At 38.8% G+C, this 144179-nt stretch overlaps 4 protein-coding genes and 1 long non-coding RNA gene across 6 annotated transcripts; 3 read left to right on the top strand and 2 right to left on the bottom strand.

Annotated features, from left to right (window-relative positions):
* Positions 1–26917: 26917 nt before the first annotated feature.
* On the top strand, positions 26918–65620 carry NSMAF (neutral sphingomyelinase activation associated factor). Of its 2 annotated transcripts, none has more exons than XM_038127131.1 (31): positions 26918–27392; positions 37117–37206; positions 37297–37375; positions 37465–37532; positions 37618–37654; positions 40393–40443; positions 42903–42974; positions 43338–43385; positions 43511–43563; positions 44074–44203; positions 45977–46048; positions 46879–46987; positions 48588–48764; positions 49738–49817; positions 51170–51260; positions 51350–51413; positions 51534–51585; positions 52535–52655; positions 52904–53035; positions 54780–54822; positions 55263–55426; positions 56723–56831; positions 58175–58233; positions 58693–58760; positions 60355–60422; positions 60657–60780; positions 61520–61603; positions 62615–62765; positions 63147–63249; positions 64211–64320; positions 65252–65620. In XM_038127131.1, the coding sequence occupies exons 1-31, from the start codon at positions 27340–27342 to the stop codon at positions 65344–65346; spliced, it is 2757 nt and encodes a 918-aa protein (XP_037983059.1). In that variant the 5' UTR covers positions 26918–27339; the 3' UTR covers positions 65347–65620. The 2 variants fall into 2 exon arrangements, with proteins under 2 accessions (XP_037983059.1, XP_037983061.1); XM_038127133.1 differs by lacking the exon at positions 26918–27392 and adding an exon at positions 29435–32811.
* A 3870-nt stretch (positions 65621–69490) lies between these two features.
* Positions 69491–85144, bottom strand: LOC119697054 (syndecan binding protein). Its single transcript, XM_038127134.1, has 9 exons — positions 84841–85144; positions 80350–80431; positions 77359–77437; positions 74720–74829; positions 74241–74399; positions 73092–73267; positions 71733–71904; positions 71085–71176; positions 69491–70216 (listed from the first exon to the last, which is right to left on the bottom strand). The coding sequence occupies exons 2-9, from the start codon at positions 80398–80400 to the stop codon at positions 70162–70164; spliced, it is 894 nt and encodes a 297-aa protein (XP_037983062.1). The 5' UTR covers positions 80401–80431; positions 84841–85144; the 3' UTR covers positions 69491–70161.
* Positions 85145–98563: 13419 nt separating this feature from the next.
* LOC119698206 (cytochrome P450 7A1) lies at positions 98564–105556 on the top strand. The gene is made up of 7 exons (XM_038129863.1): positions 98564–98714; positions 99059–99203; positions 100467–100707; positions 101055–101668; positions 102986–103116; positions 104045–104220; positions 104820–105556. Exons 2-7 carry the CDS (start codon positions 99124–99126, stop codon positions 105114–105116), a joined length of 1539 nt encoding a protein of 512 aa, XP_037985791.1. The 5' UTR covers positions 98564–98714; positions 99059–99123; the 3' UTR covers positions 105117–105556.
* Positions 105557–110507: 4951 nt separating this feature from the next.
* LOC119697913 lies at positions 110508–130545 on the top strand. Its single transcript, XR_005255998.1, has 4 exons — positions 110508–110548; positions 110737–110927; positions 116159–116347; positions 129957–130545. It is a non-coding gene; the product is annotated as an uncharacterized LOC119697913 (long non-coding RNA).
* On the bottom strand, positions 121075–136523 carry UBXN2B (UBX domain protein 2B). Its single transcript, XM_038129285.1, has 9 exons — positions 136381–136523; positions 133827–133927; positions 132241–132312; positions 130552–130711; positions 128995–129072; positions 127567–127676; positions 126959–127096; positions 126669–126830; positions 121075–124539 (listed from the first exon to the last, which is right to left on the bottom strand). Exons 1-9 carry the CDS (start codon positions 136504–136506, stop codon positions 124377–124379), a joined length of 1110 nt encoding a protein of 369 aa, XP_037985213.1. The 5' UTR covers positions 136507–136523; the 3' UTR covers positions 121075–124376.
* Between the last annotated feature and the right edge of the window lie 7656 nt (positions 136524–144179).

The following is a 144179-nucleotide window of genomic DNA, read 5'->3' as shown; positions in this document are numbered from 1 at the left end:
GACTGAAAGATTTCCTTCAGTGGAGATGATGACTCTGAAGGAAAGGTCTAAGAAATATTTGTGGTAAGGTGTGCAGGTACCTTTGGGATTAGACAACATTTTCACAATAACTGACAGCTGCATTTTACTTGGAAATTTACTTGGAAATTAGGCTGGACTGTGAATCTAACGTAATTTTCTACCTACCTCTAATCTTCCTTCCCAAACTGTGCAAAATTCAGTGTAATCTTTCTTTTTGATTTTCAGTCTGAATGCTTTTTACAGTTTTGGCCAAAGAACAGAACTTTTCAAGAGATGCCTTTCCAACCTTCTGAGATTAAAGCCTTTACTAAAGCAATGAGGTGTGTTTGCCATCCTTTGTGGCTGTATCTGAGTGATTTAGAGAAGCAACATGATGTTATTTTCTAGTGTCTTTTGAACAGCTGGGCTTTACAACAGTACAGACAAATAGTTGAGGATAATTTAGGCTTTTGTAATACTATGAACTCAATAGTCAGAGAACAGAAATTTTTTTTAAATCTCCTTTTATTCCAACAGCTAAGTGTTTCTCTGAAATTTGTATTTGATGGGACTAGATAACTAGCAGCAATTCTTAATCTAAATGCCCAAAACACTATTATGCATGTGCTGTACAAAGATCATATGTGGTGATAACTGGACCCAGACACTGAGAGAGGAAAACTTGAATAAAACACTTTCTGGAACTAGTAAATGAAAAAAAAAAACAAAAACCAATGGAAGTATAATGATGAAAGTGAAGAAGATTTAAAAGCAGGTTTGTTTGGTTTTTTTTCCCATTAATGGTTGGTCCACTGACTCTAAATCATCTCCCAAGATATGATTAGGCTAGGGAAAAGTTATCAGGAAAAATGTCACCAAGTCACCAAGATCTAGCAAGGGCACCTAAGACCCACTGGTGCACTCAGATAAATACGAAGCGTTTTGTTGTGTGTACGGTTGTTTTGCTGTTAGACTGTCGAAATAAAGCTGCCTCTGGTGCTACTGACCTAATGGACCTTAACTTGCCTTCCACAGTCCTGCTAAAGGGTTATACTAAAGAAAGCCACACAGTCTCATTTAACTGGACTGAAAGATTATGTAGGGAGAAGATACCACTATGGTCACTTCACCTGCTTTCCTGCCTGTGTGGTACCAGCCTGTTTGATCTATGCTCCAACGCAGGCACAGTCCCGAGTGCCGAGCCATCAGCAGATGGCACAGGAGATGACTCCACTACTAATTGCTTATCCCATGCAAATATAACAGCTCCTGGCTCTGAGAGGCTCTCTGTGTGCAGGAGAAGGTACTGAAATGGCCGGTGTTCCTGTCCTGCCAAGCAGTGAACTAAATAGGCTTGATTGGAAGAGTCTTGGGGTAGGATTTGACTCTGAGATCAGCATTCAGATATTGACCATTGTGCTTCAAACAGCTGGTTCCTGCCTGTAATGAAAAACACTTTAAAGAGCATGTGATCTCAACTTAGATATATATTTCCAAATGACTTCACCATGGATTTTGGTAAACAATTAAAGTCTTCAACTACCATGGGGTGTTTGCATCTCCAGCTTCTCAAAGCTGGATATTTTCATGCATCTACACCCAAACCAAAGAATCCTCTATTCTAACCTATTTTCCTCCTGCAGTCAGCTGTAGACTGTGACCAAAAGAATCCTCCTAACTGCTCCTTGTTGAGCTAAAGAGACAGAGCTCTTGCATTCCCTCTCTCTCTCTCTAAGGTATGTTTACTTGTCCTTCTGCATCTGTCATGACTCTTCCCGGAATGCTCTCCAAATTGCAAACATTTTCCTCAGGCTGCAGAGAAAACATTAACACAGGATTGCAGTAACAGTCAGATTCATGCCAAATGAAGAGGGAATATATTTTTCCAGCTCTTAAGATCACTCTGTTTACAGTCCAAGAATCACATCAGCACTGCAGCCTACTGCCATACAATAAGCACTTCTATTGAGCTGACCTATTTCTTCACCACTTGGTGATTTCATTTGCACAAAGAGGGCTAACTTGAGAGACATTACATGTGACTGCCTGAAAAATAAAGTTTGTTTACAATGAGCAGCTCACCCCTTTCTCTTCATCACTCACCTTTTCCCAGAGAGTCCCTTACTTCTGCAAACCCAATCAGCAATGAGAGACACAGGAAAGGTTCCAGATCTGCTCCCAGTAGGAAAAAATAACTCTGCCAAACATGTTTCCCACATTTGCAATGACTAGTTAGGAAATTTTCTATTCAGTTATATGTGCCATGTTACTTTCTATCATTCCAGCTTTCACCCATAAGGTTGCTCTGACCTCTGTCAAAAACATCTAAAAGTCAAGCACTTGTCACCCAGCTTCCCTGAAAAAAACCTATCAGGCTGGTCAGACCAGATCTGTTTTCCACGTGTGCCTGTGAATTGATGTTAACTTCATTAGTACCATAATAATACTTTAAAGGAACTATAGCACAGAACTGTATTAGCACTCAGGTTTACTTATTCTGTGCTTATTATTTGAACAGGAAAGGGCTGATAGGTCCATAATTGCCAAGATTGTTACCTCTTGCTTATTAAAATACAATGGGAAATGTTAAAAATGTCTAATGGAATTGTTTTAGTGCTTCAGTGCTGACTAAATTTCAGCATTCGTGTTCATTGACTACCTTTGCCAGCTCTTTTAAACTCATTGTTCGTGATGACCAAACTGTTGATTTGAAGCCACCTTCTTCCCCCTTCTTCCACAGCTGTTCTCGGACATATTCTTCAGTTACAGTTGGAGAGTACATATTAGACATTGATAAATTCTGCACTATATACTGTACATACATATAAATAGAAATGTTTGTTTTGTTTACAGTGCTGTAGTACTGTCATAACTTGACATTTTTACATTAATAAGTTTCAGAAGGAGCCACATTGTTCTTTCATTTGTGATCATTTCAGAAATCAACATTTATGATTAATATTTATTACTAGCAATATCTCCTTTTCCACAAAATATAGAGGGACAATTTTAATCTTTTCCTTAAGTAAGTTGAACTGATTTAGGCTTTTTTTTTCCAGTTGAGAAATATGGTTTCTAGACTACTGAATACAATATTCATAATAATTTGCAATTAATAATTCACATCAATTACTTACTACCAGCTTTTTTACAAATTTTTGGAAATTACTTAGTTTTGTATGTCTGGCTCCCTCAAACTGTACATTTACACAGCTGCACAATAAAGAGGAAATGTGCAATATAATGAAATATTTGTATCAGTTTCTTATTGATGGCCTAAAAATCAAGAGAATTTGGAGAGTCATGAAGGCAAATACAAGTATCTTATGTTCAACATAATAAACAAAAGTGGAGCCAGTGCAGCTATATGAGAGGTGAGTATATTTGGAAGAATATAAATCTGAAAGCAGTTTTTGCATTGTGACTAGATATTTCTTAATTGGAATTAGCTTCAGTGACACAACTTCTGAATAAAGCTGAATGTTTCTTCAGAACTGAAAATGATCTTCAGGAAAACTCTTCAAAGTAACTTACAAATCGGTACCAAGATTTCCTCTGGGAAGAGGTCACAGACAATACATGATCACACCATTAATGTCAAAGATTTGCTCACTGTAGAGAAGGTGTTAAGATTATCAACATTGGCAGTGATCAACCCACAGAATAAAGAAATGAAAAAGGAAGCATGAGACAATATTGACATTGTACCAACAACATGTTTAATAGCACTTCTCATGTTATTTATAAGATTTTGTTTAGTCCTATTTTAGTCACATAACCTGCATTTTTAGCTTACATACCTCTTCTGCAATCTGCTTGACATCAGGAGAAGAAAGGTTACTTTTTTTCTTTGTGCTATTCAAAGCACAGCAATGAAATTTATTTCGAAGTTCATCTGGCTCAACATTTGCATCTTGGGCAGATGTTTGTGGCGTTTTCTGTACTTTTGTGTACAGGGCAACAATTTTAATTTTTTTCTGATGAAAGGGGGAAAGCAGTAAAATTGGTTTTGACCATATTTTTCACATGAACACAAAGCAAATGCCTTTTATATTCATATGTGTATGTATATATATATATTAATATGGATTTGTGTATACACACATAAACACATGGTTATATAACGTGTTTATTATCACATTCCTTATTTCTCTGTTACAACTTTACATAAAAGCAAAGAAAAAAAAAGCAAATTCTTCTTCAGCAGAAGCTTCAAGATCTACAACTGACACCATGGATTCCACAACCATTTACAAACATTTTATCATATTAAAAACAACAATACAGCATGATAAATGAAATCTGTGCTAACATACTTTGTCTGTTGCATTCATGTTTAGATTTTGCATCCAGATGCCTCATAGACTATCAACTTCTGAATGGGATCTCTCTTTCTAGAAGACAGGAGAGCAGAGCAGAGAGAAGACATTTAAAACCCATCTGGGCATCATCTTAGGCAGCCTGTTCTAGTCAACACTACTTGAACATGGGAGTTTAGCCTTGACAGTCTTCAGAAGTGCCTTATGAAAACCCTGCCTCACTGAAGGATGAGATGATAAATCTGCTGGCTGACATGAGCAAATGCAGGAAAGAGGAGGTGAGGTACTGTAGTTATTACGAGTGGAGATCAGGGATGGCATTCACAGACTGCAAAAACAGTGATCTCAGGACAGCATGTAGACTTCCCTGCTCTGCTTGGTGCAGGCCCCTGTACTGCTAATTAAAGAGACCCTGTAGTAGGTTTTACAGTAAGGGTGAGATTTCCAAAGAAAAAAAATGTCATGACTTTAATGACCTGTGGGGATGAACCAGATTTGTGTGGTGACAGCAGTGGTGTCATGGAGCCATGGGGGGAAGGAAGGGCAACACTGTTATCTGCAATGGTCCAAGAAGAGGACTGTCCAGAACTGAGACATTAAAATGAAGGAGTGAGTAAAAATTTCCTATCAACCAACATGTGATTATGATGGTCTGGGGTCTTGGGTGTGTGAGACCTGACAGTTTCAGACTATACAGCACCTCTCCATAGTGCCTTTCGCAGAATACGCTTGTGATACAGTCCTAAAGTCTGGACTCATCTCTTCAGTATTCACCTACACACTTTGACTTTGAACTGACTGCAGACCTGACATATTTTTGAACAGGAATGCTTGTATGATGATTTAAGGTAGCGGTTGTAACAGAGCTCATAAAGCTGGTTATTTTCTGTTATTGTCATCATCTCATTCACTAGGATTTTATGTATTCTTTTATGGTTTTAACTTATAAAACAAGCACTGAAATGTAGTGTTGTTAATATAAAACTATGATAAGAACCCAGTCTTTCTGTATTCCAAAATATGAGAAGATGTTATATGCTGTAATTAATGGCAGTTAAATGAAGAACGAAATAAGGGAAATATTATTTCATGCAAAGAATGGGATTTACAGCCCCAAGAGACTTTTCGAGTGAAATAGTGAGTTGAGTGATTGGATTTTAAAAAGATCTAGATAATTATGTGACCATTAGCATTTATAATTATGCTAAGATAATTAAGTGTAATGCAACATCATGTTTCTTGATATAAACACATTACTTATATAAGTCAGGAAGGAATATGTTTTAGGAAATCGGCATTTCACAACTGACCAGGTGTATTTTGGTTTTGTTGTGCAGACCTTTTTTTTGTCCCCTTTTAGAATCAGACAATGAACACATGTGTAGGCAGGATGATAGATTGAATGGGGTAGCCATCTATTTTACTCTAGAATACTCTGTCTCCAGTTGAAGATAATGAAGTTTCACTGTCTATTTGTGAAACTCTTTATAAATGTTCAAAATTGACTATTCAGAATTGCCTCAGAGGAAATCCTGTTTGGAGATATGTCAGTAACCTTACCTGCTACATCACCTCCTTGTTGCTTTTCCACAGCCAGGATATTTCATTGATGGACATTGTAGTCTCAGAAGTCAGATGCTTTTCAAAGGAAATGTCATTGATCTAATAGAGGGCAGGCTTTTGGCAGAAGACAAAAAATTACTGCATGTATAGTTTTAACATCGACAAGATTTAAAAGGGTTCTTTTCTTTATAAAAAAGTGCAAATCAAAGGTATGTCACTGCTGGTTTTGAGGTTGAAAATCTGTGTTATTTTATTGCCCAGTCTAGTTCTTTTTTATTCATTCCTTTTAAATATGACAGTTGCTACATTTTGCTGGTGAATATCTTTGCTTTCTAGTTGCATGCCTGATTTATATAACCCTGCACATTGCATAGATATTCAGAGTACACAAGGTAAATGTGGTTTGACTGAAATACCATTCTAGTTTGGCTGTGTTTGGCGTTCGCTTTCACATTATATCATCACAAAGAGCAAATCTGATACACAACCTAGCTATTTCTTGCCCATTTTGTTCATTAGGTGATGAGCAGTACTGTTTTGTACAGGCTGAAGTACAAATCTATAGTGGCTTGTTGCTCTGAAAGAAGCTGTACTTAAACTACTGAAGAGAAGTTTAAAAATTAGCTGGTAGTCAACGGATATGGCATATACACTTGGTTCAAACAAAGACTTTCTGTGACGGCAAGTTATACAATACTTCAGTATGTTGCTTTGCCTGGCTGTAATGTGATAACAGCACTTATTTCAACCACTCTGAAGCTGCAAAGATTTACAAAGCTCCTTGAGGTCCACCCATCAAATGTTCAAAGGATAATGGTTATACACTGAGAACTGTGGATGCTTCTCAAATTTATTTTACAAAAACAAAAAACCAAAACAACAAAAAAACCAAACCAAACAAACAAAAAAAATCAAACAAATCCCCTTCCACAGCACACCTAGTGCACTTCAGTCACTGACTGGCATTCAGCCTATATGACTAGAATAGAATAAGCCCAAAGTAGCACCTTCTGAAATGTATATAATTAAAATGTCTACAGAGCTGCTCCTGGATTCATCTGCATATTTGCTAAGGTAGGCTTAGCCAAAGAGCTTTTCAAGTTAAATGACAATCTGGTTTTTCAAAAGCTAAATGAATGGAAGTCTTTTTGCACAAACAAGGTACACAAAAATAAACTGGGTAGTTGGAATTTCTGCTTAGACTTTTTTGCCAAGCAGAGGCTGACACAGAACACTGCCATGTACGGTGTATATGCATATATGTGTATATAGATATGGTCCTGTGCAGGGCCAGGAGTTGGACTTGATGGTCCTTGTGGGTACCTTTCAACTCAGCTTATTCCTGGATTCTGTGATTCTGTGATTTTGTGATTCTGTGTATGAGCATAATCAACTGTTCCAAGGGCTGAATGGAAAAGTTACACACCCATGCCAATGGGCCACCATAGCAGTTTATTCTTGTAACCAGACCTGAGGTACCAGTAACTGGACAAAATTCCCTCCTCATCTGCAATAGCTATAGAAATATCTGAATTCTGATTTCACCTCCATTGTGTCCTTCAGAAATTGCTCTTATCTAGTGAACAACCTGCAGCTCTGATAGTCAAGCCTCATCCAAGCAATCCCTTACCCAGACTGCAGCCTGAGGAGAGGTTCACCTACATCTAATTGATGTCATACACATGCTGATGGCATCAGCTTTTGAGAACATTTCCATGTTTATCTGCCTGCCTATCGATCTATCAATCCTATACAGTGCATAGCACTGTAATGTCTGTAACTTGTAATACATGAGCAAACATTCAACTCCAATTTCTATGTACTCATGAAGAAAGAGGAATCTGCAGACATTTTAATAGGTCCAATGATTATTCCTGTCAAAGCAGCTGATGAGGCAGAATTGATTGAGATGGACATTCCTTGTTTGTAAGGAAGAAAATCTTTTACTCTGCAGCTATGAAATAACATTTTCTAGTCCTCATAAAGCTCCTTGGAAGTTTCAGAAAAAGTAACATACTCCTGAAGTATCAACACACAGGATCTTTAAAGACTCATTTCTTGTTAAGCTGTCTCAGCTTCAGCCTGCCAACAGAGTCAGCCCAGCTTGGGTTATATTTCACTCACTTTTCCAAAATCCACTGCTGCTGAGTCCTGGATTATCCCTGTCTAAAAATTCAGTCCCCCTGTGTCTGAAGGTGAAATTTGGTTTAACAGCAGGAAGGTGTTAACACAACCGCACTGCAGAGATTAACATTGCAGCAAATCCTCAAAAGAACCAGAAATATCCAAGACACTTGAGATATCTATTTTTGATGAAAGCTTCAAGAAAGTAATAAAAGTATAGCATTTTATAGTAGGTCAGTTATTAATTTTCTTGGAACACCAACAAGAGCTTGGCAAGAAGCAACATGTCTGAGATACAATTTTTTGCTTTTTATGTAATAAGTAGTTCTGTGCACCATTTAACTTTCTCTGTTCAAACTACATATTAATTGTTTCACCTGCTTTGAACTAGCAACTTTGATCTCATTAATGAAAGGTTAGAAACAGTGTTCAGTTTCATTGCAGTTGCTTTAGTATATACTGCTGCCCCTGGTGAGATGTGTGTGTGAAGCTCCACTTTGCTAATGGTAGTTCTGGAAATTTTTGAGAAGAGACCTGAACATCTTTTAAAGAGCCATTCTATCACCATTCCAGTCATTTAAAGTAATTCCAGTAATTTAAAACAAAATCATCTGAAGTATATACTAGATGTAGTAGATATAATGCTGAGAAAAGCACGAAAACTTTTAACTCATGAAAAGATGTGTTTTCTTAGGGATTGCCATCTATGATGTCTGCTACACATATGATCCATATGTTTGAATGAGATCAAAGTGGATTTGCTCACCCAAGGTTTCATACACAAGGTTTCACAGGTATCTAAACTTCATCAGACTATGAATACATAGTCATTCGGTTTAAGAATTTTCCCATCTGAGCTTAAATGTTTCTAATACTTCTGTTATTGTAAGAAATAAAAACAGCAAAGGAAAAAAAACTCTTCCCTAAAGTCTCTCACAGAAGGCAGTTTTTTAATGATAGCAGAACTATCATTACTGCTTTAGACACAGCAACAAAATAAACTAAGATGTGTTTGGAACCACTGTCTTAAAATCTGCAGTATGTGCACTTGAGTATGGGCGCTAGTCATGCATGCGCATAATCATGTTAAAACTGCAACCCCATGAGCCTAAGCTCAGGCTCAAATCACAGCTCTCTGAAATGGCTTGGACAAAACAGGGAAGAGTTTTTCCTGAGTAGCTTCTAGCTCTTCGACAGCATATCCTCATATACCGTGTTGGGTAACGAAGAGAAATATGATTAAGGTATTTCAAGCCTGACATGAATATTTTTCCAGTGGAGAGGGTTTTGATAATGTAGCCTTGTGGACTGAATTTGGAATTTGCTTTGCTTCTGTAATTGGACTTCTAATGCCAGCAGAATCAAGGCCTGAGAAGCAAACTAAAAATATATTTTGAGGGAATGACACATCTGTGGTACAGTAAAACCATTAGGCTACTGAATGCCCGTTTTGAATTACATCAAATCACCTGAAGACCATATGGCAAATGGAAATTATTTAAGTTAACATTTACTGCCTTATACAGGATTAAGAAAGATTTTTTTGTTGTTGTTATTTTAGCTAAACCTCTATAGGTAAACTTATTTGCTTTCATGCTTTTGAAATCGATAACTGAAGGCCAAATGCAATCTGCTAGGAATGCGCAATCTGCTATGAATACTTAATTTGCAAAACAGTGAGCCATCTTGCAGTGGAGAAGCATGCCTGCATTTTTAAAACTCCAGTAAATAAAGGACCAGTCACCTAATCCTTAGACAGTATCACTGATTCTTCTCAAATTCACTGGGAGAACCAGGACTAGGAATCTTAAAATTAGATGACTCAGGTGCCTAACTTTAGGAGCTAATATTTTTTAAAAATTGACCTATTTATCTATCCCTGAGAGAAGAAAGTATATCAGGAAGTTTAATTTCCCTATGCACTTTTCTGTGTAAATTCCATGTTGTTTGCAGGTTGCAGATGTAGACAGCAGACAGCAGTCCTAAGAAAGTTTTTGTGCAATGTGGCAGAAGATCTTAAATAAAATGTCAAACAGAATTTCATCATTTTTGAAGCACATTTACACGTATACATGTAGCAAGTAGCCAAACTATTGCCCAAACCAGTCATCCAATAGATTTAGTGAGCCTTTGCTTTGGTCCTTACACTGACAAAATGAGACTTTCACTCTGTATTGATGTCAACACCACTTCATCTAAATTGTCTCATGAGGATCAGGCCCATAGTTAGATTGATTCCAAATTCCCAAGAAAATCAGACCCTTTTTGTGAAAGTCCATCACAATGGAAAATTTAGAGGCCATTCTGAGTATAGATTTCTCATTGCTGGGATTTTTTCTGTCTCTGCAGGCCCAGGATTTGTAATGTTTTTCCAGCTATGCTTGAAGTGGATTTTCTACAGTGGGCCTTGGGCTTTCTGTCTCAAGAACATTTACTCTCAATAACTGAACATGAATATTTAGAAGTTGTAGTGCACGGATCAGCACTAAATACACATTTAAAGCAATAAGAATTGTGTGAGCATAGCTGAATAATGACTACCTGGACTTAAATGTGCTCCTACCTAATGTTTTCAAAAATAGCCATGTCTCAGTTAGAAGATGCTTTTCCTGGTTTGTTTTTTTTCCTACCTAACTTATATAAGAAAGAAAGAGCACTGGTCTCTTTCAGATACCACTTAGTTTATTATTCACATACTTACTTCATCCGAGTGAGAAAAAAAGGAACCTCTCTAGATGGAAAAGTTTGCATTATGCATTCTGTCCAATAAAACATTGGGTTTTATTACTGTTGGGTTCTGGTTTGCTAAGCATAATACAGCATATCAATGAGATGTGCTTGTTAAATATTTAGGATTTTATTTTTAAAGGGATATTTTTTTAAAGAATTGCTGTAATGAAAAGCACCAGATTTATACTTTGATATCATGGCTTATTTTTATGTCTTTACATTATGTGGTTGCCTAAACCATGTGTAGGATAAAGGCCTTTCCTATGTTTGCACCTGCTGTGCTCTGTCAGATGGCATTTCAGTTCACAGAAATGTTATTTGGCAACACCAACATCCATTATTTGTCCCCGATACTGCAGTAGTTGTGACTATGGCTGAACTGCCAAACAACACCTGTTCAGAGACCATTCTCTAGCTCTGCAGTGAGGTGGCTTAGCCTGATCCTGTCTACACCAGGTACCTCCTGTCCTTCAGGTCTCCTTCAGGCCAGTGTGGTACCTCTGAGGCTCTAACACATGATTATCAGTGTATTTGTGAGTGCTCACACTGCTCACTGTAATACAGAAGACACTGCAACTTACCAAAAGAGTGCTTTTGCTGCATGAAAATAAAATTAGGGTTACACAATTTGGATTTGATATGCTGATATGTTTGAAGTTTAAAAGCTACTAGCTGCTAGCATAGTTTGGGAGAACTGTGGAGGGAGGAGAGTGAGGGTGGAGGGAGCCAAGTTGTGTGACTCTTGTTGACACTGCCCTTTTGGGAATGGTCTCTAATGACTCCAAACCCCAAATCAGACTCTGATCTTATGGTAGAGCATGCCAGTTGGCACAGGAAAAAATCATGCCAGCAGGCTACTGAGTAATCATACAGATTACTGGCTGAGCAGAGCGTGAGTTTCTCCTTGACTCCTGCTACATAGCTGGGTAGGTGTGTGTTACACACTTCCTGGCTTCCATTGGTTCAAGAGTGCAGCATTCGGATGTGTGCATTTATGTGGGTGGGAACATCCTCTGGTCAGTTTTCCAAATGAGGCCATTAATTTTGATTTTTGATTTTGATCTAATTATTCCTGATTTACACTGGTGACTGAAAGTCAAAACTTCCATTTTGTCAAATTCAACCCATGATAACAATTGGAAAGCCATGCCTATTTTCAGCTCTGAATTCTGGGGCTCTACTTAGTCTCATAAACATGGCCAATCTGTGATTAATGATCTGGGGAGTCAGTTCTTTTGTCTGCACAACATTTGCTAGGATATACTTGAGTTTCCATGCCTGGAGTTATTTAAAAGACTTGTGGTAGATAGGACACTCAAGGCAGGACTCTCAAGGACATGGTTTAGTGGTGGTGGGCTTGGCAGTAGTAAGTTACATGATTGCACTCAACAATCTGAAGAGTCCATTCCAATGTACATGATTCTATGATTCCATAATCTTTAGAGAGGCTTTGTGCCTGTCTGCCCTCTGCCATGGTCTCCTCTGGGACCCCACAGCCTCCCAGGCAGCTTGTACGAGGGGCTGCAGGGCATGGGGGTTTTCAACTCGACAGGCACAGAAGCTGCAAAGGCTTCCTTTGGAGAGAGGGTGGTCATCATCGAGGTACTGTACCAGCAATGCACTCAACCAGTTCTTTGTTAAAGACTAAGTCTTTCCAAAATTTCACACATTATTCAGGACTGGAATTGAGAGACTAAGAGGAGCATGAGCAATTACCAATGAGGGGAAAGAAAATCTTTGCTCCTTTTACCACACTTAAGTGCTAAGGGAAGCCAGATAAATTAAGTCTGATTTCTTGAGAAGATCTTCATGCACACAGCTATTAATTTGAGTTGAAAGAATGTGATTCATTTGAACTCCACAGGCTTCTTTATTTTAATGACTTTTTTTAAAATTCTATTAATTTTTCTTTTCAATTCACAACATGTTTCTGTTTCTTTCAGTGAACAATATTAGCACTTTCCAGTGCTCAAAAATAGTATGTCTTAATCACAGTGGATTTTAACCAAGGACTGCACAGACCTGTGGGTAAAAAGTCTGCTTTATATTTCAAAGTACAAAGGTCAAATTTAGTAGGTACTTGTAGATTTATTTTTATATTTTGATGGGCCAGATAGTGTAAATCAGTTAGTGTAAATCAGAAGAACTCCACTGATTTTAAGGGAATTATGTCAAGTTGCATTCGCTTAGTATCTGGCTTCCCAAAATTTTTTTCTCTTTGTATTCAACTCAGCCTTCAGTACTCATGAACTAATAATTTGTCTGTAGTCTGTAAGTTGATGCTTTTAAAAACAATTATTATAATTAGAAATATAACTTGTAAATTTTTGAAAATTAGTAGTCTCTGTGAAAGGAAGGTTCATCTTTTCATTTGCACATTGTCCAAACAGGATGGCCTATATCTAAAGAGTTAGGCTATAGATCTGTCAGATGCATGCAACTTAGTGTATCTGTGTGCACATAATTATAAGATAGAAGACAGAACTGAATGCAGCAGAGCAAGGCAGCAGTGCCTATGCCATTCAGTGCACTCACCCCTCCACCAAGCAGAGCTACTAAGTTTCCCTGTGTCTGTCCTCCTGAAAGTCCCTCTAGCAGTCCCTCCCTTCCCACTTCCATTGAATGCTAGATTTTTGATTAAAATTTTTACAGACTGATTAAGTTTGCAATGTTTTTAAACCCTTTAGAAATTTATAGAAGTAGAACCAACTGTATGCTGTGTGAACAAAAGATGATTTGAAAACAACATAAGGAGAGGGCAGTTTCTGAGCTGCATACTTACAACTATAATCAAACCTTCACATGCAATTAAAATTATCATGATTTTTTACCAGGCCTATTAAAAATTTGGATTTCTGCTATGTGATTCCAGCACATATAAAAGAAGCACAAGAGACTAAGAAATGCAACAATGAAAAACTTATATGACAGTGTGTGATATTGAAAGGACAGTTTCTTGAGCTTTTCCTCATTTCTCTTCTTTGCTTCTCTGGCGGCAAGCTTGAAAATTCAAATTTGAGATCTTATGATTTTATTTATCATGTACTAATAGACATGCATCTAAAAACTACACTTTCATCTGCTATTTTTGAGAATATTTTAATATATATTTCTATACTTTTATATGAAGTTCAAATACTATTTGACTGGTACTGCATAGAACAGGATGACTTTTCACACGGCTTATATTAGCTTAGCTCACATTTATCCAACTTTGTGAACAGATTCATTTGTTGTAGCTGGATTAAATTTAGTGCAGATAGCCATGAAAACAAGGTATTTTTTAAACCAAGATAGCCAAATTTGTCCTCATCTACCTCCTGTGGAAAGCCATTAACTTTCATGAGTAGAAAGGAGAGCTGAAATTGGTTTTGCATACTGTGGAAATTTCTTCAATGATGTGCAACTCCTTTCCTTAACTTATCATGGTTAAGACCATATGAGATGACAAATGCAACCAAAATTTTGACAATGGATTTGTTGGCTAGAAAATTGAAAATTCTTCCATTTTATTGAACTCTTTGTAAGGTCAAAAAACTCCCAGAAAATACCACATTTATTTAGTTCAGTTGGTTAGAGCAGGGTGTTAAAAACACAAAGGTTGTTGGTTCAGCCCCTTTACAGTTGGACTTGATCCCTGTGGGTCCCCATTCAACTCAGAATATTCTGTGATTTGTGATCTATTTCTCAGTAGTTGTGGAATAATTGAAGATAGGAGCTTATGAGTGAAGTCCATCATGGCCTTATCTCTTCAGCAGTTAAACCACAACACAGTGGGGAAAAAAAAAAACCAAAATCAAAAACCTGCACATAAATGCTTCACTGTTCCAGAAATGGTGAAATCGTGGATATTTTCTCTTTCAGGATGAGTGCCATCCAAGTTTCCCATACTGCACACAGATGAAAATGCAATAGGTAGTAAGAATGGAAACACATAGCACAGGTTTTGGTTCTTTAGAGCTTAATGATGGTGCTGATGGGGTTGAGTGTTTGTGGATAAGAACCAGAGGGAAGGCAAACAAGGCAGATATCCTCGTGGGACTCTGTTACAGACAAGCTAATCAGGAGATAGAGGCAGAAGAAATATTCTATAAGCAGCTGGGGGAAGTCTCACAATCGCTAGGCCTTGTTCTCATAGGGAAATTCAGCTTACCAGATGTCTGCTGGAAATACAACACAGTAGAGATGAAACAGTCCGGAATGTCCTGGAGTGTGTGGAAGAAAAGTTCCTGGCAGAGCTGGTGAGGGAGCCAACTAGGGAACGCACTCACTGGACCTCTGGTTTGTGAACACGGAAGGACTGTTGGATGACGTGATGGTTGGACACCATCTGGGGCACAGGTATCACAAAATGATTAAGTTTTCAGTTCTCAAAATAAGGAAAGTGGCCAGCAGAACTGCCACCTTGGACTTCCAGACGGCAGATTTTGGCCTGCATAAGAGACTGCTTGAAGGGCAGTCCTGAAGAAGAAGCTCAGGAAGGCTGGACATTCTTCAAGAAGGAAATCTTAAAGGCTCAGTAGCAGGCTGTCCCCATGGGCAAAAAGACAAGATGGTGGGGAAGAAGACCAGCCTGCCTGGAAAGAGAGCTTTGGCTGGAACTGAGGAAAAAAATTAGACTTTTTGATCTTTGAAAGAAGGGGAGGCAACTCAGGAGGACTACAAGGATGTTATGAGGTTCTGCAGAGAGAAAGTTAGAAGGGCCAAAGTCCAGGTAGGACTGAAGTTGGATTTTGAAATGCAAGTAACTTCATGTTGAAAAAGAAGCTAATAACATCCAGAGAAAAAGCATTATCAGGAGAAAATATGTTCCTTGAGCCAAAAAAAGCATTTCTGATTACTGATCTGTGAAGATTGTTAAGAATCGTGGTTTTGTTTCCTTTGTAGAAGAGGAAAATATGTTGAAAGAGCAAAACTTCCAACAATTAAATAAAAATGCTCCCTTGCTACTCTATTAGATGCTGAAAAGTCCTCCCAAAAGTATCCAGTTAACTGAGGATTTCTCAGATTTCATTACAAATAAATACAATGCAGACAGTTCACTGGACAATCTGTGAGGACATGCCTTTGTTAGGATATACAGTGGTCCTGCAATCCCTTCTTCATACATGTATCACAGCAGAGGCTTCCTATTACATGACTGAGACCATGCAAGTGAAGTTCTCTCTGTTTCACTCCCAATTCACACAATAAACCCAACATTTAGCCTTGAAATATTTGCAATTTTCCCAAAGACACTGAGATATGAAAAAGTCCAGGGTATCCACACACTCTGTTTCATGTGGGTGGCCACCTGATGGCCACAGACTTTGGTGTAAATGTCGCTGTCCAAAGTTTGCAGATACTTCTCTCAGATTTTATATTGGAAGGCTTGGTTTGGTCTTTGGTGTATTACATTGAAAAACTGATTTTTTTTTTTCCCCTTGGAAATGCTACATGTTCCATTCCATCGTGGTATTTGTAGTATGTCATGAACTTTAACAAGACAGACGGAACACAGTCAGCCAGATTTCACTACTCCTTCTTGGGTTTATGTTTGTTTATTTTAATCCTCATTGTGTCTGAATCTGCCCTCAACCAAACAAAGCACTTTGATCAGCCCAAGTCTTAAAAAAAGAAAACAAAACACTGGCACAGAAATATTCTTATGCTATTGGTGATTAATATGTATACAGTGTTAGTTTAGTGCCATCAAGTGACCAAAAATATGAAACACCACTCCTATTTTCTCCAGGTTTTTTGTTTTTTTTCATTTTATTTTTAATCTAAAGAAAGCTAGTATGTTATCCTTTTGATATAAACACAGGCAAATGGCTTCACAAGCAGTTTATCATCTACATTTAGGGCATTTCAAGAATGAAATTTTCAAATAAAAATTCTAAAGTTAGTTTAAAAATTTCCTCCACACATTGATACTTCAAGGTCTCCTCTGTTTTCACAGTTTATGAGGTTTGAAGCATTGCACTCACCTCTGGCTGAAATCTTTGCTGTCTAGAACTCAATAGGAGATCTCTCCAAGGTGAAGACTCATAACAGTTTTTTATTGAGTGGTGGTATCCAAAGGCTTGGATAGAGGGTTTTTTAATGAAGGACATCATAAACTGTGTGTATCAATCTTTATTTTGTTTTCTGAAATGCCGTAGCTATCTCTGTCAGAAACAAGAATCTTAAATGGATAGAAATGGATGGACCAAGAAAAATGTTTAGGTTTTAATATGTCCACTTATTGTATGATCAAACTTTGCACAAACAAGCACAGCGAATGTAAACTTCTAAGAAAATATTTCTGGAAATTATTTTTCCAGATTTTGTCTGTCTAAAATAAAATGTAAATAAATTTCAAACACTCATTAATGTAGAAGATGAATACATAGTAAGCTTCTGATTTATCAGGATGGAAACAATCTCAGAAGCATCAATTTAAGGTGGAGTGAGTTTGTTTTCTCCTGGCTCTAGAACACTGATTTCTCACCAGAAGACAGAGATGTGTATCAGCCACCATGTAAACTTAAGGCCTAGAACTGGAAGAAAAGCAATGCAAACACTTTACTAAACACACTAGAGACTGAAGGGAGAAGTTGGCAGAGTTTCCACAGACAGGACAGTAAATAGAAGTGTTTTAAAAGTCCCAGCTGATGCCTTGGTGTGTAATAAAGAAGCTTCAAGGTTACTGGCCTGTCAGGGCTTGCTGTGGTTGAGAGCAGAGCAAAATATCACTACAAATCATGTTTGTTACCTGGTAGTCCCAATAGCAGAAACAACACCACAGGTGATTTTGTAAAAGTATTGTCTTGATAGTTTGTTGCGTCTCCTCTTTTACAAATTAATTCCTGTATCATCTGTAGACAGTTAGCACTTGTGGTTACAGCTTCTGGTGAAATATAAGCAAGAACAAACCTTTGTGGTGTTGCTATTTCACAAGAGCTTGTGGTTTACAGTTAGAAAAACTCTGCAAAAATTGAAAGCTCTGCACATATCTCTTAGTTTTTAGAGTACTTTCATGTGTTGAGTGGCAGTGTGTAAAGTTCAGGAGAGCTGTGTAATCAGTATTCATATATTTAGACATTGCAGCATATTTAAATGTGTGATAACTTCCTGTCTATTCATTGTACTTCCTCATGATTTGTTTCTGACTTTCGTATGAAATGATAAAAAAATTATAAGTTAAAAACTAAGTTATAACTAAACTAATTTATAAGTTAAAAATTTTTAAATACCTCGACAAAAAGGTGGGGGAGAATAAAATTTTTCAATATCTGGAGACACATGACAGTGACAAGAGCACAAATAACAGCACAGACCAGAGAAATACCTTTTGTAAAGATGTATGCATTTTCTGGCAAAAACTTGAAATACATTTTTTAAAAATACAAATCCTTTAAACATCACTTCTAAATGGTAAGCTTTCAAATTGTGGAAAGGTTTTGGTACTGTGATTGATTGAGAAACACTGGTCAGAATAGAGGAAAACTTGAATGTCAATCAAATTCTGTCAGTAATTGACTAGTAGAATCTTACCATATTCATCACAACATTTCTTTTTAGTAATGGCATTTGCTTATGCTCTCATCACTTAATTTAGACTCCTAGAGTCTTGCTGGTTTCCTTGACTTTCTTATCATCCAGGTGCCATCACCAGTGACTAATGTAGCTCTACTGCTGTAATTGATTTAATGTCATGGGCCACAATATCCTGTCACATATTATACAAATACAACCAAGAGATGCTCCTTCTCCCAAAGAAATAACTTTTTTTTCTTACAGAAAGCGTTAACAAATCCTTACAGTCAGATGAAGGAAAATAACCAGAGTCAAAACCATCCAACACACAGGTACAACTGGCTAAAAGAATGCAGCCATGTGTAGGACATAGATATGGTGATCCAAATAGTGATGAAAAATCATACTCCTGTCTCTTTTTTCTGTTCCTGTCTTCCCGAACCACCAAGCTCATTGCTTAAGTTGTCAACCAGAGTGCTGTATCCTTTAATGCCTGACCATTATAGCTGCTGAGCATACATGCTTCATTTGAAGCATGGATTTCAGGTTCAAAATCTCAGAGGAAGAGTAGGCGCCTTTTGCTTCAGATTTCTAAAAATTCTTGGGTACTTGAAGTATGTCTTTGCAGCAGGTGGACTCTTTAATGTTTGCCATCCAAGAGCAACAAGCCAAATACTCCTTCATTGTCTAAACCATCTTTCCAATATCCTTTTAAAAGAAGAGATTAGGTAACTTGAATTTCTTCCATTAATGGTCTTTTGCTTTAGGAGTTTCAAAAAATATAAGTATCAGAAGGCATACAGCATGAGGAGCTGTTCAATTTCTTTTCTTCATATTGCTGAGTGATGCAGTCCTAAGTAGTTTCTCACACTCTATTCTGTTCCAATTCTTTGAACAGAAGGCTATTGAAGTCAAGCTATTATAATGAGGCAGCAATATCAAATACTGAATTTTTCTCTTTCATATCATACCAAGCAGGAATTCTAAATGTGATCCTGTAAAAACTACCATATGCTTATGAGTAGTACTGAACAGAAGCTCTAGCTCGGTTTTGGAAATTTTTCAGAACACACAAAACCCCAGAATTTCACCTCTGCTCCTCTTAAAATGCAAAAGACTGCTTTTCCTCTCTCCTTCGAACCAGTCAGCTAATAGCAGATGTTTCCACCACAATTAAAAGCACAACTTACAAAACAGCGATATGAGCAGTGTGCTTCATGTCCAGGGAAATTTCCCTCCACAATGCTGCCTGGTGTCCAGCCTGTACAGGCATGCCTGATTACTGTGAGATCAACATGGTCACAGAGATTTTGAAAGCTGAAAATGTGCAAAAGTTACTCCTGCATATGTGTGAATATGGCAATGGGTAAGTTTAATCTTCAGGGCAAATTTGGGGTTGCTGTTAACAAATAATGCAGACATGGCTCATTTCACTCAGCTGTAGTACCTTAAAATTGAATGTCTAATCTAAGACAGTCATCTGGACTCTCTCCAGAGTGAGCAGAGATCCTATAGGAAGAAATCCATTCCCCTTAGGTGTGATGTCCAAGGTAAGAACAGTGAATCATCCATCTCTGTCCATGACACACAGTAGAAGCATGGAAGACTACCTTAGACTAAAGGCTTAACTTGCATATTGGCTAAATTTAGATGAGAAAAATTCATCCTTAGGGCTTCAAGCACAATTATTTCCTGAAAAAGTTCTGTTCTAAATAACTGCTCTGAATAGAAGTGTTGTTTGTATTCATTTGTCAGTTCTCCAGCTGCTATAAAAATATATACATAACTCTATTGACTGGTGACAGAGCAGAAAGCATTTTCCACCTTAGAAAAAAAATCTAGTCTTATATTCAGAAATATAGTCCTAGGACTTCTCTACTATACATCATACAAAGCATGCCAAGTTTTCTAGATGGGAAAGAAGAAGGAAAGGCCTTCATATATTTGTTGTATGTTCTTCAATATATGAAAATCAGTCTAATTTGTTTATGCAGGCTTTAGCTGTGCTGATCTTCTATATCCCCAGCTGATCACAAGTCTTAGCATTTAGATAGGACATACAATAACACAGGTTTAGTCTTTACCTTTTCTGGTTTAGGGAAAGTGGGATAAAGTCAACCAACACACAAGAATATATGTCAAAGAAATAATTCATTCATATGCATGTCTGAAAATTAACCTAAATTATGCATTTGTCTTACTGATTTAAAATGAAAGCATGAATATTATTCTTCAGTTCTTTGCAGCAAGAATGCTGTTGGACACAGAGTTGAAGTAGCTCCTATATAAATGTTCTAACACATCTGGGACTATTACCTATGCAAGAAGTGTAGGCATTTAAAATATTCTTAGCTGAAACATTTTAAGAGTTTTAAAGGCCAACTACATAAGCAAATTAAATAGTTTAGCTCTGCATCTCAATTCTTCTGCTTTATTTTCCCTCCCCTACATCCAAGAAAAACACCGTCTGCAAGAACACTGAACCTGTAGAGCAAAAAAAGTGAGACTTGTGGTTTTACCATTTATTGAGTGGGATTTAAACATCCCTTTGGGTTTTATGCACATATACTCTTCGACATCTAGTCACATGCACTTGCTCATGAGCAAAGGAATAAAACAATGTATTCATCAGCTAACTAATGTCCTGCCAACAACTTAACCATGCCCATTCAAAATGAGGGAAAACCCAATGACATTACAAGTTACTTTTAAAATTTACATTTTACTGACATGTTGTAGTGGTGGATAAAATGGAACCTGCTGTTTAGTCTGTAAGGTTTATTGAGTACTGCTTTTGCATAGAATATCTATCCTTAATAGATGCTCCCTCCTTCCCTGAGACTTTTCAGGTTTTCTCTCACCACCACTATCCATGTTTATTTTCATTACTATTATATAAATTACAGCTCCATTGTCCTGTGGACTATATGTAACAAGTTTACTAAAAGGCCTTTCCTTAAAACACCAGCTATACTGAAATATGACTCAAGGGCTCATCCATTTTTCAAATGAACATTTGTGGCACCACATTTAGCAGCTCTACAGCAGAGCAGAGTGACTCATGCATCTAATGACATGAAGTATGTATGGGTATTGGAGGGAAGCCAAGTCATCAGCTCCATAAAGTAGCTGGAACACTGAAGGGGTGTGGGAGTATCTTACTCAATGAACACATTCTGCTGTTTTTTCCATATAGTTCCACATGTGTTCCAAATCTGTTTTAATAAAGTAAATATATTCTTTTCTGTTACAAATTTGTCTCTGATCTTTAAAATTTACATGCCTTTAAAGAGACTAAGTTAGTATTTTTTTTTTCTCAGCAGTGCAGATATATAAAAGTGCCCCAGATTATTTCTGGATTACCATGTATTCTGCTTTATTTTATGAGTTCTCTTCAGGATGCTCGCTGCTTCAGGATGCCTCCAAAATGATGTGCAGGGATCTGTATATGCAGTGGGTACCAAACCAGTGGCTGAAAATCCAGCCCTCAAATTCTAGAGAAAATAACCTATGAAAATGAGCCTTATTAATGTTAGCAAAGGAATACAGAGACCTAAAGGAGATGTAATCCTTCAAGGAGTACTAAAACCAAACCAGTTTATAATCAAGCACTGTATTTCAGAATGGCTGTGGTTTAGAAGGATTTCACTAGAAACACTTATTTTACATAAAATCTTCAATTTAAATTGACATGTAAAATAATTGTACAAGTTTCTGTCATCCTTGCCTTTACAATTTGACTTATAGAACATCTTTAAATGCTGACACTTTAAATCTGCCTCTAGGATTATTTCCTTCTCCATGGAAAATGGTGAATTACACATTTGTTTATTGATAAAAATTGGTTTAATTAAAATTGATTTTAAATCAAACACACACTGTGTACACATATAAACTGACTTACAACTAGCTCAAAAAATCTTAGCAGAATTTAGTACAAGAAAGATGATTACAAACTAGTTTAAATGTGTTCAGAATGGAGCTGGCAATTCTATCATGAGGGTAAACTTTACACGATTGTTTTTAACCTAGTGCAGTTTCTGCATGTACCTCCAGGTTGTCACCCTGATCAGGGTAACAACTAAGCCATGACACATCTAAATGTTGTTGGTTTTATTATCATTACTGTGGTAGAAGCAAGATGTACCAGTTAAGGATTTATTTATTATTCTAGGCTCTGAATACACAGACAGCAAAAAGACTCTGTGTGTCACAAAAAAACTAGGGCCAGTGTTTCTCTTGCAGAAGTTAGCTTGTCTTAAACTTCTCCTGAAAGTAAAACTATTCATTCATATATTTCAAAAAATGTTTTCTTTACAAAAGTGCAAACTTATATGAAATAGTTTAAATGTTATTGTAATGAGAGGTAACAACGTTGGTTTTTTCCCCATGAAAAAAAAGTGTTTCTGTTTTCTGACTAGTTCTACTAACAATAAGGTAAAGTACTCTTTACTAGTTTTGCCTTTGGTTAATGTGTCATAGGTTGGCTATTGACATATCTTTCAGAATAAATATATATTGGATGAATCCTTGAACTACACTCAGGAGTCTTTTATACTCCCAACAGGAACTTCACCACTGACTTCAACAGCTGGAGGTTAAGCCTACTCTGAACTTGTTTAAAAATGCCCAATAGAATAGAATGGATTGACAAGAAACACTTGAGCATTGTATTTAATGAAGCTTTTTAGATACCTGAAAGACAAAGCTTTAGTGGTTAAATACCATGGGGAATAACTGCCAAAAACCAAAAATGAAAAAAAAATTAAAAACAACTTGGAAAATTTGAAGTCAAATGCCAGGGATCCAGGGAGACTATGGAAAAAATGCAGGTTTAGTAGTACCCCAGAGATATGGTAGCATATCATGAGTGATAGCTGTATATAAGAATGCTAGGGAAAATAGGCACAGTAAATCAGGGGATGATGATTCAATGTGTATTGAATTCAGGAAGAGACAAAAGATACCATTCCTGATGAAAATTAAAAGGAGGAAGCAAAATTATATTACGATTCAGGTCTATTTTTCATAATAGACTACCGCTGTAGTCAAAAGGAGGAAGTTGTTTTTTTCTGATGCATTCTGAGCAACTAATGAAGGTATTCAAGAAGCTTGCCCATGAGATAACAATGGATTTCGAAGTTATCCAGTTTGAAGAACAATATGGCAGGACACAAAATGTCATCAAGTTCTCGTAGTGTTTTAGGGATGAACTTTTGCTTCACAGTACAGAGGAAGCTACAAGAGGCATTACCAACTAGAACTGCATGACAAGTAGAGAGGAGCTCACTTTGATTTTGAAGGCAGAAAGTAAACTGAGTGAAAGTGATCATGACACATTTGACCAAAATAGACTTCCCTGCTCTGCGAAAAAGAGGAAGAAAAAGCATGTCAGCACTGCCAACTATGGATTGCATTGTTATGTAGAAATAGTTAAGCCAGCTTTAATCAAGCTAGCCTAGGTACTAAAAGCAGGCTCATCACAACAGCATGCCATTCTATATGAGTTAATTAACCTCCTTTCTCTACAGTCTAGGCCTGAGCTCAGTCATTTAAAGCTAACCTAGATTTTCTACAGAGAACAATAGACTCATTTTTAATTAAACATACAATAGCAAGCTATCTTGATGGGAACAAAAGGAAGGAAAGGAAGCTTAAGTAGACTGTATTAACATCACATTAAAAGCTCTTCAAAGATTTGAAGAAAGAAATCACAATAAGAGGACATAACTGAAGGGTAACATAAAAGAATATGAATAAAAGAATAAAATTACAAAGCCTACCATACAAAATGAGTGACTGTGGATGCCATGGGACAGAGAGAGAGAAACGGCAAGTGTTTCTCACAGCGGCTTGTGAGAATTTTTAGGGAGTTGTAAGAGCATGATAACTTGTTAAGTATGAATATATTGCAGGTGGTATTTTTCTACTTCTTATTTTTCTCCTTCTCAAGGACAGTGTATGAGGAAGATGTTTTTGTTAGTTAGCCAATCAAATAGGATCTATCATAACACTCTATAAAACCGCGTGGTTCTCTCGAATAAAGCCTTCGTGTTCTTTTGTACAAGATTGCCTCCTGTCTGTTCCTGTGTTACTCTCGAAGCAAGAGCGACAAGTGACAGGTAAAAAGGAGTATAAAATGCAACAAGAAAATATTCTGGAAATATATTAGAAGTGCCCAAATACTTAGTTAAATTTATCTTACCATAGAGCTTAAAGATGGAATGGCCTAAAAACTATATAAATTTTATGTAATGAAGTTAATAGAGCCTAAAGAAATTTACTTAATAATATACCAAAAACAATCTCTGAATTGCTAAAAGACTATATAGGTTTAAAGAGGCAAGAAAAGGATAAAATTCATCTATATAAGGAAAGCTGGTCTAAAGCAATCCAGATTTATTTTGATGTCAAGGAATAATCTAGAATAAATGTCATGATTAAGAATTTACCATAAGGTTGCAGATGCTCTCACACTACTCTAATGCCCGTTTTTACAATCAATTTCACTGATTCCATAGAAAAAGAGAAACAGTAAGTATCATAGGTCTTGAGTTTAGTATCATTTAGACACTGTCCCATGACAGTTTCATTAAACCAAAAAGCAAAAGAAACATAATTTTCATGAAAGCACCAAGCAATTGGCATGCTGGTTACAAAAATCAAACTTCGAGAGAACCTGCAATGAGAACCCATAAGGATCTGTTGTCATTTCAGTTCTATTTGGTATTTTCATTAGTGATTTGCAAGATGCAACAGAATATAGATATATTAAAAAACCTCATTCTCACCACTGTGAGAGCTAGAAGACAGTATCAAATTTCAAAACTATTTTCTTAACTAGGATAAATGTCTAAAGTCAGCAGGAATAAATCCTCACGGCAAAATATTATACCTAAGAACTTACATATATAGGAGAAAAAGTAGAGAACTAGATGGCATTATGTTAGAATCAGTTCTGAGCAGAAATTTCTGTCACAATAAGACAAGCAAGTTCTTATTGGGATGTATTTATGAATGTTCCTCTCACATGTAACACATGGGGCATAATTACTGCACTCTGGTTGGTGTTGATGCCTTATTTCCTAAGATAAAGGCAAAAGTCATACTGGAATGTGACTTTTTGGCAGAATAAAGCTGGAAAATAAATCATTTATGAGTGTAGTCTATAAGAAAAGCGAAAAAAAATGTTTAGTCTATGAGAGGGTGATATACATATCCTCACATATAAACAATTATATGAATAAGTATACATTTCTACACAAATATTTATTAAAACATAAATACCTTTCACCTTCAAGTACTGCATTCAGCTCTGGGGTCCTCAACACTGGAAGGATATCAACCTGCTGGAGCTAGTCCAGAGGAGGCCACCAAGATTATTGTAGGAATGGAGCACTTCTGCTCTGAGGAAAGGCTGAGAGAACTGGGATTCTTCAGCCTGGAAAAGAGAAGGCTTCAGTGTGACCTAATTGTGTCCTTCCAGTACCTGAATGAAGCCTACAAGAAAAACAGAGTCTATTAACAAGAGCATGTAGTGACAAGGACAAGGGGTAATGGCATCAAACTAAAAGAGAAAAAGTTTAGATTAGATGTGAGGAAGAAATTCTTTACTGTGAGGGTAGTGAGGCACTGGAACAGGTTTCCCAGAGAAGTGGTGGATACGCCCTCCCTGGAAGTGTTCGAAGCCAGACTGGATGGGGCCCTGAGCCATCTGGTTTAGTGAAGGTGTCCATGCCCACGGCAGAGGGGGTGGAACTAGATGATTTTTAAGGTCCCTTTCAACCCAAGCCCCTCCATAATTCTGTGATTCCATGATTTCCACTGGAAATATGACAAGGAATGCAGCAAAGAAAAATCAGGTTGGGTATTGGGCAAATGTATACCCACAGATGCTGTTAGAAGTTTGTACTAGCTATATGCAAATGTTGCAGATTTTCTTCAAACAGGTGCTTTTGCAAATTAATTAGAGAAATAGAAGTGGTTTTCAAACTGTGATCTGTTGCCTCCCTAGATTCTGTGAAGTACTCCTGAAGAGAACCCTGAAAGACAATTAGCCAAAGTAAATCTGCCTTCTGTAAATACAACAGTTCTTATATCTACGTCCAGAAATTGAAAATATTTGAATAACACTGATCAACATATACCTGAATCCATCTGAGTGTGGAGAGTACATCAGACAATCTCTTGAGGTCTAGAAGCCTGAAGTAATTATTGTAGTTTCTATGTGAACAATTTTATCCTCCCCATGAATCCATTTTTTCTAACTTATGAATACGCAAAAAGCAGGATTTTTCTACTGCACAAGAGATCGAGTCTGTAAACGCATAGTAAATTGTTCAGATACAGCGGCAGTTTTATCAATTGAAAGGGTTTCACACGAACCAAGAGATTTTACTTAACTCCTCTTCCCACAGAGGTTTTTCTAGGTAATGATAGGACTCGAACAAACGGCATGAAGCCGAGTCAGAGGAGGTTTAGGTTGAGTATGAGGAAAATGTTTTTCAACCAGGGGGTGGCTGGGCACTGGAACAGGCTCCCCAAGGAAGTGGCCACAGCCCCAAGCCTGACAGAGCTCCAGAAGCGCTCGGACAATGCTCTCAGCGCGTGGTGTGACTCTTGGGCATGCCCTGCGCAGGGCAGGGAGTTGGATCCCTTCCAGCTCCGCACATTCTGCGATTCCAAGGCTTTGAACACACCTCCTGCTCGGACAGCTTCTGTCACACGCATTACGGGCACAATGATCTCACCGCAGTGGCACTACATTTAAAACTTTTCTTTTAGTCCACGTAACGAGTTGTTTCACAATGTAATAAAGCGTGAGCTTCCCTCCGTATGCGCCGCGGAGGCCCCGAAGGGAAGGGCCGCAGAGACACCGCATCCCGGGCGAGGGCGCAGAACCCTCGGTGCCGACGGACTCCGTTTCCCCGGCCTTTTCCCCGTGCCGCCTTCCCCGCCTCTCCGGCGGTACAAACGGGGCGGGCCGGGCTCGCCAGCCCGGCTGCGGCCGCGGCCGGCCCTCTCTCCCCGCCTCCCTGAGGCGCGGCCTGGCCCGGCCCGGCCTGCTGTGGCGGCGGCACCGGCGGCTCGGCCGGGCGGCTCCATGGCTTTCATCCGCAGGCGGCGGCTGGAGCGGGAGCTGTACTCCAAGGAGAGGTGAGCGGCAGTGCCCCACGGGCCCCGGCCGCCCCCGCTCGGCCCCGGCCCCTCGGAGGGCCCGGCGGAGCTGCGGGCGGCGGGGCCTCCGGAGAGGCCGCGGCGCAGCGCCGGGAGGAGAGCCCGGGCGCTGTGCTGCCCTCGTTGTTGTCACTGTTGAGATCAGGTGGCTGACGGTTCCCCTGAGTTACGGGTGAAAAGGGTGTAGAAAGGACCTGGAAAAACAGGAAAGCTGCTTGCCTTGCATAAATTGCATGAAAAATAGCGTCTTGTAAATTTTTGTTTAGTAGTTTGTTCTCAGTTGTGCTTGTGGCATGGAGCTGTGCTTCACTGCAGTTTGTTATGATATTTTTTTCCTTTTTTTCCCCCTGAACACTATAGTCAGTGTACTGTCAGCCCTTGAATTACAGACTCTATATTGTCTCTTTAAAGCGTTAAATTCAATTTGCGCGCTCTTATTTGCTGTCTGTAATCTTTGTTTGTTTCTGAACGTACAACAAAGGCTTATCACACATGCTTGAGTGTATCCTGAATTTGCTCTTATTTTTAGGTACTGTCCCACTTCTTTTTGCCTGGCTTAGCTGTATCTGTCTTGTCAAAAAGTTTCAAAATCTTTTGCAAGCCTGACATTTCCACATAGGACATCTGTGTGAGAGCAGTAGCTCGGCATGGGTCACACAGCAGAAGGACACCACCTTCTCTGGGGGGATCAGGGATCCCCAGGTGTCTCCTGCTGCGAGAACCAGGGAAACAGCAGGCTGGTCCCGTGTGAACCCTGTGCAAATTCCTGGTGCAGGTCTCTGCTGGTTACACAGCGCTGTGTATTGTTGATGGGAAAACCACATGATGAAGAACTGGACTCACTCTGTCCATATAAATTCTGATTCATAGCTTTCATAGCTGTACAGCCTGTGAAGCTGCCACATCCTCTGAAGTGGTTTCTTTTTCTTTTTCTGTTTTTTTTTTTTTTTTTTTTTTGGGTTTTGTTGTTGGTGGTGGTGTTTTTTTTGTTTGGTTTTTTTTTTTTTTTTTTAAGTACAGATGTGTTCTGGATCATGTTTTTTCTTCTTGTATATCTTGTTGCTTTGGGGGGGGCTGCTATGCTTTCAGTTGTGTGTAAAAGGGGCTCCAGGCAGAAAGGACAAACTTCCGGTATAGAAGGACAAGAGAAATATTTTTAATTGTGAAGAAAGCATCTTAATTGTAGGAAAAGCAAGTAAAATAACTGTGTTAGCTGTGTTATGGATTTAATGTAAATAGCACTTTTTTTTTTTTTGAAAACTGAGAAAGAAGGCCAAAAATTAGACTTGTCCCAAAGAACCTAAATAGGATCCAAATCTCTTCTAAAAAGCCCTGAGAACAAAGTGAGCATATCAATGTCAGTATTACTGATCTACAGTTGTTGATGAGAACTTTTTTCTTTGCTCCCACTTGAAAGCATATCAGGATCTTATTATTTGAGCTTGTAATTTGAGCAGTTCATGAAAGATCAGTCTTAGTCTCATTTGCACTGGCAGCTTTTTCTGTATCTGCAAACCCATTTCTCTATTTCTTCCCCTTACCTAACAATTGATATTAGTAAAAAATCTAAGTAAATTTATATATTTTGTACCCTATGTCAGGTCCCTCCCTATCCCTCTTTTCCTGTGCTTTTCTCAGTTAGGAAATCTTAAAAGCATTTAGGTGATTTAAAATATTTTGAGCTTAGAATTATCAGATCAGAAACACTGTATTTTTGTTGCATGTTGTCCTTATAGTTCTATCTTAAAACAGCAAAAAACCAGCTTGCTATGACTTAATTGAAGGGACAGGTTCTGAGAGTTTTTTTACCTAGGTGCTGGGTAGCTGCTAGAGACACCAACTTCTGCTTGAAAACTTTGCTTGATCTTTGTATCCTTGGGGTAGATATTTCCTAGTGAAATGAACAGGACTTCTTAAAATTTTGTGGCAACTGCATTTGATGTGTGTTTTGGTTTGGAGTTTGTTGGGTTTTTTTTTATTTTTTTTGTTACTTGTATGTTGCTTTCTACAAAACTTTAAGCTATAAAAGTTCCAGTGAAGGGTAGTGTGAAACTTGGTAAGTATGAAGTTAATCTACTTATGCAGTTGCTTTGGAGGGAAGATTAGATTAGTTTTGAGTGATCTGAAAAAAATATTTCTTCTTAACTAATTAGTCCACTTTAATATCTAGTTACATAAACCTTCTTTTCTGACTATATGCCATTTTCTAGAAGAAAGCAAGAAAATGCTGAAATGTCCTGTGTCCAGGACAGTTTATTTAATCCCTAAAATATTCATCCTTCATGAACAGCAGTCCTTTTTTACAAACAATTTTAGTTACAAACCATCAAATTAGATGATGTGGTGTTTGGCTCAGGTCGTTGCTTTCTTTATAAATTGATTTCTCACTTCTGCTGGCAGTATGCCCAAATGCAGACAAGTGTAAACACTTGGTACAGGGTCTCTCTGTCCAGTGCTGCTGGTTTGTCTTGCACCCTGCGTGGCTTCCTGCGGGAGGGGTTCATCTCTTCTGCTGGGAACATCATTTGCATGAAGCCACCTCCTGGCAGCATGTAGGTGCTGCAGATGGATCTTTGGTGTGATGGTTTCTTGGGCATTGGACTTTTTTTTTTTTTTTTTTTTTTAATCAGCAGCCTTATCTTACTCTCTTGAGACAAAATATGCATAATGAAGGCTTTTATCCAAAGATCAGCAAATGAGTCCTACAGCTGGCCTATACATGATTTGTTCTTGTTGGGAGGAGGTTTAATTTTAGAGTTGGTTTTGCATAGCTGTGTGCTGCTGCTAGATTGGGCTGCACTTCTTTTTCATCTCTGACAATTTCCTTCTGTTATCAGGACTGTACTTCCAGTTTCGGGTCAAGTGATTGTGCAAGGTGTGTTGGATCAGCCACTTGAAACCCTTGTGTCCAAGTAGATTTCTAGCATGTGCTTTTCTGATGAAAGGACAAAGATAGTAAGGCTTCAATCACAGATTGTGAATTTAAACCAGGATCAATGGGTACCTTTCCTGGGTGGTATAAACAGGATTTTGCCAAGGCACTCGTCAGTCCTGTGTCCAGTTTGAATAAGTCCAGTGTTTCAGTTGGTAGGTGGAATTGGTATATAAAATAAAATGTGGACTTGTTTTGTTTTTCAGACTGAAGTATAGAGGGACATGCACATCAAGCTGAGGAGCAGTAAAATTCTCAAGTAGACTAAGCCTGATGCAGCACACTTTTGTTTGGAGGATATATTGTAGCATCTTGTCAGGAGTTACAAACTCCAGGTTGTAGTTTGTAAAAGGTGATTGGCTTCTTGGCTGCATACTCATAACAATGCTAGGAATGTTTGGGTGCCTTTGGGTTCCCAAATCTTGTGTGTTGGGAATGACATCATACCAGCTGAAGTTTTGCAAGTGTTTTCTTGCTACTTAGTGCCGAGTTTTCTTATGCGTCTTGGGTGTGTTCTTGACTCATATTCCTCAGACCTTTTCTGAGTGGCAATTATATGGCAACTCTTTGAAAAAGGAAGTGAGTTCTGTTTTTCTTGGCAAGATGGTTACCTTTTTCTTTTTTCTACCTGGAGCTGCTTCTCAAAGGAATACTGAATCCCTTCACAAGAAAATACCTTCCAATTGACTGGAATATGAATTTTTCAGTTATTCTTAATATAATCTTTCTGGGACTAGACAAAGACAGGAATATGAAATAGGTCTTCAAGCTAAATTATGTTGGCATGCTTAAATTTACCTCTCCCCTTAAGTGTAGGTGCTTACATTTTAAGCTCAACAGCTCCTTATAGACTGGTAAAAGATTAACTCTTTACCCTACCACATTCTGTATAATTTTAACACCGTGTGGTGATTGAATGTGTTCCAGTACAAAAGCTCTTAAAGCCTCCATTGTAGTTATCTGGGGGATGTAGAGACGCATGTGTCTACACTGTACCGGTCATCCCTTGCTGTAGCTCCCACCCCCCAACATATACCCTCGGACAGACAGGCACAACTGTGGCTGAAAATCTTTTTTCCATTTTGCATCTGGGAGACTCCTTGTGTTATTTAAGTTGGTGGTGTTGGTTTTTCCAACTGTGTGAGTTGTTATAATAAAAGATATTCCCTTATCTAGCATGTTTGTCTTTCTTCCCTCTCCAAGATGCTGCTGCTGTTAATTTTTGGATGCAGAGCTTGCATTAAACCTGAGGTGTAAAAGTGTAAGTGCCTTTCTACCCACTCTAAAGCTCAAGGCTTTGCCATACTGACAGTGGTGGCTACCTATTTATTTTACCCTGGGAAGTGAAACTGCCTCTTTCCTAGCATCTCTTGATAGCAGAGCAGCTGTGTGGGTTTGCTGCATTCCAAAACTTAAGTCTTCTTCCTGACCCCCTTGTTCTTGTGCCTGGACCCATTCTCATGGTAATGTTTCTGGCATTCCATGTACCCTTCCATGTACGAAACTATCCTGGGAAAACTCCACAGCTCTGAATAGAAGCTTGCATTATGGCCTATTTGCTAATGTGATAACTTTTTAACTCAAAATTGGCTGGTCTCCACAACTGGAAGTAGTTTTTAAAGCATTACAAGTGTGTGGGACCAGCAAAGTTACTGAAGCTGCTTCTTTTTCTTTTTTCCATCGATTTCCATTTTTCAAATACTACACAGAGTCAGAAAATACAGTAATCTTGGAGGTTCTCTGAAGGTTTGTTTGCTGTTGGTGAGACATTGAGGATAAAGGCTGGACTGTAAGAGGCTATAGTGTAAGGCATTGAGCATCTTGCAGACTCTCTGCCCTTTCAGCTGCTTCCATGGGGTTTGAACTTTTTTGAAAATCTTGTCTAATTTGTCTCTGTGTCATTTCAGAACGATATGTTGGGTTTGTTTTTGTTTTGTTTTGTTTTTTTGATAGCCTAGTATGTCGAGTTTATTGTGAAAAAAAAAAAAAAGGTCAATGATCCCTGAAGACATGCCTGTGGCTTACTAACTTAATCAGTGTGTTGCAAACCATTTGATTATACCATAGTGACCACAACATTTGAGGGCATAAACCTGTCTTTATTAGGGCGTAAGCATAAAAACATCCTGTAATAAGCTTTAAGGTGTGAGTTTTATTGCTGGATTTCAAAGGATTTTGTGTCTATAGATATTCGAGTTGCTTTCCAAGCTATAGCATTACCTTTCTTCAAGTAGATTTTTAATAAAAACTCATTCATGATTTATACTTGGGCAGTTTTGATTAACAATTAGGCTATTAATTTTGAAAATTGATCAAAATTACCACTTGCTGGTAATAAGAAAAATGTCTCAAACTTTTTCCTTTTCTGTTTGTGATATTTGTTTATTACTGTATTACAGGAATACAAAGTTACAGAGCACCAGGCAAAGGTGTTTAATAGAAACTGAAGGGATCTCCTACAAATATGTAAGAACCAGAACTGGGCTTTGTTTACTGGCTTATTTGTTTGGGTTTTTTTAGATGCTGGTTCTTGCAGATAATTTAAAAGTGGGAAAAAAAAATCAAAATCCTTTTTCATTTTAGATACAAAAGCATTTTTATACCTTATCCAGTTAAAACTTTTGATTTGCCTGACTAACTGCTTAGATTGAGGGGGTTTTACGTCTTGGGATCAGACTTGAAGGCAAGGAAGGGTAGACTGGGGACAGACTTACTTATTGTTACTTGTGTTGGCATTGATTTTTTTGGTCCAGGTTGCTATTCCAGGTCAATGTGATAAAGTCATAGGCTTACAGTGTGTGCTGTTAATTACACAGTACTGGGAACAGTACAGCTGCTCAGTGGCTGAAAACCAAAATATAATTTTCAGCTCTTACAGGTTTAACCAGTTTCTTGTACAGGGTATCTCATGCATTCTCTGCCTACTGTTACTTGTTGATTTTATTTTTTTAAGTCTTCCTATCATGTGCAGAATTAAGTTATTATTTAAATGTATGCTAAATTTTAATTTTAAAGGTATGCATACAAATTCTTGTTGTAGGACCACATAGCAGTTGATAGTATATAGATTTGGTGTACCAGTCATCTTGATATCACAAGTGTCTTTGGAATACTTCCTTTAGCTCTTTGGAAGGCAGTCTGCCCAAAGCCCAACTGCTTAGTTGCACGTTGAAGATCCCCATTGCTGTAATTTTATAGCTATTATGATTGATGTCCTATTTTTTTCAGGCCTTCACAACACAGTTTGCCTACTTAGGCAACATGCCAGAGGCTGATCTGTACCCTTGATGTCTGTAGATACTTGTTAAACCTCCTGGCAAGCCTGAAGTGTCATTATGTGCAGTGATGGTTCTCAAGAGGGACCCTGTTGATACAGTAACCATCAGTGGCTCTGTTTATTTATGTGAAAGATACTACTTCTGTGAAGATAAAAAGCTCTGACTGTACTCTAGTAACGTGTGATGAAACTTGACTTTTCTTTGACAACTCTATGGATTGTTAACACAGGCAAATTAAATTTAAATACTTGAGCAGTAAAGACTAAGATGAGTTGAGAAATTCCAGAAGGTTATTCCAGAGATCACGCATCATAATCTTCAGGGTTCATTATTAGCAGTAACTTGAGGTGGTCTAGATTTGTTAGCCAGTAGTGAGATGCAAGTCTGAAAATTTTGCTTTCACTTATGGTATCGTGTTAATTTTAAAAGGGGCAGTTTTTGTGACATAATCTTGGGACAGGCAGTAAGTTTGTTCTAGTTGCAATGGGTGCTCGAGAGAAGTAGAGACATGTGATTGCATTTGTGGATATTTGATATCTGGGCTCTGTCTGCCTGTAGAAGTGACTTGTTGCAGCCTGAAAATATAGGAAAATGCAGTTAGAGTAAGTGGACTTGCAAGTAGAGTGGCAGCAAGCGTAGAAATGCTAGGAAGAGGCTTCAGAACTACATGGAAGGCTCTGCAGAGAGTGGGAGGGGAAGATAAATATGCAAAATGCACTTATCCTATATGATGGATAGTGTTTGAGGGAAAAATGCTTTAACAGCTTCCAGCTCAGCATTACAACCCAGACAGCAAAGCTGAGGTCAGTGAGCAGGAGATCATTGCACAGGAGGTCGCTGGTCTCTAGCAAGAAGCTGTACAGCAATGCTGTCTCTGTAAGCCTGGAAAATGAGTACTCATGTGGAAGAAACACAGAGAGAATAGCAAAAGGATAAACTGGATGCTGCTAGCAAACATAGTATTTAAAAAGGAGTAAACCTATAATTTCCCCACAGTACCTGTTTAGCCTATATAAAGAGTTTATCTTGAGTTTTTGTGCATATCTTTACTTTTTTTTTTTCTTCATGGCACTGTCTGGTTCAGCAGCCATAAGTGTTATGCTGGGGAAAGAATATGTCAAATTCTTGCCTACAGCTTCTGGTTTTGGGAAGGTGAATTGATTTATAAAGTGACAAAGTGTACAAAGATACAGTAGTTTCATAGAGGTAGTTATAATGAAAAATTTCAAAGATAACTCTTGTTTTATGTATTTTGGCTTATGTTGAGTTTATTATAGTTACTGTGAATAACAGCCAATGTTTTGATATAAAAACATGGCTTGTCTTGAATACATGAGGTATGCCTGCGTTTACCAAAAGCTTAAAATTCTAGTAAATACCAGTGCTGTCAACAGGTGAATTTAGAAAGAATATAAAAATACGAGGAGTTTGTTAAAAGAATAGGTGGAGATAAAAGAAAGACCCCAAGCCTGAAGAATTTCAGACATGAATTCTATTGAACAGGCATTCTAGTTTTCTTGGGAAAAAAAATTTGTGGGACCATAAAAGCCATTTTTCTGAAGCTCATGTTCTCTATGTCAATAGTGGCTGTTTCCTGATGAAAGAGAATAGATTTTTTCCTAACAAACCTGGGTGCTACCTTTGTTCCTGACTTTTATATTTTTAATACTTAAATAATAATTATTTGTATAGTATACGTAGTACACTGATGCATACTAGAAGAAGAGCATTTTACTGGTGAATTGCTCTTTATACATCCTAACATAACTTTATTAAAAAGCTTTAAAAATGTGATAGAACTTGCAAGATCTGAGTTTGCAAAATCAGAAATTCAAAGTTTGTCCTGGATGATTTCAACTGGATGATATGTTGAAAAATGGGATATAACAGTAACTGTGTGGAAGCTACTATTTTTCATATCCTGAGTATAATTCCATATTGCACAGAATAACCCTTGGTCAGTTGGGGTCAGCTGTCCTGGCTGTGTCCCCTCCCAACTCCTTGTGTACCTCCAGCCTCCTTACTGGCAGAATGGGGTGAAGCAGAAAAGGCCTTGACTCAGTTTAAGCACACTCAGTGCTTAAATCTTGGAATTATCAACCGTTTTCAGCACAAATTCAAAACAAAACCCCATAGTAGATACTGCAAATAAAACCAAGCCAAAACCAGCACAATGGGATTATGAAAAAACTGTTTTCAAGAGAGGAAAGTAAAGATAAGGCCATTTTAAAAAAGCTGCAGAGCAGTAAGGCATAGTATCTTGAAACACAGTTTTGAGTATATAGAGCCACTGTTACTTGTAGTTGCAGTAAAATCTGTATTGTTATGTTCTGTTTAAGATAACAACCACAACACAACCTTTAAGTGCACAAGATATATTTTCAATAATGTTATTTTCGCCATTGTGAAATATGCTTTTTTAATGAACAGGCTGTTCAATTCACTCAGTTCATTTTGTGAACTCCTGACATATTTACTGCTGTTTGAATACTGCTCTGGGGACACTTGGTGTTTGTTAGTGTTTTCATAGGCATTTCTAGTGAAGCACATCATGAGCGAAGTACAGAAAACTCAAAATGTGGGTGTAAAGAAATACTAAGTACTTGTGCAGATCAGATCAGCACTGCATATAAACAAGTTGTACTTCCAGCTGATGTTGTTTTTGCTTCTGCTGTGCCAGTATCCACTGGCATTCTCTACACTCAATGACCATCCTGTTCATCCTGACAATGGCATTCAATGTTCATCCTGTTAGAAAGTCATTGAGTTTTGATCACTTGCAGCAGTTTTGCTTAAGTTGGTAGGGAAAGCATTTTCAAGTTTCCCCGAATCTGGCCTACTTGCATTTACTTGGCATTACTATGATCCTGCAATTAAATACTTTTGAAGACTTCAGTTTCCTGTTCTTGTTTTGTTGTTGTTGAGGTTTGTTATTAATCACATTAGTCCATGAAGAGGCTTCCTGGGGGCTGAAGAGAGGTGAGGAGGAAGTACAAAATGTGGTTGGTGAGGAAGGTAATGCTTCCTCAGAGGGCATCCATTGAGTGACTCACTCAGGTTGTAAAATCTGTGCCGCTGTTTTCACTTAACATTTTAGACCAGTTTAATTTGGCTTCTCTTCAAAACAATCTAATTCCATCCATTTTAAGTAATTAGTTCCTGCCCTTCCTTTTTGTGTCATTGCATATTTTGCCTGGCATACATTGATCAGTGCTAAAGCAGAAAGCCTGGTTATATTAGAATAGTTTCCATCTAAGACATCAGAATCAAATATCTAACCTTATATGTGTTGGAAGAGCATCAGTTGGTCTTCTTCACATGTACACAAATTTTCCATATAGGTTGTTATTTTAAAAAGTTAAATTAATTCATTATTGGGGAGTGGGGTGTGCAGCAAAGATTAGTAAAAACTGCACCCAAAATGTTTTATTAAGTGTACTAACTGTTATGGTATTTTCTCTTAAAATAAAATATTTTAATTTTTAATTTGTAGGTTTTCACTGCTTCTTCTGAATCTGGAAGAATATTACTTTGAACAACACACAGCTAATCATATTATAAATAAAGATAACAAAGATGAAAGGTACAAAGTTCTTACATACATTTACTGGAGTCATTCTCGGCTCATGTATCTTGAACTATTGCACAACTTTGTTGTTGTTGTTCCTTTTAGAAAATTCAGAGGCTCCCTAAAAATCTGTTCCAAGTCAATTATTTTTGAACCAGATGACAATATCCAGCCTATTATCAAGGTAAGCACTGCAAGCTTAAATTTCTTGGTAACTAAAGATTCTCTTTAAAAAGCTTTTAAGAAAGACTGTATTTTTATAACTTGCTGCAGATACCATTGCGGGATTGCGTTAGTATAAAAGCCCCAGAAGATAATGAAGCAAATAACCCTTTCACAAGGTAGGTAAATTTGGGATACTGTATGTATTTAACTTCCTTAAAAGCCCAAATTCCCATAGTTTCAAATATCTTATTTACATTTTAGGAGTACATCTGGAGGGATTTCTGTTGTATGTAGCCAGGTAAGACATGCATATAGTAGATTCTTGATGTTTAAATTGGTGAGGTTACATAAATGAGCAAGCTTTTGTTCCTTAATGGTATTTTTTCTCAAAGCTGTGATCCAAGAGTGGGAAGTTACCTGAAAACAAAATTAATTAGTGTCAAAAATTTAGCATGAATGTGAAACTGTTGACGCTGGAAATTGCAAACTGTTAATGACTTCATTAAGTCATTAATTCAATAAACTGAACATTTTAACCCTGTGGATTTTATAATAGAGCTTAGGAAAACCTTAGAATTGAATGAAAAAGGAGAATAGACTGTAATAAAAGTTGTTCTTAATCATCTTTAGTTTACTTTTGTTGCACTGCTTTCATCTGCTTTGTGCAGCATGTTGGGGTAATGGCAAAGCCATCTCAGTCCCTGCGGTTCAGCTTTGCGAAAACTTTGGACTGTGCTGTATGTCCACCAAGTAGTTTTCAGAAGGTGTCCTGAAATATTGTCCTAAAGATTCAGTCAAGAGTTGTGGTTGTGGATGTATTCATTCTTAGAGTTAACCAAGGGGAAGCACTTTAAATTTTGATAAATTGCAGTCCATAGGTGTTCCAAAGCTGTAAAAGTTTAAAAAGAAAAACAAGTTCATGTGTTCCTTTCAGGATAGAACAGAGTTGAGGCAGGAAATACAATTTTAAATATTCTTGTCTATTTCTAAAATCTGTCTTTGCCAATGCCCAAAATTGATAGCCTTGGTAAGTTATGTGCTGCTGCAGTCAAAAACAAACTCAAGCATTTAATACTGTCTATGCCAGAGAAGTTGTGGTTTGTGTTGTAGTAACCAGTATATTTAATTTAATTTTGAAACTGCTTCTGTGAAAAACACTGTGTAATCTGTTTCTTGAGTTGGCAGGTTTTCTATGTACTGAGTGATTTTTAAAAACTTATTTCTAACTCCTCCAGGCAATGCTTCCACCGTACATCATTACTCTATGTTCTGAAGAACAAGTGATTATAGGAAACATCTTGTAGGAAAGAGGAGTTAAGTTTTAAGATGGCAAATGTGGTTAGCACCCCCCACTCCTCCCATTTGTAGCTTGCCAGTCATCTTCCTGTCTCTGAGGAAATGTTCTGAAATACTTGGGTGGCATCATAAATGCTGGTATTTTGTATAAAAGGCATATGGACTTCCAAGTGTCAAGTAGTCACTAGTTGTAATTATGACTGATCACGATGTAATGAAAAATATCGGGTTTTTAAGTAGAATTTCGGCCTTGTAGGAAACCACACATAGGGAATACTTGGAACATCTTAAACACCTTTGCCTTTTAGAATCAGAAAAAATTGTTAGTACACAGCTGGATATACAGCTTTTCCTTATGTAACAGACAACTTAGATGGCTTTAAAATACAGCAAATGGGAATAATAATTTGATATTATTTCAGTTGTTTTTCTTGACATAAAACTGGGGAACATCCTCCAAAGGTAGGAAATTAATACAGTATGTGTAGGTTTTTGCTCAGCTTACAAGTAAAGAAAACCAAACCATCATATCTACTTCTTATGTAATGTAGAGTACTCAGTATAGTTATCCTGCAGAAGAGCAATGAATGTGAAGCAGTTTTTTCATTCTGATTCTCCCATGGCCTGATTCAGGTCTGTACATGATGATGTCAGATGAAAGGCACTAATTACCATTGTTTTTTAATGTAGCACTTAGAGAGGCATGATGAGCTTATGGGCTTTCAAGTCTGCCACTTGCTTTGGTCTAACTGGACATTTCTTGGAGCGGTCATGGGGTGAAGGTTGGCTCTGTTGTCAGCTGGTGGGAATGGGGAAGACTGTATGTAGCAGCCAGAAGGATTCTGAATTAATCTGGGAGTGTAGAACCACAGGTGTGCTACCTATAGGAAGGAAACTGAGGCACTGGGAAAGGACTTGTGATCATCCAAGTTTCTTGGGCCAGGAGTAGAACACAGTAAGTTATGCAATTGTCACCCCAGGACAGCAGTCCAGTGTATTTTGTTTAGTTCAGAACCAGTCCTGATCTTAGGCTTGAGATTTAGCAAATTTGAGCCTTCTCTACAGACAGCAAAACCATAACTTATTTCTGGCACGTTGCCTTTTAGATGGTGGATAGTAAGGCACTGTGTACAAATTAGTGTTTTGCCAGTCAGGTCTTTTTATAGGAGTTGTGAGAATGTTCTGCAGAAGAATAGTAGTTTCATGTGGCTTTTGGAGAGGAGAGATTCTCAGAGATGAGGCTAGCACCAGAGAAATACAACTGTTCAAAAGCATGGTATTGGATGAGGGAGGAAATCTGGCATTCATTGTGGTTGCAGCTGGAAGCTAAATGTTTAGCAGCAGAAGAAAGGCATTCGTTTGAGAAAGTTTGCACAGGGTATGTTGTGTGTTGCCAGTCTAGGGTAATTCCTGTTTGGGCAGAACCTTGAGCCACTAAAAGAGGGGAAGGATCTGCCCCACTGAATGTAGCTCTTTGAAGATCATATGATTAGGATAAAAGCCCACTAATCAACTGTGTAAGTAAGCCTCTGAACAAAATTGGACTCTTGCCCTCCTTGCAGTTAGCTGATGTAAAAGCTCATTGTTTTTCTGCAGTTTATCTGGGGTAGTTAAAGCAGGATATCACAACTCAGTGTTTTGCTTACTTAAACAGTGTTCTTGGCTTTGTATTTACCAGTTCTTCTGATTAATTATATTATTTTTTAAGGTATGAATCTCTAATATCTGTTATTCTTTTAGGTTTTTCTCATTAAAGAAAGAAATGTTATTGCACCCTATAAAACAGTAAGAGTAAGTATATATTTTTTCACTGCTTTTAGCAAACTGGAGTTTTGTAAGGATTTATGTTCTCATTTCTGAAAGAGTAAGATAATTACCATTTGAGAAATATGACAGTGAAGCTTTTAAAAAAAGTATTTTTTAAAAAATACTGAAAAAGCATGTCTGAATTCTTCTGTGATGGCTTTCTGATACTTCTTGGAGGACATGCTGCAGACTTGACACTTGCTATTTATCTTGATGTGCAGCTCTATGTGCTCAGAGCTATCAGCTGACTGCTCGTGTACAGTGGACACTGCATCCTGACTAAGTGGCTTCTCCTCAGTTCTGCTGAGACTGAGATTGCTGAGATTCTGCTCAGATGAGAGATTGCTAATTGATATTTCCCAGCTGAGTGTTTCTCAGTTCAAAGAAATGGTGGATAAGGCTGCTCAGAGCAGAAATTGGAGCTTGCTCCTCGTTGCTTTCTGCTGATGGGGTCAGTCTGCTCTGATTCTGAGCCTGGAGGCTTCAAGGCATACAAGTAAGGGTTCTTTGCTTAAATTGTGAGATTAGTTAAAACACAAACGCAAAACTTTTATTTTTCAGAGATAATTCACATTTTGCCCAAGAGTTAAAAAAGGCAGAATTATATTTCTCAATGTTCTTGTTTAAATAAAAAACTTCAAGAGTGATGGAGTCTATAAATCTGTATTACTGTAGTGAACAGCAAAGAGACAAGAGAGGATCTCCATTCTCTCAACAAGTGCTTTGGGTTGGTTTTGTGATTAGATCTGCCTCTGAACTAGGACTTAAAAGAATTTTTTCTTTGTTTTTTATTTTTTAATTCTGATAGATCTTTATATGTTGAACCTATTTTGTCTTCTAGTCCTTCTATGATCTGTTTTGCAGCCACGTGCAAAATTTATTAAGTATCAGACAAATACCTTATCTTGTTGCCAGCACAGTGGAAAAGGGAAGAATCAGAAGGGTTGTATGGAAAGCTTTTGACTTCATTTTCTCCTAGGTTATGATTCATCCACAGCTAAAACATTTCTGACAGTTAACCATCACAATTTACTTCACTGAAGTGCAGCTTTTTCTCTGCATTTTAAAACAAGAAATCTAGTTCACCTTCAAACTTTTCTGATTTTTTTTTTCTGTTGTAGCTAAATATCTTCTGTTTGAATTGTTGCCAGTTCCATATATGTCACTGAGTGCTGGAATTGAGTAATAAATTTTATCTTCCATGTCATTCTTTGATTGTTTCAGATCAATTACAAAATACTGAGCTCTTGTCTTTGAATATGGCTGGAGAGCTACAGAGACAGCTGCTCACAAAAACTGTCACATTATTGGCTGTAAGCAATACTTGTGGACCATTCACTAGGATTCCTGAGAGCTATGGGGTTTTTTCCCGTTGAAGGAAAATGATGCTCTGGTTGAAATGTTGCAAGGCTTTTATCTAAATTGCTACTGAATTTAATGTCTCCCTATAATGCAGTTCTGTTTGCTTTTTGAAGCATGCTTTCCTCTTGCATTGCTGTCAGTTCAGCTCAGATCACATACATTACACTGAAGATCATCTGGATTTTCATGTCTTCCTTCCTTCAGTTTAAAATTATTGCAGTTGTCTCTACTGACCAACGACTTGCTTTAGTCTTACTCATCACTTAGTTACTTTTTTTTAAAGTCTAGCCTGAGAAATCACAAAATGCTGCAAAAACATATTGATATAGTTTTATACTGCATTCAGGGGTCATGAAAGTATTCAACAACCTTTGCTATATATGAGTTTGTAAGTAAAGCTAGTGCCAGTTGATGCATACACATACTTTTAATATACTTAAGTAAAAGCAGGAATGTCTACTATAAAATGACACTTCAGAAAGCTGGGAAAACTTTTTAGGAGAAAATTGAGTGTGCCACATAAGCTGGTTAATGTCTTAGTGAGGCTTTTGTGAATGGCTAGTCCAAATTGACTGTGATTGGATTTGGGATCTTTTCAGCTCAAAACTACTTATGTAGATGAGAGTGACTAACTTTTTTAGCCTAGTCTTTAAAGATTTGATGGGCTGGTGTCTTTCATCTATAAGAAATACAGTAGCTGTTTAAAATGTAACATGTCATTTGCTAGTTCTATATTTGCATGTGTTTAAAATAGATATTAAAATAGGCAGAACAGGTACTACTTTTCATGTATTGATGGTTGCATTACATTAACTTATTCACTTCAGAGCTATTGTGCTGTATTGTATTAAAAAACACAGCACAGAGAGCTTTCCCCAGGGAAGATATATTTGCAAAGAAAAATGATCAACATCTGCTTTTGGAATCTGTGACGTATAACACAATCTTTAATAGCATAGTTTTACTGGGTTTTAGAGTTTTATTATTTGGGGGGGGTCTTTAGTTTTGTTTACTTTATTTTAATTTTTTTCCACTGAGTTCTCTTTGAAATTAATTTGTAGTAAATATATTTTTAATTTTAGGGTAGAACAGAACACTTATTCCAATTGGATGTTGCTTGGAAAGTAGGAGATGTTGTGCAAACTCTACATCAGGTATGTGGCTATTTGATATCCCTGATAGTTCATCACATCATCTTTTGATTTTTAGTGTAGAGCTTTATTTGTACTCAAGGTGAAAACCTTGGTGTATCTATTTTTAAAATGTGGACTTGAACACAGCATCTAGTTCTGACAGCTGTTGTAAGTGACTCATATTAGCTTTTAATATGCAGAGTGGTACTAAGCAAAGTAGTAACATGGCAGTAGAAGTGAATAAATATGTCCTACTTTAAAAAGAAATCGTAATAGATCTTTTAGTATGCCGTCACCAAGAATGTTAAAGCCCCTCCTGTTTCTGTTGACTTCTGAGCTGTGTGGGACATCTCTGTGCTATTTCACTTAAAGCTCATTGTTTAGCTTTACAGGGCTTCTTGTCTAGATAAGATGGGAGATCAAGCTGCCATGGTGAGTATCTGATTATTTCTAATATCCTTGCTTAATTATGAAATTGTGATATCACCGTTTAATGATTAAGTTCTCCTTGCATTTGAATCAGATGCCATATTAATTTTTCTTTCCTTCCACATTAGATAACTGCTATATTACAATCACGCTTGGCTAGAACTTCATTTGATAAATACAGGTACTTTTCTAATCACTTTCTACTGGGAAATCATTTTCATCTTGTTGGTTCATTAGTCTACTGCACTGATAGTTAAATGGCTGGCTGAGTTAGTGTAAGTTCTCTAATTCAGAAAGTTAGCTTCTTAGTATTCTGAAGCATCTGGAATGCAGAGTGGGAAATTCTGTGTTAAGAAGATGAATGCATTACTTTGTCTCCAAAATGTTTTATTTCTCTGTGAATTTGTTGCAATTTGGCATCAGTATACGCCAAATAATACTACAGTTCTAGAGAAGTCAACTGACTTACTGCCCTGTGACTGGAGCAGAATGTAGCAGTGTTCTTTTCTGGAGTGCCTGTTAAAGTGGTGGTCCCAAAAAAGAACTTTATTCCTGTGTAAAATAGGCTTAGTGAAGTCCTCATTCTGGTGTCCCAAGGCTATAAGCTAACTAAAACCTTTCAAAGTAATTTAAGGGTGCCTCTACCAAAGCAAGAACTGGAGGTAAACTTACTCCTTTTCTTCACTTGTAGATTTCAAAGCATTTCTGAAACGCTGCATATGGAATGTAAAGCAGAAATGGTGACGCCACTGGTGACTAATCCAGGGCATGTGTGCGTTAGTGATGCTAACTTGTACTTCCAGCCTCTTAATGGATATCCTGTAAGTGCCTCATAGATGGTCTTGCTTACGATGTGAGCACGCTGCCCTGCTAGTGGACAGTTTTAATTCTCTGTACTTTTTCTCTGAAATGAACATAGAGCACATCTCCAAGGCGACTATTTTCAGTTATATTTAGAAGGTCATTAGTTTTCCTTTGATCTCTGCTGCGTGTATCTCTCTTTCTGAGGCTTCATTCTGTGCTAACTTGCTTGAAGTTTACCTCTTACTGACAAAGCACAAAATGTCCTTTGCTCGTTCTCTATTAATATTTGAAGATCACTATTTGTTACATTTCATTTAAGATAAATTTCTCCATCTTAGTCTGATACTGTTCTAGCTTAGTGAGAGCTTTATATACATGTAGTTTACTTTGGGAGCTCTTAGCTAGGTTTTCTATTAACTGACCATTTCTTTCTCTGGAGGAAAACTTGAGTGCATGTTGCAGATGGATTATTGCTTTGGAACTTTGTCATAGAAACAGAAGTGATCATCTCAGCAGACCGCTGACTTAGCTGTGATGCTGTGAAATACCTTTAGGGTGGACATGGCAATAGCACGATCACCAGAAAACTTTAGTTCTCAGATTAATTTTTTTTTTCCAATTTGCTTGTCAGCATGTGAGATTACATCAGCAGCCCTGGTGCTGCTCCAGCTGGGTATGACTGATCCTGCTGGCTGGTGGAGCACAGTCTGGCCAGGGATGAAGTACAAAGCTAGACCCATCGTCTAATCCCAATGCTGAACTGCCAGTTCCCTCCCCAGGGCTGAGGACTGGAGCATTCCTCTAGTGCTCTCATCCGCTGGTACCCTGTGGGGAAAGAAAGGAATCTGCCTGATTTGAGTGCCCTAAGGACAAGGAAAAGACAAGCAGAAGTCTCAGTGGAGTGTGGGGACTCAGACACAGGGAAAAATAAAGGGAAAGTTCTGAGTGCTCTGAAAGGAACATTGAATTAGAGATCATGTCTGTGACAAGAGGAAGGAGTGTTTGGAGCTAGTACAGAAAATGGAAAAGGGAATTTTGACAAGAAGGAGGAATTTGGGGGACAGACTTTATAGCAGGGCCTTTTGCTATAGGTCAAGGTTAATAGTTTTAAACTAGAACAGTCTAGATTTAAACTAGGTAGAAGAAAAAAAAAGGTTTTTACAATGGGGTGGTAAAACACTGGCACAGGTTGTCCAGGGAGACAGTGTATCCCATTGCTGGAAATATTCAAGGTCAGATGGGACCACACTCAGAATAACCTGGTCTAGTTAAAGATGCTCACTGCAGTGGGGTTGGACTAGGCAGCCTTTCAAGGTCCCTTCCTACCTGAATTATTCTATGATTCGGATGTGCTGGAATTAAGTCCAAGCGCGGGAAAGGAGTTTCAGGGGATAACGGTGCCATTCTGGTTCCAGCCGCCAGGTGGCACCCGTGGCACAGTTTGCCCAGCAGCCCAAAGGCTTCCTTTTAACAGAGTTCGTCGTGTTCTGCTGCTCTGGTGCATGAGCCCTGCTCCTGGTGACAGAGCCGGGGATAATACACTGCTGCTCACTTATTCCTAAACTGCTGTGCTGCTCAGGCAAAAACCAACAGCAAAGACAAGCTTCCTCTTTCTAACATAACTGCTTAGCATCACTATTCCACTGCTAAAATGACATGGATGGATATTATTTTCATATTGCTAGTATCTGTAGTCAAGACAAACTTCAGATTTTTTGAGGGTAAGGTAGAAGAACATAAACCTACTAGAATCTCTCCATCTTTTCTTCCCCCTCCCTCATCCCCCACAGAAACCAGTAGTACAAATAACACTGCAAAATGTGCGTCGCATCTATAAAAGAAGACATGGGCTGATGCCACTGGTAAGCTCAAGTGTTTATTTTATTTTATTGTCTTGCTGTATATATGGTTTCTTGCTGTATATATGGTTTCTTAAAGAGACCAGCTGAAAGAATCTACATCATTGGGTAAAAGCCATGGTGTTCTTAAAAACTCTGTATTAAATAGTGGACAGTACTAAATGATCCTTTCTCATTCTTTAAGTGTTTTGTTTTCCTATGCTGTCAAAAAGATGAAAACAGAGTAAATTCTGACAAGGATAAAAAACTTCTTTCATAAGCAGTCAGCATAGGAGAAGGGAGTACCATTAGGGAGCAATTAATTCCATTTATCAAGCACCTATCATGGGACAGAATGAATTTCTCTCTCTTGGTGTATTTTCTCTGGATTGATTCATGGAGGAAGTTTTGTCACTGCTTCATATTGAGACTAATGTGGAGTGATGATTCCTGCGAATGTCAAGAGCTCTGCAGTGAAACCTCGGTTGTTGCTTTCAGTGGTAGCGCTGAAATTTCAATCTTGTAGAATTTTTTTGTCTCAAAACACATTGAAACCAAATATACTTTTTTTTTGCCTAAGTGAATGGACTAATGCAAATAATTAAATGTCTATTACCTAGGCTTAATCAATCCAGACAGAGACAACCTATTGGCTCAGTGTAAACTGAATGCTCTTGTGACTGGAAATAGAAAATTTAGTATGTTCGATTTTTGTGGGCAAAGCTGCTACCCAGTATAGAGTCATAAGACTTATTAGCAACTGGAACATTCTGTTAAAAACCACAAGTACTACAGCTTGCTAATAATTGCTCTCATTTTTTTCCCGCCCCCCCCTCCCCCCCTTAACATTTCAGGGACTTGAAGTGTTTTGCACAGAAAATGATCTATGTTCTGACATCTACTTGAAATTCTACAACTGTCAGGATCGAGATGAAGTCTATCGCCTCATTGCAAAATACATAGGTTTGGAGTATTTACTTATTAATGCAGTTTGTAGTACCTTGGGAAGGGAAATTTGCCTGGACTTTGCTCTCTTGGTGTGTGGGAGAATGAGAAAAATAAACAGATATATAGGCTGTAATAATTATTAATAGAAATGAGCAAAGATCAGAATGAATGTTGTGAAATGGCACCAGTTTGGTTGCGTTTGAAGAGCTGAGTGTGAAAGCTGAGGAGGCATTATTGAGGCAAAACTAGTATTTCTAATTTGCAACTTGATATATACTGTCATTTAACAGCCCCCTTTCCCCCTCTTAAAAAAATCAAACAAATGAAACAAACAAAACACTATCTTCAAAGTAAGGGATAAATGAGATCCCCTCAGCTAAATTGTGTTTTGCTGAAAAAATATAGACTAGCTTGTGTTTGGATCCCCCAAGTCCTCAGTTAAGACCCTACTGAGAAACTTCCTGTAATAGGTGGATTTCCAGTGCACGCATAAGTACCTGAACTTTCCTCAGTCTTAGGAATGGTTGATGAAAATTACAGTTCTGAAATAGTTGAATTCTCATTTCTATTAAATCTTGTATGAATTAATTCCTAGAAAGTGATGGTTATTTTTTTTTCAGATTGTAAACAGTAACTTCCTAAAATGTGTGTGTCCTGGAGAAAAAAAGGGAGAAAAAGTCTGAGTTTTTCTGTAATTTGAAACATTGAAACACATATTTACTGCCGATATTGAAAATGTTTATGTAAATTTTGTGCTATTTTATTATTGTACCAGGACTCTGGTTCTGTTTCAATGTATTTACCTAAATATAAGTAGACGTTTCCCTCCTGCTTCACAAATGTCTTTCCATTCTATGCTGAAATAGAGGCTAAAATAGGGGCTTGCCATAATCCAATCCAAGTTTCTTTCTTTCCATCATGCCATGGTTGCAGTCCTTCAATTCTACTATTTCAGGCACTTGCCCAAGTGCTGTATACAGAATCAATGGAAGAAAGTTTAAAAATAAATAAATAACCCAGTTTCCTAGCAGCATACCTTGACATTACAGCTAATAAGCAGGGTGCAGTTTGAATGTACTGAGCTCCTGGCCTATACTTCAAAGAGAACTCCAGGTGCATAATTCCTACTTTTTTCAGTGTGAGCCAATTTTCTTTTCCTCTACTCTGTTTCAGAAGATCTGAAATTAAGTCCTGTTCACGTACATACATGACTTCTTTCCACAAGTTACTGATAGTGGGTGTCCTTGGTTGCAGTAGAAAAATAATTTTTTTTCTTGAATCAAGCAGAACTGTTTCTAGAAATTTGAAATCCTAAAGGTTACCAGATTGCTGAGAAATGTTCATGGTCTGCAGATATTTTTGTGTTTGGTTTCAGCACTCCTTTATGATTTTTTTTGGCCAAATGCAATTGACACCCATGTGCAGAGATATTAAAAAATGTGTGAAGTATGGTGGCTATGACAATGTGAAGTTGCCAGTTAATTCTGACTTGATCTATAAGAAACTGTGCCCTTAATTATTTTACAGTATCTTGCATAATGTTAATCACAGTGTAATTTGGGGGGCCAAACTCCAAACCTCCCAACTCTTAATGTTTTATTTTATTTTATTTCAGAAAATCATATTGCAGAGCACACAGCTGAAAGTTATGTGTTGCAGTGGCAGCGAGGACATATATCAAATTACCAGTATCTTCTCCATCTCAACAATCTGGCTGATAGAAGCTGCAACGATCTCTCCCAGTACCCTGTATTTCCTTGGATCATAGCAGACTACTCTAGTTCAGTGTTAGGTATGTATATATGAAAAAGCATGTTAGTGCATTATGACCAACCTGAAATGTGGTGGGGGGGAGGAGGCTTTTATACTGCATAAACTTCATGTTACATCAAAATGAACCTGGCATTGGTGGTCTTGGGTGTTTTCTTGTGGCCGTACCCTTCCTCTTTAGCTCAGGGGACAAAATACCTCACCTTTTTCTGTTAAGTGTTGCACCCCTGAGATACAGAGTATGTACCAAACATCTGCTTGGTTGCTTTGCAGATCAGCAGTACTGAGCATTCAAAGATTTTGTGATACTTATAAATGCAAAAGAAGCAGTAAAATGACTTTTTTTTTAATAAGTTAAATGCACTGAAATGTGTCGAATCCAGGTGTTCTTTTATAATTCTTAGCATTGCAGATTGAATGCAAGAGGCTGGCAAGGCTTGTGCCTAAATAGGCTCCTTGATTAAGGGTCTTAGTGCAATTTGTGTTGGGATTTTGTTCTTTTGAGGATTGTGTCCCTCTGCAAGAATCAGAGTAGGGGAATCTCATGGTATTCATCAGCACCTGCTCAAACACTTCAATCTGATTGTATGGTGGGACTTAACTGTAGCCTAACAGAATGGTTAATGAGTAGGACGAAGATGATACCAGCTGCTTTTGTGCCTTTAGCAGCAGTACCTTGAATAGATGATACTACTTGTAATAACTGCCCCATAGATTAACTATTAGTTCTTAAGCAAGAGATTTGAGATTATACATACTTGTAAGGAAGATGAGTAGCTATTTACAGTAAGACTTGATGGGATTGCAGTTAGTAGGGAGGGAGAAAATTACTGGAGGGGTTCTGTGTTGGCTTTTTTTTTGCTTTGTTGCTGCTTAGATAGGTTGGGGTTTTTTTTTTTTGGTTTGTTTTTAAATATTGATTAGAGTACTTTAAAGTCTAGTAGAATGCTTGGAGTCTATAGCCAGGCATTTGGTTTGTTTTGTTTTTTTTTAAGATCTGACAAAGCCTGAAACATTTCGTGACCTTAGTAAACCAGTTGGTGCCCTGAATAAGGAAAGGCTGGATAGACTTGTGGTATGTATATCTTGGTATTTATATGCTGAACATTTTGTGCCTTGTACGTATTGGCAATAAAAGGACCTTTGTCCAGCAAGCTTTGGGAATTATGTCTTAGGAATTATTCAATCAAAAGTTAGCTATAAACTTTATCAGAAGCAAACATACCTATAACCATTCCACATTTATTTTCCAGCTTAATTTCATCAGAACTGGTTTTGTCAGTACTGATTTTAAATTATTTGAATCCATTTTTCCCTCTCTTACTAACTTCTGAAAGTTTTGCTTACTTTTAAAATAATATCCCAAAATCCAGTTAGTGTATATATGGTGGCACTGAGATGCTATAAACATACATGAATTTATGAAACTTCAAAACCCATGGATTTAAGTGTGTAATGTAAAACACATGTTTGAAATAAATAGGAAAAAGGAGTAGAAATCTTAAGTATTTCCATTTAAGAAAAATACTGATTTTATGGGAGAGTACTTTAAAGGGAGGAAATTTGGATCCATGGAGGTCAGAGCACTAACTTGAAAATTCTGTATCCTTATAATAGTGCATCAAGCTTTTCTATTTCTCAAGGTAGGCAGGCTTTCCTTTCATAAGCTGTCAAACACATACTTAAAGACTTAGAAGGTCCTCAGTTACTTGGCTTTTAATTATTTGTGTAAAATTATTGTCTTCTATGGAAAGTTAATTATTGCAAAATAATTTATAGAACAATAGAAAAAAATACTGCCAGAATAACTCCATTATATTGATTAAAAAGATAAAAATATTTCAAAATCATACAGCTTCCTAAGATTATGGAAGGCAAGAATATGAACAATCTTGTGCTTACAGTAATAGTAAATAAAGTTTTCCTTCTAAAATCTGGCTTTCCTCAAACTGTTATTGGCTTCATGCTTACTGCAGTAAAAGTCATTCCGTTTATATTATGATACATTTTAGAGTAATGCATAGGAGCTTCAGACAGGAAGGAATCTCCCAGGTTGATGGAATTCACTATGTTCTTCCATACTCTTATGAATCTTCATGTGAAAGACAAAAGGAAGCATTTGCTTGCACTTCTTTGAATTTGAGTCACTGCAGTTAGTGCTAAAGTGAGAGAAGAAAAAAACACTAAAAACCTGATTGTTCTGGATGATCAGTTATGACAACTATTTCGCCATATTGATTTACTGCTCTGATTAAAGCTGCATGGATATTAGAACTTAAGAGTTTATTTTATCATTAGAAGAAAAAATTGAGGGTGGGTGGTCCTAATCTGTGCTTTTAAAAAGAAACAGTGTGTATGTGTTCAGAATTGAGAAAAGCAGCAGTGCTGATTTGAAACAGACGTTTCTTTCTTCTTCCTATGCTGCAGACACGTTACCAGGAAATGCCTGAGCCCAAGTTCATGTATGGAAGCCATTATTCTTCTCCGGGTTATGTTTTGTTTTATCTTGTTAGAGTTGGTAAGACACCTTTTATATGATCTCTGAGCAGTTACCTCCAAAGCAGAGAAGGTTTGGAGCAAGCTGATGCTGTTTTTCCTTCTCCTTAGCTCCAGAATACATGCTCTGTCTGCAGAATGGAAAGTTTGATCATGCTGACAGAATGTTCAACAGGTTTGTTTACATTTTGTCTATAACTAGGCTGGTTTTGTTTTCAAATATGCATCACTGGGGAGTGCAAAGCCTTAATTTATTTTTCTTTTAACAAATGTGTGATTGATCTGTCTTATCTAGCATTGCAGAAACCTGGAAAAACTGTTTGGATGGTGCAACAGATTTCAAAGAGGTAAATAAATGGCTGGAAAATTATTCAAGTCTTCTCATCTGTGCTTAGCTTTCTCATCTACTGTTGATTTGAGAGTGTTTGGTTGGAGTGTGTTAGGTTGTTTTTTGTTGTTGTTTCTGCTTTTCAGTTGTGTGGGTTTGGTTTTTGAGTTTTTTGGTTTTTTTGTAAGGCTGGTGTCTGCATTTTATAAATCCTTTATAAACTTTATATTAATCCCATATCAACTCCATGTTTGCTCATCTGTGCCTGCTTTCTGGCTTTTAGTTTAACAGAAGTATCAGTGGGAATGTTAAAGGAAATACATGGGAATTACCACAGTGTGGATTAAGGCTGAAAAGACATTTTTTTGTATTGTCTGCTGGAATCCTGTAAGGACTGGCTGTATTGCAACGCTTCATCCAGAGAGTTAAACTGTAGAAGTAGTATCTTGGGTTTTTGAGCCCTGAGAAACCCTAACTTGTAGAATGTGTTGAGAAGAATAAACTGTCACATAGAAAATACTGTTAAACTCCTTTATCAAAGAAACATTATTTAACACAGTGATGCTTTTAAAAAAATAGTCTAGAGTTAATGGTTAGATATAGTGGTATTTAAATAATTTATTTAATCTCTGAAATTTATCATAATTTAGTTTTATTCTAGATTTTATTCCTGACTCTTACTTGATGTCTTAAAATTAGAAGGTAGCTATACAATGAGAGTTCTGAAGATATTCATAGATGTTATTGATTCGTATGTCACACATTACTCGTTAAAAATGTGTGCCACTCTGAACTTAGCAGTTTAGCGCAGATAATTGTCTTGTAGGGAAAACCTGGAAAGCCTGCTAAACTTTAGGGCTTGACATATGAACTTTAATAACTTTCTGTGCACTGAATGTTTAAGTGATGAAAGTTAAGCTAATATCAAAACTTGGTTGTTTTGTTTGTTTGTTTGTTTTAAATTCCAGTTGATTCCAGAATTTTATGAAAATGATTCTAGTTTTCTAGTAAATAGTTTGAAGTTGGACTTGGGAAAAAGGCAAGGTGGAAAGATGGTTGAAGACGTAGAGCTTCCACCTTGGGCATCAGGTAATAATAGTCAAACTTGTAATATTAACTAATTCAAATTGCTGGAATCATTGTTCTTCCTCTGGTTTCTTCTAAATGAACTCTTTCTTTAAACCATTGACATAATTAGTCGGTGCTTTTTATTTTTATAAGAAAATTGACATTTAGTGTGGGGTGTTTTGTTGGCTTTTTAAGAATGAGGAGGAAGATAGTTGGATGCCAATACTGAATGGGATATTTTCTCCTTTACTTAACCTTTATCCCTTCAGGTCCTGATGACTTTCTTCAGAAGAGCCAAGAGGCTTTAGAAAGTCCATATGTATCAGAACATCTTCATGAATGGATTGACATAATATTTGGCTACAAGCAGAAAGGAAGTGAAGCAGTTGCAGCTCACAATGGTAAATACACATTTATAGAACTAGCAAAAATAGGGGATGGAATGAGGCAGGAATGCTAAATCACAGCATATCTGTAATGCTTATTTTGTTTTGAGTGTTCATAACTGTGCTTTGAATGCTTGATCCTTATTGGAAATAGTGATTTATCTGGCAGTATTGCCTTCATGGTGATTTGCATCTTTGAAGATGTGCTTAGAGGGTGGACAAGATGATTCTGTAGCATTGCCAGGAATTGCTTGCGCATCATGGTGTGGCAATATAGTATGGAATTAGTGTTTCCCAATTAAAAATGGAAGCCTGCAAGGTCTCCAAATAAATATGTATTTAGCCTTCCTCCACTGTTATTTCAGTGAGAGAATTTCAATACAATTCCCCCCTCCTCCTGAGAGAATTGGCAAGGGAAAGAATGGGCTAATGGGCTCCAGGTCTTTGGAGGAAGAATGAAGGAAAAAGCGTGTGTTGGTTCGTCCTTGTATACATACACATATCTGCATGTGAGACATTTCACTGTTTGCAACCTTACTGTGAACATGTATGGGCCCTTACAAAGGGGGATGTTGTTATGTTACTGCTGTGTAGATGTGTTTATTTATACCTAATAGTATTACCAATGATTAATTCATTAGTCTGAAATTTTAGCTGTGTATGCTACTACCCAGTAAGGAAGTCCCCTCTTTAAAAAAAGAGTAGCAGATCAGATTTTTAGGGTGTTTATTCCAGAAGCCCTGATCCTTTTGAAGCACTACAAGTAACAGAAAATGTTGAGATAGTATGCACTTAACAAGATGGAATAAGTTTAGAAAGAAAACCTTTCTACAACAGTGGTGAGGGTAGAAATAAGTTACTCCTCATTTTGGTACTCAGAACTTTCTAATTCCAGGGTAAGATAGTTGAGATAGCAAGAATTGTTTTGCTGGGGTTTTTTTGATTTTGGGGGTTTTTTGCTGTTTGGTTGGGGGCAGGTTGTGTTGTTTTCCTGCTGTTCATTTCTTTCCAGTGTACTTATCTCTGTGTTCTTAACATATGATTTGGCTATATTTTAGAACTGTAGGGTTTGGCATCCAGTCATACTGTGAGCATAAGTGTCAATTACAATGTACCACAGACTTTAAATACAGTAAATCAGCATATAAATTATGGCACCTATATTTTTACCTCTCAAAAGAGACCACTAATGAGAGCACTTTTTATGCATAATGTGCTGCTTCTGATGCAGTATGGATTTTTATTAGCATAATGGATTGCAGACATTTAAGTAGATAAGAGAGTCAGAAGGGATCTGTGTATGAATGAACTTCGGTCAAAGTAAATATTCTTAAGCAGAGGCTTCAAAGTTATTTGCGTCATGGCAATTCACCTGGAAAGGTGAATACACAGATCCTTCTGATCATTCTTTATTACTTTCTGTTCCCTGTCTGAAAATTAACCAAAGATCCAGTTATGCAACTGTGCTTGCTTTCTTATTTATCTGTTTATATATTTATTTATTGGGGGTAGGTATTTAATGAAGCTTAAATAAGCAATCCTTCCTCTATGAAAGTACTGATTCCTTGTGAAACTTTCTGAAAATCTCTTGAAAGTCCTAAGTTTTTTCAGGTAAAAAACAGGATTAAAATGTAAGACCTCAAACTCTAATGCCTGCTGAAATAGCTTATTTGTGAGTAAAAATGCAGCTCTGTTTGTAGGAAGACAAACAAAATGAGCCTTGTATATCTACATTGTACAAATAAACTTTTTTTTCCAGTGTTTCACCCATTAACTTATGAAGGAGGAGTGGATTTAAACAGGTAATTAACAAGAATCTGAATATTTTTGTTAAAGCAGTTAGCTAAGTTTCTCAGTATCTCTCCAGGTTCTCTGCCAGCTGTAAAAGGGCTGTGTACATGAATGGTGTTGCTCTTCCATTTTATACTCCCAAATATGCAGAGAACCAGCATCATATTCTCAGTTTTAGCTTGCATTGAAAGACTTTTTCTTAAGCATTTCTTCAGTCTGGCTTTTTTGCAAGTGCTTCGTTTTTTCAGTCATTGAGAATATTGTTATTTTACATAAACAAAGTTATGAAGCTGTTATATGATTGCAAATCTGCAGTAAATCAGTTCTATAAGAATATGTGATGGCCTGTAGTGATGTAGTAACTGCACACACACAGTTCCATGCTTTTGGGGAAGGGGAGGGAAAAAAGTACTTGCCTCCATGGCCTAATTATATATCTTGCTTTGTAAAGTATTATGGACCCCAATGAAAAAGTAGCTCTGCTGACACAAATCCTGGAGTTTGGACAGACGCCAAAACAGTTGTTTACAACCCCTCATCCCCAAAGGAACATTCAGAAATTGAAAAGCTTGTCTCGAACATCTAGTCACAGCACTTCCATAGCTGAGTCTCCAGGTAAATGTTTAATAGATAAACTAATAATGTGAAGAATTTGTAATTTTGAGTAGTTTCTTTCTCCCACAGGATCTCATTATACAACTCTCTTGGCTACTTTTCCTGTAAGCCAACTCAAGATAAAATCCATGAACTAAATTTTAAAGAAAAACAAAACCAGACCAGTTTCAAATTTCAATATACAGGTGTTGCCCTGTATTTTCCCCTCTGTTCCAGTGGTCTCCTCTGGGACTGTTCAACCTCTGCTTCTGAAGCTGTCGGAGGGTGATCATCCCTGCCCTTTCCAGACACTTTAAATTCAAGCTGAAGTGATGGCAGTTTCAATGACCATATCTGCAGGCATTCTAAATGATGCAAAGATTTGTTTGGGTTTTTAACAGGAATGTCTTAGGGGGGTAATCAATTAATTAGCTTGATCAAAGTAAACCCTAAGAACTTAAATTAAGCATCTGAATATTTTCTCCTTTTCCATTACTTGAATGAAATTTCCCCCTATGCTACGACATACTGTAGGGACAGAGTTGATTGAATAACTTTCTTCTAGAAAAGGATTGTAATGCCCTCACAGGCTTCTGTTCAGGGCAGAACTTTAACCACTTCTCCAAAACTAAGATGCTATTGTCTTCATAATGCATATAGTGATTTAACTATAAATTGGGCTGAAGATTCACTTTCTTTCACTTGGAAAGATTTTTCTCATTTGATTGTCTTCAATTCACTTACCATTTGATGGCCTTCACTTTTAAGCAGAGGTGTGACAATGAGTGCTACTTAGCATAGCAACCTGTAGCATCCACTGGCAAGAGGGGCTTTGAGAGTTGTATGTGGTGATAGTGATGGTTGTATATTAAATAGATTTGCTGCCTAAGTCATTAATTCACTCATCAACAGTTTCTCTAGGGTTTGACCTTTTTGTAATAGACATCTAATTATCTCAATTTTGGTGGATTTTTAGTCCATTAACTTTTGCAACAGTGAAATGAAGACGTTTTTAAGTTTTCTTTTTTTGTTTGTTTGTTTTCCATTTTGGAGTTACATTCCACAAAGTCTGCTCTTTAAAAGCACTAACTTGTTGAGAAAAATCGTGGTTTTGACTGTGGAAGCCTATGCAAATTCAGCAAGAGATCTGGGAAGAAATGTTAGTGATCTTGTCACTCTTTGCCTTAGTCTAAGGATCTTATTCCTGAAGCTCTGCATGATTTCTATAATTTCATATTTATGTCAGCTACCTAGGTATTTGAAATATGTCTTTATTTTCTGTTTGTGATGGAACTTTATTGTGGCATTTTATTGCAGTTTCTCCAAATGAAGAATCATTTGAAGATTTGACAGAAGAAAGTATAACACTTGCCTGGAACAATATTGCCAAACTAAAATTAGATATGCAGTGTAAAATTCACAAAGAGTAGGTACTATTCTTTTCAGTCAAAATTCTTCCACTGAATTGCGTGGGGTGGGGGGGATCTGTGTGTTAATCTGAATGATGAGTTAGGGTTTAAGGTAAATACTTTTCTTTGGGAGATGACTTAGTGATTTGATTATGCAAGATGAACTTGAGTATATGATGGGTTATGAATCCAGAGAAGGTATTTGTCAGCTTGATTTTTGCTGTTGTTTTTCCTTAGTTCTAGATATGTATAAGTTCATTATCATTTTAGTATCTGAAGCAGATATTGATTACTCTTCTCTAAAACTGATAACAGCAGCCAGATAAAACTTCCTTTTTTTTTTTTTTTAATAATGCCAGGAGGACACAACTTCATCCCATCAGATTTGAAAGGTTAAACATTTAAGTTGTTCCACTGTACACCTCAAGCTGCTGCTGCATGAGCAGTTTTCCAAGTCGCCAGCTATAGGTTTTTAGTTAATCCAGGTACCAAACTACTGTTCTGGTTGATTCCTAGGGATCCAAGAGTCAGTAGGGGCATTTTTCAGGTGAACTTTGAAAATACCTAATAATGGACAACGTCAGCTATATTTTAAAGAACAGGTTTTCCTTTGCCCCCATCTCTTGTCCTAGTGACAGGGCTGGTTAGGAGGATTTCCTACTACCTTGAGACCAGCCACTTTCTTGGTGACTGTGATCAAATCTCGGAAAACATTATCATGTCCCTAAAACAAGGTAATATTTGTAGTGAGAAATCTATTACGAGATTGTTAGCATTAATAAAATCTTGATCCTGAAAAGGGACTCAAATTTCAGCTTCAGATTATTTTTATTACTTTTTTTTCCTGAAGACTGCTGAGAAATAATGAGACACAGAGCTGTGTAACAGAACTTTGGCTGTGCAGGATGCTCTGTGCTTCCTAATTCCCTGACATAAGCTTTGTCTAAATTTCTTCCTATAGTGACTTTGCCAGTGTCAAATTAAAAGAGAAAAAATGTGCAAGTTCCAATTCCCAGCACTTGAGGTTTTCAGTATCTGCTTGTAGGCAGCTTCCTGATTATTTGTAGCTAATCCAGAACTGGAAAAACTAAATGAGAAACCATTTTTCTTCTCACACGGGCAAGTCCATTCTGATGGAGTTCTTACAGAACACTATAGGGATCCTGGTGTTTCACATATTAGGTCAAGGTATATTTTTGTCTCTAGGCAGATAACACATCACTGTAGTGTTTTTAATCTCCTTGAATGCCTTTGCTCTTACAGAGCTCAAATAACAGATTTCAGCTGTAGTCTATTTACAGGATGGTGTTTCAGTTTCAAAATCTATGAAGTCACCCACAAGCTTATTTGTATTAAACAGGGCAATTACTGGCATAGCAGTCACTTGCAACGGGTCTTCTGTTTTCACTACATCCCAGGGTAAGTATTGCACAGGTATTTACCACAACCTGCACAGTAAATGCAGGTTAATGTTCTTTTTTTAACAAAATGGCATGAAACTGAAATATATATCCGATGTAATTAAATAGCTTAACTATATGAATTTGCTCAGTTTTAGATGATTTTGACTCAAACATTTCAATATTATCTAGGTTTGGAAGATAATTTCAGTAATGATAATAATGGAAGTTTGTCTATTTAGATACCAGAGTTCTCTTGGAGTTTGATGAGCATGGGGTAGTCCATCTGTAACTGGTACAAAACAGGGTAGTTCCAGGCCCAAGTCACAAGCCTTATAAAGAGTCTCAGAGACTATGAGAAACCTGTGTCTGCATTTCATAGTAAGAAACTCAAGCAGGAGCAAAATTATTAGCTTCTAGAATATAAAATATTCTAAACTAAAGTCCTTTTATCTTCTATTTTGTCCCTTATCCCTAGATTCAACTTTGAAGATGTTTTCCAAAGACTCAAAAACCATCCAGAGAAGTGTGTCCTTTTCAAACATGGTAGGCTGCTGTCAAAATAAGAATGAGATGATTGGGAATCTTCTGAAAGCTGCTCAGTGAGATGGCTCTTAGCATTCATCAATGCCTCTTTTCTTTCCCCTGCCTACACAGTTGTATTGTGTGTGAATAATTTAGCAGAGTGAATTGAGACTCTCTCAGGCCACCAGAGAGACAGAGCACATTCTGCAAATATGGGGAAGAAGCATTAAATGGTTACACTGGCTCTGTTCTGAGCTGCCCTGCTATCCAGGGAAGAGCTTGTGGTAGACAGTCTGGCATGAGCATGCTCAGTCCTCCTGAGTAACTGCCATTGGGACCAGAATTTTAAAGCTTAAATTCCACCACATGCTCACATCCAGCATTGCCTTACTGCACCCCAGTGTTTGAAGCCTGTGAGTCAGCCAGCAGAGGAAAACCAAGCACAGGGAGTGGAATCTGTGCTGGGCTAAAATGAGCCATCCTTCTGTGAGCAATGATCTCAGTAACTTGTGAACAACACTTTCCCCCTGCTCCTAAAAGAGCTGGGAAAGGGATTCTGAATTTGATTTTCTGTGCTTGAGCACTACGGCCAGACCTGGGTTGTAAAGATACACTCCCAGTTGCCATATTCAGTGTTTTATTGGTGCAAGACACCAAGATACATCAGTTTTCTCTCTACCGCCATCTCTAGAGGGAACGAGAATGGCAAATGTGTTGCCCAGACAGAAGCCATAGCATGCTCTGACTGGTCCCCAAGTAATTTGCAGGATCAAGACCCTATGGCCTGCCATGGGACACTATAGCAGGTGAATCTAGACATCAATTCCTAATCTTCAGCAAAGGGAAACTTGGGAACATCACTTCTTGACACTGTGGAAAGGGAACTCTTTGACTGCTAAGCCAAAAGTCTGTTTTTTATGAGAAGGCTTTGTATACTCTTATTCTTCTCCCCTGTAGTTTTAGTGCTGATCTAAGCACTTCAAGAATGCTAAAAGGAGTAGTGTTTACACTCCAGCGGATTACTGTTTTTCAAACAGACCTAAAACATGACCAGTAATGATAGCAGGTAGAAGCAGTGGGCTGATGGTTGGTTTTTTCCTTGCCTTTTCTAGAGACAGAAATGTAACTGAGCAGGTATCTGTAAATAATGTTTCTTGTTGAGAGTAGTAGGAATTAGACAGTTGTATTTGTTCTTTGAAATACCTGAGCTAATGAGTACCTCTGATGGAGAGCAAACATCAAAAGAATCTGCATTTTTAGTTTCTGTTAGCTATTTGTGTCTAGAATTTAGAGCAGCTTACAAGATGAAGAGCTGACCCACTTACTTCTGAGTGAGGAATTATGTACCACGTGCTTGAAATGCCAGTTTCTTTGGAAAGATTTATCAGTTCTGCATGTATTTCTGAATGTTTCCGCTACCTTTATTTAATAGAGATTAAGTATTCTTGATGTTCAGTGTCCAGCCTCTAAGGTTTTTCTTGATCAGTGTTCATATAACATCTGCGTGTTATTTTTATAGAAGATTAAAATGCTTCTTGTTCTCCAAAAGCATGTTAATGTACTTGAATTGGATTTGGGGTAAGAAATTGAGTATTTTTTTTTTCGTTTCTTGCAGGCTTTGTCATCTTGCTTAATCTTGCCAGGAGATACCACTGTCATAAGTTCTTCATGGGACAATCATATGTGTGTATTAACTTCCTGTTGACTTTATTGAATTGCGTGGAGTGCCTTGGTTGCTATGTTTATAGTTTTAGATAATGATACAGAAAATCATCACATTTTTAAAACGCAATGTCGGTATTCCTATTTTTTCCCACTAGATTTCTGTTAGAATCTACAGAAACAAAGTTACTTTATTTAAAAGAAAAACCCTTAAGTTTTACAAAATGTAATGCTTTTATAACCTTTCTCTGTCAGATATTTTTATTCAATTGCATTTGGAAGACAGCAAGATGTCCTATTGGGCCATGATGATGCAGTCAGCAAGATCTGTTGGCGTGATGGGCGCTTATTTTCTGCATCTTGGGATTCCACTGTGAAGGTTTGTAGTTGGGTTTGTTACAATTGCATGACTATTTATAGCCAGCACTTTGTAATATTCAGCCAGCCAATGCTTTGGGGTGATTATACGTGTTGTACTAGAGTAATAACCTGGCTAGTATCACAGTAAGTTTATTTCCAGAGTTTATTCTTCCATTTAGCTTTAGCTCAACTGTTTCAAAGCTGAAGTGTTTTTTTCAGGAAATTTCATTCATTATAACTTACTGTAAAAAAATGAGTATTCTGAAGACAAATTATATTTGTTGGAGAAACTGGAATGTTTTGTGACTCTGACAATTATGTTTCTTGGGTGGAATAGATTTCTAAAATATTTAATAATTTTGAAGTTTACATTCTTCAGCTAAGAGGGGCAGAAATTTGCTAATCTAAAGAGCATGCCTACAGTTAGGTGGAAAGATAATTTGGAAGCTAGAGACAGGAAAAACTTTCCCAAAGCCTGCTGTGTATGATTTTTTTTTGGTAAGTACACATTTAGTGCAGTGATATACTCATTCTTAGGCAGGCTCTGTAGGCTATCTGGAGTCAGCAGAGTTGTTTTCACCATGTGGCTCTGCTTAGGGTAAAGGAGTTCAGGTGCCATTGCTGTCCTCTGCCACGTAGGCAAGGCCCACAGTGAACACAAGCAGCCCCCCCTTGTAATGTGAGAGTTGAGCCCTGAAGGAGCTCATCTGGGGTTATATTACTGCTTCCTTGAACAAACATAACTATCTGTGTTGTAGGTGTGGCACTGTGTTCCCGGAGAGACCTTGAGCAATAAAAAACACCGATTTGAACTGCTTGCACAGTTAGAACATGATGTTAGTGTAAGTATGTTGATGCAGTAGCTGAGAACAAGAAAATTAATTGATGAGTTAAATCATGATCTAGTGATAAAGCACAAAGATTGGATTAGGGGCTGAGGGGTGTATGTTAGGAAATGTGTGTAGGGGCTTTTTGTTTTGTTTTGGGATTTTCACTGTCTGATGGTTCTGCACCAGTGTTCTGGGCTTCCTGGGTTGAAAGGTCCATTTCTTGGGACTGAAGCACCAGTGTAAACAGGTTTCTTAATTTGTCTTGCTCAGCTTGTATGCACAGAATTCCTGTGGGGGGCAGGAAGGATTGGGTGGTTTTGTTTGCTTCTTTGGTTTTGAAAACAGATTCTCTTTTTTCAAGTGTTTTGATTGTTACAGCTTTCTCTTAATGTAAGGCAAGCAAATGAAAAAGAAATCCTGAGTTGTTTACCATGCTATCATGGTAAATATCTTAGTGAATTTCACTGTAAATATACAAACACATTGTGTGCAATGCATCATAAATATGTAACTGCATACTTTTGTTTATAGCCTCTAACATCAGTCTGTGAAGATATTTAAAATGATTGTGTTCTAAACCTTCCTAAGAGTTAGTTTTTTAATAGGTCACAATGTTGGCAAATACTGAAGCGATTCTGATAACATTTAAGTACCCAAGAGAACTGGAAACAGCTGATGGGTAGGAAGTTTTTTAAAAGTTAAAAATTTTACTCTTAAGGGTAGAGTCTAGCAGTTAGATGGAGAGTATTGGTACTAAAAGTAATCTGAAATGTCACTTAGCATTTCTGATTCTGCAAAGCAAAAGCTTTTTAAAAGGTCTTCAAAGTGACCTATTTTTCTTCTTATAGTTTGGATTTTTCATACTTGTACCTAATTAAGGATGTTGAGAATTAAATTCAAAGCTTTTCATAAATAAAATATCCTCTTAGGGATAATGAGCTAGTTTTGTGTATGTTTAAAACCTGTCTCAAGATGGCTCATATGAAAGAAGAGGAGAAGTCATGGGATGTTTTAACTTCCTAGGTAAATACAATGGACCTTAATGCTGCAAATACCATCCTGGCATCTGGAACCAAAGAGGGTACCCTTAGTATTTGGGATGTTACAACAGCAACAGTGTTGCACCAGTTGCCACATCATTCTGGGACTGTATTTCATGCTGCTTTTAGTCCTGGTACGTTGGATTTCAGTTTTTAATATGCACTGTTGGGAGTTTCAAAGGGAATCTTAATACCATGTAATATATCTTTCTTATTGGAATTACTGTTTTAAGGGAGATGGTGAGATGTTTTGGATTGTCACACATCTCCTCTGTAAGGAATTTAATTGTACACAAGGCCATGCTAGGCTGTAGACCAGTGATTTAGACTCTAAACCAATCTTGTTTATCTTTGCTTGCTTAGAGACTTCATTCCCACTAAATTATTTATAGATAAGTCAGTCAGGTAATGTCATATCCAACATGCTGATCACAGAGTACTTTGGCAACTAGAACTGAATATCTGAACATGCTTTTTCTTCTTGTTTCTTTTGTTTGCTTCCTTCTTTTGTACAGACAGCAGACATCTACTGAGCACAGGGGAGGACTGTTGTTTTAAAGTAATAGATGTACAAACTGGAATGCTCGTATCTTCTGTGACCACTGAAGAGCCACAGAGGTAATGCTGAGAACATGCAGGTTATGGAGCTGGGTGGAGATGGCTGGTGACAGCAGAGTGGGAAGGGCCGTAATACTGGCAACTTTGTTTTATTGAATCACTTTTTAGAGTGAAAAGACTGACATTCTAGCGTGTTGTGTGCATTATGATCAAGCTTTCCAAACTGGGGCAAAATCAAACAGCTCTCTCTGTAAACAACTTTTCAACAACTGTCATGTCCCTTAAAGATGATGACAGCTGTAGCTAACCAGCTCTTCCAGCAGCTGAGCTACTGAAATGTCTAACAAGTTGAATTTTCTTATTTGAATAATCTCTCACTAATATTTATTTTTTGGGTTTATTGTGGAGGTTTTGTTGTAATGCTTTCTTTTTATTTTGATAGTCTTAAAAAAAGATTGGCTTTTAAAATCAAAGACCGATTACCTTTTTCCACCAACTGAAAAGTATACAGTTATTTATGGTTTATCAGATAAACAGATGGAATGCTTATTCAGTTACTGGAGTAAAAATATAGCCACTATACATGGAATACACTTCATTTTTTTTGTGGGTATACATAATTACATATGCGTGTTCACATATATATTTTCACTAGTTATTTGCCTGAAACTCATCTTTGCTTTTTAAGTGATGATTTCAGGAATATGAAGTGGCAGAAGTGAAAGTGGTGGCTCATGAGAGCACTGGAATATCACACACATGCAAAGTTGACTGGGCGCTCTTCTGTTACGGGATTATGTTTCATATTCTGCCTGGATGGGTCTAGGGCAGTCACAGAACCAAGTTTGGGTCATGAATCTTTAAAATAATTTAGGTATAATCTTTCCAGAAAGACTGTGTTAAAAGGTAGTTTCCTTTGGTTTCATATATCTATTTCCAGTTCTTTTTTGACCTAGTTTGGAAATGTTTGGCTGTCATCATGCAAAAGCTTGACATGAACTAATTTCAGATTTACTTGCAGGTGCTTCAAATGGGATGGAAATACAATCTTATCAGGATCTCAGTCTGGTGAATTACTGATTTGGGACCTTCTTGGAGGAAAAGTTACTGAAAGAATCAAAGGGCATACAGGTATGCCTGAACTATTCCCATTCTCAAACTGAATGTGAGATTCCTATTTTCCAGCTCTGTTAGTACTGAAAAGTTTGAGAATCATCTGCTCAGCCAGATGGCTGTTCCTGATGTCAGCTTTACCTGAAACACCAGAATTAAAAGTAGGTCCATGTGAGCCTCCTAGGAAATCAAGTAAGACTGGAATATTGCTTTGTAGAAGAGTGGCCAAAGGGAAATTACTTTCAATTTTTCTAATTCACGCAACATTGCAAAAGTCAATATTTTTCTACCTCTTGGCCCTCAAATATAGTATAGACTGCACTGTATCCTTTTGCCAGTTTTTCCAGACTGAGTCTAACAACATTAAGTTCTCTAGTAAACTTGTTTTGGATGGGGATCTATAGGCTGATTAAATGTATCTCTATAGTCTCAGTGTATCAGCAACCAGGATATGAGGGGAAAAACTACCTAAGTTACTAAGTGAAGTTTTTAAGGCTATTTAACTAAGAACAGTTGTTTCAAACTTCCCTGCTATAAGTTTTACACTGGAACTTGACATGTGGAGAGATCATTCTGTAGTTGAGGACTTTTCAGAAGTGGGCTTCTGAGGCATATGCTAGAAGATGTGAATTTTAACATGAAAATTCCAAATGGCAGTGAAAAAGCTCATTCTTCCTGAATGCTTTCCTTAGTTGCCATCTGCATTCTACATAGCAATGATGTTGTCTCTCTAGTACCAAAAGTCAGCTGAGGCAATGGAGCATGAGATCCTTACTGTGAATAAGAGCAGCTACCTAGGACCCTACTAAAATTCCTCTTAGCATCTATGGTGTCAGTGTAATCCAATCCTCAGACTATGCTAAACTCTCTCAAAGAAAGATCTGTTCTGTCATCTCGAGTACCACACTTACTTGCATTTGGATTTACTTGTTTGTGATTTTGTTCCCAGGTGCTGTAATGTCCATGTGGATGAATGAACAGTGCAACAGTGTTATTACAGGAGGGGAAGACAAACAAATCATGTTCTGGAAACTGCAATACTAAGTGCCTTTCCCTCCAGTCATTTAAATGAACTCTAATTTTAAACCAAACCTTTTAAAGGAACTTAACTCTGTGCAATGACGGCTGCTGAAGTTCAACCAGATAGGAAGCTTTGTTCAACCACAACTTTCTATGTTATGTTGACTTCACTGAGAGCTCTTAACTTCCATCGAGTATGCATTTGTTTTTCATGGACTATCATATTGAAATTGCTTGTGTAAAATGATACCTGATATGAAATTAAAGACTTATTTTTCTGTAATTAAAGAGCTCTTAACTCGCAGTCATTGTTTGATTTACGTGGAATGTATCATAGCTTGCTGCTTGAACTGCTTTGAAAGAAGAAGCTTTTGCATTCTTAATTTAAGCCTTTTAGGGTGTGTGGAGCTTAATGTTGTCATGGTGCGTGCAGCCAACATTTCTTCTTAGTGAAGATGCATGTGATTGTAAATACTACTTTGAACACTGTGGCAGCTGCTGTTCTGAGCAGTCCCCAGTGTGGGCTCCTAGACAGCCCTCAGCTGTGGCTCTTTGCAAAGGCATACAGCACAGTAAGAACAAATTCTCTCTTGCTTTTTCCTACTCAAAACCAGCACTAATGTATTGGTCTGAAAAGAAGACAAGCATAAAATTGATCTCCTAACAGACCAGATAACATACATGTGTTGGGATAAACATTCCTCTAATCCTGTGGCTGCAGTTGGAGCATAAAAGACTATCACTCCTTCTTTTCCTCATTTATATTACTATTCTTAGTAATATTCAGCATTTTCATGTTTTGTTTAGTGTTCCAAACCTTCTTTAACTCAAATCACCTTTGGGATGGAATTTCAGTATGGCATTTAAACAGAGCTACTGTTCCTGGGTTTATCCAATGCCCCAGCTGTCTTAACCCAGGAACAAAGCAGTGTTGCACAAGGATTACTTTCTCTCTAGGACTTCAGGGTATCTTTTCCTGGGAGGAGCTGTTGTGAAGTGAAAGACTTGAATTATTTAAATTGTTTAAATGAAGTATTTAATGGTTTATTTATAGCAATAAGCATTTGCATTTGTAATGCTGCCTCAGTATGACTGAAGATCTATTTATTTATCTGCTGGTCTTCCCTACTGCTGGTGTTGAGGTGCCCTGGCACTATGTCCAGGGCAAGTGTTCTACTGAACTGTGTTCAGTCAGATATCTTGCTTTGGGTTTGACACCGAATGCCTATTCCAAGACACAGCTGTTGCTTGGTATTGTAAAACAATCAGCTTGTGGTTAGGTGCTGTTCTCATTCCCCCAGTCTTCTATTGTGCTGGAGTGTGACCTTATTTTTCAGTAAGGTAAGGCTGTTAAACCAAAGTGGTATTTATTTCAGCTGCACTACTCTCTTGGCTTAGGAGATAACTATTTTTATGTTGTAATCAGTGAGTGTGTGTGGTGAAGCCACACATGGTGAAAGACTAATCCATACCATGCACGCCTGCTGCACCAGTCTTAATCTTGAAGGAGAATGTTTGGTGTCTGCCCTGTTTCTTCACCTTTAAATTTATTTATTTCCCAAACGTATATGTGTGTATGCGAACATGATATAATGTGATTTTTGTACACTTGCCTGGAAATGGCTTGGGTGAATTCTGGATTGTCCTTTGTCACTAGGGGGCCTCCTGCTGAGCTAAACCAGATGAAAATAACTCAGAACTGAGGAAGCAGAAGCTTCAGGATCAAACTCCCTGAGAGAATATACCTTTTTGGTTAAATGTGGATGCATGATATGCAGAGCTGTTGAGTGCAGCTGAGGTTACCTTCTGCTGTAAAGCATACTCACAAAACAGAGCCCTCACCCTGCTCCATTGCCTAAAGCAACCACAGCTTTTTAAAGGGGAAAAACCAGTCAAGTTAACCCTGTTGACTGGTTACTTCCTTGCAGTTTCTGTGAATCTGTGTATATGCATTTAATCATAAGCTACTCTTCAGTGCTAGCTAATTTCTGCCTTAAAACAGGAGCTTTTTGATTATTCTTTTACTTCTGGTTGCTATCTGCTATAGCTGGAAGTTCTTGTATTGACATTCTACCACTGTTTTTTCCAATGGATTGTCCCAGTAGTTCCAGCAATCTGGCTGATAACAAAAAAGTAAGTATTGTCATCTTACATTCTCCCAACATACTGTTGTCTCGGTTTACTCTTTTTTTTCAGTTTTAGTATGATTTGTTTACTAGGGAGTCACAAGATTTAAGTAACCAAATGCCACTTGTTAAGCTGTAAACAGAGTTGTAAAGCCCAATCAGATCTATAATCAGCCCTTGCTGACTCATCTGCTCCTAAGTAAAAACTGGTTAGAAGCAGAGATCAGTGTCTGGGCTGTCCAGGGATTTCACAGCTAAGCAAAGGAGCTTGGCAAAGCCTTTAGAGATGACTGCAGGCACAGGGCTAGGCCCATGAGGCTGAATTATACCAATGCCACAGCAAGCCACCAATTACTGCCAGTGTAGGCTTGCCACAGTGGTTCCAGAGACACATCATTTAGTAACCAAACTGTCCATTAAATTGGCTTGCAGGCTCAATTTGATCACCTCACCAGCCTGAAGTGCTGTAATGGCTTTCTCTGGGTTACCATAACAGAGAAATTCATTTGAGAACAGCAAGCTACATACCAAGACACTTTTTCACTGCTGAACTTGAGTCCTTCCTGGAAGAGCAGGTCTCCCAACCCAGGAAAAGCTACAATTAGCTACACATGCTAATGAGGAAATGGTAGATGAGACTTTGTTTATTGCAGACTGCCAAGCTCTGAAGTGTTTGCTTTTCTTTTTCGTGTGATCTCTTAGAATCTTTTGCATATGTCCCTTAAATGGACAAGCAAAAAAATAATTAAGATGCCGCCACCGCCCCCAGACCAATTCTTGATCCAAGTAAGTTCTGAAGGAATAGCTAAACTGATTCCCCAAATATATCTTTACAAAATAATACCTCTATTGAACTCAAGTTCTTTGCTTTGACTTCATGCTGCTGCGAACTGTGAGAAAACTGAAGTTCAGTAATCCTAGATTTCATAGCTGAAACCTGGAACAGAGCAGAGGGGGAAAAATAGTAAAAAGGCAACCACTAAACTTCAAGTCTCAGTTGAGCATGCCCCTGACCTGTTGTGGTGGGCTGATGCCAATGATCAGTTTCTCACTCACCCTGCCCCCACAGCAAGAGGGGCAAGAGACTCAAAAGTGCAAAAGCTACACAAATTTACAGATTGCAATGGATGGGAGAACTGAGTGAAGAGAAAATAGAAAGTCGGGAAGAAAAAAAAGTGATGCAAAGGTAATCATACCCCTATTCCCACAGCAGACTGATGCCCAGACCAACAACTGCCTTGGAAAGATCCCCCCTAATTATTGCTGAGCACAATGTCAAATGGTGTTGAATTTTCCTTTGGCCAGTTTGGATCAGTGGCCCCAGCTGTGCTCCCTCTCCGCCTCCTGCTCCCTGGGGACAGAGGACAGAGTGAGAAGCAGGAGAGGCCTTGACACTGTGCACACACAACTCAGCAAACACCCTGCTGTGTTATCAGCCCTGCTTTAGTCACAAGCCTCTAACACAGCCCCATACCTGCACCTACAAGAAAATTAAATTCAACTCCTACTTCATTACCTTCATTAACCCAGCCAGACCCAGCACACCCAGCAAGCTGTATGCCATTTTACAGTGAAATTGCAACTCTACAGTTAGTACATCTTGTAGAACAGCTGGCTGCTATTCCATATGTTAAGCTTAAGGTGGAAAGAGAATTAGAATCATAAGAGGGCTTGGGTTGGAAGGGATTTAAAGATCACCTAGTTCCCAGCTCCCAGCCATGGGGAGGGACACCTTCCACTTGACCAGGTTGCTGGGGTTCCATCCAGCCTGGCCTTAAACACTTTGAGGGATGGGGCATCCACAGCTTCTCTGGGCAACCTGTTCCAGTGCCTCACCACCCTCACAGTGAAGAATTTTTTCCATTCAACACATCTTACTTGAAGTAGCCCAGAGCTACCCCTTCTAAAACATTTCAATGTTAAAAGGAGTAAGCTTTTTATAATATTTTACACTGCATTTCCTATCTTAGTTGTTGGCTGAAACTGACCTCAATAAAACAAGCCTGTTTTACCTCATCTTAAGTAGGTACACACACAGGATGTAAAGTTTTGGTCATTTATTTGGTTATGTCTAAATCCTTAAAAGAACATGGTTTAAGGCGAGAGAGAGAAGCATATTAGTTACATTTCATATAACAAGTAATAAAAAGATTTGAGTATCTGTACACTACTTGAATTAACGCTTACTTACTGACTGATGCCTTGAGCTATATTCAGCTAGGTGGCATTTTTGTGTAAACAGTATTTACTAGAACAAAAAATTAACTAGTACTAGCCTTACTACTAATATGCTATTTCAAATCTACTCTTGCAAATAAAAAGCAGTAAAAATGCTCATTTGTCTTAGACATACAAAGCACAGCATTGTCCTGGGTAACAATATGTAGCTTTGCAAGTGATACCTGGTTCCTTTAGTTGCAATGGCTTATAGTAGTAGTAAGCTAAAATAAAGACCTACGAAAAGAAGTCATAACACAATTGGAATTTCACATTGTCAAGCATGTAAGGCTGCAAGTTTTACAGTGTGTGAATACACGAGATATGTTGAACGGTGACATTCCCAGCCATTATTGATGCAAATGCTTGATGCAGCATATCTTCTCTCAGCCTCCAGAAAGGCTCATGTGCAGAAGAAAGAGATCACTGAGTATAATAGCCCAAGTTTAGTGGAATCATCATTATAGATATGTACACACACATCCATGGTGCAAGTTTAGACTTCAGGAACAGAGTGATCCATCAGGCTCTTCATGATGCTAGTTGCCATTCTAAGGAAAAAGGAAAGGCATTCAGGTTTGTAAGACAACTACAGAAGACGACTCAAGCTTCTGCTCGCAGTAGCTTTGTCATGACCAGTCCTTCAATACAAACCAGAAGCTGGACTTTCTCTCCACTATTTTTGACAAGTTGCTACAGACAGCTGCATGAAACTGCAACCCGAGATTAAAGAGAAACCCACAATACTCAGCATTTCTATTAGCAGCTGAGCTGTGTTGTTGGTATCTTTCAGGGTATGGACGTGTGCAAGCAGAGTACAAGCACAAGGGAAGGAGAGCAGAAGGAAAGGTGGCTGTTAGACTGAAAACTGCTTTGTAGAAAGAGGATATCAAGCCAAGGACGTATCCTTTTCCTTTACCAAAAAAAAAAAGACTCAATTACACCTGAAGCACTATTAATGTCTAGCAACTTCAAAGATATTTTTGCAGGACAGATTTAGTTGTAGAAAGCCATTGTTTCCAAAGGATTAGGAAGAAACCCAAAACTATCCTGCCCAGAATCAGTTTTATGCCACAGGAATTACTTGCACTGCAAACAACATTTTAGTTAAAAGGAACAAGTATTTGTAGTATTTGTAGTGTCCAGTTCTTAGAAATTCAGGCTTAGTCAAAAGAAGTTTAGAAAAGGTTTTTTCCAGAAAGGAAAAGGCAAAAGGATCATCACAAAAATAGAATTGATTAAAAACTGTGCCAACCCACACCAATTTGACCAAAACATCAGATTAAACAGATTTTCAGGCATCCCCACCCCTCCTCCAGTCTTCAAGTAAAGTTTATAATTAGGTCTTACCATGAGTAGACTTTCTAGTCACTATCCACTAGATTATAAATAATACCACGGCTGCTTTGTATTACCTACCTCTTTATTATATACTCATAAATACTGGAAGGCATGACAGTGATGGTCACTACGTTTCCAGCTGTTGCCAAGATGTCTGCAACCTGCGAGTCCTGTCAGTAAACAAGAAGTCATATGAGCAAAACAACTCAAGCTGCCTAAGAAAGCAGTGGTTCAAGAGCTTTTTCTATACATATTTCATGAGGCTTTGAGACATCCCCCAACTCCTTGTCTGGAGCACTCAACCTTCAGGACAAATCACTGAAACAGCAATGCCACTGCACAGGTGTTTGTTATGAGTATCTTGCATGAACTGACTAGAGAAGGTACACAGATGTCATACACAATTTCTGCTAAAATTTGATGCAGTTTGGAAGGAGGAAGCTTTCCTTCATTTTGCCAGCAAGGCTGGACTACAGATAAAAACAGAGGACCAGTCTTGCCAGGTAGAGGCAGAGAGGATGAGAATGAGCTGCCCTGACAACCAAGACAAAACTGTATAGAGGCCCAAAACATCTATGTCTCTCCAGCCAAGCTACATCATGACTGAAGTTTTCATTTTATGAACACTAAACAATATATTACAATCTTTTCTCTCTCTCCAAAACAGACTACACAAACATAAAAAGCTCACATCCATCCACACCCCACACACAGTAGTTATTTTACCTTCAACCCAATTACATTCTGGCCATTAATTTCACAGATGTTGTGCTCTGTCAGAAGTCCATTTCTTGCAGCAGAACTGTCTTTCACTATTGAGGTTATTTTTCCATTCTTGAATATGAAACCAACATGTCCTGTGCTGTCCTTATGCATGGTAATAATTCGTTCAAATGGTCTAAAAAGACATTTAAAATAAAAATCTTCAGTTTACCAAACTGCAGAAAAAACCACATTCTATTTTAGCATCTTTATCTTATAAAAAGTAATTGTACTCTAAGGGACTCATATTTTCTATAACGAAAAGTTGTTGGGTATAACTTCATTTTGTTAATATTGTTGTATTAAAATATACTTGTTTATAAACCTTACACGTTTTCCCTGTTCTACAGATATTTCACCATCTGGATTAATAATAATACAAAAATCCTGTACAACATCCACCCACCCACCACCCCAGCGAAACAAACATCCACTAAAAATGAAGTTCTCTACAAACATTACAAGGTCGATAAAACAGCACAGGCAGTTTTAACAACTGTAGTAGACTACAGGATTCCCCAACAACATTTCAACTGTTTTGGGGACAATAAACCTTTTAAACTGTGTCTTAAAAAGGCAGTAGATATAGGAAGGGGGTGCCATGTTGGGCACAAAAGTGGTAGACAGAGCAGGGAATCTACTGCCACAGTATTTTAATTCAGTGTTTGAAGTAACTGCCCCAATCAAAGCAGCTGCACTCCACTGAGTCAGGCTTGGTTCCTAAGCAGGAAAGAACAGGGAAAAAGCTTTGAGGCATAAACTTAGTCACATGAAGTATCATCTGTCTTCTTGCAGCCTACAAGCCTTATGTTGAATCTGACCTATTGTTACTACATACAGTTAGCTACAAGATCATTATTCAAAAAACATATTGGGTCATCAAGCATGCTTTTAGTAAAATTGGCATTAATGCCTATGTAAGCAACAGAGTTCACAAGAAAAGCTCTCATGCTACATAAAATGCAAATGTATTAATTAATAGAGCATTTTGTTACTTTTATTGTTGACTTGCACTTATACTAAATGAAAAAAATTGTATCTGAAAAAAAGCACAGAACTCTTCAGAGTTTAAATTTAACTTGTGCCATCTCTCACTCACTAGTTTATCTTGGAAAATGTTACGCCTCATCATGCTCAGGAAGTTCACAAGTTAGGAACCATTTTGATTGCTCCACACAAAAGGGAACATTTCTGAAGATCTTTACTACCGAAGCATATGGATAAGGAGATTTTGTTAAACCTGCTCAAGCAAGGGGAGACCCAAACCCCACAGAATTACTCAGTGATGGATAATGGCAAATCCATATCTGCAGTTGGCCTTACCTGTCCCGAATGATCATTGAAATCCTTTCAGCAGAAGCCTGTTTCAGAACTTTATGTGCTTTATCAGAACTCCATCCTGCACAGTTTTCACCATTGATCTGCAGAACTTGGTCCCCAAACCGCAGACCAGCAAGGGATGCTGGAGAGTTTGCCTGAACTAACTGGACAAATATACCCTACAAAAGAGGGGGAAAAAAGGAAGGGGAGGAGAAGGGGAAGTTCTTGCTTAAGGATGAAAACCAGTCACAGAACACACAGCCCCTGAAACTTCCCATTCTACACAATATCAGCCAAACAAACAAGACAGAAGGACTTGCTAATTATCTCTTCTTAAGAGGCACTTTTGAAATTTCAGTCTGTTTCTAGATGTATTTAAATGTCTGACAGATACTTAATGCAAGAACAAAGTTCAAAAACCAGCAAATTAATCTAGATCTCTAAATATTAATAAAAAAAAAATACAAGCATAACATTACAGTCTTAAACAAAGGGGTAAACACTTGTCTGTTTTAACAAGTGTTACAAAACTATTTCTAGTGAAACTATCCCTAAAACAAGGTAAAGCATATCAAAGCAAATGATAAATAATACCTTGGGGGAGAGAGGTGTTAAAAAAAAACCACCACCCCATGCTACATTTTCTGCATTAGAAGAACTACAGAAAAGTACTTTAACCCTATATGCTACCTGCAGTACAAATGTTTTAAAACATTCAGATTAAATAGCTTAAATGGTTTAAGCACCTTTTACAAAAAAGGAGATACTTCTAAACTGTCGGCAGTTATTACATACTGCTGAACATGAAGTACTGCCCAGTATTTCCACAAAGGTAAAGACAAGCAGTCCTGAACTGATAAAAAGTATCACAGCAACTATGCAAGGACAAGTTCACACTCTAAAGTGAAACAAAAAATATTGTATGTATTTTTCAGGTCTTATAAAACACATGGCATTAAACTGCAGCTGTAAATTCAGCTCCTAGTCCAGAGAGCTGGAAATCTAGTTACGAGTCTAACAAAGGACTTTAACATTGTGGTAACAGATAAGAAACCATTATACAGAAGACTATTTTGTGACCACATCCTAACTGCACTACTAATCCAGTCCAGCAGTAAAATCTCTAGAGGCAAAAGCAACTTCCACACTTACATTATCAACAGACTTAAGGCGAAGTCCAATTCTGCCATCTTGATCTTTACACAGAATTGCTTCACGGATGCCTTGCTTAATTTCTGCTCTGCGAATTCCAATATCATTTCCAGTCACTGGAGCTACCATGTAATTAGTAGAAGGTCGTGTTACCAGTTGCTGGTTAAAACAAAACAGCCAGACAACTTAGTTTCAACTTTTAAGAATAGCTATATGTCAGTTTGTATGAAATTATATTTTAAAAAAACTACACAAAATAAGCCACCAAGACAACACCAAGTCTCCGCCACCCCCTCCCAACATTAGAAATTGACTGCTCAGTTTCAGAAGACTAAAATAGGCACTGCAACTTAAATAATTCACCTCTCAGTCAAGTATTGCTAGTACTTAAGGCAAATAACAATCTGCTCTCTCGAGTGCTACATACACATTTAGTCTTTACATTTTTGTTTTCTAGAATATGCGTGATTGGTACCTACACCCTGTGGCTGAGCAGCTGCTGCCACTGCTAAGTTTCTCTGCACCTCTTCCTCATTGAGGCTCAGGCCCATATATTGAGAAAGTTCTGGATACAGTCTGGGGTACAAGCCTACAGGAGAAAAACCAAAACAAAAATCAATACAACAATTGGTTGAAAAGAATGAGCAGTTAACTGCTTTCACATGCACAATTACTTCAACAAATTTTGTGCTTTTGTAATCATTTAATTGGAAAATTATGGCAGAAGACCCACTTGAATCAGAATTGTTATTCTGGCCTGGTTCAGAAGAGTAACCAGACAATCAGCACTTCTGAGATAAAGAACTTACAGGAGAACTTTCAGTTTCACTTACTCTATTCACCCTTTAAAACACAAACACCAATAGACACACGGTGACATGTTCCAAAACCAACACTGTGCTGCATTGCGTAAGGACACGCCCTTCAACTCTAGAACTTTGAGGCAATTAGTGCAGAACTGCTCCCTTCCCCACCCCCAAACCAGGTGTGCTGAAGAACACACAGAGACCTTCTCCCAAGTTCGAAAGAGCAAGAGGCATTCATGCCGAGGATATTCCAGCTCTGAGGCATGGGAAGGTTTCTGCAGAAGCCTTCTGGTTCTAAGGTTCACACTACAATCTGCTTTGAGTCTTCATGGGAAAGTAGCTGTCATTTTGTCACAGCTTCAAGCTGAAGGGGCTTTATACATGCCTCTCAACAAGACAAAACACACACAGCCTTTAAAACATCCCTCTATGCGCAAGCAGAGGGAGGCACAAGGAGTGGGAGGAAAGGAAGTTGAACTGACAGACTTGTCAGACCTTGAGCTGAACAACTCTGGAAATAAACTTGATACTGCTCTTGACATTCCACAGATCATTAACTGGTGCCATCTAACAAGTGCCAGTTATGAGAATTCTTAAGAGTCCCCCTGACATTCTCACTAAATGAGTGGGGACAGAAAAAGCTCCTTGGAGAGAGAGGCAGTGGAAAGAAGGGCTTCAGAAGCAATCAGACACCCCAGTAGTAAAAAGGCTTAGGTTTCTGGTGTTCGTTTATGGGTATACATGTATAAAACCAGCTATTTTAAGAATCCATGTCTGACCAGCAACAGAAAGTAATTTTTCTGGGAAGGAGCAAAGGTCAATGCAAGGTGAATGCCAGTATAAACAAGAGATTTTTTTTTTTTGCTCTTTAATATGCTGCTTTGCATGAGAGCAGTCTGATCATATTTCTGCTAATAAGTCTCTTCTCACTAATCCAGAAGCTTATAGCTTCATCAATATTGATTAAAAAGTTTTTGATGAATAAATTTTCTATTTTTGCTTCCTTTTTCAATCAAGCCCCTAGGATTATACACCACACAGCACAAGATATCTGCAGCTACCCAATTCTTCTTTTTGTTCTTTACTACACCAGATGCTTCTTTGCTGGCTGATTTAAATTCTCATTGAAAACAGAGAGTGCTCAAAATAATGGAACACACAGCAGAACACAAAACTCTTGATGTTGTATAGTCTCCACTTTCTGTCAGAACAGAAGTATTTCTAGTGGTGATGTAGTGTTCTTCCATTTGGGATATATTGAATGGTATATAATCATTCTTCAGTCACAGAATTCCAGAGCAATGCACACACAAACTGATGTCAAAATTATGTTTTGGTTCCAGCTTGCCAAATACATGCAGGAGAATTCAAACTATGGACAGCAGTAAAAATGTTACCAAGACTGCTGAAGCAAACTCAAATCTGGTCTGGTGAGGTTAGGCCAGGTAAGTAACTAATCCAGATATGATCTACCAGAGGCAACTCTGGTGAGCTATGCAAACATCTGCCTTAAAGTCATCTTAGATACAGAAGCACCCAGAGGAGAACTGGAGACAAAGCTCCTCCACCAACCTTTAATATCTGATCGAGCAGCATTCCTGACCACCATTCCAGCACTGCTGCTGGTCTTGCTGGTTATAAGGCTTTAGGCCTTTTAAATTTACTAAAGCAGAGCTCTAACCTCAAACATACTTGTGCACCTTCGTAGATGTTCATGTGCACGGGAGAAAAGAAGGAGAAAGTACAAGTACAAATCATTCAGCTTTAGATCTGATGGTTTTCCCACCACACATCTGATTCCAAAATCTGCTGCAAGCTTTATGTTGGTTGCACAACAAGATTAAGTGCCAGCTTCCTGGGCACTTGTTGACAGATATTTGTCTTTGTCCCAAAGCAAACTCAGTCTAGAGGAAAGACTGACTCACGCTGTCCTCTAAAGCTTACAAATACATATGTGATAAATAAGGACAACTAAGCGTCTGAGGTAAGAGCTAACAGAGCCTAAAGGCACCAGCATCAAATCTTGTTACGGTAGGCTCACTTGGAAAAGGTTGCAAAAAGAGAAGGGTGACTGCTTGCCACAACTTCCTTTTATAAGCAAACACTGTTTTTTGACTCCTATAGCACCTTACCAAGGTGGGTGTTAGCATTTCCAAAATGGAAATGTAAACAGGGTAACATTTATTTCCCTTTGCAAATAGGGTAACATATTCATAGCTATTTTTGACTGTACTGCTACTAAATAACTTTAGGATTTCGTAACTGCTTTCCACAACATTATCCATAGGATACTATGCAGTACATGAGCTTACCACCATCACAAGGAATTGGAGCAGAAGCTTCAGACAAGATTGCTGGATTAGCTGGATTTGAAGAAAAGGCAGTCTGAGCCTAAAAGCAAAGAAACTCACATATGTTACCTTGTATAAGAAAAAATAAATCTTTATTATGCAGGCAGGAGACTTAGTATTTTCTTTTTTCTTGTATATGCTAATTACTATTCACCTTAAGGTAATGAAGTCAAACTTTTAATGTGAAATAAATAGCTTCAATACAACATGCTGTAATAGTATCAAAACTACTTTGGCAGATCAACTCATATCTTCCTCAGAGACAAAGCTACAGTGATAATGCAGAAAGGCTTTCCTGTCAACCTCTTCTATTTACGTCATTAAGCAAGTTAAAAAGCCTTAAAGGAAACATTACTTTTGTCTAAAAAAGCTTACAAATAAGTTTTAAGGTATGACCTTTAGCAGAGTGTTTTGCAATTACTTTTTTCAACTAGATAGCAGCAGTTTTACTTCTTCACACCATTTACAGACATTGCTAGTGGGATCCATAATTCTTTTCAGGTGTCCAGTTCCATGCAATCCCATGCTACTAGTATGTCTTCTGAAAGAATTAGACCTTCCAAGATGATTTTTCAACAGCCACTACAGTGAACACACTAAGCTTTATTTCTGTATTGCCGACTGGCTTACTTTATTAAGTTCTCTTGTATCTGTGAGTCAGTTTCCTTCCTTTTCAATACCTCAGCTCTATTTTTTGGCCTTGTGTGTTCATGACCAGTGAAAAATACAGCCTTAGAGATGCCTCTTAAGCATGATGGAAATAGCTATTCCAGTAACTTTCCTGAGGTTGAAAGTCAAAGGTGGGGGTGGGGGGGCAGGGGGAAGAAGTACTCAATGCATACTGAAATGTTATGCTGAACAGGACACATACATTTTCTAACACAACATGACAGTCAAATTACTTCATGATGTTAAGGAAACACTTAAAAATAGAAAACTTCTCAGTCCTGTTCAGTCCAGGAAGTTGTCTTTAAAAAAAGGTTTCACAGCAAGAATGAGTCATTATTTAGCAATATCACATGTATTTAGAAGCACAGCCTCTAACTCAAATGATGGACAAAAAGAGCAGGTTAGAATAATATTTAATGTAACAAGTCTGTTTGTTTTAGCCAGCAGTCATTTGAATCTTAGTCACTCATTGCAGTTACAGATAAAGTCTTTCAGCACTCTGCCCCCTCTTCTCCTAAGAATGCTCTCAGACTTATTTAAAGAGACAGCATTTTTATAATGCATTCTTTGGGAGAAGGAAATAATTCAGCCTTTGATACCAGCAGGTCAAGGGAGGTGATTCTGCCTCTCTACTGGGCCCTTGTGAGACCCCACCTGGAGTGCTGTGTCCAGCTCTGGCATCCCCAGCATGGGAAAGGCATGAACCTGTTGGAGCAGGTCCCAAAGAAATGATCACAGAAGCAATCAGAAGATGGAACACCTCTCCTATGAGAAAAGGCTGACAGAGCTGGGGCTGTTTAGCCTGGAGAAGAGAAGGCTCTGGGGAGACCTTAGAGCAGCCGTCCAGTACTGAAGGGGGCTTACAAGAAAGATGGTGACAGACCTTTTAGCAAGGCCTGCTGCAATAGGACAAGGGATAAAGGTTTTTAATTAAGAGAGGGTTAGATTTAGACCAGATATGAGAAACAAGTCTTTCAAAATGAGGGTGGTGAAGCACTGGAACAGGTTGTCCAGAGAGGTGCTAGATGCCCCATCCTTGAAGACATTTAAGGTCAGGTTGGGACATTTAAGGCTCCAAGCAAAGTGATGGAATTGAATATGTCCCTGCTTGTTGCAGAGGACTTGAACCCAAACCCAGTGATTCTATGAAAAGTATCAGTGAAAATGGAATGGCTTACATTTATGATTATGTTTATGACAATTTTCAACTGTAATATACAAACTCTAGCAGTTGGTCAATAATTGGCCTAAGGAGCACGTTCTTGGCTCCAGGCTACTCAATTTTTAGTTCAGCATTACCAGACTGTAGATAAAGGACTGTGGTTACATAAGAAGAATGGAGTGGGCGTACACAACCAGGATCAATCCCAACATAGCACCCACAACTTCAAAAGCCCCACCCGACACACACAAACACAGATGAGATAGGGCACTGAATTTTGGGATAGCACAGGAGAGTTAAGAAGCTGTTCTTGTAGTTTGCTTGATGGCTTCCCAATGAAAACAGGACAAGGACAGAAGTGTCAGCCACCTTAAAACACACTATAACTTCTTGCTGCTGTTTAAACCAGGAAGGAATGCAGGTTAAGTTCAGGAAAAGGTAAAATGTTGAAGAAGGTAAGGAAACTCCTTGTGAAATGCATCCACATCAAACTTCTCATAGACTTTTTGATCCATTCAAGTGTTTTTCATTATTTTGTTTCACAGATATTTTTTAGTCCTCATCGTATCTAATAATAAAACTACCAATACTCTTACACATAAAGGGTTTTGCACAAAGGTGATAATCTTGGATGTACTGTGAGAACTGGTCACTACTATGAACTAGCCAGAGGACAAGTCTGATTCCAGATGGCATTAAGACAGCCAGTGCCCTTGTTGTTTTGTTTTTTTCTCAAATGACCACAAAAACTTTCTGCCACAGATTTGGACACTGGGAATGAGATGCAGCAGATTTATTAGCTTAGTCATCAAGTCAGAGCTGAAGTATGGGAAAAGACTGACTGTATTGTCTATTTAAGATCATGTATCTATACTTCAAAAAACCCAAACATATTAAAGACAAATGAACACAAATGAATAGATAAAGCAAAATAAATATAACCAGCCAGTAAAATAAGCATTAATCATATTACATCAAGCTACAAAGTGAACAGGTTGCCTTCCCATTTCAGAGTGAGATGGTAAAACAAGTTCTCAACTACAGTAAGTCTCCCCTTTCCTGGATTCAATATCAAATACATTACTGTCATCAAAACTCATCGTTTTTAAAGTCCACCATACCTGAATAACTTTGTCCACCTTCAGATCTTCTAGGGAAGGATAGAGAGACATTCTGATGAAGTCCTACTGGGCAAAGGGCAGACTAGAAAAAAATCAAATGGGAAAGCAAACAAACAACAGGATTAGCTTTCAGATATTTACTGAGTTTAATTCCTTATTTTTTTTTCTTTTAAATAAATTAACCAGAATAAGTGCTAAACAAGTGTTCTGTGACCTGCCAGTCAGCAGTAAAGATATCTGGCACTACAGATGAATTCCATTAAGACTACCCATTTAATCTGTTATCAACAGCAGCCTTTGGCTAATAGGCTTTATTTAATATACTTAGCACTGACAAAGTTTAGGTCTCAATGAAGGGAAAACTTACACAGAGCAAAACATTTCACAGGAAGCAAAGAAAGACTTTAGGAGGTCAAGATGCAATTACGACAAGGGTTAGGAGGAAAAACCTAATCACTCTCGTCCCAACAGGGACAGTATTTTACATTCGACTGCGGGAGCTTCCACTCTGTTGTCTAAAATATTTAAATACTTTCAACACTTCTAATATTCCACTGACCTGCTTTTGCCTGGGATAGAGCTAATGTTCTTCCTAGTGCTGTGTTTTGGATTTAGGATGAGAATATTAATAACACACTAATTGTTTTAGTTGTTGCTAAAAAGTGTTTATACTAAGTCAAAGGCTTTCCAGTTTCTCATGCCCTGCCACTGAGAACGCTGAAGAGGCACAAAGAGCTGGGAGGGGACACAGCCAGGACAGCTGACCCAAACTAGCCAAAGGGATACCATGTGGCATCATGCACAGTATATAAACTGGGGGAAAACCTGGCCAAAGGCACAGGCGTTGGTCAGCAAGTGGTGAGCAGTGGCAACGTGCATCACTCATTTTATATAGTCCGACTATTTAATTTTTTTTTCTTCCTTTTTTGTCACATTAAACTATCTAATCACATCAACCCATGACTTCACACTTTACTCTTCTGATTCTCTCCCCCCATCCTGCTGGGGCAGGGGGAATCAGCGAGCAATTTTGTGGTGCTCAGTTTTTGGCTGGAGCTAAATCATGAGATCCAGCAAGAAGCCACTAGAGAGACCTTGGCCTCCCATCTCCATTTGCAACACATTAATTGCAGCAAGAGACCTGTAAAAACTAGGAAGATTCAGTAAGTGGTGAGTTTCAAAACACAGATATTCCAGGCTGGCTGTCATGTGATGTTTAGAGAGCCCTTGTGACAACTTATCAGGAAGTAATAAAAAAAAATTTAAAAAAAGGGAAAAAACTCCCAAACCCTAAGCAAAAAAAAAAAAAAAAAAACAAAAAAACAAAAAAAAACACCAAAAAACAAACAAACAAAAAAAAAAAACCAAAAACAAAAAAAACCCCAACAAAACTATGACCAGAAAAACCCCACTTCACATGATATTCTTAAGGCACCATGCTGACATCCAACTCTTCTAGAACCAGACACCTGAAGCTTCAGAAAATGCCATTTTTCCAGAGCTCCTTAACTCACACCTCACACTCTCACAGAGATCAACTGGACTTTGGAAATTCACAATAAAATATTCCACAGCAGTATATGGGAACATTTTACTGAGAGGGATGGAGAGGGACATAATCAGAAGACAATAGAATGTGATACAATTTTGCAAATCACAGAAAGTACTGAAAATATAGTTAATACAGAAGCTTTAATAAAAGTTTTTGGTTTGGGGAATTCATTTTCTCATTCAAAGAAAAGAAGTTCTTATTAAAGCAGAAATTCAGCAAAAAATTTCAGACTAAAAGTGACCATTGCATAAATCCTTGAGCTATTGCCTCTTCAAGTGCAGACACAAAGTCCATTTCTAAATGAACACCACACACACAGATGCCCAACGTGATACTGCAGTAACACAATAGACATCTCTTCATATTACACTAAATTCATCAACAGCTTTTATGTTTGTTCAGCAGTGCCCAACAGCTCCAGTATCATGTTAAACTGCAATTAAAACTTCAAAAAAGCATGCTCTAAATGTGACAGAGATCTAAACTGTAAACACGTGTTCTATTACAATAAATAATTGCCACTGACTTTTTTGATTAATTGTTGCAACTCTACCAAACATAGTTAAAGCCTGCAAACTATAAATTAAACACATGCGTTTAAGGCCACATTGAAGATCTGTTTTAATCCAGTATCAACCTGAAACAATGAAATGCTTCTGCTCATCCAAAATGGGTAATAGCAAACGTAAGCCAAAGCCCTTGACCAGGTAAGCGGCTCCTGGATGCTCCACTCTGCTGCTCACACCAGTCAAGGTACACATGGCATCAGACTCAGTGCAACAGCAGCCCTGGTAGATTCAGGTGCTGGTGCCAGCACTGGCACATGTTCAGAGTCAGCACATCCCTGGCAGCAAGAGAGGGCAGGCCAAGGACAGCATGCTCCCAAAGGAGTCACCCCATAGCCGGGTGAGGAGAGGCACAACAGCAGCACTTCGCAGGTGATGATCTTGGCATCCACAGAGCTGCAGAGCACAGCACAGGCAGTGCCAGGTCCCCTGCCCCAGTGACCAACTTCCATGGAACACCCTGGCCAGCTTTATTTCTCCTCCACAGACCAGTCTCTGCACACAGTCGCTTGGTTACCAGGCAACCTCAGCCTTCTGCTAGTTTATGAAGAGGAGCACAGTGTTATCTGTAGAAAAGCACTAGCAAAGCTAAACAAATACTAGTGCTCAGATTACATAAGACAACATTCCAGAAGTTTATCCTGCCCCTTGACCACCCCCTCAGCCTCCCCTCCCCAGCCAAGAGCTAACAAACCCAAGCGTTTGTCACCAAGGATCTGCTAGGCTGGCTCCCTCGTCACAAGCTCACCAGTTCCTGGATTTGGTTTTCCAACTAAATAGCCAGAGGAACAGTCACCACTGTAACTGCATTCAGTGAGCTCATAACTTTGCATATGGTAACACAAATACCACATGTCAAGATAACATGAGAGCCACGTGAATATTGTACTTGGTTTAAAAAAGGATTGTTAAGTAACAATTGCCACTGTCAGGGACCACCAGAAATTGCAGGAAGGACTTGTCCACGACTTCTGTACAATGTTATTCCCAGTATAAACATGAATTTCAGCTGGTGCTGTAACGGCTTTAGGCACTAGGGAGTGGATACCGCAAAACATGAGTCACTACAACCTCCTCTTCTCCCTTAAAAATCTACACCAACATCAGAATCACTTTCCCCAGTCATTTCCATACTGTGAGGAGACCAAGTGTTTAGGGACCTAGAAATGAAAACAAAAGGAAAGGCATGGGGCAGGAGCTGTAACTCAGCTGGCGACCCGCAAAACCTGGCAGTAAAGACCTCGCCCCCCTCTTCAGTACACTTGGCTGGAAAGTCTGACTGCCCATGCCAGCACGTCCCACTAAGGAGATCCTGTTTGCCAAAGGGAAGTACAGGGCCACCGATCGGAGAAGTATGAAAGGCGTCACTCGTGACACACTGAGCCTGCCAGCAGGAAGTCTCCAAGGTGGTAGTGATCCCAAACTGCTTTCGGTGGAGCGGCTGGGAGGAGACGGGCATTCCCGACGGCATTCTTCAAAAGCATAGGAGGGTCCTGCTAAACCCCAATTTGGCCAGCCTGTAATGACTGCAGTCTTTGAAAGCACCAGCAGCCAAAACAAAACACAAAACGCCCCCCCCCCCCATATGTCTTCCTCCTGTAGCCCGTGGAAAAAGTACAGTAGGCCACAATGTTGGCACCTATAGTGGAACACTGACTCCCACTTCTAGAAATTAGGAGCTTATGAGCCCCGAAATTCATCTTTAAAGCAGATCGAGGACAACACTTCCCGAAGGTCAGGCTGAGACATCACGAACAGAGGAACGGTTTCGTAAGACGCGTTCTCCACTAATAACTCAGTATTTCCCTTCTGATACATATCTAATTAGCCTGGGAGCAATCGCCCTCATTATGCGCTCAGCTCCGAAACCTGATGCCTCCATTTCAGACCTGAAGCAGGGCTCGGCTGCCTGAAAAGGCCCGTCCTATCACTCCACTGCTGCAGCACCTTTCAGCCCGTCATAAGAGAACTTAACACAAATGCCCGAGCCTCCCCCGCGCAGTGGCCGCGGAGCCCCAAGGAGGGGCCAGAAGGCGCTCCCAGGCCCGAGGGCCGGGCACAGACAGTCACACAGGGCCTCATCCAGGCGCTGCTTCCCCTGTCCGCGGGCGGAGGAGCCCCTCGGGCCGGCAGCGCCCCGAGCCGGGCTGAAGCCCTCCCCCCGGCCGGCTGCGGGGAGCGGCGGCCCCGCAGGAGCACGACCGCGGCTGGAGCGGGCATCAACACCGCCCTCGCAAGCGGCACAGCGGGGCCGCCTCGGCGCCGGCCGCCCCCTCCCCGCTCCGCCACGCCCGGCCCGCAGCCCCCCGCCCGCCCCGAGGAGCGCACAAAGGGCCGCGGGGACGGGACCCCGCCCGCCGGCCCCTCGCTTACCTGCGGCCCAGGGGGGTGTTGGCTGCCGTCCGTCGGGGCCCGCAGTACGGAGAGGGGCGGCGGGAGCGACTCCCCTGGATCCCGGCAGCGCCGCTATGAACGGAGCGGGGGCGGCGGCGGAACTGGCCCGGCCCCGCGCATGCTCCGGCGGCGGCGGGGAAGGGGCCGCGGCCGCGGCTGAGCTTGGCTGCCGGCGCTGTGGGGCTGGGGGGAACCCGCGGGGTGGCGGCGGCGGCCTCGGTCCCCTCTGGCCGCTTGTTTGGCGTAGAATCTTGGAATCATCAAGGTTGGGAGATCTTCAACATCATCCAGTCCATCCGTCTACCTGGCAGTACCGCTGTAACCACTGAACCACATCGCCAGATCCAGACGCCTCTTAACACCTCCAGGCATGGTGACTCGGCCGCCTCCCTGGACAACCTAGTCCAGTTCCTGACCACTCCTACAGTGAAAAAAAAAATTATAATATCTGATCTGAGTCTTCCATGTTTCAGTTTAAAGCCATTTGCTCTGGTCCCCTCACTGCAGGCAAGGCAGGAGAGACCGGCCCCCACCTCAGCATAACCTCCAGTCAGGGAACTGTAGAGAGCGATGAGCCTCTGAACCTCCCCCTGGCATGTCTTTGTTTTTGTAGGGCCTTAGACTCATTAGTGTGCCTTTATTGGTTGGTAGCTGTCGTCCCCGTGGAGAAAAAGTACGATTTTCTGCTAATTTTCCTACTTTTTAAATTTTTTTCTGCTGTAATAAAGCACACTCCACTAACGGCCTCGTGTGTGCCTTGTTTTGCATGTTTGCCGTGGATGGGCAAGCTGTGACACATCAGAGTCAGAGTGACCACATCACCTGCCCCACGGTCCAGCACCTGCCTGAGCCTACTCCTACGGACAGGCATCAGAAGCAGAGCTTTTATCCTGGAGAGGCTCCCCTGAAGCAACCATGATGTAAAGTGTACCAGCAACAGAGAAATGCCAGAACAAGCTCATAAAGTTGTTCTTTACCATATTCAACTCAATTACCATAACTACCTGCCTTCACCTTATTTAGAGTATGAACTTCTCTAGCATCAATTTTTGGTCTTCCCTTCTTCATGACAAATCTTTGCCTGTTATCAAATATTGTTCATCATACAGATAATTAAATATGCTGAGTGCCCTAGAGCTTCTCTTCACCTAAGAAGAGCTGAAAGAGAAGAATTGGGCTGTCCTCCAGCACCCAGGAAGGAGGTCTGCTCCCACCTACAGTCTCTTTCTCCTGCCCTCAGCCAGTCCCAGCAGTTGCCGAGCTCTTCTGAGAGAAAGCTAAACTTATTGCCCCAGGAGAAACCAAATCCACCAAAAAAACATGGATGCTTTTCTGCTGGTTAGTGAGCCGTACTAGCAATAAAAGGCTCTCTCAAGCACAAGCATGAGCCAGAGCAAGGGAGTGTGGGGCTGAAAACAGGAGAAAGGAAGAAGCAGAAGGAGAAATGGGAATGAGAGGGAAGGTTGTTTCGCTTCACTCTGACACTAACAGGCTGTTTCACCATTTGAGCTGTCTGCACAACCATAACCTTAGTTAAGATAAACAGAAATTTTGTTGCAATATATATTTTTCTGTTGTTGTTGCAATGTATTTTCCAGTTCTTGATTCTCTCCAGTTGCGAGCGTCTTTGGTGAGCACCACAGGGACTGGGGTAGCAGCCACAGCAGTGCTGAATACAGAGGAACAGCAACTCTCTGGCTGCTCAGGAGGCTCCTGTTTCTATATCCAGTAATCAGCCAGACCTGGAACCTTCCTGCATGCCACTACCTGAACCATTGGCTGCTGAGTCATGGAACTACGGGTCATTAAATATATATGAAGTGAAATCTTGGGCTTAGGGTATAAGTTCACAACAATCCTGTATTACATGTCTTCTGGGCCAGGAGGAAGGGAGGGAATCTAGCTCTAGTTTTATAATGAACAATGATTACTGCTTTAGAAGTGCTAAATTTTCTATGTAGCCAAAGGAGATTTTAACATAAGTGCAGTGAAAGTTTTAAAACTGTGCTCAGACAAAGTGTGGCACTCTTGATCCTATAATGAGCGCAGTGCAGTGAAGCCCTGGACCCACCCTGTAGAATGAAGAGCATTGTAGTATTCATGTAGCATGGAAATGGCAGGTGTGACAGTTTTCCAGTGCAATTCTGCTGGGTGCCAGTGCTGACAGCTGAAGGATGGTGTTTTCTTTTGGTTTGATATTGAATGCTCCTCTCATTATGAAGATCTTTCTTCTCTCCAGAAAGCTAGGTTGTTATTTGCTGTTTTCTGCATTGCTCATCTCTTTGTGGTCTTTCAAGACAGTCTGCTGTTATCCAGGGAGCAGCCTTTTCCAGTGGATATCAGACTTGTACTGTCAATGCACCCTCCCTGATTTTACCCACGACATGGGTAAAATGGATGTTCATTTTCTTTATGATGATGTCCTAGCCCAAACCCTTGGTTCCATGTGGTTTATTACACATTGAGCATACCATGTGTGCACTATTGCAGATACGTAATCTAAGAGCGAGCAAAGTCCAGGTTATGGGCAGTAGCTCTGGCACCACGTCCAGCTGCGGGACATCCACCTTGGTATCAAAAGTGAATCATATCATCCTCATCTCCCAATGTATTGTGAAACATGATTTCAATAAAGATTTTGAAAATCTGCATAAGGCTGTTTCTTCTTGCTTAAGAACAGCTATTGGAGAGAGAAAGAGTACACTTCTGTTCTGAAAAGCTTTCTCAAAATTGTTCATTTAAATATTGGAACAAAACATAATAAACCCGAAAGGTAATTGCTGAGAAATGGGTATGTCTAGTCTGTGCAACCAGTGCAGTTTGGCATATCTCAGGGTCTTCATCCTTTAAACACACAGACCAAAGACAATTCCAGCTACTGGTCTAGTCTCATTTCTTTCCCAAGGAAACCAAATTTTGGAAGGGGGTGGCATGTGTCTCAGCCATTCTGTGACATGAACTGAGCACCTGGGACTGAGCAGAAGGGAGATACTTCTGTGTCCTGGATTTTGGAGGGAAGCAGAAGAAGGACAAGGCCATATCTTTCTAAGAGCTGCACTGAGACTGGGGAGCTCTAAGGAGCCAGAGATGAATTGCCCAGATACATGGCTCTAGACTAGTTCCTAAGGTATGTGCACCTATTGTTTGAAAGAAGTGGAACAAATAGCCAAGCTATTAGACTTTGCTTTTTTAAGTTAGAATACCCATGGGCAAGTGTGATAATTTTCCATCATCAGTGTACTGTTTGTGGGTTTTTTGCTGGTCTAGCGCCAACTTTCAAAGAATAATAGAAACCACCCACTGATCGGTATCAGTCTCAGCTGTTGAAAAAATCTTAACAAAATAATACATAATTATTACTGAAAAATTCACATTTTTCCTTTGAAGCTGAAAACAGGTTGTGCTTTTGTTTGTAAGGAAGCTCTCCACCCACTCCACAATTAGTGGTTGCTCAAAACATGTACCAATTGTGCAAGATAGCACCCTGTCAGCACTGGAAACAGAATAATTGTATTGAGGTGGTTCCATACCTGGGGTAGTTATGAGGGAGTTAACGGGTCCTGCTCTAAGCTCTAAGCCAGGTGAAAGGAGTGTCCAAATGTGTTGTTTGTATTTCTAGAACAAACTTACCACTTAAAGCAGCTTAATTAACTGTGGGGCTGCATTGCACTGAGCTGTGCCTCTAGACTTCATATACCAGAATTTTTGTACTTTCCATGTGGAAATAAGATTTTTCAGCACAAACCCCTGTTATGCAGAAGAGATTACATTACAGGAGCTTTGCCCCAGTAATGTACTTAACATTAGATACTGCTAGGTCACTTTTTTCCTCATTCCCTGTTCATATTTTTTTTGATCTTGCCTTTTAAGGGCATTATAACGTATTACTTTCATATTATTGCATATTACTTTTAAGAGCATAAAACCCATGGGGTGAATGGCGCTCAGTGAGTTATTTTCCACTGTTCAGTTGGCAGTTTCATGCCTGATTTCCTGTCTACTATTCAAACTCTTCTCTAAAGATGGAAATACTAATGTTGTCCCCATCCTTTCTAAGTAATGCTCTAACATCTAAGTGCTGTGCAAACACTTGCTCATTTATTTTCCATCATAACTCCTAGGGTACAGACAAGGAATTCAGGCACTCAAGTTGAATAGGCTCATAATGCTTTATTCTGAGCTCTCAGTTCTACAAATCATGTCTGATGTTTGTGGTAATACAGGAGATATTTTGTTAAATCCCCACCTTCCTGACTTCACTCACGATTGCGTGTGCCCGACACTTCTGCAGATTAGACACAGGAACTGCTTTGTGGAGAGTCTGGAGAGAGGAGTTATTTGTCACTGCAGGACAGCAGCATCCAAATCCACAGCCTGACAGTCTCGGGTGTGAGCAATAAGATGTTCCTCTGTCCTCCTCATTCATTAGACACCTTGCAGCCTTTGCAACAGATGAAGAAGAGGTCCTGCAGACAACAAGCTCCTTCATGCATGATCCTGAGCCAGTCCTAGGAGACAGGAGACATGAAAGAGAGCCGAGGAAGGGGTGGATTTGGACTCTATGCAGGCAAGCGGGAAGAGTGACTGTCCTCTTCCTGTGCCTAATCCACAAGTGGGATTTTGCTGGAAAGGACTCAAATAACCTGAACTGTTCTTTCCTACCTCTGACATACATGATTCAGGGTTTAAAAATCTATATTCTTTGTTTTCATATTGTAAAGACTAGGTAGACATAGCAGAAATAAGGTGTATATTTCGCAGTAGCTGTAATATTTTCTGTTTAACTGTTTTCCCAGGGATTCAATGTCTTTTCCTTTCTCCTGGAATCTCTGAATTAACATTTTGTACCTTCATGTTAGATACCATCTAGTTCAGGCCAAGGCTGTGGTCTAATATAGGTGGTGTTCCATAGTCTAGATGAAGCATGAAGCAAGACAAAAGGACAGACCCCTCTGCCCTCATAGAATCATAGAATCACAGAAGAGTTTGGGTAGAGAGAGACCTTAAAGATCATATAATTCCAAACTCCTGCCATATGTAGGAATACCTTCCACTAGACCAGGTTTCTGGTCCAACCATCCAACCTATCCTGGGCACACGTGCTTGTGGCAAGTACAGCATGAGGAATCATGAGGTCTGATGCCTCAGTGGGAGTCTGGCTCTTTGTCTTAAAATGCCACCAAGGATAAATTTGATCAGACCTCTGCCTCTGGGATGGGGTAGTGGGACAGAGGTGGACAGTCCTTTTGCTCTGCTCTGGCTGCTGGGGCTGTAACCTCTGGAAGAGGCAAAGAAGGGCAGAGGCCAAGAGCAGCTGCTCCAGCAAGGCTCACTAGTGGCACCTGTTGGAGAATTTTTATGGTACCTTCGAGGTGAATTAAACACACCCTTGTGCTTCATTATAAAAGAAGTTAATGAACAATGAGTTGGGCAGAGTCCCCATCACAATATGCACTTCTACTGAAATCTGCAAAGATGCATCACAAACAGATGCCTTATGCACACAGCACCAAATCCAAGATTATTTGCATGGGGCACCTCAGCCTGAGGATCCACCCTTCACCCAGCTCTGCTGCTCAGAGTTCTCCCCTGAGCTTGGCTTCCTGAGCACTCTTATTCCAGGATGGCTGCAAGACAAAGCTGAGACTGTTTCTTATCTCATCACCAAGGGAAACTTCACTCCCTTGGAAGGAGTCTGTTCTGGCTCTGGCATTCCTGCTCCCAGCCAGTTTAACCCCTCCTTGCCCTCAATGCCAGATCATTCCTCAGTCACAAATTACCACTGCTGAACAGTTATAATTAAAATTTCGCTTTTATGTATGTCACCACTGGAAGCCTTTGGACCGAGCCAAAAATTTTGGGGGAGACTGTCATGGGAACTTGAATTGCTGTGAGCAATCAGGGGATGGCTCATCCAGAGGCATGTGTTGGTGTTGGCACAGTGTCCTTACTTTTCTGGGGAGCTGTCTCCATGCTGACTCAGCAAGTCAAATGCTTCCCTTAGCTCAGGAGTGGTTTTTGGCAGTCTGCCACTGCATTTCTGACCACAGCAAACCTGTTTAACTTATGAGACCAGTCTTGAGCTATGTAACTGGAGCACCAATGTTTGTCTATTTGTTTAAAAAGCAATAATTGTCCCCATTTGTAAACTAGCCAGCTGTTTAAATGCTTCTATCTTTTACCTTGTGTTTTATCTTCATTTTCCTGTTCTCTACAAACATCTACCTGTCTCTCCTCTTCCATCAGCTTCTTTCTTCCTGTTACCTTGTTCTTTTTGTGTTTTTCTGTTTTAATTTTTGTCTTTCTACCTGGAATTTGTCTTTTCAACTGCAAAGCAAAGCTGTAAGAGGTAGATCTCTGATCTTTGCCTATTTAAGTAAAAAATAATATAGAAATATATAGAAATAAATAGGTAAAATACAATATTACAGAAATTCTGGTAGTAAAAATTAATATTACTTCCCCAAATTTATTATCTGTTTTCAGTTACAATTCAGTTTTCCTAGGCCAGAAGGCTGATTCACATGTAAAACCAGTGGGCTGTGCTTTGAACAGTTTATTTAGTCCCATATTTATATCTAATCTGGACATTTTTAATCTAATCTGGACAGTTGAACAGCCTTACACTGTGAAGTTGGCTTCATATTATGTCTGTAACACCACCTTGCCTTATTTTTCCTTTCTTTTGCACAATGAAGATGTTGTTCATTACCACAGTTTGCTTTCTCAAAACAAACAAACAAACAAAAAACCAAACAAAACCCAAAAAAACCCAAAACAAATGAAGAAAGCTTTGGTTCGTAGAAGTATAATCATGAAGAGGAATATATCACAGAAAAGAATTGAAGGGATAACTGGCAGATATCTTCTGTAATATAGAAAGGTACTTACTCTTCAATCTTGGCTTGTGTCTTCCAATAAATATTGTATTATAAAAAGTAGAATATAGCTATAGGAAAAAGAAATCCTTAAGTAAATCTAGTAGTAGAAGAATGTTTATTTTCCCTTGGAAGAGTAAAATGTGGCCCAATTGCATAACTGTGTGCCCCACACTTTTTGCACAGTCCAGTGAAGCTCAGATCTCCATTAAAAACCATATTTATATGCAACCATTCTTGGCAAAATTTTCCATACCTAGGCAGCAGGCTTGCATAAATCCACCAGGGATGCTCTCAGAGGATGATTCCTGTGTTCATGTGTAGATGCAAAAGGAAAGTAAAAATATTCTGAAACCAAACCAAAACTGTTCAAGGAAAGATGTGCTGATGACCTCCACCATTTTCAGGCTGTGGTTCCTTTCCAGCTGCACTCTTCATCCAGCTTCTCCATTTTCCCCAAACTTCTGGAGACTTCTACAATCCCAAAGTGGCCTAATAGCTGCTGAAATCACCATCAAGGGGAAATTGCTGGTGGTTTCAAACAGCTATCAGCCTCTGTCTCCCTTAGACCTGTAGTGGCCATAGCTGAAATAAAAAGTCCCCACTGTGACTACAGGTGCCAAGCTGGCTTCCAGCCAGAATGCCATCTTGCCAGTGAGGTGGTGGACCTTCTGATTTCCTTTCACACTATAGCAATGGATATTGTCCTTGCACAGGTGATCTCTTCAGGAAGAAAAGGAGCACGAAGCCAGCTCCACAGCAGCCTGATGTGAGGCTTGTCAAAGTGTCCCAAATCCAGACTGCAGGACCAGAGCAATACCAGCACTTGTGTAGAGAAGATGGAAACAGCAGAGAGGTTCTTAAGATGCCACCCTTCTCACAGAATAGGTGCAGGTGTCACTGAATCTCTGTGGCTTCTAAATGCAGATGTAGAGTGAATGTGAGTGTAATGAAGGAGGAGACATGAAGTAAGTGCTACCCTTAATGGATGCCAAACTCAGGCAGTGAATCATATAATCATAGAATGGTTTGGATTGGAAGTGAACCTTAAAGAACATCTAGTTCCAACCCCGCTGCCATGGGCAGGAACACCTTCCACTGGGTTGCTCAGAGTCCCATCCACCCTGGTCTTGAATACTTCCAAGGATGAAAAGTCCACACAATGTCTGGGCAACCTGTTCCAGTGCCTCATCATCCTCACAGTAAAGATTTTCTTCCTCATATCTAATCTAAATCTACCTTCTTTCATTTTAAAACCTGTACCACTTGTCTGATCACTACATGTTTGTGCAAAAAGTCCCTCTCCATACTTCTTGTAAGCCCCTTTGCAGCCCCTGGAAGGCTGACAGCTAAAGAGCAACCAGTAATCTACAGGGCAGTGCACCTCTTTAAAAGGGGGAGGAAGGAGGGAAGGAAGGAAGGAAGGAAGGAAGGAAGGAAGGAAGGAAGGAAGGAAGGAAGGAAGGAAGGAAGGAAGGAAGGAAGGAAGGAAGGAAGGAAGGAAGGAAGGAAGGAAGGAAGGAAGGAAGGAAGGAAGGAAGGAAGGAAGGAAGGAAGGAAGGAAGGAAGGAAGGAAGGAAGGAAGGAAGGAAGGAAAAGAACATCAGCAGAAAAAAAGCAAAGGGAAGCAAAGTGAAGCAGAAGGTGCCATTGCATTCCCTGCTCCATCTGCTGGAGCAGCCCAGAACACCTTGACAATTGGATTGCTGCAATCTTGTCACCCAGACAATTGGATTGCTGCAATCTTCTTGGCTTGTTACCCAACTACCTTTCTTCAAATAATTATTTGGTAGCAGTGAGCTGCATCATTTTTGTAATCACATCTGAGATTTGATTTCTCCCTGTTAAGTGTTTTGAGCACCTGAAATTGCACATTTAGAAGTAACAGGATAATGTAGAAGCTTCTGTTTTGTTATGAAATGATACAATACAACTCAATTCCAGAGTTTAAAAAAAGAAAAAATTGCTTTAAGAAGATGCAGTTTGCCGCACTGGATGAGTGGTAAAAACTCCTCGTGGTTTATTTTACAGCCATTTCCTTTTCCTGCTTGTGTTCCTGTATGAGTTCTCTTTTGTCTCCACTTTCATAATTGCTCTCTTTACAGCTTCTCCTCAGCAATACTTAGAAAAAGGTAACTTTCATAAATCTTAATATTCTCAATTGTTACTTTAATCATATGTTTAATAGTTCCCTTTCCTTTTTTTTTCTATTAAAATTCAAATAAAGGATGGTGTTTCTGATTGAGATTTAGTTTCTAATGCTTGATATTAAAGGGAAGATAGAGGCATTGTAAATCCCAGGTCTGATAGGGAGGTTACTAAACTTTTAACTGACATTCCTAAAAAGACAAAGAAAATCCCAGAGAGAAAATGAACTGATATGGTGCAAGTAAATCAAGTTCATTATCTGATACATGAGCACATTCAGAGGATACTCTGAGATAAATATGGAAATATTAATTTGGTTATTAGAGGAAATATCTGTCCTTACTATTATTTAAATGCTCAGGGCAATTTTCATGAAACAGGATGCAAATAAACCCAGTTCCCAAGCCTGTCTAATTTTATAGTACATCAGTGTTGGTTATCCTAATATAAATACAAGGCATTGTCTGTGCAGAGTGCTTCATCAGGAAAATAAAATGACAGGGTTAAATATATCACAATGATATCAGAATACAAAAGAGTTGTACCTCTACAATCTACATACAATCTACAGAAAAAAATTATGATGATGATGATTGTTTTAAATTTTTAATTTTAATTTTTTTTTAAGGAAAGAGAAACATGCTCTTTTCCTGAAGTCAGATGACTCACAAATTCTGCAGAAGGCAGAGTATAATGTAGGCAGAGTCTGCCCTCTTAACAACCATGATAGCTGCTAAAATAGAGCTGTGGAGTGATACTGTAGTAGCATGAATTTATTTTAGGTTGTGTAGATCATTAAATAATTACGGCATTATTCTTTACAGCATCTTTAATATAATTTCACTCATATTATTTTAGATAGTCAATTATAATTTAGATATGCAAGACTTCTGCCTATTCCATTGACCCAGGAAAACTAGGGAAAAGGTGAATCCAGCTAGGGATCTGTTGGAATTATATCTGGAATTACAGTCTCTGGGGGAAGATACTGCATTTCTGGCATGATCACTTGGTAGCAGCAGCTGGTTTAGGAGGGCAGGCTGGGTAATGTTGTGCCATGGTGTGCCATGGTGTGTCAGGTCTGTTGTTGTGAGGGGACACGGCAGCCAGTGTTCTCTTCCCTGGGCCTGGAGCATTGCTGATGCCTTTCAGCTTGCAGACATATGATGGCAGTGCCAAGCCAACATTGATGCTGCACAAGGACCTTCAATTTGCTGGACTGTCCCCACAGTACAGGAGCCTGTATGCTGACAGCCATCATTCCTCTCAAAAATAGATGTTTCTTGTGGCTGGTGAGGAGTAAAGTCTTATTTCTTGTTCTATTTTACATTTTCAGTGATCCCAAAAAAGCCAGGTTTTCAGTTTGGCCTTCAGAAACCTCAGTGATCTTACCCAGCATATCTCCATATCTTCATTAAAGTGATACTTGATATAAATGCAAAGAAAAATTCATAGGCACATGGAAGAAATACCATTTTTGGTGTCTAGAAACAAGAAACAAATATTGACTCACAAAATTGCTGCTGTAAAACACAAGTGACACACAAGGAGGTTTACCAGTAGGTGGTGACATATAATTATTTATTAGCTATTTTCTGGCTGCAAAGGTTCTGAGCTACAAGCAGCTTTACTGCACAACTTCTTGTTTAAGCTTTCCTGTATTGCTCCGCCTTTCTGAGATCTCTTTTACAAGTTTCACAGCTGCAGAATTGTTTCATAGCTGCAATTGCATCTTCTGGCTGTATCATGTCAGCCTACTCCAGTTCCGTGAACTGCAGGGCTGCCTTCCCACTGCTGAGCAAAATGCTTGGTTTGTGTGGTTTCAGGGATTTTCATCTCTTGATGAAAGAAAATAAACCAGTTCTCACAACACATGCATGAGAAAAAAAAAAGCCAATCCTTTCTTTGTAGTGTGTACCTCTTACTTACTTCCCATGAATAAACAAGGAATAGAGTTGGCTGTGTGGAAATCTGCTATTTACTGCCAAATGTAATCAACAGCCTCTCCTAAGTCCATCACACCCTTCTGCACATCAGTGCTCCCAGGTTATGAAGCCATCATTAACCCTGGAAAAACCTTATTCCCCTCATCTTGGTCTATCTATTATTTTCTATTAATTTAAATACCATGTGTGGGTTGTGACTAATGAAAGCCATATAGCTACACCAAATGAGATAAAGTTCAAATTTAGATAGTGAGCAGTTTTGGAGCAGCAGGAAGAAACAAGCCTAAAGGCTTCTCTTAGGCTTCAGGAATCACCACGGTAGTGAACTGTTTTATGGGAAGAGTATTGGCTCCATGGAGGCCACAGCTCAACTTCACTGGCTGGAGCAGAGGTGACAGATAAAGAGTGCTCCTGGCAGCCTCTGCCCACAGCCAGTGGGTGTATCTGGGTGAAAAGTGTCTTGATGCCCTTTGGGGGAAAGTGGTGCAATCTAACTGTGCATCAACCTCGCCACAATTCCTGGCCCTGAAGACACAAGCAGACTTTGTGCGGACACAGCTGTCCTCGGAGCCTGCGTGGGCAGCCAGGCTGGGCTGGAAGCGGCTGCTAAATGCGCTGTACTGGGTGAAATGTCAGCATGCTGTCTTGCCCGCATCCACGTGCTCTTGAGCTGCTCTTTCTGAACTGGTTCTAGCTCAGTGTTCATTAGGGCTTGACCAAAAGGTCCTATTACAGTTCTTAAAAGGTTTTGCATTTTCTAACTGCTATTTGATACATTGCTGAGTTCTTGAAGAACACCCATGCTCAAACCTGCAGTGACAAAAGTTTATACATTCAAACAGATGCAGTGCTTTATGCTATCACTGGCCTGAGTTAAGTCTTGAGCCAGTGTCAGTTTTTCACATTAATATTCTTCTTACCATTTACACGAGGAGTTTTCTTCACCAAGCCAGGGCAGTAGGTTTTTTCTGACTGCACCCATAACTCTTGTGGGTCATCCCCTTGGGCTGAGGCAAGACAGCCAAGCTCATACACAACACACAAAGGGTTGCAGAAAATTTACTATCTGTCAACCAGTAGGACCACATGGTGCTTTTAATCCCTGCTGTACAGACTGGTGGCAACTGCCTGAGCTTTGTCTGTGGGAAATAGTGTATTTGTCAGAAGAATATCAAAATACCACACCCAGAACATCAGGACACTCCACTGGTGCTGTTGAAAAATCAGGAAAGCCTAATGCCCACTAATATAAATGGACGGAGATTCATGTTTATCATCTGCTAGATTTGGTGGAGTATCTGTGGCAGACAAGATTCCTGCTTGTCTTTATCACAAGGACATACATAAATCACAGCCTGCAGCCTGTTGTAATACAGGCTGGCTTTGGGACTGTAGATTGACCTATTTAAGACTTTCCTGAGAGAAAAAGCAATTATTTCAGGTAAGTTGCCAGGCAGCTCCTGTGCTCTGCCTACACCTGGTTATACTTTTAGAACTATTCTATATGTGCAAAGCAGAAAGTGAAAGGAGGTGGGCAGCTTTAGAGAAGTTACTGCTGCTGTTTGCTGGCAGCAGGATGCCATTTATAAATGATGTTATCGTCACTTTGCAGCACAACAACTCAAAGCACAGAGGGAAGAGGCAACTGTGATGGCAGCTCTACATAGTGCAACACAAGATATGATGAGGGGACACAGGCAACTGTTGCTGGTTAAATGTTATTCCTGGGTGTTGGACACAAAACTGTCAGTAACTTCTGACTTTCTTTTTCAGTGTTGTTTCAACAACACATGCAAAAAGAATTAGACACCAATATAATAAATTTTTTTTTTTTTTTTTAGGATGAAGAAGTCACAGGATGAAATCAAAGATGACACCCAGAACTGAATTTTTCAATAACGCAAATAGGCAGGAAATGGGAAAGCAAGGTTTTTATAAAGCAATTATATAATATCAAGATAAATTCAGCTGATGAAAAAGAAATTTTTATAGGAAAATAAATGAAGCACCTGTGCTTAAATGAAAATGGGATAGAGGACTGGAGCTGGCATGCAAAAGGAGTGATTTTTAGATTAAGTGTGGGCAAACCTTGATGCTGCAAATAAGGGTAATTTCTTCAGTATAGTAACTTTAAAATTGACTCAAATGTAATGGCTTGTGCACAGTTATCCCATGCTTCACTGCCTGCCCTTGTTTGAAGCCAGGACAATATCTCCACCTGCCAGATTTGAGTGTCAATGCCTTCAGTGTAGTGTTCAATTGCAACAGCAAGATGTCCAAATCTTTACTGTTTTATCACACAGCTGTGGGGACACCCACAAAAACTGGTACAGAAGTGAGTCTGAAAAACCCTTCAGTTTCTCTCTTAGAAACATATTACGCCTTGATGACTAATGAAACATCACTATACCTGAGCTGCCTCCTTGATGGCTTGATGCCAGGTCTAGGAGGAAGCCAATATTTATCTTTCAGAAACCAATTCATTAGTCCAGGCCAATTCTACTCCTTATGAATTCTCATAAGTCAACAACAGAAAGGAGAAAAGATTTAGTGGGAAAATAAAAGGTCGTCAAAGGACAATGAAAAAAACCCGAAACCAGCGTGGTTGTCTAGATCTACTTTCCTTTTCTCCTATGATTCACTCTATGATTCTGTGAGAGACCAGTTTTCCCCTTTCTTCCAGACAAATGTTGTTAGAGGAAGTAAGTCCACCTCCGCAGCCATCCCTTTGCCCAGCTGCTGAACCCCGCCGTTCCCTCTTGCAGTGGCACACCAGAGCCAGGGCAGCCCACAAGGAGAAGGGAGGGGGAACAGGCTGGCAGCTGAAGGGCAGCACGGGCTGCAGCCACCAGTTAGCACAGTCTGAATCTCCTGGACACCGGTCAGTAACCATTTCATATATTGCTAAACTTGAACTATAAACTGCAATTGGTAAATCTGCAGGATTAATCAAAATACACCTGGCTAACCTTCAAATTATCAACTATTACAGCTGTTTGGTTACTTTGGAACTGCTACTGCTACGTGACATTAGCTCAAGGCCAGATCTGCAACTGTCTGCATCAATCTGGCAAAGCTTTCTGCAGAAAGGTGACAGAGCAGAGGGGGAACAAGCTCTCTCCAGAAATGGTTAATCAATAGCTTGCTAGGTTGACTCAGTGCCATTAGATACAGTAGTGTACCCACTGTATATAAATTGTGACCTGTCTTCTGTTTCATTCTCAGTCACCTCTCCTGCCATCCTGGTAGTTACCCATTTTCCACTTGGAAGCTTTTGGGCATCATCAGAAATGTTCCTAGCATCCTGGATCTGGGGAACGGCTGTAATACTTTGTTGTGTGTTTTGGTTTCTTCTAGGGAGGAGGAGAAGGTAAGGACTCTTTCTGAAAAAGCATCTCAGTGTGCCTGGCCTTTTTTGGTGTCAAATATCCTGTGTACATCACTAAAAGAGCTGTAGTCAGACATGTGCAGGACAGCATAGACAATGCTGTAGTTTGGTGTTTTGAGAGATTTATGTTCCAATCAAATTTTTGCATATGAACTTTCAATAGTGTGTTGATGCCTAGAGGTAGCAGTAGATACAAATCTATGCATAAGTGAGGTAATTAAAATATGAATATGTATGTCCTGATTTCCTAAAGTTCTGGGCTGTAATTTCACCTGTATTGTAATCACAGCGAATACCTACTTATATGTAATTATTGTTTAATACCTACTTACAAACATTTTTATATTATATCTAGTAACACAATTTAATACAGGTAATATTTATGTATGAAGTATATTCCTTAAAAGCATTTATCCTACTGACACATTTACATAAGGAGAGAGTAATTTGCTTAACTTTTCTTATTTTTTTTATTTTCCACAGTAATTTTCTAGTTTTATTTTAAAAAGTTTAATTTAAAAAAAAGGTGAAAATAATTAACTTCATTTACTGCAAAAGCTGAAATATTATATGGAAGTTATTTCAGCAGTCATAATGTCCTTATGCAGGAAAGCTGTTTCTACTCAAAAAAGAAAATAATTTAAACATATGCTTGATTTTAAGTATTTGCTTAATTTACAACATGGGCTTGATGACATTATGTCTGAAACACTAGCTCTTATGCTTACTGAGGATCATAGCAAAATTCCCATATTTTTAGAGAGATGTGGTCTATTAATGGGATTTGCCAATTATAACAACCTTTCTGTGCTCAAAAGTTTCTTTGCTTGGTATTCAAATTAAATTGTGGATAAAATTGTCCAAAAATGCACTAGATAATATCAGTGTGATGGATTATTTATTAGTGTGACAATGTCATAACTGTGTCAGCTAATGGCAATAATTTTCCATTTGTACAGGTGAAAAATATGCATCTTATTCAGGGAAAAAAAATATGACTGAATCAAACTCTTTTATTATATGTTTTGTTATGTCTATTAATAGTTAAAGTTGTTCTTTCTTACATAGCTTATCTCTTAAAGAGGAGAAAAATATTTGTAAATAAACTACTTATTTGGGATTTTTTTCCTCATTTTTTTTTCACATTACACAAAGCCTAACGTCAGTGTTTTATGTACCTGATAGTCCTGGAGAAGAGGTCTTTATACATGATTTTAAACTGAGCTTTTGTTTTGTGTTTTGTAGGCGGCAAGGTGAGCCACCACTTGAAAATGGGTTCCTTCCATACCTGGGCTGTGCCTTGAAGTTTGGTGCCAACCCCCTTGAATTCCTCAAAGAAAAGCAGAAGAAGCACGGCCACATCTTCACTTGCCATGTAGCAGGGAAATACATTCATTTCCTCACTGACCCTTTTTCATACCATGCATTGATGCGCCAAGGAAAACACTTGGACTGGAAAAAGTTCCACTTTGCTACTTCTGCCAAGGTATTCCTGGTTTTAATATCTAACATGCAAAGTATCTGCTGACATACCCAGTTAATCCCTGTAAATATAACTATGCCTTTGGATAGTTCTGGATTGGTTTCACATTTCTGCACTTTTACTGGTTTAAAATAGTAGGTCTTTTCTTTCCTCTACCTAAATGGAAAAGAAATTTGCAGTGATTTGGATTGTTCTAAGACATTATTCTAAGACTGTACATTATGTTATTACATTATTATCCTTCCCTCTAGTAAGCTATGAAGTTTTACTTTGGATTTTTGTCTGTTAGACTTTATCATCCAGGTAATGACAGGCCTTACTTATCATGCATACAATTTGTTTTGTGACAGGCTTTTGGGCATGGTAGCATTGACCCAGCAGAAGGAAACACCACTGAAAATTTTCATCAGACTTTCATTAGAACCCTTCAAGGCAATGCCCTAGATGCCCTCATTGAAGCAATGATGGAAAACCTACAGTACGTCATGCTGCAGTCAAGAGCACCTAAGCTTCAGTCTAATACCTGGGTGACAGAAGGACTTTATACCTTCTGTTGCCAAGTGATGTTTGAGTCTGGCTTTTTAACACTTTTTGGTAAGGAGTTTAGTTCAAATAATGACAAAAACCTATCATCAAAGCAGGAAACTGAGAGAGCTCATATCCTAAATGCCCTTGAAAACTTCAAGGAATTCGATAAGATTTTCCCAGCCCTCGTGGCAGGGCTGCCTATCCACCTCTTCAAGAGTGCCCACAGTGCACGTGAGAAGCTGGGAGAGGCACTCCTGCACAAGAACCTCCTGAAAAGGGACAACCTCTCTGAGCTTGTCACCCTCCGCATGTTCCTGAACGACACCCTGTCAACCTTCGATGACATGGAGAAAGCCAAGACCCACGTGGCAGTGCTCTGGGCCTCTCAAGCAAACACCATTCCTGCCACCTTTTGGACCTTGTTCTATCTTCTTAAGTAAGTCCCAATACTTGTTGCTCCCAAACAAGAAAAATATTTATCTTTCAGAAACCAATTCATTAGTCCAGGCCAATTCTACTCCTTGATACCTCATCAGTGATAAAAAAACGTACTGTTTGCAACAGAAGTGCTGTGTTGTTCAGGACTTCCACAGAAAAGCCCTTCACACATCTGAGAACAAGTGGTGGTAGCACAGAGCAATTCTTTAGAAGCTTTTTTTTTGTTAAGAAACAGCACTCCAGGGCAATGCTACACTTTGTCAAGAAAGCTTTGGAGTAAATCTGTATGATATGACATTAAAAGTCCTAGTTGCAGTCAAAACATTAATTGTATTAAAGGCTGCAAATTTAACTAGACATTTTTAGACCATCTCACTGAGCAGGCAACATGAGGTTTCACTTCATAATTGTTTTCACAGATACTTAACAGAAAACAATTTATATGTTGATAGATCCCACTAAAGCTCTACTCTAGATTGCACCTGCTGAGCTTGTTACTTGTGAGACAAGTGCACAGCTCAGATAATGCTATCAAATGTCCATTTTAGAGTAGGCCTTTCTGGATTATCTGCTTCAGCATAACTAACTCTGAAGTATGTGTCTAAACTTCTAATGCTTTTACTTATCATATCTAATTGCTAATACTAATTTTTGGGGTTATTTAGTACTTCTTGCTCCAAGAATGCATTTGCTTTAGATTTTCTGGACTTAGAGTCTTTTAACACCCTGATTGTGCCTTTGTCAAGACACAATTGCACCCTCTTTTATTGAGTCTATATTTTTTACCAAACCTCATATTTTAATGTCTGAAAGAAAGGCTAGATGGTGAAGGCTGCCATGTGGGTTCTTAGTATTAGGAAGATTCTTTTCAGCTAGACAAAATGTTGTCACATCAGCCAGAATAAATGATGTTATAAAATTGATCTATAATCCTGCTCCTAAACTTTCTACCTGCAGTGGGGCTATTTCCTAATCTGCAACTGGCTAGTTTTTTTTCTTATTTTTGGCATTTCTTTTTAGTGCCAGTACTGTTTTATACCTGAATTAAGAACACCAGCTCTGTCCCAGTTGTCATTGAAGACAAAATCAAATACTTGGGATTCCTTTCTTTTTCTTTTTTTTTCCTTTGAAGTTATCCTGCTTTTGCCAAGACATGAAAAATTGGAACTGCAGCATTTTGCTGCAACATTTTTATTTTAGATGGTTGAACTTGTCTGCCAACAAAATAAATTTTAGTCGGGAAGAAAGTTAATGGCAAAACCCCCTCTTAGACAATTTTTAAATTTATATTATACCTTTGCTCTTTTGATCTTAGGAGTCCAGAAGCAATGAGAGCTGCTACCAAAGAAGTGCAAAGTGTTTTGGAAAGTGCTGAAGAGAGTATCAGCTTAGATGGCAAACATATTTCCTTGAACCGAAAGCAGCTGGATAATATGCCAATACTAGGTATGACTATTTTATACAGGATTATTTTATGCAGAAATCACACTACAATTTCCATGGTCTTCTTTTTATTACCATATAAATGCTTGCTATAGAATTCCTCTGGAGTTAGCAAAGAAACAGTAGAACAGAACACTATATGTTCCTTAGCAATAGCCAACACAAGCAGGCTTCCCAATGTCCCAGGTGGTACTGAGAGTATCAAAATTCACATGAACACCACTTTTCATGGGTAATGGCGTGTCTCAATAATACTACACTGCTACATAACATAGACACATGGATAATTCGGAACAATATTTTATTTGCTTATGTCTTGAAATCAAATTAAATGGTGTTGGCAAAACTTAAATTCCTCTTCTTATCGTGTGAAGCAATGTTTTCTAATACCAATATTTCTATTTCCTCTCAATATTTTTCAAATTATAAGTATGTTTTCAGAAGGTACAGAGAGTTTTGATAATGCTGCATTTTAAGTACTGTTACTTTAAAAAAAAAGTCAGCTAATATTGAAACAAAAAAATCCCATATTACTTTTTTTCTGAGTATGGGTCTCTATATCAGGACCTCTTAAAGCCTCAGAAAATTCTGCTTACTGCACTGTTTCTTTTTCTTGTTATGCTTTCAGTTTTCACTGATTTGGTCTTTATCTCAGAGCGAAAATATGTCTCACTTTTGAACATTCTGCTTCATCCACTATAAGCATTTTTGTGGGGAAAGCAGATTAGGCTCTCAGTGGTATCTGCAGAAGGGATAGAAATGCTAAAAAGAAATGAGAAAGACACTTTCTTAGGCATGTATAAAGTTAATATTAAAATATTTCTTCTAATAAATTCAGGGTTTGATAATGGCTCTGAAATAGCTCAATATCCATGACCTGCCCCCAGTATGTGAATACACTGTGCAATCATTCCTTGTCCTCTCCCAACAGACAGCATCATCAAGGAGGCGATGAGGCTCTCCAGTGCATCCATGACTTTCAGAGTGGCCAAGGAAGATTTCACTTTGCACTTGGAGAACGACTTTTACAACATTCGCAAAGATGACATTGTAGCTCTTTATCCTCAGCTGCTGCATTTTGATCCAGAAATCTATGCTGATCCCTTGGTAAGCATTTTTTGCAAATTGCATTAAACTTGGTGCTCTGACAGAAGTTAACAGGCCTTCAGATAAAGCATTTATTGGGGTGCCCCATGGCTGGTTCTCTGCTGTACCCCAGACAGTCCATTCTTACACCTGAAGATGTGATAATAGGAAACAAAAAAAAAAAAAAAAAAAAAAAAAAGGTGTGCTACCAGCCCCAGACAGACTAAGCCTTCTACTTAGTGCCTTCCTCAGTGAGGGAAGATCACCATGATGAGAGTCTTTGAAGAAGGATAAGGATAATAGTTTCCCAGGGGCACAGAATTAGAATTCTTCCAGTTCTCTTTCTGACGCATGAACAAGAATGCAGGCTACAATCCTTATTTTTAGAGGTCAGGAAAGAAAAGGGGAGTTATCAGCAAAGAACCTGGGGTCCTGTCCCACATAACAGAACTTCTCAGAGGCTACTCTTTCTAGCACAGCACCATGGGGGCTGGTGGTACTTTACAATGCTTATTGCTGGAGACATCCCCTTCCTGGCCTGCATTTTGTGTCTTAGTAACTTTATCTGGCTTTTGGAGGTACCCAAACATCAAGGAACTCTTTTGTGTGCTCAATTGCAGACATTCAAATACGATCGCTTCCTGAACGAGAAGGGAGAGGAGAAGACCGACTTCTACCGGAACGGTCGGAAGCTGAAGTATTACTACATGCCTTTTGGGACAGGCATAGCAAAGTGCCCAGGCAGGTTATTTGCTGTCCATGAGATTAAACAATTTTTGGCTCTGGTGTTTTCATATTTTGAGATAGAGCTCGTGGACAGTAATGTGAAGTGTCCCTCTCTAGATCAATCCCGTGCAGGACTGGGTATTTTGCAGCCCTCCAATGACATTGATTTCAGGTACAGGCTGAAATGCTAATGAATATATGTTTTTGTATTATGCATATACACTATGTACTAGTAGTACATAAATACACTGTATATACTAACAGTACTAAATACACTGTGTAACATATGCTTTATATACATTTTGTGTATATATGCAAATGAAATGCTTCAAGTCTTGGGGGAAAATCTATATGAAGATGCTAATTCACCATTTTAATGAAAAATGTGCACCAGTGTGCTACCAGCTTACAGTGGGTTTAATGCTCTCTTTTGATGCAAATGTCTCCTTTTTTACCAACCATTTGGAAAGGCAAGTTCAGATTTTTTTCCATTGTGTGTGTCCAGCAGCCAGGTTTTTGTTCTGTCAGCAAATACTTTCCCACAGGTAGAATTTCATGAGCTAATTCATAATAATTTCAAAATTATACTACAGTTAAAATAGATTCTTTTCTATAATTGAAATGTTGGGGGGGTGGGCCTCCTCACAGGTGAAATAAAGTTTTTGTTGTATAAAGGCAGATTCACAGTGGGGAGGGGAGAGTTTCCTGGGGAATTAAATTTATGGTTTTATGAAAAACTGGAAGAAGACTTGAAAAAAACCTACAGAAATATTCACGTTCAAGTGAAACTGCAAAATTTGTATTATATTCTTTGTACGATACTTATTTAATAAAGTGCTAACTGTGTTAAAATAAATTATATTGGCTGAACCAAATGCATCTCTAGAGTGTTTGTTGTTTTAACATCTTAACATTATCAAAGGTTTATGCACTCACCCAAAGCCACCCAAACCAGTTTTAAACTAGCCAGCTCAAACACCAGTATGGAGATAAATAAATCTACCACATATTCATCAATAGTTCTGGCTGCATTTAGCCTCATTGCCTAAATTTCATTTTTACATAAGCCTCCTTAGGTCTTCCTCATCTAATTCCATTAAAGTTACCATGGGTAGTCGTATGCCCATATTTTTTTCAGTGATGGTATGTCCATAAGAACAATTGTTTCAGGGTTAATATAATTTAGTTCTCTCTAACATCCCTGTCCTTTTCTGTTGCAAGTGGCAGATGTGTGTATGTATGTCACAAAAGTACATTTTTTAATGAAATTTCTTTGGTCTGAAAGAGACAGCTTTCTTATCATTTGCTCATTAAAAGAACAAATGGACTTAAAACATTGTTTTTATCCTGCTTTCTTCCAAGTAGGAAAAAAGTTTTTTCCTTAAACAAAAGTAAGCCTTGTGAGAGATGAGATACAGGACTATTTGATATTTTCAAATGTCACATTCTAGCAAGATATCCAGCCTAGCTGATAGATCTCTTCCTAAATAAGAATTTTTTGTTTGAGTTCTACAATTACTTTATTCTTTTTTTTTCTCACTATCCACTGTGCTAAATATTCAACGGTTAAGACAAAGATTATGCAGCATGTGCATAGAACTTTATTTTGTGTGCAACACACATTTATTATCTGTGTGTTGTCTTTGTAATTTTATTTAATCTTTTTGCATTTTCAAAGGAGAACAGAGAGCACCAATTTCTTGCACCATGTATAATATTGAACAATTATGTATAATGCAAGGGGGTTTGAATTATTACTTTGGTTCTCTTAGTAAGGGTAGTATCCAGTACAGCTTGTTTTCCCTCTTCTGCCAATTATACTTTGTATGATTCATATAAATTATAACATTTTCAATGTAAGCTAATTTGGAGAGTAAATGAAAGCCTGACATGCGCCCTGGCACATGTTTTTATCATTAGAGTATCTGCTCCTTCTTTCTTAAATAAATCCTGCTTGAAACAGCAGTTTTTGAGGGCAGCAAGGCTGTGCAATATTTTAAGAAATATACACTTCCTTGATGAAAAGGAATTCAACATGGAATTACAACAACAGAAAAAAGATAAGACAACTGCTAAACTAATTCTAGGCTGCTTCAAAAATTATGCCTCTTTTACATCCCATTGGCTCCTTAAAACCAACTGCTCCAGACTTTTCTGGCTGTGGTTTAATGGGTTCTTGTGAGTTCCTTTGGTCAATGAGAAATTAAAGTATTCAGTAGCTCCTCAAGCTGGCCTGACTTTCAGCTGCCCAAGTGTGGGAGAATAATGGAAGATTGGTGAGGAAGATTGTGAACATGGTCAAATGGCTTGCTAGCTGAGGTGTCAAAAACCACATACATCGTACCAGTTATTGTTAACCTCATGTGCTGGACAACACCTGTGTTCAGATAACGCAGTCCTGAGATAGATTTAGAGGTATCCTGTTGAGCATGGTTTAGATTCCTGTCCTGCTGTGGGAGCAATCAAACAGTAGTAAACTACACCTGCATGAATTCCTGATATAGAGGGAAAAAGAGAAGGTTTGGTGATCCCCTAGCACTCAGAGAGCTCCATGGTGCCTGCATCCCTGCCTGTGGGCTGGCTTCTGCCTGGGTACTGCTTTGGGAATCCCCCGTGGCATCATGATTTAAACGCAGACAAAAACCAAGCACTAAATAGCCAGTCATTCACTCCCCCAGCAGTGGGATCAGGGAGAGAATCAGAAGGGTAAAAGCTAGAAAACTCATGGTTTGTTTCCAACAAAACAAATTTTCTCTCCATTTCATCCATGCTGTTGTGGTTGTTCCCGTGTCCTGCCTGAGCTGGCTCACACACCAAGGAATACTGACAGAAGAGAACTCAGGGGAAGATAAAAACATCAGAGGATCACCCCACAGATTAAAGCCCAGTTCTGAACACTGTGGAGAAAATACTGATTAAAGGGCAGAATCACCACAAACTGGTGGAAACCAGCACTTTCACCAGACAGGGCCCTGAAAGGTGGCTCAAGAGCTCCTGACCAAGCTCCGGTGGCACCATGGTCCTCACCACTCAGCCTGGGCCAGTCCCCTCTTGCTGGGGTAGCAGCTCTCCATGGGTGATTGGACCACATAACCTGTAGATTGATATAGTGTATAGAACAGTGGCAACCAGCCCTCTCTGCTCAGCTCTGGACTCCTGTAGCCCGAGGATGATAAAACACGTCTGCAGGAGACCCTTCTTTTTCATATTGACCTCGTGTTATGCAGATGAAAAGACCCAGTATAAGCCCCTAAGTATGCTTCCACTTTATGGCAAAAGACACACAGATGAACTGTTTGAATAGCTTGGATATGGATTTACTTTTTTTTTAAATATATATTAGGGTATATACAAGTATTTTTGTTTACTGCTGTAGCTGCTAATTTTCTAACCTCAGTTAAACCCCTGTTAATGGAGTTGCACAGATGCAAGTGAGGGGAGAAAAGAAAGTACAAGGTCTGTGGCACTATGCCTCAGCTAATGTAATCAAATACTTCGGCAATCAATACTCATCTGCCTTGCCAGGGTCACAAACAGCACGAGGTTATATCAGGGCAATTCTTTCTGCTGCCTCTCCTAAAAGCAGGACTTGTATTAAGACAGGAGAACACAGAAAAACAGTACTAAAACCATGAGAGCAATTAGAAATATATTGGGCAGATCCAGGCTGGTAGCAAGCAGGCAGCCTCTACTGTGGGCTGTGCGAGTATTTCACATTATATACTTACTATTTAAAATGCATGAAGAGGTATGGACAGAAGAGGAGCCATGACCTCAGCCTCCAGGTGGGCACCCTAACCATTAGGATAGCTCAGGTACTTTTCTCAGGGAATTTGTAGCATGTTTTCTCAAAAAAAAACCAAAAGCAAAACCAAAAAAAACCAGACTCAACAGGATGATTTGCATGATGCTCTGACAGTGCCTTTACAGTTCAAGTGCTCTCTTATTAGAGAGGAGATTCAATTTCAATTTGGGATTGCAGTCCCTGAGGAAGTTAGTGAGCTGAGTCTCTCCCCCCACACCCCCAGAAGACAACTCTATGCTTGTGGTTGTCCTGTACAGGGTAAGTCAGAGTGCAGAATAACTCTTGAGGAACACATAAGCGTAACATAGATTAGGCACACCAGGGAGATTAAATGTTCAGATTATTTTGGACCCAGATGAGCTAGACATGGGGCTGGTCAGATGCCTCTGAACAGTGATTTGGGGATTAGGAGCAAGGCAGAGCTGGCTGAGTGAGACCATGTGGCTCATAATCTAGCAGAAGGAGGGTGAGTATTTTGGGAGAGCAGATTGAACCTAGGCAGTGAAAATGTTCTAGAGCTTTTACAGGCTAAAAGAAATCTTTACTGATCATGGAGCTCTTGGAAGTGACATGGTGACCTTACTAATGAGACATGACACCATGTCAGAAAACAAGACAGTGTTACAATTCTGAAACCATGCTGGCCACATCTGCTGTAACAGAGCTGAGTTCAGGCAGCCACTCTTCAGCATGTCAACAGGGGTTTTGAGCATAGATTTTTAAACTCTTCTTCAATTTTTTTTTTAAATCTTACTGTAGGAATATCAGGATAAACTGCTATTTATATTATGAGATCTCTTATGCAAGTTTCTGATGAAATAAAAGAGGAAGCAAAAAGAGGAAAAATCATGGGATAATTTTTCGGAAAGCATGAAATACATTTTAGAGATAGCTATTGCTTAGCTGTTGATAGCGTGCTTCAAGTTGTTCACGATCTTGGTCTAAACAGAGAGCTGTGGCACCATAAATAGGAATTTGCCATTTATGAACTGCACAGCATGCTCTATCTGAAAGTCAACAGGCTGAAGATTGGACCAAAATCTTCTGATGCTCCTGCTCATTGCAGGGGATTGGACTAGATGATCTTCCAACCCAAATTATTCTATGATTTTATGGTTCTATTATCTCCTCTAATTTACACTGCCAGCTCCACACAGTTAAGGAATATACAGATGAGGCTTGATCATAATTATGTTTAGCTGCATGCAGGGGTTTTGGGGGTAAAAGCAGTGATTGCCTCCTAATAACCTTAGAATTAAATAATAAAAAGGTTACATACTATTAACAGGAGTGCTATCAGTGTAAATACCCAGCTTGCTAACTCTTGTTTACTTTAACTTGTTTTCTGCCAAGACAGACAACTCTGTGGGAGACACATTTCAAATCAAATGATCTTCAGTGACCCATGACTCATGAAGGGAGAAAGAGGTCACTTCAGAACAATTCACTAAAGAGCCATAGATTTTTAAAATTAAAAGTTTGTTGTACTTAAATCACCTGTAAATAAGATCCTGAGGGTTCCAATTATCTTTTTAAAGATAACAGTAATTACTAAAATTTGTCTCATCAGATAGCAGGATCCCATAGAAATTTTGAAAGATTAACACACCTTGGCTGGCTGAATCTCTCTTGTTTTGAGAACTCTTTAATGTGACAGGCCATGTAATTTTTTCTCAGTAACATTTGTGTAACAGTCGATTGGAACAGGATTGAAAATGGCCCCCAGTAATTGAAAACTTGATACATAAAAACACCCAGAGGAAGAACATTAACTACCCTAGGCTGGAAGAAGATGAGCTGGAAGTCACTTCACCCTAGGTATGGAATGAGCTCCCCTTTACCCAGGGCAAGACAAGCAGAGCTTCCTTGGGATGCTTGGGATTTGTGCAAGGTTCCTAAGGAACAGACTTGCTCTCAGAGGTGCTCAGCAGGTTTCAAAAAACCAGTTGGTTTTCTGCTGGGTTCTAGAGGACTTTGGGAAGCCTCCCTCTCTGTGTTTGCTGCAGGTAAGCACCCTGTGCAGAATGCTGGCTGGCAAGAGCACAGAGTCAGTCCCCGCTGTCTGCCCCGGGATGTGCCTATGCCTCTGCCAGCTGCTCCGGGACCAGACTGGCCTCTCACTGGGTTTGAACAGAGAGCAGTGCCAGACTCCACCTTATCTCAGCCTATTTTCCACATGGACACCTAGACTCTAAAGGTAAGCCAGATCCTGCAAGAGAATTGGAGGCAGATACGAACATTTTGTGCCTGCAAAAAGCTCTGCTCCCCCCTTGCCGCGACCTTTCAAGTCTGGTTTGAAGCACAGGGTGAGGAACATTGGCCCAAGGGTTGAATCAGCAGGAGAGAGGGGAACTGGGTCTTGATGACCTGCAGTGACCTCAGCTCTGTTCTTCTTTAATGATAATTGCTCCTTAGGCTGAGGGAAAGACTTCTCTGTTTTATGCAACATTTCAGCTCGACTGCTCTGCCCAAATAAAAAAAACCTTGGAAAGGTAAATAGTTAAGGGGCACTCTTAAAAATACGTCCTCCACATTGAACGGAGAATTTCATGGCTATTTTATTTCTTCGATGGAAGAACTTGGAACAAGGAATAATATCCTTATAAGAAGGATAAAAGATGATGTTAACAACAACAGGGAGAGCCATTAATGATGCAACTGTGTGAGTTGTGTTCACTGTGCCTCATACTCTTAGTGCATTAGCTTCTTTCATGTATTATTTAGACACAGCAAACTTGGCTAAACAGACCAAAAGAACTGTTGTCCATTGAAGTTCTATGTCTGGAATTAGAGGAGATTCTCCTGTGTCTGGAAAGAGATTACAGTCATAGGACTGTCCCTAAAATCTGTTGATTTAATAATCCTGTGAATCTGCAGAAGCCATAGCCAGAGAATAGGGGCTCTGGATGCAGATGTAAGACACACACCACACTGCAGAGGTGCCTGCACATGAGGTTCCTAGTGAAGGCACTGCAGTGCCAGAAGAGAGTTGCCTGGCTGCAATTCAGAAGACCCCAGCTCCCTGCTGATGTTTGCGGTGCAGGCAGAGCAGAGGTCTAAAGCAGAGAGATGAAGGCCAGCACCATCTTGCCCCATTAATGATTTCTAAAGCTAAATGGTAGCAAAAATTACTTGCTTATTCCTCAGCCTTCACTGCTAAAACTATTTTTACAATCATCTTTCATTACTGATATAATTTCTACACAGATAAGGACTTGGTATAAGAACTGTACAAACAGAACAAAACCACCATGCTTCTCTCAGGGATGTCACAATCTAAGGAAAAGACAAGGTGAAACCACCCATCTAGAAGAGGGCAAGGAAAGAATGAGGCAGCATTGCCAGAATGACAGCTAGTGGTCTGAAGAGACCAAGAGGTCAGTTAAGGTCAAGTATATCAGTGACACCAAAGCATCTTGATCTGGTCAGATCTAAACCACCAGAACTAGGCAGTTAATACCAGACAACAGAGACATGAGGATTAAGGTACAAAGCTCCTTGGAAGCAAAAAAAAAGTTTGTATATGGTACTATAAAGGATTCAGGAGAAGGTAGCAATGGAGGAGGGATGACAGCACAGATAAATGCCCTTTGTGGCAAAAATACCAATGGACTTAGCAGAAGAGGAGAGGACAGCACTGGAAAATTACTGCAGCACAAGGAGGAAACACTTGGGTGAATGTTTTGTTAGGAGAATGGCTATGGAAGGCTATATCTTATCAGCAGTTATGCAGAAGGTAAGACAACATTTGAAGGAGTACACGGACAGTGGCAGAGATTGCTGATGGGAGACCAAGGGGGAGTGAGGATGGGGTACTGATTTTGAGTCTTGAGCCTGACTAAAGACATTGTGAAGCAGTATCACTTGGGTGAAGCAGGTATAAATTCAGTTGATGGGGAGCCAGAACAGCATTTGAAAACAGCACTCCACAATGTGATTTTTTTAATGTGCCTTCATCAAGCTGTGAAGCAAGAAAGGAACAGAACAAGAACAGCACAGAAATAAGCTTGCATTAGGTAACAATGTTTAGGGAGGAACAAAAAGTTAAGGGAGGGCATGACAGGGTGGCTCTGAGGAGATACAATGGGATGGAGTCAGAAGACGAGGAGAAGAGTTCTGCAAGAGCATGGTTCTGTGGAAGCCGTGAATCTCAATTTCCAGAGTAGACCTCAGACAGACCCTATTCCAAAAAGTTACTCTGTAAATAAAATACAACAGGCTGAATCCACATGTATGTACTATGTAAATATTTGCCACTACTCTGATCAAAGTAATTAGGTGATAATGTCCAGCCTTGAAACTGGCCTCGAACAGCATTTATGAAGGTGTTCCACTACTACAGCTATTGCTAAAGATCAGTACATCAAAGTGTACCATCAATCAGCCTTGAACCTTGTGCAGAGGACTGCCACTGAAGCCATACAGAGTATAATGTATCTGGAGCCTGGCAAATAAGACACACATGCAGCCATCACCAGCACCATAGAACCACTATTACAATTTATGTATTGTCAAAAATATGCTGGATAACAAGAGGTAGCTAAAGGAATACAAGATTTTACTGCTTCTTATGCTTATCTGGTGAATAATTCTAATATTTTTGAGGCAAGTTTTTTTTCATAACTTAAGACACTTTATTTCTAGTTCCTGATTTCAGTGTAATAGTGATTTTTGTAATGACTATGTGGTAAGAATCCGAGAAATAAAGGGAAATTATGGGTGCCACATATGAAACTGTGCTGTAGTCTGAAAAATATTAAGTTTGTACTGCCAAAGACTACAGGAAAATAAGATTAAAAAATATTTAAAGTCCTGTTTTGAGAGTGACAGACACTGAAAGTAAGAGTTAGTTCACAGGTTATGAAACATGAATTAAGTTTCAAAATTCATACAGACAGCGGAGATCTGGCCAGCACATGCAGGCAGCTGAACACCAGCAGCTGCCAAAGTATGTGGTGTTACTTTAGGGTAAACCAAATAAGTCTCTAAGTTGACATGATGGCACTCACAAGGGGTTTGACTCATTTGTCCCCACACAGGAAGCAGAGACATTGAAATACCCTGTAGTAACCTAGGCTCCCTTCATACAGACTTACAGTCCCAAAAGTCAGGTGTTGAGTCTGTTGACCTCATGGAGTCTTCAGAAACGGAAAATCTCCAGGAATCTGGCCATGGGACTGCTGCCTGATCAAGCCCTAAACCTCTACTGAACAGAATGGGAGCTGGGCAATTTGCTCATACATAAATGTGCACAATTAGATACCTACATTTAAGTGCCCTGATCTTTGAACTGAATCTCATCCTCAGAGTTTTGAGGACCATCAAAGAAATGCAAGCTCTGAATTCAGTTTTAGTCATCAGCTTTCAAAGGCAAATTTTTATTTCAACAGGAACAATAGCTATTGAACATGTAAATAATAAAACTGCCCTGGAGATTTCTGCTCTTGATTACACTCTGAAAGGAGGTCCTGGAGAGACAGTGGTTGTGGTTTGGGAATTGTATCATGTAATTTTCGCATAAATTAGGTGCTTCAAGATTGCACCTATCTGAAAAATAGTTTGGCCAGCAACTTCTGAGGGGAAAATGCAAATTGTAGTCACTCAAACCAGCTATACAGGGTTCATATTTCCTGAAATACAAATTTCAATTGGAAATAAGAAAACTAATTCTTTCCTTCCGTTGTATTCAAAATGACACATTCCTGGTTTTCTTCCATTTAAAAAGCTTTCATTTCAAAATTACTTCAAGTTAAAAGATTAAAAGATGGAAGGTATATGATTTTATTTAATTTGATCTATACTCGCTGTCACAATGTTTTGGTTTGCTGAAAACTCTGACATATTTGACTTACGTAAAATCTACTAAATGGCTATAATCCAATTCTTTCTGGAATTAATTATTTTCATAACTTCCCTGGTAACTAAAACTTCTTTTCAATCTTACTGATAGAACTATTAACTTTCTCCTACCAGGCACTCATGTGTTGAAACCCATGAAGAATTCACACAGTATTTACTTTCAAAAACATTTACCAATCAATTCTTTGGAGTTCTTACACAGTAAAAGTTCCCCAAGACATGTAGCACTAGTTTGCTTCTTGTCTTGTCAGTATCAGAAAGAACTTAATCTAAAATTTTCACCACAGGAAGAGAAATCATTGTGTATTGCTCTTGAAATTCTCCTCTATAACATTTAGAATAAGGACAGAAAGTAACTTTGTATATTTCTATTAACTTGAATGAACAGAAGAGATATATCTGAGCAGATTCCAAAAATGATTTTCCATCAATTGCTGTATATGCTAATATAGATCCATCAAACAAGAGAGATGATTCTGTCTGCTGACATTAAATTTTGGTATGCAGCCTCTCATGACTATCACAGTCATAAGGCCCAAAGCAGTTGGTGAGATGGATGTTGCACAAAGCATTTACAATAAATATTCAGATGCAGTGCTGTGCCTTGGTTTTCTACTTTAAAACACAACAGAAAAGACCAATTCCCAAATTCCTAATCACAAATCAAAGTCACTAACTGCTAGCTTATAATACTAAATTTTTGGTTTTCTATTTATTTTGATACGCTTCTACACATTTACATGTTTTGCTGCATGAGAATTTTATTAATTTTCTTGCTTATGCAGAGAGCAAAAGAAAACAGTCTCAGAAGGTAAATAAAAAAAACAGAAGGTAAAAAGCAGAAGGTAAAAAAATCCTGTCTTGCTCAGCTCATAGATTCATGTCAAATCTACTTCCATTGTTACTACCCCCCCAACTCTGAAAGAAATTACATTCATTAATCATATTATTCAAAGAAATAATTCTAAAGAAACCAGACAAAAACTGGACAATTCTTGGTAAGAATTCTACCCTAAATCTCACTAGTATACAATAAAAAACTAAATCATATTAAAAAAGTTCATATAGTCATGATTCTAAGAGCAAAGATTACATTTTAGTCTTTGTGGTCATTCCCTTTCTTAATTCCTATTCCCAACATTTGTGAAATAAAGGGAAAGAAATCCTCTTCAAAGAGTTGTCACTGGTGACAGTGGTCCCAACAGGTCCACACACCTTTACCTTCCCATTTGACATGTGCATCACATCTGTCTTTTTCCTCTGTCAGGCAATTCATAGACTCAGAGAACAGTTTGGGTTGGAAAGGACCTGGGAAGGTCATCTAGTCTAGATCCCCCTCTACAATGAGCTGGGGCATTTTCAACTACATCAGAGCCCAGTACAACCTGACCTTGAATGTTTCCAGGGATGGGGCATCTGCCACTTCTCTGTGTGTCCAGTCCTGGTGTCTCATCACACAAACCATAAAAAAATTTCTTCATCTCTGGTCTCCTCTTTTAGTTTAAAACCTTTACCCCTTGTTCCATGGCAACAGGCCCTGCTAAAAGTCTGTCCCCATCTTTCTTACAGGCCCCCTTTAAGTACTGAAAGATTGTAAGAAGGTCTTCCTGGAACCTTGTCTTCTCCAGGCTGAACAACCCCAACTCTCTCAGACTGCTTTCATAGTAGAGGTGCTGTCTCTTTACTTTTGTGGCCTTTCTTTGGACTCATTCCTCCTTCCTGTACTGAGGACCCCAGAGCTGGACACAGCACTTCCAGGTGAGGTCTCATGAGAGCAGAGTGGAGGGGCAGAATCACCTCTTCTTTTGATGCAGCCCAGGACATGTTTGGGTTTCTGGGCTGTGAATGCATATTGCTGGATCATGCCTAGGTTTTCATCCACCAGCACCCCTCAGGTCCTTCCCCACAGAGCTGTCCCCAGTGCCTTCATTCCCCAGCCTGTGTTGATCCCAAGGGTTGCCCTGACGCAGTTGCAGGACCCTGCACTTGGCCTTGTTTAACCTCTGATGCGGTGCTCAGAGGAAGGTAATAAGAAGTCACTTGCTGCTCAAGATTTGCTTTGTTTTGTTTGCCTTTTAACTTCCTTATCTATAAAACCCATTGGACCACAGGATGAGAACAAATTCCTGCTGACTTCTACAGCAACTCCATCTGTTCTGCTTTAGAGCACAGAGGAACAAGAAAAAATAAAAGAAAAACAATAGAAAGGGGAAGTTCTCCCAGGTTGCACTATCTGCAGTTTTTAGCATGTCACGGGTTGACAGATCAGCTGCAATGATGGCTAAAACCACAATTACTGGGGTAAAACTGGGATGGTAATACTGCCAAAGTGCCCTGAACTTAGGTTAAACGTGATAATTGTCCACTTAGTCAAAAAAGTCAAAATATAATAAAGGTCTTTGATATGAAGAATTTAGCTTAGCTATGGGGGAAAAAAAGTGCAGAGTGTAAAAAGCAGAATCCATTAGTGTTTGAATGAAAAGTGACTATCTTCCACTATGGAGTTGAGGAAGAGTTGTTTTCTTCTGTTTTAATATATTTCTTCCAAATAATTTCTTATATATGGACAAAAATATAGTTCTCAGAAAGAAGGTAAAGCCTTGGAATATAAACTAATATGATCAGCCACCAAAGCACCTCATTACTTGAGCAGGAGCATTAGCTGCAGAAGACCAAATAAAATGGATGAGGTGCAACATAATAGATGAGATCCTGACAGTACAGAATGAAACTTTGTGGTCAGAAGATTCCCTCAGTTTCAGTGGCAGGTGTTTAAGAAGGCAAGAATAGAAAAAATAGGAATGATTATCAGAGATGGGCAGCCACCTTCATGGGAAGTATAGACTAAAAACTCTGTAGGTGCTAAGATAGTTAGAGTAAGAAAGCTGTGTCTTTCATTGTCACTCATATCTGTTGAAGCTTTTCTTCGAGAAATACTTGATATGAATTATAACCTATTCCTCCCTCAGAATGTGAAGATAAAGAGAGGAGGAAGAACCTCCTCCTAGTTATTTGCCAGGATCATAATTGTATAGTTATGGGGTTTTAAAATTCTCTGTTGCAGTAATTAAATATCCTTATAACTGCGAACAAGCTTTCTATAACAATGCTACAGAATCTCAAGTTCACTGAATATATTACAAAAATCCATATTATTGACTATCACATTGTTACTCTACAGGAAAGAGACTGATTTGTTCATCTAAGAGTATCATGGAATAATAGAAAAGTTTAGATTGGAAGAGAGCTTAAAAACCATCTAGATTCCAAACCACCTGCCAGGGGCAGGGACATCTTCCGTAAGTCCCCCTCCAACCTGGCTTTGACCACTTCCAGGAATGGGGTATCCAAAACTTCTCTGGGCAGCTTGTTCCTGTGCCTCACCTCTCTCACAGAGAATTCTCTACTTTCTTCTAACTTCTTCTAATATATAATCTAAACCTACCTTCCATTTGAGGCCATTCCCCACATCTTATCACTACCTGATCTTGTAATGAGTCCTTCTCCATCATTCCTGAATGCTCCCTTGGGCATTGGAGGGCTGCAATTAGGTCACCCCAAAGCCTTCTCTTTTCCAGGCTTAACAATCCCAGTTCTCTGTGTCTTTCCTCTTAGGGGAGGCGCTCTATCCCTCTGATCATCTTCTTAGCAAGTCTATTAGCTAAATGTGGCTTTCTTAATAATAAAGCTATCTCACTATTTTAACAGCACGTAATAAGTGGTTACTGTGCTGTGCTTGTACAAAGCCAGCAGCACTCTCTGAGCTTGGATAGGCTACTGTTCTAAGAAAACTCATAAAATTAAATGCGTGTTTGTTGGTGGCCTTGACTATGAGTAAAGGCTATTTGGAAATCACTGACTTCGGGTCAGCTCTACCTTCTCTGCTTGCGCAGTCGGTTGGGAAATAACCCCCACAGAGGCAGCGAAGGCAAACAGACCTTGCCAGGTCGACATGTTCTGATACTGGACATCAGTCAACGCAATAGGAGCTACAGTTGGTGGGAACAATACCACAGTCATGAATCTGATTTTTTATTGTTTCAAAGTTTTATTGCAGTAGGGCCTGAAGATTGCAACTACAACCAGGCCACTATTTTTCAGAACTGCAGTCATGCTGAGAGACATGAAACCAGCCACAAAAAAGCCTAGGATGAAAGCATTGAACATAAAGTTCATTATTCTCATGGGTGCCTACAGGCAGGCCAATAGGAATTGCATAGGAAGACAATTTAAAGAGACTTTTTATACATGCTTTTTATACAAAATATTGTTTAGATGAGTAAATAAATGAAAACCTCTGTGTGGAAGAGGCCAGTGCAGGTTAGAGAAGAAACATGAATGGTCAAAATTCCTTCAAAATCCTTTCAAGGTTCTAGTTTTCTCACATTTATTTATTTGCTGACACTATGACATACTCCACATCCTTATCATATATGTGACCTAAGCTTCTTTCTTAACTTGGGCCATGAGATACTATTACAAACATAAAAACCCAGACAAAACTGGATTCCAAACGCCAGGCTCTGAGACAACAGGAATACAGAAAATACTAGTTAAGTCAACCTTATATATTATTGAGTCCTGTGGTGGCAGGTGTGTGTGGTTTATCCAAACTTTTCCAGTCTTAGGATTTAAGGGAGGGGGGGTGGGGGGTGGGGAAAGTGAACCTGAACCCTGAACAAATCCTTTTAAGGTCTAATTGTCTCATCTCTCCACTTCAGTCCTTTCAACAAGCAAATCCTGGCTTACAATTTTTTTATGTAGTGACCAAGGTTACCAACCAGTTGCAACCTGGTTTAAGGTCTTTGTCTGTTTCCATGAAACACAGTTTTCAGGATTTGGCCTTAGAAAATGAAACAAATTACTAGACTATAAGAGCAGGAGCAAATAATTAAGTAAAAAACTTTTTGACATAACCATTTGCTATATCCACTTATGCTCCCTCCTCTGCTTTCAATGATTCCTTTTAGACTACAGGATTTGAGGGCTGCTATGGGAAGAAGTCCTGCATTAATAACAATATGCAGAATATAATTTTACAGTTAAAAGAGGTGAAAGTATGCATGTGAAAACAATATCAAAACAAGAGAACCAATACTAAAAAGTGATAAAGAAGTGGAAATTACTATTGACATGTATTGTGATATTAATGGACAAAAAGTGGTAGCACTTTTTTGCATTTGGAGACAAAGTCTTCTCTACTGAAAATTTCTCAGTTTCTTATACCAAGAATCAGTTTGCTAAATAAAGAAGAATTGAAGTGCAAATAGAAGTAAATATGCTATCTATGTTTTTCTCTATTAACTGCAAGCTTTTAAAAAAAACTACTACTTACACTTTCACATTCAGGCTGAGGTGTTGGTTGGCAAAATCTAGTTTAAAATGGACTAAATGGTCATGAGGGACTGTAAGGACATTTACGTTGTAAACATTTGATTAATGATGACTTAGTGTAATTTGATTAGGAACAGTCAGAAGATAAACAGAAATAAATTCTTTGCACTGAAATGGAAATTTGTCTGTGGTTTACACAAGGCAAGCACTGAAGATCTAAGGTTTCCATTGGTGCAAAACACTGTAGAAAGCTGTTGTCATAAATAAGTTCACAAAAATGAAAATTTAATTTGGAAATCAGAAAATTTATTTTGTCCTCAAAGTGCAATTATTTGGTAGTGTTAAGGTTAGAGCTAGTAAACACTATGAGTGGTTTTGGGTTTTCTTTTTCTAGAATAGACAATCAAAATTCTTATATCAGCACCTAGTTAGACACTCTGAATTCTATGAAACAAATACCAACATCATGGCCCTGCATAAACAATTCCTTCTATTCAAACTTCAGCTAGAAAAATCAGATTAGAAAAATGACTTATAGTTATTCCCATTTGTGAATTCTCGCTTGTTAGTATTTAAATGGTCTAAGAGCTCACCAAATTAATTTGGACTGAAAAAATATTTATAAATGCAAAATATTAGCTCTTCCAGAATAATTCCCTGAAGGATTTTTTAAAATTTAATTTTAATACAGTTAAGAATTTCTCTCTTGGTTTATCTTAATGCAGTGTGGAATAACAAATCTACCTTCTGATATCCCTGAAAAAGAGCTAAACCACATAGCTTGTAGATCACATATTTAATTCCAGAGAAGACTGCTCACAGTGAACAGCAAAGAACTCTCCCCATTTCTCAGTTTTAGATGAAAAAGTTTTTAAACATAGTTTCTTTGCTTTAACCTTCAGATGTGCTGCCAGGGAGCTCTTCGATTATGGGCAGAACAAGACCATTACTAAAGGAGAATTACAACTAAGAAGTGTAAGAAGTTGAGTTCTAGTATCTGCATTCTTTGATATTCAGCAGACTTTTTTTGGAAGGCTTGTAATGGAAACTTTGAATACATACAGTGATATATGTAACATTTCCAGCCCTTTGAATATGAAACATACATCAGAATTTATTAATTATGACTAGACAAAGGCAAAGCAAGTTGCTTTTCAAAAACTAAGCCATCTTTTTAAACTTTATTTGACATCAGTACCAAACCTAAATAAATTTGGTTGAATTAAAACAAATCTTACAGAAAGCCAGCATGACAATGAGATTTAAACAAACAAACAGAACCCAAACAAAACAAACAAAAAACCAACAACAAAAAGGAAAATAGATTTTTAAGGCTGCTTCATTCCAGTAGTTCAGCTATTGAAAACTGTGTTTGAATTTCCCTTTGAGGATACCTGAACTGAATTTCCAGCTTTGTACAGGCTTCTAATTAGAGTCATGCTTTCCTCCCTGTGAAAAAACTGCCCACTTTAAATCACCGCATCCCTGTTTTCTTCCTTGTAAGATACCTGTTTTGAGCTTTTTTAAGATAAGAAATTTAACTTAGGACCAAAGACTCAATGGAAATGCTCTCTTAAAAGAGAGGTCGTTAAGAAGCAGAACCAGCACCATAAACTCAAACTTGATCAAAGTCACTAATAACACACACAGGGATTAAAATCATCTCCCAGTCACAAAGTCAATTCTGTAAACCTCAAATGGGTGTAGATGTTTCTGCTGCACTGTTTTCATCTAACCCCATTCCAGGGCCAGTGCTTTCCAGGCTAAATAGAAGCAGCACCCCTTTTAATGTTTTCAGGAACCCATCCCAATTATACCCATCCTACAGAAACACCAGAATCTGACTGCTTTTGGCATGCCCTTGATTCAGCAGTTACCCCAGACTCTTGCTGCTGTCTCACCTGCCCAGAGAGCAGCACATGCCTATGCTGAGGCCTGCCAGCTTTAAGCAGTATGAGCAAGGGGGAGATGCATCTCTGTCTCTTCTCCCTGCACAGAATAAGACAATTTAAAGACCATGGGAGCTGTAGCTTAGTGCAAGCAACTAAGCAGGGAGCTAGCAAATAGCTCCTCAGAGTACTTGTGTGCTCTTCCTTGCTTCATTTAATATTGGACACCTTTTCACCGAAGAGCAAGAACAGCATGAGATAACTGCTAATATATGCTAATTATACAAGTGTGTCCAGTAGTTTAATTAAAGCAGAATGTTTGCAAACATCTCAGTGGGCTGCTGAGGAAAAAACCAAAACCCAAAAATTAACAAGGCTGTGTTTATCCAGAATAAATGATTACTGAGGACTTTTCTTTAAGGAAATCATTCAGGTTTTGATTATTTGGCTCTTGTGTGATGAAGGATTTCTAGGAAAGTCAAGCAGAGGTGAAGCCTGAGCCTTTCATAGGCTGCCTAAAAGAGCAAGCAATAGGATTATTACCTGTATTTAATGGAAACTAAATGGAACTCCCAAACTCAGCAGCCTTACTGTGAGAGAAAGATCGTCATCCTCTACCAAGCTCTTTCTCCCTTGTAGCCAGCCTTAACTGCGTATCCACTAGGTCTGCACTCGAACAGTTTTGTGTGCCAAAAATGCCAAGATAAGTGACAATGTATAGCAATAAAAGTTATGACATAAAATTATGAGACAGAAGATTCCATATGTTTTCGAGTACAGAGAAGCAGTGAAATATTTAAACATAAGCATTGATATATTTTCTTAGTGCCTGACAAAATAATGTCAACTTCTGGGACCCCTAGTTACTCTCAGCTGTCATTAAACACTAAAATTTTACAGGTATTTGAAACAAATAGACACACACAGGAAGACTGAGATAATATTTAGTTGTAGGTTTTGGCATAAGAGGGAAAAAACGTAACAATTTAGCTAACCCCTTTTCTTAATACATCACTGCTTAATCAATAATGGTCTTCAGAAGTAATAAACAATGTAACTTTACCTACATCCTGAACTGAAATATGCCCAAACCACAGACTGCCCAAAACTGATACCATGAACTTTGGCCTCGCATTTATATAGAGAATTGTTAGTATATTGGATATAAAATACACGCACAGTACCTGACAATTCCTTTATGCTTAGGCTTAAATATTTGGCACACAACACAATCACCACTCTATCACAACATAAATTTGGAATAACACAAGAAGTCATGTCTGCAATCTTAAACATAAAACTTTAATTACTTAGCACATGAAATGAATTATGTTTAAAATCATGCAGATATTCAGACTGCAAAACAAAATACTTCAAATACAACTGCATGTTTAAAATCTACTCAGTCAAATATCTACTTTGAGGTAAAAATGTAAGAATATACTAAGCAATTATAACCTTAACATAAATAAACAAGTATTGATATTTTCAGAACAAAATAAACACAGAAAACAGCAATTTTTAACACATATCGGTACAAGAGATACAGCCCACCTATTCTCCTTCAGAGTGAATAGGTGAATACTACAAAATACCTTTGGCCAAAATTCCAAATATAAACAACTGAAAATGTCAAAAATATGTGACCAATTAACAGGTTTATGCTGTCACTTGCATGCACAAAAGTAGACCAGTTCTGTGTTTGTGCACCTCAGTGTATTTTTGTTTGGGATTAAGTAACTCTTTGTGTAAGGAATCAGGTTGTTGCACAGGGTCCAACTGCATACTCAGATTCATAATGACCAGAGGCCTCCTCTAAATCACATTATTTCCCCAGATGACAGTGGTCTCTCACATTTCTTTAACTTACAAGAAGAAAAAATTTCATATTTATTTTCATCACAAGTAGTACAACTAGAATACAAATAAGAACATTCTGTTATAGTCCACAACAGCTGAGGTTTGCATCTCCTGAACTGATTCACTCATACGAGCAACAATACAAGGAAAATGACATAAAAACTAGAATATAAATATTATACTACACCATGAAACACTACAAATAGAACGTACAAAAATTATATTAGGGCATCTGTAAACCTATTAAAAAGAACATCTTAATATTAATACAGTTTGCAAGGTAAACATAACCTACAGTCTAAGTTTTCAAATGGCTGTTTGTCAATGCAGCATAGAACATTTCCATAGTGCAAATCTTACCAACTCTATGAAAGATACTGTCCCCTTCAGAAAAATGCTTCTTTCCCCACCCCCCTCAAAAAATGAGTCACAAAGCCCTATCTCATTTCACATTTAGTATAAGATGTGGTTTGAAACATATTAACATACAGAACCTTAATTTTAACACTGAAAATAACCTGAATAACATTGAGAAATTAAAATTAAAAAGTTAGATATGTTATAGCTGGAAGACACGAAATCCAAAAATATGATCCCTGGAAAAGAGGAAATAAAAAGACACTGATATCTCCTTTTTTTCATCTGTTGGAAACATATTGTATGACAGTACAGCAGGGTCCCTACGTTGTACAACAATCACAAGATCACTTTAATTGCTGAAGAATCACAGTGTTAAGTATATCTGCTTCTTGTAGTGTCAGGCTTTCATCTGTTAGCTCTTTATTTGGAAAGGTAGTCACAAGAACAAAATCCGTTGTTGCAAAAGCTGGACGGGACTGGATAATGAAATCTCGAATATGCTTAATCCTGTGAAAAGGATATGGACATGAAAACTCTGCATGATTCCATCTGACATACATCTCTGAATATTAACATGATCAGAGAACCCAAAACCATTAAGCAGACTAAACCACTAAGTAAGTTCTAGATTTCATATTTCTCTTTGTTCTAGATGATTGTAGCTTACAATTTTTTGTTTCTTGCATTAAAAAATCACGTGAAAAATTATAGTGAATGTTGCTTCTTTTCTCAAATAACAGAAACAAAATTTTTAACATGGAAGTATATTGCAAATTGATACCTAACATAGGAAGTCAAGTAATCTCAATCACTGTCAAAAGTTCCATTATTAATTAGTGTATTCCAAAAAGATGAAATTATTAATAGAAGAAAGAATCTTAAAATATATAGTCACAGTGAAGAGGAAGCAGACAGGAATTATTAATGCACTTCAACAGCAAGAGCTTTCCCCTATTTTCACTTGGCAGTGAACTTCTGAACAATAGTTAATAAAACAGTCAAATAAACAATATAACAAGAATAATTTAATTTTTTTTAAGACATGGATAAAAAATAGTATTTTACAGATAAGATCCTGAAATTTTAGGTTTTTCTATTATGACATTAAGCAGAGAATAAATCTGTGAAGGTCTTTTGCAATTAATAAGCTGGCAAATTTACTGTAGCCAAATAAGCAGTGATTTCCGCTTTCCATCAGTCTTCAGGGCCTTTGACATAAGTAGTGCACTTTGCCATACATATGATCAAAATCAGCTGCTAAAGATAACCATAAAGATTCATAGTCAAGAAAAAGTTACTAATAATTAAACAAGCTCCTGTCAACACAATCTAGGCTGCTACAGATGTTACTGGCAAGTTCACCACTTCTACCCTTCCATGCAAACAGAAGAACACACAACTCAGCTACAGAGGCTCCAAATAAGCCCCATGGTTTGTCTCAGTCACTTCTCAGCAGACGTTGTGAAGAAAGGATCTGGGCCTGCACTCTCAGCATATATTATAGGTCTAAACTATCAAAAAATACTGCTCTGTCTTACTCCCTACTGGCATCTCAGGTAAAATCTTCTCACTGTGGTCTGTGTATACTGTCAGGTAAAGAAAGCTACACTTTGTCCTTATTCTGAGCCAGGAGGAAAAAAAGGAAACAGAAGAGCTCTTCATGTAACAATATTAACATGGAATTGGGTCCATGCTAACACCATCTCCTAGTCAGGATTCAAGCTGCAGCCATGTTTGAACACAATTGTGCAGATTTCAAATTAAGGCTGGCTTTAACAGTGCTAAAGCATGGGTGAAACTGCTGCCCAAATCACTGTCCTCTGCCCAAAGAGCTCTCAGCAGTGGAGAGCAGAGCTTTGCAGAACCTTGCACTAACATAACCTCATGGGGTTGGCTAACACTGTTTGTGGCACTGCCCCAACATCAATAAAACTGGTGCCAAGTTCTAATCAGCAAAGCTACTAACAAATCTAAAACCTCCATCAAGTTCACACACTGCCAGTTCTTAGGAGATGATTGTCCAAAACAGAAGTTAGCTCTCAGTATTATGTCCAACCCTCATGCTGGACTTGCAAATGAGCATGAAGTGTCTATATACCCTTCTGCATACGGGCTGCAGTCTACACTTACAGTCCGTGTCATGTTTTGTCACAGCCTCAAGTATAACAAGGTGGAAAGCTGGAATTCTTGATTATGGGCCACAGGATTTCTCTACCCATATTGTGGACTATATTCCAACCGAGACTACACTTTGCAATTAAGTGCTTTCACAGTGTTTCCCAAGTCATCCCCCAAGGAGGGCCCAGGGCTGGGATGACTACATAGTGGGGCTATATAGATTTCAGTTGTCCTGGGAACAATTATGGCTTGTACAATGTCCTTAAAAAACAAAAGACATCATTGGTTATAAAAGGTTGAACAGAAGTTGCAGTTATCAAATATATTGTGTTTCCACATACAGAATTTTTGACAGTCAGTTTATCATATATCCATGTAATGAAAGTGACACAGAACTATACATTTCAGCAAGGCTGGTATTTCCCCCTTTTTGAAGTCTTGCTGAGACTCATTTAATGACAAAACACAAACTTATTAAAATAGTTACTGTTACCTACATTGATGCAGAATGAATTTACCTGTGTGTTTGATTAAATCTTTGTATTAACCGGCTTCCATCTGCTAATCTAATTTGAATTTTAGTTGCTGGCATGGAATCATCAATCAGAACAGGTGCATTAAGAATGGATTTCTCCTCCTCCTCTGGGGAAGAAGGTGTGCTGACTATTTCAGGTGTAAGGCTATAGGATTGAAAAAAACCAAATCAGATGTTATTAATGGAATCATAACAAAGTAGTCTGAAATTTTCAGTCGTAGGAATGAAACAGCATTTGAATACAGAGCACAGAACAGATCTAGCTTTTTTCACCTTCCAAGCTTTTGCCCTTCGCCACTGAAAGCTTTGAATCGCAGTCTGGGCTTCACATATTCCTGTTCTTGGTGATCTTCCATATCCAAATTTACCTGGCCACCATGAACAAGTCGCTGCAGTTCCAAAGGAATTTCCCTGAATTACAAAAATAATACATTACAATAATTACACTTTCAATTACATTCTGAACTGCAAAAACAAATAATCCAAAAAGTACACACACGGTACAAGTCAATACTAATATTATGTATGCTTTGAAAGTCACATTCAATTATTTTATGAATTGATTTCATCCTAAAAGAAGAAAAAAAATAGTGAACTAACAGTCAAAACCTAGAATATACTGACAGCTGAATTATAGAATGAGCTAGGAAAAAATTGTGAATATAAAAGGTGTTGTAGCAAGTACCATTCAGAGTTAAACCACCAAAAGAACCAAAGTATTGCAAATTTTTAAGTGTCCCATGCATCTGGTGACAAATACAGACCATATTTTATGGGTTCAGGCAAAGAAGAAATCTGGAGCTTTTGATAAGTGTATGGAGAAAGGGTTTTTCGTCACTTCACTTCAAAGACACCTCAAAAAAGTTGTCATTTTAACTTACCCTCTTTTAACCGACTCAAGAAATTGAGCATTTGTTGGATCTGAATAGGATCTCAACTCGCCATCATCTAAGCTGAATCCATTCCTCCACAGTTTCAGCAAAATTTGAACCTATGAAGTAAAACAAGTTAAACAAAAATTAAGAAAGACAAATAAGGCAGCACAATTTCATACAGTCTAGTTATAGAAATTTTGATCTACACTAAACAAACATTTTGTACAGGACCACAAATAAAAAGGCAAATGACAAAATAAGAACAATACTTTGCACTGCAACTGTTAATTGTTAGATTATTTTTTTAAAAGCCCAGTAGTTATAGACAAATATCTTTCTCTAGACCACTTTCCTACCTTGGGAAAAAGAATCTCCTCATCTGCTATCCATGAAAAAGTATGATACAGAGAGGGTATAGTGATCTTCATAGTGTTCCAGTTATTTCCAAAAGCAGTGAACGTTTTTATTGAGAAATTAAGAAATAAACCCATAACATTACAAATTACTGCTGATACATCAGTTAAAGCAAAACTATTACATGCTGAGCTCCAACAAAGCTGAAAGTAGCTCTATTCAGCTCAAAAGCTAAGAATCCTGAAAACCAGCCTCCTTTGCTCCCTTCTTACTTTGCTACATCCTACATGAAAGTCCAGCCAGGGTCTTTCAGCTTCAAAACCTGCATCTTTTCTTCCTTTTGAGTGCTTTGCCATCCAGCAAAACTAGGCTTCCCCAGTCAGTATAACTGGCCTTCCCTTAGAAAACTATTTATGCTCCCAGCTATGGAAAGCCCACTCCAAAAAGATTCTGGCTGGGTACAGTTGGCTGTTACTTGGAGTAGGATTGTTGGAGACTAGAAGGCTCCTTGTGTGGCACAACAGCACCCCCTAGCCAGGACCACATCCTTTGGCCTTAATATTTGTTTTTAGACAAGATGAAAATTTGCTTTAGCCATTTACAAAAATAGCGAAGTGCAGGCAACTTCTTTTCTCCTCACCCTCTCCTTCACATCCTGCTTTTTAAGTGATAGGAAAAAAAGGCCTCAAGCCTTCTTCTTCACCTTTTCAGAACACATCCATGCCCTCCAGTTTGAGATGGGCTGCTTTGCAAGCCACAACAAGAATCAATTCCTAAAAGCATTAAAATGTTAGCACAGCTAAGAGAATCCAGGAGAACACCTAGTGGAAAGTAACTGAAAAGGAGGTGTGTTAAGAATTTCAAAGTAATTTACATCTGATAGTTCCATAATGGAGGCCTTAGGGGTCTCCAATAAACATCTCTTTGGAAACTTCAACAGTTTCTACTGAATATGTAGCTAATATTTAGATATTATTTTCTCCTCATAAACAGTTTCAGTAATACTGGCATTTCAAGCTGTAAACATGATTAAGCAGGCCTCTGTTGGAGGTTCTGTTTTCTGCTATGAATTTTACTTACATCCTGATTTTCTCCATATATGTATTCAGAGTGCTTTTGTGATGAGTCACCCAGTCTGTATCCACCACCAGAAAATGACTGAAAAAAATACAAGAAAAGCTTGTAAAAATTATCTACAACAGTTTATACAATTCTTACCTAGGTGCAAAAAAAAAAAAAGCCATCCACAAGTTTGCTTCTGTGATAAAAAGCAAGTACTGTTCTATCATGTATTTTATAAGTGGAAAATTATAACTAGCAGCCACAGTCAGACTAAGAAAGCTTTGTGACACATTTCAGCTTCTGTTCTGTACACTTTTTCAAACATAAGAATCATAGAACACTTCAGGTTGGAAGAGACCTTTAAAGGTCACAAACTTGAATGTTTCCAGGAATGGGGCATGCACTATCTCCCTGAGCAACCTATGCCAGTGTCTTACCACACTTATTGTAGAAAATGTCTCTCTTATACCTAGTGTGAATCCACCCTCTTTGAGTTTAAAACCTTTACCCCCTGTCCTACCAAAACAAGGCCTGCTAAAAAGTCTATCCCCATCTTTCTTATAGGCTCCCTTTAAGTACTAGAAGGCTCAGAACTAAGTACTAGAAGTACTAGAAATAAGGTCTTCCCAGACCTCTGTGTTCTCCAGGCTGAATCCCAACTCTCTCAGCCTTTCCTGATAGGAGAGACGTTCCATTCCTCTGATTATTTTTGTGGCTTTCCTCTGAACTCACTCTAACAGGTTCATGTCCTTCCTGTGCTGTGGACCCCAGAGCTGGATGAATCACTCCAGGTGTGCTCTCACCAGGGTGGAGCAGAGGGGCATTATCCCCTTCCTCACCCTGGTGCCCATGCTTCTTGTGATGCAGCCCAGGACATGTTTGGCTTTCTGGGTGGTGAGTGCACATTGCTGGGTCATGTCAAACTTTTCATCCACCACTACCCTCATGTCCTTCTCCAGAATTACTCTTGATCCTTTCAGCCTCCAGCCTGTGCTCATACTGGGGGTTGCCCTGATGCACATGCAGAATCCTGCATCTGGCATTGTTGACCTCACGAGGTTCCCATGAGCCCACTTCTTAAGCTTGTCCAGATCCCTCTGAATGGCATCCAAGACCTCAGGCATGACAATTGCCACACTCAGCCTGGCGTCACCTGCAGACTTGCTGAGGGTGCGCTTGACCCCACTGTCTGTGTTACTGATGAAGACATTGAACAGCACTGGTCCCTCTACCAACCTGCATCTGGACACTGAACTGTTGACCACAACTCTCTAGGAGCAATTCTATAGGTAAGATTTGGGATGCAAATTTAGTCCGGTTTCTTATCTATTCAATTGTAATTAAAAACAAAGCATATAATTCCAGTTAATGATGATTTCTAATGATTCCCTCTGAAATTGTGTGGTCCTTTCTCTTTATTTTCTAGAGCAAGCTGTTTGAAAACAGACAATATAAAACTGTTCTGAGGAAATCTGCTATTTGTAAATCACAGAAAGAGGCACTTGCTCTCCTGTGGTTTGATGGATTTCAGAGACACAAATGTAAAGAGAGATCAACACATTTCTTAACTTTTACCTTGGCTTTACTGAAATCACCAGATGCTCTCGAGGCTTCATCTAATGGGACAGCCCCATGTTCTTTTGCTTCCTTGAAGAGCTCAGCAACAATTTTACTTGGGTTATTAGAAGCCCCAGAAATCTGTAATCCTCTATATTCTGAGTCACCTGAATAAAATCTTTCGAATAGTAATGCAAATAAGCAACAATGCTTTAAATAACAAACACAATTTTTCTCTTTCCATCAAAATAAAAGAAAAAAAAAGAACAAATAGGCAAATTTGGCACAAGTCCTTTTCATTCTGATAATTCATTCACTTGGTTCCAACCTTCTCAATAATCCAAGCAGCGCTATACTAAAGACATTTGACTAACAAAGAACTAAGGTGCCTTCTGGAACAGATCCCAAAGATCAGAGGGCAAGGCCCAAGCTTTAAGTGAATACAGTCCTGATGGAGCTGGGCATCTTATGTGGCTGTCACCTACTCCCAGAAAGACTTATTTCCTCAGGAGTGTCCTGTGCATGGGACTGTGCCTGGACTGGATAGAATATAAAGTCACAGCTAACACCACCTTAGCAGAACAAGTATAAAACTGTTCAGGTTTTCCAAGAACAGTTTGAGACAATTTGATTTTTTAATTCAAAGATCTAATATATTTCCATTCCCAACAGTATCAGAAGTGGAAATTTTTAAATAAATATAATTAACTTTCAAGGCATTTTAAAACCTGCAGAAAATATTGTGAAAGCTAAACTTGTTGTGAAAGCTAATTTGTGGGGTTTTTTTCCTTCACAGCACCATTACTAGCTCTTGAAGACAAAATGCTAAACTACAAATAATTCTCTTCAAAACTGTATCTGTTTGATGATGAAGATCAAGATATTCCTCGACAATTATCTAGAGAAAGGCACTACAATCTCTAAATACCATTGGAATATATGCTGTAAAAAAATCTGTACATAAATCAAAATCTGGCAAACCTGATTGTTTTGTCTTTGATTATAGGAAGACTTAATAACTAATAACTGCTTTCCACTTTCCTCAACTTTTAAACTTAACTACTTGGGGTAAGGCAAATCAATTAATCCACGTGAAACTGTCCCTCAGACCAATGCCTTCACAATGTGTTGATTCCATCATATTTTACAATTATGAGAAGAGAGTACTGGGTATGAGGGTCCTGTACAATCATACTGTTTTTATAATACCACATAACTGTCAATCCCTGAGTAACACGTCTCCTTTGTACATCTCCTGTGTTTATTACCTCAGTGACCATTTATATGGAAAATCTTTAATTATTAGATTTAAAAGAATGATAATGGTAAGGATATGAAACAGGAATTCTTATCAGAATTTGTATGCAAGAAAGAAAGGAAGTACTCAAATATTTGAGCATTAGATACATAGAACGATTCAGGATATTCAGAAAGACAAAAAAGTTTTTGAGTACAAGTGTAAGTTACAACCTTTACAACCATACAGGTTAAGGCATCTACAGGTCCTACATCACTCCAGCCAGATTCTGCTAAATATAATTTTACAACAACAGTGTACAGCTCACACTCTAGTAAGTCCCCTAGCTCTTTGCAGGACAGACCTAGTTCACATGCATTTTGAAAGAACATGAGGGAGCAAAGTGTGAAAGTGACACAAACCCCAAGTACTTCCACAACTGTTAAATTATTTTTTTGTTTTAAAAATACCTTTGGTTTTCTTTGTCATCGCTCATGCTTCTCTCTGGTTTTCTCAACCTTTTAAGAGAATCCAGTTTAAGACTGCCAAGAGAATAAAAGAAAACATTTGAAGATGACTGGCACATAAACTTCATATCTAACTTCTGAAACTACTTTTTTTTCAAAAACTAAGAATATCGAGTTGTGTTTTCTGGTTTTTGGGGTTTCGTTTGGTTGCTTGGGTTTTTGGGTTTGTTTTGCCGAAGTACACTGCCATGAATGCTTCTCAGTGAACAAAGAGGAAAGAGCACACATATGGCAGAGTCATTTTGCATTAACAGTTGCACTGGATGGTCACTACAGGTCTATTCCAACTGAATTTTTTTTTTAGCACATAAGAGCAGCACTGTTTCCATGCGATTAATGCACGACTTTCATCTGAAAGCAAACTGAAGTCTACTACTTGATCTCTTCCTTCTCACACAGATTCTAGTAAGAATGCCAACAAACAACAAGTATTTGCCAACTATCACACTGAAGTATTTGAGATACGGTACTATAGCTTTTCCTTTGCTTGGGATTGAGAAGTTACAACTTCATGAGATGTACTGGGAAATGGAGCTGTTTGGATCATTTGTTTGTAAACTTAGTTCTATGTAGCTGGTTAGTCAGCTATGGTGGGTTCACTGAAAGAAACAAAAAAAACCCTCAAAACTCCCTATACTTCCAAGTGTCCATAGTCTGCTAAAGTCTCTCTTCCTGAAGAGATTTCTGCATTTGCAGTGAACTTGAAGCATAACTGGTGACTAAGATCTTTTCTGTTGCTTGACCTCCTTTAACACTGAGATCCATACTGGCAGCAGTGATTCAAAAACAAGCCACATACAAGACTTGTTATGGCATCCCTGTCAGTAGTTTTATAAATATTTCTCTTCTTTAAATTATTCTCTTTAATTAATTAAAAACTGGCAAGATACTTTTACAAAAAACATCCAAGACTATGCTGAATCTTCAAATGTTATGTGAACTGCAAACACTGCAGTTTAGTAGTGTTTTAGGAAAAGCTGAAGGACTGAAATATAGATTTGCAACTTTCCTTCCACCTGTCCAACCCAGACAAATTCATTAAGAAGCCCTTCCTATTTCTGTCACCCCATAGGAACCTACTAATAATTTTTAGAATCACTATTTGTCTTATCAGGCACTGCCATAAATACAACACTGAAAGCAGTTCATTTGCCAAGTTTCACACAAGCTGCTAGTTTACTGAATTTTGAAGAAAGAAAGAACTGCAGTAATTTTCTGATACAGCAAATTTCCAAATTATGTCTGTGTTAAAAAAGAGCAACACAGCATTTTGCTTATAGCATCTCACAGGAAATGGGTTTAAAGTGTTTTGGAATACCTGGAATACCAGCTGGTAAAAAGGCTCCTAAATAAATTTAAAAAAGCATTCTGAGAAGACAGACAATGCAATATTGCAGGGATTCACAATTTTTGATTATGAATTGCTGTAGCTTGCTTTTAATACAAGGGGGAATCAAGCAGGAATGATAAAGTTTTGTGAGCTAATAAAACACCTATACATGCATTTCTGAAAAAAACCCACATCTTACCTCTGTGATACCTTTGGGTTACTGATCTTTGTAGCTGTTGGCTTGTCAGAACACAATGACTGTCTTTTAGCTTCATCTTCATATAACTCTGCCAAGGCCAGCTGTAGGAAACAAAACTCTTTTTAGTAAGTCTATAACTCAAGAACTACATATAGAATAGAAATAAAACAAAAATTAATGTGAAATATCCATCTCTTCAGAAAAGTAGAAATATCAACACAAGGAACCCCAACTAAAATTCAACTTCCCTTGTCCTTTATGGAAAAAAAAACAAACTACACAATGCTTGAATGCCATTATGACTTGCACTCTGCTATCCTTTAGTTTCCACTGCTTCACCAACTGCGTAAAATCTGTATTACATTCAGTCACAAGAGTAAATACACAAAGAGATATTAAGAATCAGTTCATTAATGGTAACAAATTGAAAAAAAGCAGCAATCTGACCCTCTGATAGAAGCAAACAATAAATGTTCATAAAATTTTATGAACATTTTACATAGAAATGTAAAAAATGTAATTCAAATAAGCTTGTACCGGGATGAAGAACAAATTCAGCCTTACTGGCTTGAATTTCAGGCACCGCTCCACAAAAACTTAAACAAACCCCAATAACTTTTTCCCAAAAATTCCCGAAGTGCTGCCATATCACTGGCAAGCTCATTCTTAGAAATGTATGTAAGAGACCTGCAATGTCATTTCAGCAATCTTTCTTTTGTCCTGAATAAGACTCTTTGTCAAATCATCCTTAGTTTTGTCCCCAAACCACTCTGCTCACACTATGTGACTGACATTAATATTCTATCATATACACCAGAAAAGGTACTAGGCTGCAATTTCATTATGTTTTTATGCAGAGGGGATACACATTAAATAAAATGAAACATCATCTGTCCAGTGTAACACACTGTTACAAACACAGCGTATTAACCCCAAATTATTTTTTGTTGTTTTTATAATAAAATTAGGTATTTTCTGCAGGGAAAAAATAAAGATGAGGAATTACATCCATTAAGAAAATTAAAATGAGAAATGAGAGCCCAAAAAAATCTGCTGAAGGCCTCTATTCCAGCTGAGGATAGGAGAAAATACCTTTCAGATATGTAAAGCTGATGGGTAAATCATAGACAACATACCCTGTACCATCCCTAATCCAAGGATTGAGGGATGCTGAGAGGGCATGGAAGGGCACGGCCAGGTTTCTGTGCTTTCCTCATGCCCCATCTCATAATGTGGCACCACAAATCAAGTGCCGACCCAGGAGGGTACTTCCTTGGGGTTTAACACTTTATCAATAAGTATCTAGCCAAAATGCCAGTCTGCCTCAGCTGACTAAAACCTTATGAACAGAAGTATTTACACAGATTTTGTTACTGTTACATATTGTAGCAACAAAATAGCAATCCTGGAGAATAACACAACAGTAACACTGGAGAAGAGAAGGCTCCAGAGAGATCTCACTGGGGCCTTTCTGTACTTAAAGGAGGCTTAGAAAAAAAAAGCGGGAGAGCAACTTTTTACATGGGCACATAGTGACAGGACAAGGCAGAATGGTTTTAAACTACAAGAGGAGAGATTTAGATTAGTTATTAGGAAGAAATTCTTTACTCAGAGGGTAATGAGGCATCAGAAAAGATTTCCCAGAGAAGTTGTGGATGCTCCATCCCTGGAAGTGTTGAAGGCTGGGTTGGATGGAGCTCTGAGCAACATGGTCTAGTGAAAGGTGTCCCTGCCCATGGCACAGGAGCTGGAACTATATGATCTTTATGATCCTTTCCAACTCAAAGCATCCTATGATTGCAGCAAAATTAATCTTAAGAGGAACCTATGAAAATTCCAAATAGTAATCAAGAAAAAACCTATACCCATCTTTCTCTCTCAATTATGTGTAATTAAGTAGAACAGGGGCAGCTTCAGTTATTAAGTTTCACCTGTTTTGCAAAAAGATTTTGAACCTTCATAAAGTGTCAAATCACATCCAAAAAAAAAAAAAAATACTGCTAAAAGGGTTTGCAATTAAGCATTTAAGTACTAATGCTGAATTACATTTGTGATCACACTCTACCTTTCCCACATTCCCCTGGGAAAAGATCTTTTCCTTAGTCTTACACCACATCTGCAAAGACTGACATTTTCATACGGGACAAGACATTCCTATCAAATTATCAGGAAATGCAATGGCGCTTCAATAACTTCAAGGACAGTTAAAACACAGTTAAAACCCAAGGACGGTTAAAAACCAGCTAGTGAAGCGGGAGAGCCCTTCCCGTTCCCTGTAGAACTGAGCACACACCGTTTCCTAAAGGGCCTAGTGCTCTTCCAGAGGCGTCCTCCCCTTCCCAGCCCCAAAGGGGCGTGGGGGCTGAAGGAAGAAAAGCCGAATGGCTGCAGGGGGCACGTCGGGGCAGCCCCGGCGGGGGTCCCGCACACCGCCCGCTCCTCTCTGGGCCGGCCCGAGGGAAGGCCTGGGGTGGCCCCGAGGGGACGCGGCGCTCCGCCCGGCCCCGGCCCCGACCCCGCCCCCGGGAGCGGGGCGGCACCTCCGCCCTCTCACCTGCAAATCCCGGGCGCTGGGCGGGCGGCCGCTGCTCCGAGGCTGCCGATCCCTGCGGGCGCCGGCGGCCGGAGCCGCGGGCACATCCCCGTCCGGCTGCGCGGGCGCTGCCCCGCCGTCCGCCATCTTGTGGAGGCGGTGGGCAAGGCCGGGCGGGGCGGGGCCAGCGCCGCCGGGGCGGCCGCCATGGCAACGGGAGAGGCCGTGCCGGGCCCGCCGTGCCGGCCCGGGCCCGCGGCAGGCCGGTGCCGCGGTCGTCAGAACCTTACAGTGCTTATGCACCTCAGCGAACAAAGCCATTTTAGCATTCATGCGTGGCGAATTGCTTGTCTATCCGTAGTCACGCCCTGCTTGCTGGTTGTATGTCCTGCTTCTCGTGCTACTTAGACTGCAGGTGCAGTTCTTCCCTCCATTTGAGTCTGGGGTCCATTTTGGTCAGAGTTGGTGGTTGCACTTGCCCACTGCCGGAATTACCTATCACAGACCGAAACAGGCTGGAACAGACCTCTGAAATCATCTTATCCAACCTGTGACCAAGCACCCCATGTCAACTAGACCGTGGCACTTAGCATCACATCCAGCCCTGTGCCACCTCCCTGGGCAGCCCATTCCAATGTCTTATCCCCCTTTCTGGGAAGAAATTCTTCCTAATGTCCAACTTAAACCTCCCCTGCCTCAGCTTAAGACTATGTTTTCTCATCCTGTTGCTGGGGAGAAGTGGCCAACTCCTACCTGACTACAACCTCCTTTCAGTAGTTGTAGAGAGTCATAATGTCATCCCTGGGAGTCCTTTTCTTCAGCCTAAACACCCCCAGCTCCCTCAGCTAATCCTCACAGGACTTGTGCTCCAATCTGTTCACCAGCTTTGTGGCCCTCCTCTGGATCCTTCTCTTCCCCCAGTTACTGCTCACTTCTGCTGACTTCACTCCTGGTGGCTCTTGTCCAGACAGACCTTTCAACTTGGGAGTGTCCTCTCTTTTCCTTAAAACAGCTCCTTTACCTTAAAACTTAGCATGATGCCATATTTTATGGGGTGTCCCTATGGTTGTTTGGGTTCAGCTGATTTGTCTGTGTGCCTTCCAAACTCCTTGTGTACCTCCAGCCTGCTCACTGGTAGGGCAGGGTGAGAAGCAGAAAAGGCCTTGGTGCTGTGTTAACCCTGCTCAACAATAGTCAAAGCACCATTGTGTCACCAACACTGGTTTTCAGTCACAAATCCAAACCACAGCATTTATGGAAAATTAACTCCAGCCTAGACAGGATTAAGAACTCTTGGCTGTGAGTGGAGAGCTGAATTGCAGTACTGTGAAGCTGTAGCTGTAGCCAGCTAACCATCCTCAGTTTTCTCTAGGGCTGTTCAGCTCAAACACCCGCTGCTTTCTAATCAATCTCTCTAGACCCTGTTGATGCTGGATTACAGTACACAAACACTTGTAATGGTGGCAAATGGAGCTGGGATCTCATAGAACTGTTTAAGCTGGACTATTAAACTCTGCACTTCATGCCTTCATAGTCAGCCAAACTCTCAGTGAGAATGCAGACAGAATATTCTGTCCCAGCCCACAAACAGCACAGGAAAAAGCATATGATCTGGTACCTAGATCCATCTCAAGGGTCGATGGTGATACTGGTGACACTGGTTTCCACACTGGTGACAATATTGTTCTTGTGGAGTATGTAGGTATGAATGATTGGGTTTTTCCTACAGAACTATAGTGTGTCCTTGACAAAGAAGAATGGCACCACTGAGGAGATATATTCTATGTATACATATTTATATAACATTGCATATATAATACATTTCATGCAGCTCCCACATTCAGAAATTTATATGCTGATGATGTATGCTTGCAAAGAACTCTTTGCTTGATTTAGGAAAAAATAGAACCTGAATAGAAATAGGATCTTCCTTCAGCTGGCTCCTGTACTTGAAGCATTCGTATGAGGACTATGCTAAGCACAAAGCTTTAGTCATGTTATTTCATTCAGCCTTCCTTGGGTTGATACGTGGTGTGCAGCTTCTGTCTAAGTCAAAATGTTCTGTGGTAGTGCAGACTGAGTTAGTAGAGAGGATGTCTAAACTGTAATCACTTTAAAAGCCAAATAACTTTATTATAAAATCTGTTTTTTATAATTCGGTGTTCCATATTTTGACAGGCATATCTTCCCTAAACATTGGCATTATTCCTGTCTGTCTTTCTCTGTGATTGCCTCCTCTGCCTAAGGCTGTCAACAACATTTCAAGAGATCACCTGAATATAGATCAGCACATAATTATTTTCTCAGTGAAATTTATATTGTCACAGATATCTGGAAATTTAAATTTGTGCAACCCAAGCATCCATTTTAATTTGTATAACATTATTCTTGTGACCAATGTTTTCTCACACAGCTGTAGATTTAAAACAGTTAATTACTACCTGGCAGCTCTAGTTCTTTAATTAAATTTGATACTGCATTTTTCTTTATGTCTAAAATATGCTTCAACTATCCTAGATATTTTCCTCCTAGAGGCTAAAACTAGCAGCATTTACAACCTTCTTTTTGGTAGTCAGGTCTTTTTTCCCCCAAAATTTCACTGCAGTGTCGGTGTCGGTGCTGTCCAGAAACAAACATAAATAAACAAGTAAAAATAAAATAATAAATAAAAAGTACATACATAAAGTGAAAAAAAAATTTCTGTGCCAGAATGTGGAGAATGCAGATAAGTAAGACAAAAACTTTCAAATGAATTTATGAAGCCCCAGTGAACTGTAATATTTTCTTGATTAGTGAACTTGTATCTCTTACCCAAGAGGCAAATGAGTAAATGCTGACATAACATTTGTATTTAAATTAATTTTCTTGTTTTTTGCCAGAAATGCATAGTCCTTTAAAACTGGTTTTGTGACTAGTGGGCAGCAGGGAGTTCACTGATGCTTTTACTTCTCCATGAGTTTTAGCTCCATGAAGCTTGTGCTGGAAAGAGAGGAATGCAGTAAGGAGGAGGCATGTGTGCTTCATGGTTGTGAAGTAAACTGTGTTAGAGGGAAATTTCCCACAGAAAATAATTTAGGAACAAGAAAAGGCTTGGGGTGAACACAATGGGTTGTCATGGCCTATGGTCACAATGTACCAGCTGTTTTGCAACTGATAACATTGTATGATAAATTAAAGGAAATTTCTTAGGGGCTGAGAGATTCACATTTGTATTGAAAACAAAATCACTTCCAAACACCAAAATATATAGAACATAGTCTGTTAAAAATCTACACGTATTTCTAATTTCTAAAGCACTACAGTTCTTAAACTCAGTATGTCAAAATAGGATTTTTGTTGCTGTTGAGGTCTAATGTTCTGCTATTTCATCATCATTTCAACCTAGAATTACTTTGACCTAACTCTGCACTTTGTATTGGATTTTGTTACAAACTTTGTATTACAATAACTGCAAAAGAGCAACAGTGTCTTCATTTCCCTGCTCACTTTGGCTGTCTCCAAATGTTTCATCACAGACAGCATTTTGCTGGTTATATTTATCTAGGATGATGAAAAGATTTAAAAATATATCATTCGGTTATGGGATCTAAATGACAAGTATTTGGCTTTTACTTGATGAGAATTGCACATGGCAAAGTTTTCTGTCAAAGCCTAAACAGTAGAATAAAATGAAAGATTAAGACAGCAGAGAAACAAGGAAAAAAAACCAAAACCAAGCGAACAACAACAACAAAAAAAAAAAATAGACAAAAAAACCCAAAAAAACAAAAAAAACCAAACAAAAAAACCCAACCAACCAACCGAACAAACAAAACCATCAAAACAAACAAAAAAATACTCCAAAACTTTGGCTTCAGGTGTAGCATACAAGAGCAGAACTGAACTGCTTCCAGTTACAGTGGACAAATGAGGCTGGTCATTTCAATAACTTTGAAAAGAAAATATAGGTCATTAGGATCCCTGACAACCTTAACCTTGCAGTTCACACTATGAGCAAAGGGTTCAAGAACACACAGGAGGCAACAGAGGGCTTTAAGGATATCAGACAAGCCTTCTGTATACAATACATATGAAATAAAAAGTAAAGTAGATATTTTATTGTATTTTTAAGGCTATTTTGAGATCAAGCCTTTCTGCTTTTCCTGCAGATGCTCTGAAATCAGGATATTTAAATTCATTCTGCCAGTGCTAATGTATGTTTATTTCATTTTGATGCTCCAGTAGCCATGCCCTTGCCTCCCTCAGGGGAACTAATGGGTGCAGAGACATAGTACAGACAAAGATGAAGCCTTCAGAGGTTTGACAAGTGGTCTGTAGTGCAGCAACTGCTGCAAACCAGATTTATGAGACTGCAGTAGGAAAGCATCTTGATGAGGAAAAGCAGTGAGGACGTATTTACATCAATGTGAGAGCAAGCCTACAGGCGGTGGATCTACAAAAGACCTTCCACTGCTTCTGCTGTGGGGAAAGCTGGAAAAATAGACATATTGAACAGTTCAACAGAACTAAGGAAGCCAAATACCTACAAATCTATATCCTGCATTCCTTATTTCCATTTCTCCCTGTATATCTCCTCCCATTATATCTCTCTCCAGTTCCAAGCCAAAATATCATCTCGTTCCTTTGTGTCCTCCCTAAGGCCATTTCAGAACCTCCAACCTCTCCTGTAAGTGCTATTAGCATTTTTATGTCCCCAGTATACTTGCACTGCAATGGCCCATCAGCCCCGCCATGTGTCGTAGACACCTATCTTGATCCCTCACTTAGATCATGGACATCATCTGCTGAGCCTTGTCCAGAGCTGAATGTACAGTTGACTGCCTCCCAGAAGAATGAACAGACTTCATTTTCCTTATATTTCCCTTTTCCAATGCATGAATAACGTATCTCCACTTCACTTGGGCATCTATTTGGTAGATCTGACTATCTAGCAAAAAGGAAGTAGAATTCGAGTTCAAAATAAGGTAAAAATAGTGACATATTTTTTCAGCTAAAAATAAAAGATGGAATCAGCTGGATTGGAAGCATACTCCTGGACGTGACTGTGTTAGGTGAGATGAATCCTCCCTTAGAAATGTCTCAACGAGTGAATCATACTGTGTGTACACATCTGTTCAGAATCATTCTCTGTGCTGAGAATGATTTTTTGTTTCAGTTCCAAAATATGATCAGCTAGATAACATGTGAAAAAATTATGCAAACCAGGAGTCAACTCCCTGGATTCTTTCCATTGGTTTCAGAGCAGGGTTTGCCTAAGTTAGGATTTAAGAGATTTGAGTAAACCTCTTTCTCTGTTCTCCTTAGATAGAAATATCATCAGTATAAATTGTTCGGTGGGATCTCCAAAGAGATGAGGAAACAACAATCTTTCTTTCTGACGCCTCCCCAAATATTTTTAAAGCTTAAATGAAATGTTAAGGGAAAACTTTCTGCCAGCATTACAATGGAAAAGATGTGAGGTACCAGCAGGTGGTGCTGATACGACAAGTAAGCAGGATCTACGGGATCAGCTTTAAAGCCAACATTTCAAGACGTTTCCTTCCAGCTGATACCATCACCACATCACTTGCTAATTTTAAATATTGACATCTTATTGCTGTGAAGGCTAAGAGGTGTAGCTGTGTATCAGTGCCACACAGGTCTAAGTTCTATGTACGCAGAGAACAAAAAGACACTATACAGCATTCTGTTCCTCTGCTGGTTCTGGCAAACAGGTTAAAAACATGTTACATGACAGTCATGGAAATTCTCAGAAGTTTTGACAAAATGCTACTGGTGAACTATAGTAAAGTGGAGATGGTTTCTTTACCTTCCATATGGTTCTCACCTGCATGAATACCTTTGTATTGCTGCAATCATAAAGAGACATGCCTGAAATGTTGCATTGTGTGGCAGGCACTTGAAAAAGAATTTGTAGAGAAATACTCTCTGCATAGAATAACGTCCCTACCACTTCAAGTTCTTATCTTAAATGGGATAATTTACCCTGTAACTTGTTAAAAGAAAAATATATTTCCCAGAAAGTCCTCTTAATACAAGTGTCCCATGGTTATGCTGTTGGAGAAAGCATCAGTTGTCCTGGATGTTTTTTTTTTCTTCCTGTCTGTCAGAGCAGAACTTTACCATAAGTTAAGGCAAAATTTTAGGAAACATCAGTTAAAGTTCAGGTAATACATTACAAGGAATTTAATGCCAGGAAATACTAATTTGTTCTTTAATTTGTTAGTGGTAATTGCAGTGCATGGATTTGTTAAATTTCTCTTTCTTGTAAGTAGAATTACATACAGTTCCCATGTTTACTTTCCCGTTATTTGCACTGAGAGTTATAATATTTGATTGAGTCCCCAGTTCTTTTGGAAACCACTACAATTCTGTCTTTTTTTGTTGTTTTTGCTGTTGTTCTATTTAAATAGGAGCCTAGTTGCAGAGTAATGCTCAGAACAACACATCTAGTAAAAAATCCCCACATTCAACTGTGTTCTTGACTCTAAGGGATGCTTATTCCTTTTGGTCTTAACACAATTTGACTTGACTTTTTTTTTTTTTTTTTGAGAGTGAAATTAAGAATGTACCTGGAAATATGGGCAATACTTCATCCCCATTCACTTAATCTTCTGACCTTTAAATCAATGCAAGCTCTAGAAAGTCATCTACAGGCATCCTGTCCATGCAGCCCTTCCTTTCATTTCTGAATTTTGCATTTCTCATCTTTGGCAGTTCTTTAATCTTCCCTCATTGCTGAAAGAGTAAATGGAAGCAATAGGAGGGAAAAAAGACTTAAAGGAGGCGAATAACAAGAGACAGCTGTTGGCTGCTACTTCTCAGCAGCAACAGTATCTTCTAGGCTCTTAGAGACAAATGACAGAAATCTGAATCTACAAATCACCCTCCCATTAATCTGCATTTGTGGGGGCAGCTCATGGTGGAGTCCTAGGACCTGCCACACCTTGCAAGCTGAGAGGTGATGAACACCACCTGTACCATTTCAGTGCATGTGAACTTTGGAAAAAGACATCACCTGAAAAATGTCTATAAGGAAAGAATCCTGGGAAAAGAGACATCTCTGCTGAGTCTTTGAAGTGCTCTGTACAAGGCAAAAGCAGAGGAGTTCAGGAAAGGTCACTTCTTGTGGCATAAATTGGTAATGCTTGCAGGGTTCTGTAAACTAGAGTAGCTGTGAGTCAACTAACTGCAACTTATTTTTGGAAGTAAAATGTTTTTCTTCTATTAATTTACTTTTTTAATTTCAGGCTTTGCCCTTGCTCAAATTGAGATGAAAAACCGAATTCTTGAAATATATACATGAACAAAATTAAATAGGTCACTTTTTTTAAAAAAGGATTTCTTCATTATTTAGTTTACATAGCTTGAAGTATCTTGAATTTCCAAATAAGTAGCCTAGTAGATTTGGAGTATCCCAATTAATAATATGCTAATATATATTTTGACAGTTTCAAAATTTACTGGTTTTCCCCAAAATAATTTTAGTAACAAATTTTTGTTGAAACCGAGGCCCTTTCCTCACTAACATGTCAGCTGTGACAATCTGGCACTGTGCAGTCAAAAAATCCCTGTTGTGAGAAATTTCTGCTCAACTGCTTTTTATAAGTTGGGAGGGTTAGGTAGTTCTGCAGTCCTGCTGCTTTGATTTTCCCTTCAGATAACTAAGAAAATACTCTTGAGGTTCTCCAAGTTCTTCACCTAGTAAAGTCTCTTGCCTAAGTCAAGGCACTCTCTTAGTTATGTGCCTTGCTGTGGCACTACATTTCAAACTGTCTGATGTGAAATCATATTAACAAATTGTGGTAGAGCTAGTGAAA

This window comes from Motacilla alba, chromosome 2 (assembly GCF_015832195.1).
Source record: "Motacilla alba alba isolate MOTALB_02 chromosome 2, Motacilla_alba_V1.0_pri, whole genome shotgun sequence".
NCBI classification, from domain to species: Eukaryota; Metazoa; Chordata; class Aves; order Passeriformes; family Motacillidae; genus Motacilla; species Motacilla alba.
The sequence above is the reverse complement of the archived record's forward strand: the minus strand, read 5'-3'. Positions and strand labels throughout refer to the sequence as shown.

Coding starts and splice junctions, on each gene's coding strand:
- NSMAF (XM_038127131.1), top strand. CDS start 27,340: ATGGCTTTCATCCGCAGGCGGCGGCTGGAGCGGGAGCTGTACTCCAAG. Junction 52,656..52,903: donor GCTTCCACCTTGGGCATCAG/GTAATAATAGTC, acceptor TTATCCCTTCAG/GTCCTGATGACTTTCTTCAG. Junction 60,781..61,519: donor CTTGGGATTCCACTGTGAAG/GTTTGTAGTTGG, acceptor TCTGTGTTGTAG/GTGTGGCACTGTGTTCCCGG.
- LOC119697054 (XM_038127134.1), bottom strand. CDS start 80,400: ATGTCTCTCTATCCTTCCCTAGAAGATCTGAAGGTGGACAAAGTTATT. Junction 71,905..73,091: donor TCAATGATCATTCGGGACAG/GTAAGGCCAACT, acceptor ATGTCTTTTTAG/ACCATTTGAACGAATTATTA. Junction 71,177..71,732: donor AGAATGTAATTGGGTTGAAG/GTAAAATAACTA, acceptor GTTTACTGACAG/GACTCGCAGGTTGCAGACAT.
- LOC119698206 (XM_038129863.1), top strand. CDS start 99,124: ATGTTCCTAGCATCCTGGATCTGGGGAACGGCTGTAATACTTTGTTGT. Junction 100,708..101,054: donor ACTTTGCTACTTCTGCCAAG/GTATTCCTGGTT, acceptor GTTTTGTGACAG/GCTTTTGGGCATGGTAGCAT. Junction 104,221..104,819: donor AAATCTATGCTGATCCCTTG/GTAAGCATTTTT, acceptor GCTCAATTGCAG/ACATTCAAATACGATCGCTT.
- UBXN2B (XM_038129285.1), bottom strand. CDS start 136,506: ATGGCGGACGGCGGGGCAGCGCCCGCGCAGCCGGACGGGGATGTGCCC. Junction 130,712..132,240: donor GATGACAAAGAAAACCAAAG/GTATTTTTAAAA, acceptor ACTATTCGAAAG/ATTTTATTCAGGTGACTCAG. Junction 126,831..126,958: donor GAAGGGCAAAAGCTTGGAAG/GTGAAAAAAGCT, acceptor TCAATCCTATAG/CCTTACACCTGAAATAGTCA.